The sequence below is a fragment of the Capra hircus genome, chromosome 11, assembly GCF_001704415.2.
Source record: "Capra hircus breed San Clemente chromosome 11, ASM170441v1, whole genome shotgun sequence".
Lineage (NCBI taxonomy): Eukaryota > Metazoa > Chordata > Mammalia > Artiodactyla > Bovidae > Capra > Capra hircus.
In genome coordinates this window covers 103,577,427-103,691,291 of record NC_030818.1, presented here as the reverse complement: position 1 = coordinate 103,691,291, position 113,865 = coordinate 103,577,427, and the positions used below count along the sequence as shown (strand labels likewise).

The window sequence follows — 113,865 nt, the reverse complement described above, 5'->3', positions numbered from 1 at the left end:
TTATCACGTGTTTGACTTTGGTTTTTGTCTCCTCTACCACGAGGTTCACCCCCAAAGCCCCAGGATTCAGCCAGTCCAAAATCTGCCAGCAAGAGAGAAGCTTTCAGGAAAACGTACCCATCTGTGCACTTCCCAAAGTGTGCCCACCTCCAGGGTCTGTTCCAGTCCTCCTAAGTTTCTTCGTGGGCTGGCAAAGAAGGAAATGACCCAGAAGGCTGAGGAGGCCTGCAAAGGCAGAACCTGAGCCCGTCTCTCAGGGGCCGATTCTGGAGCTCCATCCACCACCCCAGGCCCCTTCTCCAATCTGTGGTTAGGACCAGCCAGCCGTCCGAGACCCAGCACCTCCCTGGGGCAGAGGGTTTCTTCACTCGCCGTAGCCCCTTAGGATCCCAGCTTCCAGCGGCCACCTCCAAAATGGGCCGCCAAACAAGAAAGTAACTGGTCCATAATTGGTGCAATCATAAGCCACGGCCCGTGTGAGCCTGGCATGTGCCAAGCGCTTTACAGCCACCCAAACGATTGGCACTGTTGCTTGTCTCCTCATTTACACTGGAGGAAACTGAGACGCCAAGAGCTGGGGCCTCGCCCAAGGGTACAGCACCAGTACCTCAGAGGGCCTGGCCTGGCCTGGGAGTCGGGAGCCTGACTCCAGAGATGGTGCATGGACGCATGAGGCTGGGTGGCACGAGCACATTCGTCAGAGGATGAAGGAAAAGGGGCTGCAGGAGGCAGAGGACTTCGTCCAGGTGGTGGGGCCCTCAGTCTACGGACCCTCAGAGTCCAGAGCAGTTTTAGGGTTCTGTAACCCAGCACCTGCAGCCTGAAGCCTCTCGGGGGTGGCAGGGGCAGAGACCTGAGCAACTCATGCCCCTGTAAGAAGGCTCACACTCAGGCACTCTCAGCAGACAAATGAAACAGTAAAATGCACCGGTGTCTCAGATCAAGTCTTTTTTTCCTCTTAGAAAGTAACTTTGTTTTTAAAATTCTCTGGTCACCCAGAAACTCGTCTGCTTTACCACTGGCTCACTCCCCATCCTAGACCACCCCCACCCCCCACCGCCCCCACCCTAGACCACCCCCCCACCCCCCCAACCCATGTCGCTCCAACACAAAACGGGATTCTCACAAACTGAGCAAAATCTAACTTAACGAATCATTGTCAGATTAATGAATCTTTTTACAAAGACTGACTCTAACATTTAATAAAGTGGACATTTTATGCATTTGGTAAACATTCAAATGCACTCATCTCACATGCTAGTAAAGTAATGCTCAAAATTCTCCAAGCCAGGCTTCAGCAGTATGTGAACCGTGAACTTCCAGATATTCAAGGTGGTTTTGGAAAAGGCAGAGGAACCAGAGATCAAATTACCAACATCCGCTGGATCATGGAAAAAGCAAGAGAGTTCCAGAAAAACATCTACTTCTGCTTTATTGACTATGCCAAAGCCTTTGACTGTGTGGATCACAATAAACTGTGGAAAATTCTGAGAGAGATGGGAATATCAGACCACCTGACCTGCCTCTTGAGAAACCTACATGCAGGTCAGGAAGCAACAGTTAGAACTGGACATGGAACAACAGACTGGTTCCAAATTGGAAAAGGGGTATGTCAAGGCTGTATATTGTCACGCTGCTTATTTAACTTCTATGCAGAGTACATCATGAGAAACGCTGGACTGGAAGAAACACAAGCTGGAATCCAGATTGCCGGGAGAAATATCAATAACCTCAGATATGCAGATGACACCACCCTTATGGCAGAAAGTGAAGAGGAACTAAAAAGCTTCTTGATGAAAATGAAAGAGGAGAGTGAAAAAGTTGGCTTAAAGCTCAACATTCAGAAAACGAAGATCATGGCATCTGGTCCCATCACTTCATGGCAAATAGATGGGGAAACAGTAGAAACAGTGTCAGACTTTATTTTGGGGGGCTCCAAAATCACTGCAGATGGTGACTGCAGCCATGAAATTAAAAGAGGCTTACTTCTTGGAAGGAAAGTTATGACCAGGCTAGATAGCATATTCAAAAGCAGAGACATTGCTTTGCCAACAAAGGTCCGTCTAGTCAAGGCTATGGTTTTTCCAGTGGTCATGTATGGATGTGAGAGTTGGACAGTGAAGAAAGCTGAGCGCCAAAGAATTGATGCTTTTGAACTGTGGTGTTGGAAAAGACTCTTGAGAGTCCCTTGGACTGCAAGGAGATCCAACCAGTCCATTCTAAAGGTGTCCTTGGAAGGAATGATGCTAAAGCTGAAACTCCAGTACTTTGGCCACCTCATGTGAAGAGTTGACTCATTGGAAAAGACTCTGATGCTGGGAGGGATTGGGGGCAGGAGGAGAAGGGGACAACAGAGGATGAGATGGCTGGACGGCATCACTGACTCGATGGACATGAGTTTGAGTGAACTCTGGGAGTTGGTGGTGGACAGGGAGGCCTGGCATGCTGTGATTCATGGGGTCGCAAAGAGTTGGACACAACTGAGCGACTGAACTGAACTGAAACACTCAAATGGCTGTCTGAGGAGGTCTTACAAATAGCTGTGAAAAGAAGAGAAGCAAAGGAGAAAGGAGAAAAGGGAAAGATACAGCCATCAGAATGCAGAGTTCCAAAGACCAGCAAGGAGAGGGAAGAAAACCTTCCCAACTGATAAATGGAAGGAAATAGAGGAAAACAATAGAATGGGAAAGACTGGAGATCTCTTCAAGACAATGAGAGATACCGAGGGAACATTTCATGCAAAGATGGGCTCAATAAAGGACAGAAATGGTATGGACCTAACAGAAGCAGAAGATATTAAGGAGACAAGGATACACAGAAGAAGTACACAAAAAAGACCTTCATGACCCAGATAACCACGATGGTGTGATCACTCACCTAGAGCCAGACATCCTGGAGTGCAGTCAAGTGGGCCTTAGGAAGTATCACTACAAACAAAGTTAGTGGAGGTGATGGAATTCCAGCTGAGCTATTTCAAATCCTAAAAGATGATGCTGTGAAAGTGCTGCACTCAATATGCCAGCAAATTTGGAAACCTCAGCAGTGGCCACAGGACTGGAAAAAAGTCAGTTCTCATTTCAATCCCAAAGAAAGGCAATGCCAAAGAATGTTTAGACTACCACACAATTGCACTTATCTCACATGCTAGCAAAGTGATGCTCAAAATTCTCCAAGCTAGGTTTCAACAGTATGTGAACCAAGAACTTTCAGATGTTCAAGCTGGATGTAGAAAAGGCAGAGGAACCAGAGATCAAATTGCCAGCATTCGTCAGATCATCGAAAAAGCCAGAGAATTCCAGAAAAACATATATTTCTGCTTCATTGACTACGCTAAAGGCTTTAACTGTGTGGATCAAAACAAACTGTGAAAAATTACTCAAGAGATGGGAATACAAGACCACCTGACCCGCCTCCTGAGAAATCTGTGTGCAGGTCAAGAAGCAATGGTTAGAACCGGATTGGAATAATGAACTAGTTCCAAACTGAGAAAGGAGTACATCAAGGCTGTATATTGTCACCCTGGTTATTTAACTTATATGCAGAGTACATCATATGAAATGGTGAGCTGGAAGAAGCACAAGCTGGAATCAAGTTTGCCAGGAGAAGTATCAATAACCTCAGATATGCAGATAACACCACCCTTATGGCAGAAAAAGAAGAGGAACTAAAGAGCCGCTTGATGAAAGTGAAAGAAGAGAGTGAAAAAAACTGGTTTAAAATTCAACATTCAGAAAACTAAGATTATGGCATCCATCCCACCAGTTCATGGCAAACAGATGGGGAAACAATAGAAACAGTGAGATACTTTATTTTGGGGGCTCCAAAATCACTGCAGATGGTGACTGCAGCCATGAAATTAAAAGACACTTGCTCCTTGGAAGAAAAACTATGACAAACCTAGGCAGCATATTAAAAAGCAGTGACATTACTTTGCCAACAAAGGTCCATTTAGTCAAAGTGAAAGTCGCTCAGTCATGTCTGACTCTTTGCGATCCCATGGACTATAGAGTCCATGGAATTCTCCAGGCCAGAACACTGGAGAGGGGGGCCTTTCCCTTCTCCAGGCAATCTTCCCAACCCAGGGATCAAACCCAGATCTCCTGAATTCCAGGTGGATTCTTTACTAGCTGAGCCACCAGGGAAGCCCAAGAATACTGGAGTGGGTAGCCTGTTTCTTCTCCAGCAGATCTTCCTGACCCAGCAATCGAACTGGGGTCTCCTGCCGTTGCAGGCAGATTCTTTACCAACTGAGCTACAGGGAACCCCTCATCTAGTCAAAGCTATGGTTTTGCCAGTAGTCATGTATGGATGTGAGAGTTGGACCATAAAGAAAGCTGAGCACGGAAGAATTGATGCTTTTGAACTGTGGTGCTGGAGAAGACTCTTGAGAGTCCCTTGGATTGCAAGGTGATCCAACCAGTCAATCCTAAAGGAAATCAGTCCCGAATATTTATTGGAAGGACTGATGCTGAAGGTGAAGCTCCTATACTTTGGCCACCTGATGTGAAGAACTGACCTGATGCTGGGAAAGATTGAAGGCAGGAGGAGAAGGGGGCGACAGCGGATGAGTTGGTTGGATGGCATCACCAACTCGATGGACATGAGTCTGAACAAGCTCCGGGAGTTGGTGATGGACAGGGAGGCCTGGAAGGCTGCAGTCCATGGGGTTGCAAAGAGCTGGACACAACTGAGCGACTGAACTGAACTGAAACATTCATTTCTCTTTATTTTCCAACTTTCCTTTTGTTTTGTGAATTTTTTTAGGCCCTAAACATTTTCACAAGCCCTGGAAAAGGCCCAGTTTCCCCCAACTGGGGACTACTGATAGGGTGTCTTAGGAGCCTGAGGGCTGCAGATGTTGAATTCTGAATGTTCTAGGGTTTGCAGGAGCTGAAGCGCGTGGACCTGTGGGGAAAAAAGGATGAGGTGGTTTTCTAGCATCCTATATTCAGACTGGAGAGGCCTTAATTTCATCCGTCATTTTAGAGAGGGGAAAACCCAATGGAGAGGGGCAAAGGACACCCAGGAGGTCACCTATGAGCTAGAGGCAAACACTGGCTCAACATGGGCGCCTTGCCTCCCTGGGGTCAGACGTGGAAGCAGGGCGGCTTTTCAGGTGTGCTGTGCTTAGTTGCTCAGTCCTGTCCAACACTTTGCAGCCCCATGGACTGTAGCCCGCCAGGCTCCTCTGTCCATGGGGTTCTCCAGGCAAGAATACTGGAGTGGGTTGCCCTGCCCTCCTCCAGGGGATCTTCCCCACCCAGGGATCGAGCCCGGGTCCCTCGCACTGCGGGGCGGATTCTTGACCCCTGGGGGCCACAGGGACTGTGACCGTTAAACCGGTAGGAGCTGGGGGTAGTGGCAGCAGGACCGGGTCCTGGGCTCGGCCCTGACCATCGGCCCCTCGTCGTCCCCGCCTACTCGCCAGGGGACCACTCGGCACCTGGTACTTTTCCATAGGGTCTTCAGGGGAAGACTCGGCCTCCCTGTCCCTCTGCGAGGCGCTGGGGTGCACCTCTGGCCCGAGCCGCAGTCCGACCCCGGACTGAGCATGCGCAGTGTGGTCCGCGTCGGGTGTGCGCCCATCCCCCACCCGGGGGACACCCATCAGCCCCCGGGAGCTCGCTTGCCGACCCGGGCTCTCCCTGCCTGAACAGCGCCGGCTGCAGCGTCCTTTCGGCAGGCCGGCCCTCAGGGGCGGGGCCTCGCGCGGGGAGGGCGGGGCCTGAACGCGGCGGGGAGGGCGGGGCCTGGGTGCGGTGGGCCGCGAGCGTCCCCTTTAAGGCGCGGCCGGGGCGGGCCCTGCGGCGCGGCCCCTTTAAGGCTTGGCCTACGTGGCAGCCGCTGGAGCCGCGGACGCGGAGCGAGGCCGGCCGCTGGGTACTTCCTGTGGAGGCCGCAGCGGGCGCTGGCGCCGACGGGCCGAGCGCCGAGGGAGCGAGCGAGCCAGCCAGCCAGCCAGCCGAGCCTCCCGCCGCCGCCATGGGCCAGAACGACCTGATGGGCACGGCCGAGGACTTCGCCGACCAGGTGCGGCCTGCGGGCCCGTCCGCCCGGGGCGCCCCCCCTCCCCGGCCCTCCTGTTGGGCCCCCGGCCTGGTTGCCTCCGGGCCCCGCCCGTGCCCCGCGGAGCCGGCCCCCGGCCCCCGGGCCGCCCCGAGGCCTGGGCCGGGCCCCTCCCGATGCCCCCGCCGGGCTCGCTCCCCCTCCCCCAGCCGGGGCCCTGCCTCCCGGGCTCGCCGCCTGCCCGCGCCGGGGGCACCCCCAAACTCGGCCTCGGGGGCCCAGCCCGCCCTGGCGCCGCCTGCGCGTCGGGGCGCCCTGGGTGTCTTCCCCGGGCCCGGGCTTCGGGCGCCCAGCTCTGTGGGCCTGTCCTCCCTCCCTGATCCGGCCCGGCTGGTCCTAGACGTCCCCCCCGGCCTCCCGAGGCCCCGGGGTGGGATGCGAAATGCTTGGGGAGCGTCCTCGCCCTTCTGCACCTCTGGGTGGTCCCTGCACGGTTGTCCTTCCACTGGGCACTCTTAGGGGGCGGATCCTGAACAGGGGGTTTGGTCAGATTGGAGGCCTGAGGGGGTCCTCCCGGTGGAAAAGGGGGCGCCCTGGTTGGCACCCCCGCTGCAGAAAGCCACGGCACTGTTTCTTTGCTCTGTCCCAGACGTCTTGGGTTCATGGGGTCCCTTTGACCCTTCCCTTCCATCTTCCTTCCCTGTCTGGACTCTGCCCCGCGATGAAATGAATGGGTATCTGTCTGTACATACAGCTAGGGGGAGGGGGACGCCTACCTTCCTGTTCGCGAGTCCAGGAGTGTCCAGGTGGCATTCCTAGCAACAGGGAAGCGAGCCCTTGAAACCAGCCACTGAGTCACTGCTAAAGGTGTTCGGAAACTAGACGAACAGAACCAGGTCCTGCAAAGGGGACAGAGCTCTCCCGAGGTCTCCTTCGACCAAGCGTGGCCCGGAGACCGCGGCGGTGATTCTTGAGCCGTGTGCCTCTTGCTTCTGAAAGTGTCCCGTTATGTCTACAGACCTATAGGAAGAGCTGCAGCTGGCCCAGCCGCCATGCTCTCTTTGGTTTACTTAATGGGTGTGTGGCTTTGTCAGAGTTAAAAGTAGTGAGGTTTAAGTTTCTGTTTTTATGGGGGTGGTTATAATTCATCGTACTCCAAGGCTGGACTCACTGGAAGGTGTATGTGTGTGAGAGAGATTTTTAAACGATAGTTAAGTGAGCTGTTTTCTAATCAGTTATCGGTGAACAAGATTTCCTGTTGCTCCCCTGACGGATGAGACCTCTCTAGCGTGGCCTCCCCGTTGGGTTCTCGGAGCCCCACTTTCTTGCGAGCTGCTTGTGTTATAAAACTGTGGGGCTAAAACGGTCAACTTGAAGAAATGTTTTTCCCTCAGCTCACGATTTTGTGTTTACAACCTAAAAATTGTATCCCTTGCAAAAACAATTTGTATAGAAAGCTCTCAAAAACCAAGCCAGCCGACTTTGTCCGCTTTCATTGACATGATTTTAGTGACCCAGTTTTGTTTCCCCAAGTAGCCGCCACCTAAGAAGACGGCTCAATTCAGCCCTGGTAGCCGTGAGAGCCTCGTACACTCTCTGCAGCCCGGAACAACCCCGGTTTTGCAACTGAATTTCATAACTGAATCTAGATAAAATGTCTCCACTCAAGTTGCTGCCAACTATCAAATGATAAACCCTCCTCTTGCCAAAAAAAAAAAAAAAAAAAATCAGACTCTTTACGTAATCCTTTCTTTTTTTTTCCTCCATGCATTTCGTTTGCATTAAATGAAAGAAGCAGAATCTTGGAACTGGAAAGGCCCTGGAGGGGCACACAGGATCAACCTGTACGGTTTCACTGCTGAGGCGCCTGGGGCCTGGGGCCACAGCCCCGGGCAAAGCCCAGTATCACACGCAACATGCTTCTCAGGCTTGGGGTTTTTCTGCACGAGAGCACGCTGCCTAAGGTCTGGAAAAGCAAGGCCACGTCTGCCGGGCAGGGCAGGCTCCTGCGGTCAGTTTTTGAGGGCCAGAGCCCACCTTGGGGGTGACATCTGCTCGCAGACACCTCCATCCCCTTCCGTGGGAGGGCAAGGCCGGGCCGTGCTGTTACCACCGAAGTTAGGAGCTGCTTCTGCCACCCGGCCTGGTGTGAGCGAGAGGCGTGGATGGGTGATGGGGTGCAGAGCAAAAGCGATGGCTTCCTGTGGACAGACTCCGGCCAGGCTGGGCTGGCACTTTTGTTTTCTGACATTGATTCACATAGTGTTAGAACAGCTGCCAACAGCAAAGGAGCAGAAAGTCCCGGCTCTTAAGATGACAGTGATCTCGCTTGAAGGGATTGGGGAAATGTCGTGAAAGTCACTGATGTGACTAGTAAGTATAAGCACGACATACCTGTCTTTTCTAACCTCATCTTCAGAAAACAGAAGCAAAAATGAAGGGACAGAAAGTCAGCCAGAAGTGAGCAGGGTCTCAGAAGGGCCACGTGTCCCCTGAGAGCTACGACGGTAATCCGGAATCTTCGACGCTCCGGCATGGGGCCCGGTCGTCCGTGTACACTCCTTGTGTTGCCCGAGGGTCCCGGGAGCTCGGGCCACAGTGCTTCCATCTTCAGATGCAGAGCGGGGCGGGGGTGGGGTGGTCTGTGTGGTCTTGAGTGGCACGTGGTGGCCTGCCACATGGAGTCGGCACGCTGCGACCTTCAGGTCTGCAGAGGCACGAGTGTGGGTGAGTGGTCTGGCTCCTTGCGGCCAGCAGGCTCAGCTGCCTCTTTGGCACCAGGCTCCTTGCCCTGGGTGGCAGGGACAGCGTCCTCCTGCTGGAGAAAGTGCTGAGAGAGCTGTCTGCGGAAGCTGGCATTCGGAAGCCATCTGAGCCTGGGTCTGAAGGGGCCAGAGACTAATGAATTCAGCAATCCAAAATGACGCCCGTCCCCTGCAGCTGGGACTCCCAAGCACATTTGCCCCAGTAAATAGGAGTGTTAGCACTTAATGGGCTGCGTCACCAAGGTGACAGATAAGCCGCCTGAGGCCTTGCTTTCCGTGTGGCCTTTGGTATTTCCACCTGTCCCCTGGCAGGACAGAGCCAGTGCTGGGGGCTCGCACCTCCAGGAGCTCCCTTTGGCCTCTGGTCAAGCACTGGGGAGCGGGGGATGGCCCTTGCGGGACACTGAGCCGGGCCTCCATGGCCCCCGGGTCTCAGGGCTGTGCCTTTGCCCCGTGTGGAGCCACCGGGGTGGGTAGGGTTCGGGACAGCGCTGGGTGGCTTCTCTGTGCTCTCCTCCTGTTCCTTTGCCATCCCTCCCCCACAAGGGCTTCCGGCCTTACACCAAAAAGGAGCGGGGAGAGGGCAGAGAGGAGCCGGCTGACTCACCGTCCCCTGCTCCGACCTCAGACAGGAGGTTCTGAGAAGGCACCCTGCCTCCCTGCCTCTTGGGGAGCAGGGTGGAGGCGCAGGCGCGGGGGTGGCGGGGCCTCTCCCGGAAGGCCCCGAGCAGCCTGGCACTGCTCCTTGCTGTGGCGCTGTGTCCCATGTGGGTTTTCGGTGGGGAAGCCGGGCCCTCTCTCTAGGCCAGGGCCGAGCAGCGCCTCTTCTCGGACCTCCAGGTGCTGCGTGGCTTTACAGAGCACTCGGGGAGACTCACTGGGGGTCCGAGGGCCCTGGTGGATGTGCCCCTGTGAGTCACCGGGCTCAGGTACCAGCCCTGACTCAGCCTGCTGGGCCAGAGGTCACTGGCCGCAGGCTCTAATCTTCTGGGGTGTGCAGGCTCGGAGCGGCCCTGGAGAAGGGTAGCCCCAGTTCTCGGTGCACGGAAGCCTGACCTGCCTCTTGCCTCTGCCTGCAAGTTCTCATGAACCAGGAATGGCAGCCTGCTTTCCTCAAGTCCCTTTTGTCCTGAATACTGAGAGAGAGTAGGTTTCCCCGTGTTCTGTGGGAGCTGCGGGTGGCTGTGTGACGTGATGGCCGTGTCCCAGAGCCACGTCCCAGGTTGGATACAACTGCTGCTTGAATCCCTGCTGCTGGGAAACCACAGCCCCTTGTACAGAAACCTTAGCTCTGTAGGTGAGCCCTCAGATGGGGTCCTGCTTAGGATCCATATGCCATGCTTGACCGTGAGCTTCCTGCGAAAGGCCTGCCCCCCAGAGGCTGAGAGACCCGGTCCCTTGTCCTGCAGGCCCTGCCCACTCAGCGTCTCCTTCGGCCTTCCCCTCGTGATCCTCTGTCTGGGCGCAGGGCGTGCACTGCCTGTGACCACTGTGGGTGCATGAGCTGCAGTCAGCCCCTGGCCTCGGGGCCCATGGTGTGTGCAGGAGGCCAGCTTAGCGTGAGCACTGGCCGGGCGGCCTCTGGGTGCCTGCCTTAGGGGCTCCTCTTTCTGCTGCTGTCTGCAGCAGCACCGCGTGGGCCCAGGGGCCAGGTGCTGAGAGCATAGCGTGTGCAGGCGAGGCTCACGTCGGTTCTGCTCCCACGCCGTCCCCCCGCCACCTCCCTCCGTGTTCAGTCCGAGCAGGTGCTCGCTAGAGGGTGGCTGGCCTCAGAGAGGCTCTGGGCCGGCCTGGCTTGTGGATAGCCCCGAGCCAGCCCACCTTGTTGTTTAGCTGCTGAGTCACGCCCAGTCCTTTGTGGCCCCATGGGCTGTAGCCCTCCAGGCTCCTCTGACCATGGGGTTTCCCAGGCAAGGATACTGGGGTGGGTGGGCTGCCTTTCCTCCTCCAGGGGATCTTTCTAGCCCAGGACCCACACCTCCTGCGCTGGCAGGCGGGTTCTTTGTCACGGAGATGTGCTTCGCTCAGAGCACAGACCCCTGAAGCCTTGCGGTGTTTTCAGCTCGAGAGCTGTCTGTCCTGGCATGTCTGCACTCGGAGGAAGGACTGAATTACCCGTCGGAAGAGAACTTCTCTGCCGCTCTCTAATCCCCTTGACCCAGACACTCAAATTAAGAGCGCAGACGTGTCGTGGAGGCTTTAAACACAGCCTCCATCTTGTGGTTTAGGGGCCAGTGGAGGCGAGTTGGCCCCAGCCTGGGGTTCACAGTCCGCACAGCACCCCCCCGGCGGGCTGTGCCAGCCTCATACGGCTTTCCCCAGGTTTCAACACTCTGCTGAGGCCTGTGTTGTCGCCAGGGCTTCTTGGCTGGTGGCTGGGCCTACCGGGCTGGGTGATTACCCCATTGCTGGGCGTTTTGATTCAGGCCCTGAGGCAGAAACGGGAGGGGGTGTGGCCTCTGCTGTTCCCACAGCTCCTGATCTGAAGTGCTTCTTCCCTACGTGGACTCCAGAGTTCATGTAGGTATATTTGGGACCTCTTTTTTTTTTCCCTTTTAAAGACAAGGTCCACTGTCTTCTTTTTTCCTCTTCTCATTAAGGTTGGAAAGAATCTTCACAACTATTAACCCAGTGGTCCTCACTTTGTAAGATAGTAGAGAACCCCTGCCCCCACCAAAGCATCCACTCAGCTTGTCCACAGTGTGCTGGCCGTCAGGGGGTCAGAGCCAGGGTGGGCGCACCAGCCGTCAGCCTCGGCCCCGGGCCCGCCTGCTCGCCTCCCTCTCTCACTGGGACTCTGGCGCAATTCCATGGGCGTCAGGGGCCAAGCAGATGTGTGCAGAAGTGACACCTCGGGGCCTAGGCTCCCCCTCTGTCCTCAGGCCAGGCTGCTGTGGCCCAGAGCCCGGGGGAGGGGAGGCGTCTCTGTGCTGACTAAGCCAGAACTGACAACTAAAGGTTGGTCTAAACAGCTGGCGGCTTGCTAACCATGGTGGACGGCTTTAGCAGCGCCTAGGACGTTCAGTCAGCTTTTCAAAACACCAAAACGGAAGAAACGCTCCCAGGCACACCTTCTATTCCAGCAGCAGGTTACCCAGCCTGAGAGGCTGTGACACTCAGTGTCCCTTCGAGGGGTCAGATTCACGGGTGCCCTTCGGACTCTGGCTGCTGACACACGAGTCACGTGGGCGGGCACCCGATCTTTCTCCCCAGTTCCTGCTGTTACCGTATCACAGGGTGTCTTTCCCTTTGTTCCTCTGCTTTGAGTGCTTGGGAGGAGCAAGTGCGTGCGGTTCACCTGAATGACGTTCGTGCCTCGGTTTCGTGCGTGTTCCTTAGTCAGCCATCGTGAACGGCCTGGCTGGCGCGGGGCAGGAGGCGGCTGTGTCTGCAGGCGTTTCTGTCACCGTGGGGGCGGGGCTGTCCCAGCAGCTCGAGGGTAGTGAGGCCAGGCAGGCTCTCACGGTCTTTGTGGACACCCCGCGACAGACCCTGGGCGCGAGCCGGGGCAGCGGTACTGCGGTGGAGAGACCCGGGCCAGGGTTTCGCCGAGGGCCCGCTGAGTCTGTCGTGGGCCAGTCTGGCTTCCCACGCCCTTGACTGAGGTGGACGTGCTGTCCTGCAGCAGTTCCACGTGTGATGACTGTAGTTGACACGCACACACTGGCTGAAATCACAGAGGAGGAGGTCGGGGGCCGGCCTGAGGTCTCCCTCTCCTCCAGGCAGGGTGCCCGGATCCGCCCCCCCGCCCCCTGGGCAGTGCTGGGAGCGGCTGCCAGGCCTCCCCCCACCCAGTCCCGCGGCCCCTCACCATGGCTTTCCCGGCCCTGCAGTTCCTGCGCGTCACAAAGCAGTACCTGCCGCACGTGGCCCGCCTCTGCCTGATCAGCACGTTCCTGGAGGACGGCATCCGCATGTGGTTCCAGTGGAGTGAGCAGCGCGACTACATCGACAGCACCTGGAGCTGCGGCTACCTGCTGGCCTCCTCCTTTGTCTTCCTCAACCTGCTCGGACAGCTGAGTGAGTGGCACCCGTGCCCCCGTGGGTCTCCTGGGCAGCAGCCTGGGAGCAAGCCCTGCCGGCCCTCGGCTGGCTGCTCTGTCTCTGGTCCTGGCCGCATTTCTTTGCGGTCCTCGGCTCAGTGCCCGGAGCAGGAGGTGCAGGGGGCTAGGGGGCGGCCAGTGAGGAGCCGAGGCACCCCGAACCCAGGGTCTGGAGAGGATGCCAGTGGCAAACGTAGAAGGGCGGGCCTTGGACGCCGGTGCGGCCGCGCGGGCTTTGGGCCCAGCTCCCACCGGCCGTCCCCTGTCCTCCGGGGCCAGGACGGGGCTGCAGCTCCCAGCAGGGCTGCCTGTAACACACGGCGACTCTAGCCAGGAGTCCACTTTCTGGACCAGGGCTGTTGATAGGTAGAGGCCATCCCCCCCAGAGGCTGCTTTTTGCTCGGGCGGGTGGCTGGGCTGCCGTGGCGCCAGCAGCCAGGGGAGGGGCCGCAGCGCTGACCTCGGCCTCCTTGCAGCTGGCTGCATCCTGGTGCTGAGCAGGAACTTCGTGCAGTACGCCTGCTTCGGGCTCTTTGGCATCATCGCACTGCAGGTAAGCGGGTCTCCCTCCTCTCGCCCTGCTTAGAGCTGAGCCCCGGGGACAGAGGCCGTGAGGACTCGGCCCCACTCGCCTTCAGCCCGCTTGGGGCCAAGCTCCGCTTCCACCGTTGGCCGCTTCCCCGAGCTCCTGTGTCAAGGCAGCAGGTCACAGGGCTCTCTACTTCACAGAGGACACGCAGCTACTCGTGAAACGCTTAGCTCACAGTTCATCTGCGTCGGGTCTTGGAGCCGCCATGTCCTCCAGAACTGTCTGGGCCCAGCTCTGAGGAAGCAGGGCCTTGTTGACAGGTCCAGGCCACCACCCACCCCAAGGGACGCTGAGCCTGTTGCTGAGTTTGGGGCTGTTGATGTCCCGAAAGGGTTTTGTCTGTCTTATATTTAGGTTTCTCACGTATGTTGGAAGAATTGCCTGATGCTGTTTATTCTGTAGAAACAGAAATTTGTCTGGAAACACTGAGACTGAAAACGCTCTTTCCTCTTTCCTCAGACGATCGCCTACAGCATTTTATGGGACTTGAAGTTTCTTATGAGGTAGGTATCTTCTGGTTGGTAACTAGTGTATCTCCTCGTGTCTCTAAAGTCAGTAGCTGTTGGTTGAAGTGAGTTTTTCTGGGTCAAAACCATGCTTCTTAGACTCTGTAGTGGACGTTGGTGAGGACTTTTCTTCCCCATCTCCAAACCCCGAAAACACAGGTGAGAACCACCATGTCTCATGAGGGCTCATGGGTCCAGGGGGAGTGCTGGTCAGCAGGAGAGCCTGGCTCGGGCCCCACGGTGGGTGCAGACGCATCTGTGTCTCCGGTCCTGTCCACGGGGGTCAGCGGGGTCCCCTTCCTGCTGGGGCCTCCGACCCAGTCCGCCCGGCACTGGCAGGGCCGGGGGGCCTGAGCGACCGCTTCGGGGGTGTGTCCCGCAGGAACCTGGCCCTGGGAGGAGGCTTGCTGCTGCTGCTGGCTGAGTCCCGATCCGAAGGCAAGAGCATGTTCGCGGGCGTCCCCACCATGCGCGAGAGCTCCCCCAAGCAGTACATGCAGCTCGGAGGCCGAGTCCTGCTGGTCCTGATGTTCATGACGCTGCTCCACTTTGACGCCAGTTTCTTCTCGGTACGTCTCCCCCGGTTGATCCCCAACCTTCTGGAAGGGCGCTGCCCCTCCCCTGTGCGCTGCACACTGCCGAGGGGCCGTCAGAATGGTCCCTGACACTGCTGAGTTCCCGGCGCCAGGAAGCTGCCCTGGCCTCACCGCAGGGCCCCTCCAGCTGGGGGTGCAGGCTCACAGCACGCACACCTGCTTCTCTTTCCTTCAGGCACGCCCGCCTGCAGCGTGTACTGTTTGCACGCCAGGGGTTGGGGCTGCAGAGGCGAAGGCTTCATCCTTGGCCCTAGGAGCTCATAGAGCTGAGGCCCTGGCTGGGCAGGGTCCTCAGGAGGGCTCCTGGCGCTGGGGGCAGGGATCGGTTGGTCCTGAGCAGCTCGGGGGAGTGTGGTCCCAGCTAACAGGGCCCCTAGGGTCAGCCGTGAGCGAGTCCCACTAAGCGAGTCCCACTACTAACCCTGCCTGTGAACCGCAGACCTCTCTCCGTCCGGGCGGCCATCTGCTACCCTCCCCGCAGTAGCGCCTGCTTGTGATGCTGGCTCTCAGCACGCCCCGTTACTCCACCCTGGCGCGGAGCCTACAGGGACGTGGGCAGCTGGAACTGGCCTGTGTATCAAGCAGGACACGTCTCTTCTTCACATTCACTCTCGTTCCATGCCTTTCGACCCGTGCAGATCCTTCAGAACATTGTGGGCACGGCGCTGATGATTTTGGTGGCCGTCGGCTTCAAAACCAAGCTGGCCGCCTTGACTCTTGTCGTCTGGCTGTTTGCCATCAACGTGTACTTCAACGCCTTCTGGACCATTCCTGTCTATAAGCCCATGCACGACTTCCTCAAGTACGACTTCTTCCAGACCATGTCGGTGATCGGAGGCTTGCTCCTGGTGGTGGCCCTGGGCCCAGGGGGTGTGTCCATGGACGAGAAGAAGAAAGAATGGTAACGGAGTCCTCCCTGCCTGGCTGGGACCCACGGCCGTCGAGGACTGGTTCAGGGTGGATTTGAGTAACTGCCAGCATCTCCTGTACCCTCTTCCCTTCCCTCCCCTGGTAAAGGCACAGATGTTTTGAGAACTTTATTTGCAGACACCTGATCATTAATGGCTAAACCTGCTATGGACCCACAGCCTGGCATCTGACTGTGCGGAGCCGGCCGGCCGAGGCCAGCGCCCCCTGCCCCGGGGCAGGGCCGTGGCTTGTTGGAGTGAGGATCTTGCTTGGCTGTGGCCCATCGGCCCAACTTTTTTTCTTTTTTGGGGTGGGGGACCTTGAAGCTGTACTGTGAGCAGATACATTTGTGTATCATTCAAAGCAGTCTCCCTCTTTTTTTTTTTTTTTGAAGTTTACCTTTTTAGCTAAAACTACTCAATGATTCGGGGTGGCCCAGCCCAACATCAACACACTGGTTTAGGCCGGCACCAGTGCCTTCCCCGTGGGCTCCGCCCTGCGCTGTGATCCTGTTATAGGGCCAGTGAGAGCGTTTAGAGAAACCCCAGACCCCAAGAATACGGCAGTATTAGAGCAGGGGCTGAAGCTGCGGTTTACGGCCAGGGCATTCCTCAGAGAAGCAGCCGGGGTCGGTGCAGTTTCCACAGGGTGATGCCTGGGAGTGCGAGGGGCTCATGGCGGGGACAAGGCCCTCAAAGGCCACCCGGAGCCCGCAGGGGCCGGAGCCCAGGCCTGGCAGCACGTGTGGGCCTCATCAGTGCCCAGATGGGGAGCAGCCGCCACTGTGGGCAGGGCTGGGCCGGAGCGGGCGCTCAGACCAGTTACCTCAGGCCGACCTGTCCCAGAGCTGCGGCCGGCGCCCCACTGCCCGGTGCCCCCGGCCCGCTTGCTCCCTGCCCTCACGAGGCCGCTGCTTGCTCAGATTGTCTATTTGCTATGCTGAATGCAGCCCCAGTTACTTTTTACGATTTGTGATGCCTTACCGATTGGATCTTGATCCTGTATTTAAAGTTTTCTAACATTGCCTTATACTGTGTTTCTCTTCTTGGGGGTGGGGCTGTGAGGTCTTCTCACTGTTCTTCGCTCCTCCACCTGGTAGCAGAGGCCACGAGGTGACGGCAGCCCCCGTATCCTCCTGGGGGCCAGGCCTTCCAAGGTCTCACAAGCCTTGCCTTGGAGCGGGCCCCATCTTCTCTGGATTCATCTGCTGGGGGTGCGAGCCTGATCCAAGGGCCTTCCCCGGGGCCAGTCCTGAACCCGGATCCACACGGACCTTTGTGTCGAGCCAGGGTGAGGGGAGCAACCCCCCCACCCCGACCCACTTGAGCCCCTGGCCAGCTTCACAGGACAGGGGGAGGCTGGCTCTTACCCACTAGAGCTGCTAGAACCTTCCCTACAGTCTGGACCCAGCTAACCCAAGGGGAGCCATCGCCACCTTTCCAGCACCACCCGTGTTCCCCCCCCCCCCACCCCGAGCCCCCCACTTCAGAGGCTCCTTATACACCACCCCCAGGAGCCCACTTCCCTACTCCCCGCATATTTATAAGGATGGAGGACTTTCTACTTCCGTCCCTGGGGTGCTCCCACATGAAGGGGGTTCTGACTCTGTCTCAGTCTGGGCAGGGTGCTCTTTCAGCACATGCCCACCCAGTTAACCCAGCCTCCCGGCCCCAGGGACAGCCCGCTTGGCTAGGCCACAGCTGCCTGTGGCATTGTTTCTGGCGGGGTACAGTTTTTAGTTTGCAAAAACTGAGACTGCCTCTATGGTGGTCCCCAGCCCACTTCCCCTGTCCCTGAGTGGGCTAGTGCTCAGGGCAGGGGTGGATGCTTATGTAAGAAGAGGAAAAAGGACCTACTAAGTTGGTTTTAGCAAAAAGAATTTCTGAAACACACTTTTTTTTGCTCTCTGTGGGAAATAGGTATAAATCTCATGCTGTATTTTATATCTTAGTTGTGTTTGAAAACATTTTGATTTTTGGAGACACGTCCAAATAAATAATGGCATTTGTTGTATGCAGTGTGGTCCTCTGGTGTCCTCCAGCCAGGTGGGGCTTGGCCAGGGCCCTCCCTGGGTGCCCCCTCCAGGCGTCGCCGGAGACCGCGTCCAGTCGGAGGTCTTCCTTCGGGGTCCCTGCCGCTCCCTGGGTGTGGGGTCAGACCCCAGCCGTGCAGGCAGCGGCAGCAAACGAGGAGTGCGTGGAGCAGGTCTTGGGAACTGGACCAGTGGGGACCCTGGCGGGCAGCTTCCGAGGACTTTCAGAATTCTCTCAAGATGTGTTTTCCCCAGCGACCTTTCATCAACCTGACTGTTTAAAAGAGCTGAAGCTCTTAGGTTTGCGGTGGTGACTTTTGAACTTCTTTTTCAAGGAGCTGGATCGCTTCTGTGGCACAAACAGAGAATTCCCGTCAGCGGGGGCATTCGGATGTGATACCGGGGTGCTGTGAGCCTGCCTCCCAACCCCAGCTCAAAGGGAGGAAGGGACTTTAGTGGGAACCCCTGGGCAGCTTTCTGCCTGCGGCTTCCGTGGCAACTCGGCCGGGCAGTTAAAAGGCAGCACTCGGACCCCAATCGCAGTCCTGCCCCACCCTCTACCAGCCCAGTGCTACGTCACTGATGGAACTTCTTTCCTGCCCCAGTCTCAGAGGTTCCGGGGGCTCTGATCAAGTCCCCTCCTCGAAGTCCCTGCGCTGCTCTCTGGACGCCCTGCCTTAGACCCAGGGCCCTGAGCCTGCTCCGTGCAGCCCCTTCTGCGCAGACCAGGAAGCAGCCCCACCCCCACTGAGCAGCCCCACCAGCGCCTGTCTTGTATACTGCTGGCTTGAAATTTCAGCTGTGGAAAAAAAAAAAAAGTTTCTGATTTTTTTCTAAAGCTGAAACCCACGGCTATACGAAGCTGCTGCCGCGCTGGCAGCCCGGGGGCCAGCACTACCTTCCTGCGCTTGAGGACACGCTCCTGGCCCGCTCCCAGGGCCCTGCCGTCTTCAGGGCCCGGCTCTTGGGGACATCTTGGCTTCTCGTCCTCGTCCTCGGTCAGAAAGTCGTCAGTGCTGTCCCCAGGCCCAGTCGCTTCCGGGTCCTTCTTGGTGAACAGCTCAGCTGCAAGGGGTAGAGGTTTGGGCTGTCTGAGGTCAAGTGTACCACCTGTGCCGAGGGGTCAGCCAGGCCCGGGACCAGAAGCGGACACACAGCGGGAGGGAGCTGCTTGCTGATGGAATCCGCGGGGGCAGCTGTGATCGAATCCCGAGGCCGGGCTGGGGGGCCGCTCTAGCTTACGCGGGTACAGGTCTGTCATGCTATCATCACTGTCGCTCGGGGCGGCGCCATCATCGCTGGACGGGGGTTCCCAGAAGGCTTCTCTAGGATGTGGCGGCCCATCACCGTCCTGGTCTTCCCTCCTCCTCCTCTTGTGCAGGAGGCAGGCCGGCACGAACTCCACGCCCTGCTCCTGACACTCCTCATCTGCAAGACAGACCGGCTCCCTCGCGTCTCCCCATGGTCCCCCGGCACACAGCTGGGCTCGGCCTGGGCCCTGCCACCCTCCTCCCCAGGGAAACGTCAGGAGAGCCTTCAGCTCGGCTCCTCCTGGGACTGCGGCCAGGTGCGTGGGGGTGCGGGCCAGGGGCAGGACAGTGGAGACCGAACCGGCCTGGAGCACCCATTCCTTCGGCTCCAGCCAGTTTCCAGGAAGCCACGCCAGCCTGCCACCCGGAGACTGAAGTCCCCCTCAAGCACAGCAGCTGGGACCCCTCCCGGGACGGTGAGCTCCATAAAGGCCCGGCTCTAAGCCTCCAGTGCACTCCCATCCAAAGCTGCCAAGACCCTCTGGTCTTGTCCCCACCTGCCTGGTGGCACAGTAGCCGTCCTACAGAACTGCCCCCCTGGCCGAGCTGAGCACTCTCCCCGCAGCCCCTCAAATCCTGTCTGAAGAGAAGCCCTGAGAGAGCCTCCTGCATCAGGCAGGCCCACCTGGCTCAGCGCCATCTTCTTCGGAGCACTTGACCTCGCCTGCGCCACTCTGGGGTCTGCTGCCCACCCTGTGCTGCCCCTACCATCACCCTCTCCTCACCGTGCTGGGACCGGGCCTGGCGCACCCACCAAGGGCCACCAAAGGCTGACCAGGCTGCCGCTTCTGCCTTCTAGGGGTGCTGGTCCTGGGGAGAGCACGCAGGCACCCAGACACCCACGTCCGCCAAGGCTACTCACACTTGCGCAGCGCCCTCTGGTACCGCCGGCCCTGGGTGTGCCTCAGCACGTGCTCCGGGCACTTGTTGATGTGTCTCAGGGTGAGTTTGCAGAACAGCTGGTGCCTAAGGGACAGTTCACAAGCCAGGGTCCAGATCCACAGCTGTGTACCATGGCCACGTCTTAGAATCACCCCTAGAGAGGCTGATGGGGGAGGTCTGCCGTGTGGCTTAGGCATCAGGATTCTTCCAAGCTTCCAAGCAACTGCAGCCTGCCACTCCTCCAGACAGCCTCACTGTCCACCCAGAAAACAGGCCCAGACAGCCTGGCCAGCCTCCCCTGACTGCTGAGCAGGAGAGGCATGTGGACCACTGCTTCACAAAGGGCTGGGCAGCGCGACTGTCTGCCACCCCCTTCATCTTGACTACTACTGTCAACCGTGCCCTCTCGGCTAAATCAAAGCTCTCCTTTAAACTAAAGAAGGAAAATGGCCACCTTCAGAACCTCAGGTCACAAAGCACAAGCGCGCCAACCCTCTACGAAGCACACAGGCCCAGGTGGCAAACCTTGTGTTTACAAAAAGAAAACGAAATATCAACTTCAGATATCCAGATGGTACCACTGTAATGTACTACCATCCAGCAGTCATGTATGAATGTGAGAGCTGGACCATAAAGTAAGCTGAGTGCGGAAGAACGGATGCTTTTGAATTGTGATTCTGGAGAGGACCTTTGAGAGTCCCTGCTACAACAAAATCAAACCAGTCACTTCCAAAGGGAATCAACTCTGAATATTCACTGGAAGGACTGATGCTGAAGCTGAAGCTCCAATACTGTGGCCACCTGATGCGAAGAGCCGACTCAATGGAAAAGACCCTTAAGTTGGAAAAGATTCAGAGCAAGGGGAGAAGGGGATGACAGAGGATGAGATGGTTAGCTAGCATCACCGACTCAATGGACATGAATTTGAGCAAACTCCAGGAGATGGTGAAGGACAGAAAAGCCTGGTGCACTGCAGCCCACGAGTCGCAAAGAGTCGGACACGACTGAGCGACTGAACACGCCCACATACAGACATGAGCAAGACGGGGATCTCACTTGGGGTCCCAGGTGGCTCACAGCTCCAGAACTGCCCCCTGCATCTCAGGTCTCCTATCAAACGGGAGGGTGGGCGCTGCCAAACTGGCCGCATCTCTGAGGAGCGCTCACTCTGCGGAGAGGGGTCGGGGCTCCGGAGTCTACCCAGTTCCGGCCAGACTCAGCACTAGGAACTGTCCCTCCCCCGGCCTGCCCGGCAGTTCCCGGCCGCCCCGCCCCGGCCTGGCCACGTACGGGTTCTTGGTGCTGGGTACGATGTGCGGCTCGAACTCGGTGTAGTCGAAGGCCGGGGAGGCGCGGACCAGCCGCCGGTACTTCTTGCCGCGGGTGTAGACCTGGAGCTCGGGCAGGCGACAAGGCAGCTCGTGCCCAGTCAGAGCGCACCGCACCTGCGGGCGGGAGCGCGGCGCGGTCACGGGGTCCGGGCGCTGGGGGTCTCGGGGCCCGCCGTGGGGTTCCCGCACCCCACCCCCGCCCCGCTCCCACCTTGCAGGCGCCGGGCTCCAGCCGCAGGCTCGGGTGCTCGCGCAGAAAGGCGCGCACGTCTGCCGGCAGCTCGCTCATGGCTCTGCGCGCGGAGCTGGGCGCCGACCTTCGCCGGAACCACGTGGGGCGGGGCGGGGCGGGGCGGGGGCGGGGCCAAGCGACGCCCGGGAAGCACACGCCTCCAGGGCCCGGAAGTGAGCGGGCGGGGCGATGGCGGCGGCGGCGCGGCTCCTAGGGCTCCGCGCGGCGGGGCTGCGGCCGCTGCTGTGCGCGGCGGGTGCGGGGCCGGTGAGCTGGCCGGGGCAGTGCGGCCGGGCGGGGGTGCGGCCGGCCGGGCGCGCCCTCGGAGTGGGCGAGCTCAGGCGGCCCCTCACGTCTCCGCAGGCCCCGGCCAGCGTCGTCTGGAGGAGCGTCCTGGGGATCTCCCCGCGCGCAGGTGAGTTCTCATGCAGGGACGCCCCAGGCGCCCGGGGAAAGCCTTTCAGTCCGTGCGTCCACTTTGCCGGGGGGCGAGGGAGTCGCGATAAGCTCTGAAACTGCCGCCCCAGCCTCGGGAGTCAGGCCCTGGGTGCGCGCGGGCTGTTCTCCGTGCTGCCGCCCTCCCGCCGCACCCAGCCGACAAGTGCAGCCACTGCCCGAGGCCGCCTCTGGCTGAGGCGGGGCCGAACCGAGACCGAAGCTGTCTGGAATCCTAAAAGAAAGCAGGACTTGTCAGTACCGTTTGCATTGTGGTCCCCGAGGTTCAACAAAGGGTGTTTGTGTATAGAGCGCTGTGCACCCTGGAAAGGTGGCTGTAAGTCTTACTCCAGGCCTGCCTTTTTTTAACCATCCCTAACAACTAAGATGTTTTCCATTGATGGAACTCACGCTCTGAGAGCTTAAAGGTACCTCTTGTGTACGTTTTGCCAATTTTAAATTTATAAGCGATTTTTGTTCTGAGAGCTCTGTAAACCACTCTCCTGAAGTGTATGACGTCCTTTCTCTGCAGAGCATGGGCAAGTCCTTGCGTCTAAGTGACAGGATGCGTCTAAGTGACAGGATACATCTCAGCATGTTCTTGCAGGAAAGCCATGAGGTGGTTCCATGAGTTACCCAGGGTCATGGTGGGTGGCAGAGCCAGGCCCTAATCGCTGGATCTCATTCAGTCGGTGACTGTCTGCTGAGCCGGTGTCCTGCGCCGGGCGCTGGGTTAGGAGCTGGGCTGGACGCAGCTGCTGGTTGGCTGCAGCTGCCCATGCTGGCCTGGCCCTCCTCCTGTTCCATGTTCTTTCAGGCAGTCAGGGCAGCTTTGAGGAGCTGGCTGCTCCAGTTCTTCGTTCAAGGGCTTCCGGCCCCATGCCCGTGCTGTGACATCTCCTAGGGTTGGCCTGGAGGCCCCGCAGGTGTGGCAGCTCTTCAGCCGAAGCAACTGCCACAAAAACCGAAGATGAGGGCTTCCTCCGCTGGTTTCTGCTTCTCATTCCTGTGACTGCCTTTGGCCTGGGGACGTGGCAGGTAAAGGCTGACGTGGCTCTCTTGGCCCTGAGCCCTTGACCGTGCTGCCGCTCACTTGGGCTTACGCTCTGTGCCCACAGGTCCAGCGTCGGAAGTGGAAGCTACAGCTGATCGCAGAGCTGGAGTCCAGAGTTATGGCCGAGCCCATCCCACTGCCGGCAGAGTGAGTTTGTGCAGCTGGGCTGGGCTTGCTCAAGGTCAGCAGCGGGGCCTGGCTGCGGCTTGCCTTCCTGACTCATCAGTGGTCCTGCTAGGCTTCTTGCTGACACCCAGCTGCTGCCTGACACACACGTGTAGAAAGAACTCTGGGCTCCACCTGTTTCCAGGCCCGGTGCATTGAGGGCTTCCGCAGTGCTGACGGCCTTCCGTAGCAGGAGTTCTTAGGTGGCGGGAATGCAGACGTCTCTCGCGTCTGGACATGAGTGGTGTTATGAAAATGTACCTAGTGATTCTCCTGCCTTCTTTCCCTCCTTTAAAAGCACTCCCCAAGGACAGCTGTCATCATGACACTTCCCATTTGAGGGAGCATACAGTGGGTCGTATTTGCCTTGCAGATGGTCGCTTTGGCCCGTGTTTTAGAGTTCAGACAGGCGTCCACAGCTTTAAGCTTTTCTTGAAAACGGGGGCCTTTTGGCAGCATAGATCCTCGCTCCCACGTGGCTTCCAAGGACTCAGCCCCACTTAGAGGGCACAGCATGCAGCCCTGCAGCCCCCACGGCGCTTGTGCACCACCTTCTGCACCGGCCACGGCGGGCGTCGTGGCCTGCAGACCCTCAAGTGGGTCTCGGCTCCCCTTCTCCCACCCCATATAGCCCAATGGAACTGAAGAACCTGGAGTACAGGCCCGTGAAGGTCAGGGGGCACTTTGACCACTCCAAGGAGCTGTACATGATGCCACGGACGATGGTGGACCCTGCCCGGGAAGCGCGGGAAGCTGGCCGGCTCTCATCAGCGGCCGAGAGCGGAGCCTACGTGGTCACTCCCTTCTACTGCACTGAGCTGGGGTGAGTGGCATGTCAGGAGAGGGGTGCTGAATGGCCTGGCATAGGTACTGGTTCCCACGTTCCTTCTCAGCCCCCAACCCCGGGAAATCCAAGCTACCCAGACAGCTCAACTCCTTGGAGAGTTTGAAATGTCATCCTGGTTGTCATTAAGACAGCTAATTACTGAACTTCATCTGCGTTGTCAAGCTCCAAAGGGAAAGGAAAATTAAACTGGTCTCTTTGGAGAAAACCGTTTAGTGGCTGACACATTTAGTGATTATGGGGCAATGGGAGGGGCCAGCAGAGGAGCCCCAGCCTCGCATGGAGGGTTTTGGGTCAGGGGAGCCTTCCCAGGAGTGTTTGAGTAGGAAATGGTATGTACTCAGCACCGCTTCACCCCCCACCCCCCGACCAAGATCCAAACCCAGAACATCAGCCTAAGAAGGAAAACCCAGGGCCCCAGCCTTCACCTTCTGGTTTTAGGTGCAGGATGGGCCCCGGTGCTGCAGCTAGGACAGGACAGGGAACTGAAGGCAGGAGTTGAAGGGAGAGGCAGCGGGGAGACGTCCGTCGCTGGCTGTGTGGCAGCAGGCGAAACAGCAGAGGTTGGCGGTGGGGAGGGCGTGACCCCCCCCCCCACCAGCTTGCTCTGCTTCAGTCTTCCCCTGGGGCACCCAGTGACTGCTTGCTAGTCATCACTTGCATTCAGAACCTCTTCCCTGCCTGAAACAGCGTGTTCTTAATACTCTAGAATCACCATTCTGGTAAACAGAGGGTTTGTACCCAGGAGGAAGGTGAATCCGGACACACGGCAAAAAGGCCAGGTGAGGGGGCTAGACTGTCCTCTCTGGGAGGAGCCGTCCTAGCTCTGCAGAGACGGCATCTCTCACCTTCCCTCACAGGTTGAGGGAGAAGTCGATCTGGTGGGGATGGTGAGGCTCACAGAGACCAGGAAGCCTTTTGTCCCCGAGAATAACCCGGAGCGGAACCACTGGCATTACCGGGACCTGGAGGCCATGGCCAGGCTCACAGGCGCAGAGCCCATCTTCATCGATGCGGACTTCAGTATGTCATGACCAGCACACCCCAACACCTCCCTCCTCCCCTCCTGTCCTCCACACCCCAGCGTGTATCAGTGGCGGGAGTGTGCCCACCTTGGCTGAGTGCCCCACAGCCACCGTGAGGACACCTTCCATGTTCCTGCAGAGAGCACAGTCCCTGGAGGGCCCGTCGGAGGGCAGACCAGAGTCACCCTGCGGAACGAGCACCTGCAGTACATCATCACCTGGTGAGCTGGGCCTGGCCTCGCCCACACTCCCCCCTACCCCACCAGCCCCTGGCAGCGTGCCCACCCCCCAGGCCTGACAGCGCGCTCTGCTCTTCAACCCAAGGTACGGACTCTCTGCGGCCACATCGTACCTCTGGTGCAGGAAGTTCGTAAGTCGGACTCCTGGTGTGTGAGGAGGTTAGCAGAAGTCAGCCTGTCCCTGAACAATTGAAGCCACTTAAAGAGATTTGGTTTTATGCTGATCACGTGCCCTTGTATTAATAAATCTCTACACCACACGAAGTGCCATTCTTTCCATCCAAACTCCACTGCGCCACCTAGGACAGCCTTTTGAGAAACTGGAGACGCGCACACACAGGGCTTCCATGTGGCAGCGGTGAGCCCCTGCAACAGCCCACACAGCTGGCGTAGCCCCTGCTCGCCACACACGGAGGGCAAAGAGCCTGCGCAGAAGTAAAAACAAGACCGGACACACAGCTGATGGCGGTGTCGCCACCCCCAAACGCTCACTCCAAAACGCCTGACACCAGCTGGACAAGAATCTTCTTTATTACTTTTATGTACAGAAAACTCAACAGTGCACACTCAGCCCAGCTTGGTGGCCAGCTCTTTGGCCTTCGCCTTTTCCAGCTTGGCGATGCGAGCCACTGACTTCGGCCCCAGGACATTGCCTCCCCAGTGACGACGGATCTGTGGGAGAAGAGGCAGTCAGCCTGCTGTTCATTTCCTGAGGCTTTCAAACCACGCCAGTCATGCAGTTCTATCTCCCTGTTCCCAGCTGACTGGTATATACAACTGCTCAGAGCAAGAGCAGCCAGTCTCTGACTAAAGGCTTCACTCAAAGACAGTATCGGGAATGAACACGCTTCTTACCTCGTCGTATCTGTCATTGTAATTGGTCCTGATGGCCTCCACCAGCTTCGCCAGGGCACTCTTGTCCTCCCTGGCAAAGCAGAGGGAAGTTCAGGTCACTGGCCTGTGAAGTTAGCCCCCTCCCTCAAAGCAGACAGGACGTCAGTTTAGACCCAACACAACCCTCTTGCCTCAGATATAGCATGACCACATGGCTTCTTCAGGTGAAGAAATTCATAACCATCATTGGCAAAGATTCAGAAAATGCTCTTTTTAAAGCCTGGTCTTTAAGGTAAGATCCTGACAAACCGTGGGAACCTGGAGTGGGGCAAGGCGGCCCCCAGTGACGGGAACACCGGCTCTGCTGCACTTACGAGTTGACCTGCGTGAAGGCCACGGCGGTGCACGTCTTCCTGTGGACCAGGCGCCCCAGCCGGGCCTTGCCCTTGATGATGCAGTAGGGGACCCCCATCTTGCGGCACAGGGCGGGCAGGAAGACCACGAGCTGGAAGACAGCGTTAGCACTAGCGTCATCTGAAGCTAAAGCAGTAACATAAAAAGGCTAGCGTGGTGGCAACTGCTCAGGGTTAAAAAGCTCATGTGTTTGCACTTCAGGGTTTAATTCAGTAAGAAATTCACATCATCGCAAAAGCCAGGAACTGCACCCCTTGTCAAGACTTCTTTATATGAAAAGCTGACCATCCGTGTCATTCCACCAGAGCCTGTCAGGCCCAGCATCTAGCTTGGCGCTGTCTTCCTGGTACAGACAAGCACCCACCCATCTAAGCCCAGCAGTTGGCACAAGAGAAGCAGCCACACATACCTCGATGGGATCCACGTCGTGAGCGATCACCACCAGCTGCGCCTTCTTGTTCTCCACCAGGGTGGTGACAGTGTTGACCCCTAGAACACACAGCCAGTTTGCATGAGGGCGGGTGGGGCTGCTGTTCCCAAAAGCAGTTCCACTGCAGCCTGGCTGTGACTCAGGGTTAAAAAGCTCGGATTTTACTCTCCACAGTGATTCCAGGAGAAGAAATTCATGCATCATTGCCAACAGCCTGCCCCACAACTCACCCTCTTCAAGGAGAGGTCCACTCACCTGCTCGGAGGACAGGCGGCCTCTTGGTGGGGACATCACCTTTGCCGGCAGCCTTCTTCTCAGCTCGGGCCAGCAGCCTCTGCTTCTTCTCCTGCTTCGTCTCCGGCCTGTACTTGTGGGCCAGCTTAAGCAGCTGAGTAGCTGACAAAAAAAAGACCACCATTCAAATTTGAAGTTGCAATATTTGTCACTTAACAAATGCTCGATCACCATCCTGAGTACAACCACAGTCCAAACGAAACAAGGAAAACCAGCCTATTAAAAGTACCCACTGCCCCTTCAAAAGCCTGAGTTCTAGCAGGGCCAAAAAAGGGTGTCAACCACGCCCAAGAAAGCCCTTCCCAACAGTGTTTTTAGGCCACAGAACCTCACCTGTCTGTCGGTCCAGGGCCTGGGTGAACTGGTTAATCGCAGGAGGCACTTTCAGCCGCTTATAGAGAATAGCCCTTTGCCGCTGCAGCCGGATGTAGCGGGGCCATTTGACAAAGCGGGTGAGGTCCCTCTTGGGTTGGATGTCCTGTCCTGTGAAGTGAAGAGTAACTAGGTGAGGCTCAAGCTCCTTGTCAAGTGCAGGTACAGAGACACACTCAAGGATGTAGGTGCCTCAGCGATCTTGGTGCTTTAGAATGTCCTCACGTCTTCCAGGGAGCAGACTCCCGCATCACTTGCACACAAGCAGCAGAGAACACAGGGAAGCCTGCAGCGCCACCTCTCGCGCAACAAGCAACCGAGGCGCAGTCTCCTCTGCTCCGGGAACGCCCGTTTCTGGATGGCCAGCACCCGGGCTCCACGGTGACACACGCTCGGGCTTACAGTGAGGCCACCGAAAAACGACCATCACTGTCCCCCACCCCCGGCTCAAAGCGAGAGATTAAGAGCCAAGCACAATTTAGTTAGAAAGTGGCAAAACGTGAGAATTCCAACCCAAGTAAGCCTCGACTCCAACCCCAGTGAAATCTAGAATAAGCCACGACCTTCTGTTCAACTACTGTTTTCCTCTATCGAGGATTAGGTGAAAACACAGCACCTCGCGCTCTTTACTCACCAATGCCAAAATTCTTGGGCCTCTTCTCGAACAGGGGGTTGACCACCTTCTTGGCCTCCTGCTTCTTCACCACGGCCGGGGCCGGGGCCACCTTCTTCCCCTTGGCCTTCTTTCCCTTCGGCTGGGCGAGAAGAAACACCAGCTTTCGCCGCCGCCTCTGCCGGTTTCTCTGCAGAGGGGCGGGTCCCAGGAGCCACAGCCCCCCGAAGACGAGTGCGGACGGCGGGCGACCCCGCCACCCCCGAGGGCAAGCCCGACCCCTCCGTGTGTCGGGCGCCGCGCGGGCCCGGAGGCCCCCCCGGCTCGTACATCAGCGATCTTGGTGGTCAGGAACGTCCTCACCATCACTCAGATAGCAAATATTCTTTCACATCATCTGCACGAGGCCGGCGGGCCCGCGAACCCGCGGCGCCACCCCTTCCCCGCGACGGGGACAGCCTCTTCGGGGACCGGCAGGCTCCAAACAGCAGAGGCGAGCGAAGACACCGCGCGGGCCCAGGTCCCCTGAGCTGGCCCCCAAGAAATGGAGGGGACCCCCACCCCCGGGGCACCGGCGCGCTTCGGCCCCGTCCGTCCCCGAGCCCCGCACTGCGGCGCTGCCCGCCTCGGATCCTCATTCCCCCCTGCCAGGCGAAGTCGGGGAGTCTTATCCAGCCCCTAGGCCGATGAGCGAGGTCCTGCGGGGCGCCCCTCGCTCTGGGCACTGGAGGGACCCCCGCGCAGTCGCGCTCCGAGGAGGATGGCAGCGGATAGAACTCAGACAGCAGAGCCAGCACCACGAGCAGAAACCAAACTCACCATCTTGAAAGGCTGGCGTAGAGAGAAAGGACGGGGTATTGTGGGTAATTTGTAGGCGTCCTCGGAGATCGCGAGAACTGGCGCCGGCGCGGGATTTCGGATTTAAAGAGAAAGAACTCCCTTTTCCCCCTGCTCGGTCGGGGGCGGTGCCTAAAGCAGGAAGAGCCGTGGGAGGCCCGGGGAAGGGCCGCGGAGACTGGCCCGCAGGGGCGCGCGCTTGTGCCCCTACTCCGCCCCCAGCGAGGTACGCCGCGGGCCCTGGCTCTGCGGGCCCGCTGAGGGAGCTGGGGCGTCGTGGCTCGGTCGGCGTCCTTCTGGTGGGGTTTACTCCCCCGCGAATTCGGTCGGGGGCCCTCGCCGGGCGGGAGCGCGCGCAGCCCGGAGGCACCTGGCGCGGGGCGGGAGGGCGGGGGTCCCGGGACGGAGGAGCCCCGACGCCTCGTGGGGCGGCCCTGCAGGGGCCGCGGCGTGGAGACGGGGGCGGCAGAGTCGGGGTAGGACCCGAGCGGCTCCTCGGGCCCGCGCGGGCCGACGGGAACGTGCGTGAGCCTGGCCTCCGAGAGGGCTGCGCCGGCGCCGGCTGGGTAGTTGTCGGGGTCCTGCCGAGGGGGCGCGGACCAGAGGAGAGCCCGTAGCGCGTGTTTGGCGGAAAGGGCACCTCTGGAGAGCCTGCCCGAGGGTCCTACCCAGGCTGGTGCCTGCAGCGAGGAGAGAGGCCGGAGCTGGCCTGCTCACACCCAGACTCGGTTCCAGGTGCCCCCCTCCCCGTCCTACGCAGCCTGAGGCCCCGCCATGGCCCAGCAGAGAGCCCTGCCGCAGAGCAAGGAGACGCTGCTGCAGTCTTACAACAAGCGGCTTAAGGACGACGTCAAGTCCATCATGGACAACTTCACCGAGATCATCAAGACCGCCAAGGTGGGTAGGGGCCGCCGGTCTCCGGCTCCCTTGGAGACCAATACAGTGGTGAGCAGAGCTGAGTCGGGGCGTCCGCTTCCAACCTCCCAGCCGGGTGGTGGCCATAGTGCAGTGAGCCCCTAGGCAGGGCCCTCGTGCCCATGGGGAGAACGTCTGGGAGGGCCTGGGATGGGGGGGCGGTGACCGCAGCAGACAGGGAAGTCGTCCGGCTAATTACCGGCCCTGGGGAGGCATCTGTAGGGGACTGCAGTCAGCGCCAGCACCCAGCATCACTTACTGGCAGCAAGGGGTTGGATGACGTCCTGACTTCTCCGTGCCTCGGTGTCCCCTGCAGCATGGCAGCCTTGTATTGGTGGATGAGTTATCCACTAAAGCGGTCACTGTGGGGACTATCCTGAGTGCATGTGGTCGCAGAGGACAGCTGGGGAGAGCCCCTCATGTGGGCAGAGAGAGGGTCGGCGGCCGGTTCTGGGCAGGCAAGCCCGCTGACTGGAGTGGGCTGGAACTCTGCATGACTGTTCCAGTCCTGGAACTCGTTTGAGCCTTAATAGTGTCGGTTGGGTTCCCTGGTGGCTCAGAGGTTAAAGCGACTGCCTGCATTGTGGGAGACCTGGGTTTGATCCCTGGGTAGGAAGATCCCCTGGAGAAGGAAATGGCAACCCACTCCAGTATTCTTGCCTGGAGAATCCCATGGATGGAGGAGCCTGGTGGGCTACAGTCCCTGGGGTTGCAAAGAGTTGGACATGACTGAGTGACTTAACGTTCACTAACTTTCAGCGTCAGGCTGAGCTGTGAGGGCCCTCTGTGTGCCATCCCGTTTAATCGTCGCAGGAACGCTATAGGGCAGGTCATTGCTCTCCAGTTCCTTTTCAGAGGAGGGAACAGGGACTCAGAAGCTTTAGCATCCTGCCCCAAGTCAGGATATTCTGTGAATATCCAGCAGGGCTGGGATTGGGACCTGGGAAATCTGGGTCCCTACCATTTAGGGTGCCCTGACCCCTGCCCGCATCCTGGCCTGGTGGGTGGGTTGGGACAGTTAATAGCCTGGACCTTGGACAGAACTCCTGTCCTTGGCAGGACTCCTGGCTCCTCCATTGACCGTCTGAGACACGTGGAGTGCACTCAGGTCTGTCCCGGCTTCAGGTTTGCCCACCAGGGAAGATGGTTCAGGCTTCAGTGAGAGTTTCCTAAGACGATGGTCAGGTGCTTAACACAGTCCCTGGCACCCAGAAAGTGCTCAGTAAATGGTCACTTAAAAAAATACATCGTCCTTTTATTCATCCATTCAGCAGGTCACTGACTGCCCAAGCTAAAAAGATGGGGGCAACCCCTCCTTGCACCTGGCACAGCAGCCTTCGTACTTGGGCATCTTGGTCCTGTGAGGGTGCCCGTTACCCCTTAGAATGGGGCAGGGGGTGCTGGTGTACGCAGCCCGAGGTCTGGGGGCGGTGCCTGGTGCAGAGAGAGCGTGGCGAGTGGGGGTGCACTGCCGTCGCCACCGGGCACCTGTGGGCCAGGGCACCTGCCCACGCTGGACTTTCTCGTTTGCCCCGCAGATTGAGGACGAGACGCAGGTGTCAAGGGCCACGCAGGGCGAGCAGGACAACTACGAAATGCACGTGAGAGCCGCCAACATCGTGAGTCGCCAGGTGGAGGGGACAGTCTGGGCTCCAGAAGCCTGTGGTCCCTACTGCGGTTCCCGGGGGGCAGAGGGGCAAACCGCTTCTCAGGAGACTCCCTTCCAGGGGAGGGCTTTCCTCAGCAGCTGAGGGAGGGGCTGGCAGGTAGTGGGTACCATCACGATGTCGAGTGCTGGGCAGGGGTTACAAAGAGGTCAGCCCTTCCTCTCTGAAGGTCCTCTCTAAGTGCAGGCTCTCTATAAACGAAGATTCCTTGTAAGTGAAGGTTCTGGAAATGCAGGAAGCAAGCGGCCAGACGAAACAGGACAGGCGTCTTGATCCCTTTCCATGCCACAGGACAAGCAAAGCCGCCAAGCGTTTCCATGGGTCCACACCCACGTTGGAAATGCATACCACGAGGTCCTAAACGAGTGCCCCCCAACTGGCAGGTATGCTGGTCCTGAGGAAGAATAGGGCAGGTTAAACGGACGGCACTTTTGTCTGGGGTTTGAGGTTTTCAGAAGCAGGATTCATGATTGAATAAAGCGTGCAATTGGCCGTCACACCTGCAGGAGTGGCAGCCAGAGGCCCAACAGCACCTGCCTAGGCAGCAATTCACGTGCCTGCGGTGGCTGCCAGGGACCCCGCTGCCCCCTCCTCGCCTTCTAGTCCCTCACTTCTGACAACGACCCTGTGTGAGTGCCGTGGCCCCACTTCGCAGAGGAGGCCACCGCTGCCATTGCCTACCCAGCGTCAGGCACGGGGAGGCAGGCAGTCCCTCACCACGCCCCCGATCCCCGCGGCCGCAGGTCCGAGCTGGCGAGTCCCTGATGAAGCTGGTGTCTGACCTGAAGCAGTTCCTCATCCTCAACGACTTCCCATCGGTGAACGAGGCCATCGACCAGCGCAACCAGCAGCTGCGAGCCCTGCAAGAGGAGAGTGACCGGAAGCTCATCGCGCTGCGGGACGAGGTCTCCATCGACCTGTACGAGCTGGAGGAGGAGTATTACTCGTCCAGGTACAAATAGGGCTGCACCCCGCGCACGGCGGACCTGCGGACTGGGGCCCAGCCAGCAGGCGTGCCAGGCCCCACCCGGCAGCCTTGTTTCTAAATCGTTCCTGGTCTCGGCAGCAGAACCCTTTGTCTGGGTTTCACAGCAGACGTCAGGGTCAGAGCGTCTGATCAACAGACAACTGATGCTGCCTACTGGGGCCCAGGCATCAGAATGAAAATGAGAACCTCGAAGGTTGGGTGGGCCAGGCCAGCGTTTCTGTCTGGGAGGCCAGCTCTCCGAAATAACTGTCTAATCCAGATCTAAATAGCCCAGCCACATGGGTCAGTGCTCTTGGCTACCCAGCCCCCATCCAGGACCCCAGTGCTTGCCCAGGGTTGTGACTGCCATGGGTGTCACTGAATACCCACTCTGTGTGTGTGTGTCGGGGTGGGGGTTCCTGGGAAGGAGGAGGAGAAAATCCAGAAGGAGCGTGGCCTTGAACGCCAGGCCTGGGCACTTATACCACTGAGTTCTCATTCAGTTCAGCGTCATTCAGACCACAGCCCTCCTGCACGCTGGGCCCATTACAGCAGCGGGCAAGGCCTGTGACACCAGCTCTCGTGGCCCGCTTAGAATCCTGAAACCCAAGGCAGTTTGAGCTGGAGGGGCCCCAGGAAATCAGAATCCAGGTGTAATTTACTCACGGGGAAGCTGAGGCTGGAGAGGCCTCGCACATCCGTCCTTGTTAGCTTGGAAAAATCAAGACTCAGTCCAGCAGACACCAGGTTGGCACTCCCTCGCCCTCACTGGACAAATGTGTCTTCCTGTCATGGATTTTCATTGCCCCTTTCGGTCCGGTGGTGGCCAGGCTGGAGCCACAGATGCCCAGAGCCAGCGTGTCTGTGGTCGGAGGCTGGATTTCTCTGTGTGCGTCCCAGTGCCGCCCCTCAGTCACTCACACCTTTACCTTCGTGGGAAAGGACAAACATCACTGCTTGGTTGGAGTGGTTCAAACTCTTCCAGAGGGTTCTGGGGCCATCTCTCATCTCTGATGTGTACTGGCTCAGCAGACACCTAGCAAATGCTTCCTACATGCCAGCCTTCAGGGAGGGGTCCAGAGTGGTCCCTGGGGGGGTTTCAGACCCTGCTGGGGACGTTGCTCCTTATGTCCTTGTTTGCCCCCGCCCTGGCCCCCATGGGCCAGGGCCATGGACTGAATGTCTGCAGGAGAGCAGCTTAGGCCTGCCTTTTGAGGCTGAGGGCAGTGGGGGCTGCAGGGGAACGCCTGAGAGCCAGGCTCCTCCTGTCCTGGCTCTGGGCCATCAGTGTGGCCTAGAGGGGTTTCTAGTCCAGCCTGGGATCTTCGAGATGCTGAGGCCCTCCGTCTGTAAATGCCTGTGGCGGCCGGGGCTCAGCTGAGTCAGGGCCAGCCGGCTGTGGGCCCCTCCCTGCTCGTCCCCTACACAGGAGGCATGTCCTGCTGCACGCCCCCCCCCCACCAAGCCACCAGCGCTCAGCTCGTTCTCCACGTGCGTCCCCGCTACCCACAAGCTCGCTCCCCCGCTTTCTGCTCACAATTTGCTCTTTCTCTCCCTCTCGCCTTCCACTCCTCGAAACTGCTCTGTGTCCAGGATAGTTCTGAGGCTGGATGCTGGGGGCGGGAGCAAGGGAGGGCGCATGAGGCAGGATTTGGAAGGAAGCCAGTGAGACGTGTGGGGACGGGGCAGGCCCCACTAGCCCCCTCGATGCCCTCCGCGAGCCATGCTCTGTCCACGTGCATCCTTGCTGAGAGGCCAGCCATGTTGTCCCCGTATTAGATGAGAGCTGGTGCTTTCAGTGTGGCGCGGCCGCAGATCGTCCCCGTGTTAGAGACAGGAGCCTGAGTGCAAGGCGCTGGCGTCCTGTTTGAGGTCACAGAGCTGGTGCAGGGCTGCAGGACAGAACGCCAGGGCCTCTGCTCCTAACCGCCACCCCATTCAGGCTGAGTCCCAGACCCAGAGAGGAGACAGCGTCTCTGTCCCCAGGGGCCTTGAGAAGCGCAGGGACTGTGGAGACCACTTCTACATGCTGGTTCCTGCAACTGGAGAATGGAGCGTGTGGTCAGGCTGGCGGCTCCCTGCTAGAGGAAGGCAGCTAGAGCCAGGACAGGAGGGGGTGGCAGGAGGGACACAAATGGGTCAGTAGAAGGGCCCTGCTGAGGTCACACGGCCTGCCAGTGGCTGGTCCCAAATGGGTCCCTGTGGAGCCCCTGGAGGGCCTGGAAGCAGGAGCAGTGCCCATGCCTCCCCCTCAGCCAAGCCTACTTGGTGGAGGGGCCCGCACACGGGGGAGGAGGGGGATGCAGGTCTGCGGTGTGGTCTGTGTTTCCTTAACTGCTTCTATCTTGCTTTCCTTCCCTGGCTTCATCTCTGCCTGCTCCTGTCTCTCCCTGGGTTTCTGGTGGTGGAAAAGCTCAAGTCTATGCGAAGCTAACGATCTGCCTCTGTGCGAAGCTTACTGGAGGCTGGACCAGGACACAGACTCCGCTGACTTCCTCTCAGCCCCTCTGCTCGCGTCCCCAGAGCCCAGTGCTGGCGGCCCCCTGCAGGCTGCAGCCCCCGCCCACTCCCACACTCACACTGGTGGCCCCGGCCCCACGGAGCACACCTGAGCCTCCCAGAGCTCTGCCACCCTCCCCACTCCAGGGCCCCTAGGATCTTGGGAATGAGATCCAGTCCTCACCCCAGCCTCTACTCCCTTCAGCCTGGTTCCTGCTTGGGGAGCCACTGTGGCTTCCTTGGGAAACTTGTCAGCCCAGGGACAGCCCACCTAGGAGTGCTGGGGGGAAGGAGTGCCCCCTACCATTCTAGGGTGGCCCATCCTTCCTATTTGCTACTTTCTGGGCTGGCCAGAAGGGAGTTTCCAGGAGAATTTGTCCCGTTGAGGACCTAGCAGCAGGGCAGCAGGATGCCCAGTACTGGGAAACCTGACCTGTGCATATTGCTTGCCATAGGGGAAGCAGGGAGGTGCTCAGAGTGGACAGTACTAGCCAAGGCCTGGCCTCCATGCACAGCTCTGCCCACTACCTCACCCTGAGGCTCCTCTGCTAGCTGACTGCCCCTGCAGGGCTGTGGGGAAAGGGGGCTGCCCACTCTCACGGAAGTCAGGCAGGGTCCTTCCTAATGATGCTGCTGCATACACTTGGTTATTTTTGTAATAAAAAACTTGAATAAAACCACCTCTGCCCTTTTGCATCGGTTGGTTCCTTTTCTTGCTTTTGGACCACTCGGTCTCCCAGTGGCTGTCGGGAAAGAGCCCTGGGCTCTGCCTAGTCAACCTGGGCTCTCGGGTCAGCTTTCTGGCCCCGGGGAGCTCTATCAGCATGGGGTTCATGGCTGCATTTCCACTGCCTGGAAAGAGCCGGCTAGGACCTACAAGGGCCTTGATGGTAGTACTTCGTGAATGTATGAGAAACTACCGTATCATGTGGCCCGGGCGCCTGAACCTCCGGCTGCCCTCAAGTCGGGGCTGTGGTTACCGGCATCTCAGGGAGGGAGGAGCTCCGTGGTCTCCGAGCTGGGGAGTGCAGTGAGAGGGGCAGGACTCAACCCAGGTGGAACACGAGGCCGCGTGCCCGGAGCCAGGCTCACCTGAGGGGGGCGGGGGCTGTTGCCCCAGAAGAGCCGGGACGTCAACCCTGCGCCCTGTCTCCTTCCCAGAGGGAGGTCAGCGTCCCAGTGTACGGAGGAAATGGCAGCCCGCGACCCGACACCTGCGATACTCGGAGTTTATCACTAGGCACCGAGGAGCCACACACTCGGCAGGGACACCGCCGCATGTTTTTTTCATCTTTTTTTCTTTTCTCGCATCCCCAGGGCTTGGAACCTGCCTGGCGCGCAAGTCCCTTCCGGGCTAACGCGGTCTTGCCAGCTTCCCCTTGGGGGCCGAGCTCCAAACAGGCCTCAATTACTACAGGTCTATTCCAGTCACCCCGTAGGTTACCGGGCGCGCGGGGAGTACGGGGCGCCGCCTCTGCCCCACAATGCTTTGCGTCCCGCCCCACAGTGCTTTGCGTTTCCCTCCCCAAAGGCTTCTTCCGGCGGCATCGAGGCCCGGTTAATCGATCGCCGTGCTCTGGCGGCTCGGCGCTCGGCCAGCCGCGCCTGCGCACGTGGTGATTTCCGGCGAGCGCCGCTGGGCGGGTGAGGGTCTTGTCTTGTGTGAGGGGCCTGTGGGCCCGGCGGCGGCCCGGAACGCTGCAGCCCGGCCCTCCTCGCTCCGAGCAGGACGGCGAGCGAGCCCCGGCCATGACTTCTCTGTTGGCGAAAGACGCTTACCTGCAGGGCCTGGCCAAGAAGATCTGCTCCCAGCCCAGCACCGAACCGCAGAAGCGCAAATCGGGTAAAAGCGCAGCCCGGGGGGCCGGGGCGGAGAGGGCTTCGGAAAGGGTACCCCGTCCACCCCCGCGGCGCTCGCGTCCCCGCTCCGCTGCACCGCCCCTGAGCCGTCTTCAGGCGGAGTAGAGCCGCAGACGCGTGAGGCAGGCCTGCGAAGTTCCAGAGGGAGGTACCGTGAGAGACGCTCAGGGCCGCGCCGCTGCCCTGGCCCGTTGGGGGCCCCCGTCTCGGGGTCCGAGGGGCCTCATCCGTGCGCCCCACCAGGCAGGAAGCTCGGCTGGGGTTTGGAGGGGGTGACTCTGTGGAACAGGCTCGGCCAGCTCTCCACATTGAGTGGAAAGACTGGTGTGAGCGTCGATGAGAAACATGACTTAGTCAGCCCTTTATTGTGGGTAGTGTGGGGAGAAGGGAGGAAGAAGATGGTTCCTGCCAAGGCAGTGTACGAGGCGGGGGTGACAGGCCCCCCTCATAGACGCAAATAGGCGAAGCAGACCAAAACTGCCTTGTGGGGAGCCGGGGCTTGTAAGTCCTGTCCAGCCTTGGAGGAGAGGGAGAGCGGCAGGGCCGGGCGTGGACCTACCAGAGGAGAAACGGACTTTCGTTAGACCCGGAAAACCTGTTCACTCTAGGGGTTAAGGGAATTTGTCATCACTCAGTGAAAAGTTAGATCTTTCTAGTTCCTCTCCTGTGTACTTCTCCCGGAACCAATTGGCTCCCTACTTGGTGCACTCATTTCTCATTTTCCTTTTAAAATGTAAACATTTCCTCCACTTTTTTCTTTTCCACATCACTTATGGGATCTTAGTTCCCCAACACACATTGACCTCAGCCCTTGGCAGTGAGAGTGTGGAGTCCTAACCACTGATTCAGTTCTGTTCAGTCGCTCAGTCGTGTCTGAGTCTTTTCCACCCCCATGGACTGCAGCACCCCAGGCTTCCCTGTCCATCACCATCTCCCAGAGTTTGCTCAAACTCATGTCCATCGAGTCCATGATGCCATCCGGCCATCCTACCATCTGTCAGCCCTCCCACCCCATCCTGACTCCTTCTACTCCTGCCTTCACACTTTCCCAGAATCAGGATCTCCAATGAATATTCGGTGTTGATTTCCTTTAGGATTCACTGGTTTGATCTCCTTGCAGTCCAAGGGACATCAACTCCCAGAGCTTGCTCAAACTTCTATCCACAGAATTGGTGATACCATTCAACCATCTCATCCTCTGTCGTCCCCTTCTCCTGCCTTCAGTCTTTCCCAGCATCAGGGTCTTTTCCAATGAATCAGCTCTTTGCATCAGGTGGCCAAAGTATTGGAGCTTCAGCAAGAGTCCTTCCAATGAATATCCAGGACTGATTTCCTATAGGATTGACTGATTTGACCTCCTTGCAGTCCAAGGGATTCTCAGGAGTCTTCTCCAACACCACAGTTCAAAAGCATCAATTCTTTGGTGCTCAGCTTTCTTTACGGTCCAACTCTCACATCCACACATGACTACTGGAAAAACCATAGCTTTTGCTGTATGGACCTTTGTTGGCAAAGTGATGTCTCTGCCTTTTAATATGCTGTCTGGGTTGGTCATAGCTTTTCTTCCAGGGAGCAAGCGTCTTTTAGTTTCATGGCTGCAGTTGTTTTGGAGCCCAGGAAATAAAGTCTGTCACTGTTTGCACTGTTTCCCCATCTGTTTGCCATGAAGTGATGGGACTGGAGCCATGGTCTTCATTTTTTGAATGTTGAGTTTTAAGCCAGTTTTTTCGCTCTCCTCTTTTACTTTCATCAAGAAGCTCTTTAGCTCCTCTTCACTTTCTGCCATAAGGGTGGTGTCATCTGCGTATCTGAGGTTATTGATATTTCTCCCAGCAATTCCAGCTTGTGCTTCATCCAGTCCAGCATTTTGCATGATGTACCCTGCATATGAGTTAAATAAGCAGAGGGACAATATACAGCTTTTACGTATCCCAATTTTGAACCAGTTCATTTTTCCATGTCTGGTTCTAACTGTTGCTTCTTGACCTGCATACAGATTTCTCAGGAGGCAGGTAAGGTGGTCTGGTATTCCCATCTCTTTAAAAATTTTCCACAGTTTGTTGTGATCCACACAGTCAAAGACTTCAGTGTAGTCAATGAAGCAGATGTGATCCAGTGGATGTTGGCAATTTGATCTCTAGTTCCTCTGCTTTTTCTACATCCAGCTTGAACATCTGAAACTTGTCAGTTTATGTATTATTGAAGCCTGGCTTGGAGAATTTTGAGCATCACTTTGCTAGCCTGTGAGATGAGTGCAATTGTGTGGTAGTTTGAGCATTCTTTGGCATTGCCTTTCTTTGGGATTGGAATGAAAATTGACCTTTTCCAGTCCTGTGGCCACTGCTGAGTTTTCCAAATTTGCTGGCATATTGAGTGCAGCACTTTCACAGCATCATCTTTTAGGATTTGAAGTAGCTCAGCTGGAATTCCATCACCTCCACTAGCTTTGTTTGTAGTGATGCTTCCTAAGGCCCACCTGACTGCACTCCAGGATGCCTGGCTCCAGGTGAGCACACCTTCGTGGTTATCTGGATCATGAAGATCTTTTTTGTACAGTTCTTCTGTATATACTTGCCACCTCTTTTTAATATATTCTGCTTCTGTTAGGTCCTTTATTATGCTCATCTTTGCATGAAATGTTTCCATGGTGTCTCTTAATTTTCTTGAAGAGATCTCTAGTCTTTCCCATTCTATTGTTTTCCTGTATTTCTTTGCATTGATCACTTAGGAAGGCTTTCTTTGCTGTTCTTTGGAACTCTGCGTTCAAGTGGCTATATCTTTCCTTTTCTCCTTTGCCTTTTGCTTCTCTTCTTCTCTCAACTATTTGTAAGGCCTCCTCAGACAGCCATTTTGCCTGGATTGTCAGAGAATTCCCTTTCCACCTGTTAACATGAAAGCGTGTATGCGTGTCTTCAGTCGCTCAGTTGTGTCCCGCTCTTTGCGGACCCCATGTACTAGAGCCTGCCAGGCTCCCCTGTCCATGGGATTTTTCCAGGCAAGAATTCTGGAGCAGGTTGCCATTTCCTCCTCCAGCGCATCTTGCTGACACAAGGATCGAACCCACATCTCTTTAGCAAGTGGATTCTTTACTGCTAGCTCCACCTGGGAAGCCCAAAACGATATACCCCGTTTTGGGCTATATAATTTGTTGTGGGATGTGCCATCATTGTCCCTGTGGATGGATATTTGGATTTTCCTAGTTTTTCACTCAAAAAAGGATGCTATGATGAATATCTTTGAGGCCAGATCTATCTGCACACCGGGAATGAATTTCAAAAGTAGACCGCTGGGTCAGCGTGTTACACTCTTCAGGGATTGATGAGTGTGACCAGTCTGCTTTCCAGGAGGTGTGTGGTTCTGAGCTCACATGAAGGTCCCCACAACTCCCATCTCAACTGGCTTTTGGCATCCTTCTGGAATCAAAACCTTTGTAGGACCTTCTTACCTACTGACTGGGTCACAGGGATTGAAGTGGCAGCCCTTTCTTGTTTCTTGTTTCAGCTGGCAAAACTCAAGTCTCAGATGCTGCTGCACCCCCCAGGAAGAAGAGGAGGAAAGCACAGAAGAAACCCCGGGAGCGGGAGGAGAAGACTGCGAAGCCCAGGGCCCAGGCCTCTGCGAAGTCTGAGGCCAGGAAGCCAGAGGCGGCCGAGGAGGAGGAGGGAGCCGCCAGCTCCACCAGGGCCCCGGCGGGTGAGGGGGCCGGGCAGGCAGGCAGGGCCCCCTGGGATCTGGGATAGGTGTGTACGTGGCCTTCTCCGGTCATAACAGCACGATCAGGTACACTGGGATGGTGTGAGGCTTTGCAGAGGACAGATCGCAGGGTCTCTGGGTGGATGGGAAGCTCAGGAAGGGCACAGACGTCCCAGGTCATATAGTAACCGGGACGGGGAGGGTCATGGCCGTGTCCTCTTTGAGATCCTGAGAGGCCTGGCACGCCGAGCTTCACTGCCCTCAAGTCTCTGAAGTGATATTGTGAGAGCTGCCTCTGGGTGTGGGTGGGTGCCGCAGAAGTTGGAAGAATCCAGAGATGGGTTTGGCCCGTGTTACACAAGCAAGCCCTACCCCGGAGGCCAGTCCAGCTTGAAGAGGTGAAGAGTTCACTAGAACTGCCCTGCAGGTCCACCAGTGGCCACTGGACAGGAGTGGGGGTGGGGGGCGCACACGGAGGCTCAGGCTTTGAATCCGGCACCAGGGGGGGCACAGAAAGGTCGCGAGGGGTTCTCCTTCTGGATTTCTGATCCTTCTTTGCAGGTGGCCTGGCCACAGAGCCTGACTCTTTATTTGCCTTGGATGTTCTGCGGCAGCGCCTGCATGAGAAGATTCAGGAGGCGCGGGGCCAGGTAGGTGTGGGGTGGGGGGCAGGCAGGGGTCTCTGGGAACTGCAGGGCCATCCCCACCCCACCTGGAGGAGGAGACACCCCGGTGCTCTCGGAGGTCGGCTCCCTGCTCTGCCGGCCGTCACAGGCCTGGCAGGAGGGTCTTGGCACCTCTGTTCTGCAGGAGGTCAGGTGCCGTTCGTGTCACCTGGGGGGCAGTGCAGGCTAAGCCCCCATGTCGCGCTGCTGGCTCTTCTCTGCTGCGGCCTTTGAGAGGCTCAGGCTCCTCTCTCAGCAGCACTTCCTGGGCGTTTGTTCTTCTGATTGTCCTGACGGCCCCCGAGGTGAACCGGGGCCTGAGATGAGGTGACCTGCCCGAGGGGACCGCCACAGGACCGACGCTCCGGGATGTGAGCCAGCCTCAGTGCTGAGTGCTGAGTGGGGTCGCCTCCCCTCCTTTCCCTGGGGGCCTCCCCAGGCCTCTGCCGTGGGGGACAGGCCCGAGGGCCCTGCCTTCCTGCGGTGGTCCAGAGCACTCTTGTCTGCCGGGCGGGGCTCAGAGTAGCGCCGGGGTCTGCACAGGCAACACTGCCTTGTCCTGACCGAACCTCCCGATTTGGTGGTGGCGGTGCCCCAGCCCCCTGCCCTTACCCTGTCTGACTGGATGGAGGACGAGGTGCCCCTTGTTGGGTCATTGGATAGACTTAGTGGCCCCTTTTGGGAGGTGCCCTGGCATGTGGTCTCCGCCTGGAATCTGGAAGCTGTGGTTCTCACAGGGTCCCCTCCTCCTTGTCTCGGGCGCACTCTGGGGCCAGGTCATCTCGGGGAGGAACGCCGCACCCCGCCGGCCCTTGTCCTGACCTGACTGCACGTGCTAAGCTGGGGGCCCTGTTATAAGAACCTTATGAGTGAGCGCAGGATCACCCCACAGGGCAGCACCAAAGAGCTGTCCGCCGCTGTTTTGGAGAAAAGACGCCGGAGGAAGCAGGAGCGCGACCGGAAAAAGAGGAAACGGAGGGAGCTGAGAGCAAAGGAGAAGTCAGCCAAGGCACTGGAGGGGGCGGAGGCCACCGAGCCGGACCCGCCGGTGCCCGGGCAGGAGACGCAGGCCCAGCCGGGGCTGCTCTTCAACAAGGTGAGCGCCGTGCCGCTGGGCTGTGCGCGCCCTGTGCTGCCGTCGGGCAGGCGGGAGGGGGCCCTCGGGAGGGGGCGGAGGCCACCGAGCCGGACCCGCAGGTGCCCGGGGAGGAGACGCAGGCCCAGCCGGGGCTGCTCTTCAACACGGTGAGAGCCGTGCAGCCCTGGGGCGGGCGGGGAGCGGCCCTCAGCTCGCGTCGCCCTCTCCCCCGAGGTGGAGGTGACCGAGGAGGAGCCGGCCAGCAAGGCCCAGCGCCGGAAAGAGAAGAGGCAGAAGCTGAAGGGGAACCTGACACCGCTGACGGGCAAGAACTACCGGCAGCTGCTGGAGCGCCTGCAGGCGCGTCAGGCCCGGCTGGAGGAGCTGCGGGACCGGGACGCGGGGCAGGCCCAGGAGCTCGAGGCCAAGATGCGCTGGACCAACCTGCTGTACAAGGCCGAGGGCGTGCGGATCCGTGACGACGAGCGCCGGCTGCAGGAAGCCCTGAAGCGCAAGGAGAAGAGGCGCGCGCAGCGCCAGCGCGCCTGGGAGAAGCGCACGGCGCACGTGGTGGGCAAGATGCAGCAGCGGCAGGACCGGCGGCGGCAGAACCTGCGCAAGAAGAAGGCGGCCAAGGCCGAGCGCCGCCTGGAGAAGGCGCGCAAGAGGGGCCGCATCCTGCCCCAAGACCTGGAGCGCGCCGGCCTGGCCTGAGGCTCCGGCTGCCCGACCCCCGTCCGGAGCGGTGCAGGCTCCGGCGGAAAGTGGACTCTGCCTCGTGCCCCTCACCGGTTTGTCTGAGGCTCAGGCACCGCCGCGCAGAAGAGCCTTCAGATCCGGGGAAGGGGCTGACCCAGGTCCAGCTCCAGCCTCCTCTTACTGACCAGAGGCTCCCTGCAGGTTGTGGGGTAGTGGACCAGGGAGCTGTGAGGAGGGAGCGGGCACCTAGGGAGGGCTTTGCTGGCCGCCTCTTCCTCTCATTGTCACAGCAGCAGGAAGGGAATGGCCTTCGTGACTACGGTGTTAGCCCCAGGCGCGCTTGGGAGGGTGAAACCAGCTCCTGCAGCAGAGCTGGAGTGGAGCTGATGGGCTTGGCGGCGGAGCAGGCAGGGTGTTCTCAGGCACCTGTAATTGAGCTACACCAAGTTGATGTGAAAAGTGGGTGAAGAGTAGAATTTAAGGTGAAGATGGTTATTAAAAATTCTAACTACTAAAAGATAGTGTTATTGGAGTAGGAGGGAAAAGAAAATGGAGCTGGCTGGATGGTATCAGTCTAGGGGGAGGTGGGAGAGAAGGGGTAAAACCTGGAGAACTACGTGGGGTGGATGGAGGGTCCGCAATGACAGGTGAGTGCAAGCCCACAGGCAGGCAGTGAGAGCGGAGATGGATGGTACGGTCTGTGGATTGTATTTCAGGAAGACTGTTTATAAAATTCTTTAGATTAAATTCCAGTTAAGAAACATGGTAACCAAAATGATGTGTTACTAGAATTTAAAAGGTATTGCTAGAGAGAAAAGATGTCACTGAATGATAAAAAGGGTTCAGGTCGCCTGGAAGGTTAAACAGCCTTGCACCAGAAACAGCTGCAGATCTGTCTAACAGAAGCTGGCACACCTGCAAGAAGTCAGTTCACAAACCCAAGTGGGAGACGTTTAACATCCGCTCTAGGGACTGGTGATCAAGTAGACACGTCAGATGGATCCGGAAGATTCGGATGAGAGCATTCATAAGCTTGACCTAATGGACACACACAGACCCATGTATCTGGAAACAGTGTGTCCTAGCATTTCCCTAGTGGTCCAGTGGTTTAGTTCAGTTCAGTCGCTCAGTCACGTCCAACTCTTTGCGACCCCTTGGACTACAGCACACCAGGCTTTCCTGTCCATCACCAACTCCTGGAGCCTGCTCAAACTCACGTCCATCAATTTGGTGATGGACTCTGTTCCAATGCAGGGGTACGGGTTCGAGCCTCGTTCCTGGTTTCTGTTGACCCACTCTGCCCCTGGCAGTTGCTCCCAAATTAATGTCCACACGTTGCAGTCAGGAGAGTGGGGAGAGTAACCCCCTGTGGGAGTCACAGGAGGGTCTCCCGGGGCCTGGTGGGCATGTGTCATCAGGTATCCGCTCCTTCCCCTGAGGCCTGGAAGGCCAGGAAGCATGCCCCTCCGGCCTAGGTGCTGCTGTGGCCTTGGTTTCACGTGGCTGGGGTGCGAAGCGAGCAAACGGTGCGTTTCGGTGGCAGGTGGCACGAAGCAGCCCTGGCCAACAGGAGTCAGGGACAGAAAGGTAAGGACGCAGGGAGCACTCACCTGGCAGAGACCGTCCGCATCCAGGCGTAAACATGAACGCGCTGCGGGCCGCCCGCACTCCTGGCTGACCCGGGCTGGGAGCTAATGGTGCACGGGAGCAAGGATGCGCCGCACTGCGTTCAGGGCAACAGAAGCGTCTCACTCGCAGCAAAGAGAACATTATTGGTGAGTCCAGGGAGCTGGATGCCAACTTCTCATTACTGGTGAGTCTAGGGCGCTGGATGCCAACCTCTTGGGTACCGTGTGCCTCGAGTGCAGAAGGCACTCTCAGCCCTTGTCTTAACCTAAACCTTTAGGACTTTGAGCCCGTCATTGCCTGTTGACTACCAGCACTGTTAAAGGAGACCTCCCCACCCCCAGCCGCCCTGTGAAGTCCTTGAGTTTCTCAAGTATTACTGTTTTTAAGGTGGTGTCAGCTAGTCTCAAAGTCTGGCCTTCAAAAGATATTTGTCTCTGGTGTCCGCATCTCCAGATAAGTGGAGTCTTACTGTTTTTAAGGTGGTGTCAGCTAGTCTCAAAGTCTGGCCTTCAAAAGATATTTGTCTCTGGTGTCCGCATCTCCAGATAAGTGGTTTTGTAGCTGTGTGCCAATATATCCAGGGCCCCCCGCCCCCGCCCTTGATACTGTCTAGATCACTGCCCTCTGCTAAAATCATGGGCTTCCCAGGGGGCACTAGTGGTAAGGAACCCACGTGCCAATGCAGAAGACGCAAGAAACGTGGGCTCAGTCCCTGGGTCAGGAAGGTCCCCTCGAGGAGGGCATGGCAACCCACTCCAGCATTCTTGCCTGGAGACTCCCACAGACAGAGGAGCCTGGCAGGCTACAGCCCGTAGGGTTGCCAAGAGTCAGTACGACAGAAGCGCCTTAGCGTACACAGCCAAAGTCCAGCCAGATACCAAGCCCCAGACTTGCCCTAATTCATTCATGGCAGGTCACGTTATGGTGCATTCACAAAAGTGCTGTTTAGCAAAAGTAGGAGTTTAAAGCCATATGTCTTAGCAACTAGGAATAGAGGGAAGTGCCCTCAACTGGGTAAAAGTTTACCAAAAGTGTAAAAATCCCATCATACTTAATGCCATCATCAGAGTTTTCTTGCTAAGATCAAGAACAAGGCAAGAATGTCCCTTCTTGTGGTGGCTGCGTTTCAGCGTCACACTGGAAGTCCTGGCACAAGCAATAAGACAAGAAAAATGAAACACGCAGACGGGGAAGGAAGGAGTTGAACTGTCTGCAAAGGACGTGATCATCTATATAAACATCCAAAGACAACAGAACCTGAAGCTAATAAGTGATTATGTCAGGGTTGCAGGGTACAAAGTAGACATGTAAAAGTCAGCTGCTTCCCTGTATACCAGTAATGAACAAGTTATCATTTTCACTATGTGAAAATCAATACACGCGTACCTCAGATATATTGCAATTTATTGCAATATCCAGATATTGCATATAGCCAGACCCCCACAACAAAGTGAACATCGCAGTAAAGTCACACCTTTTCCTTTTGTTTCCCAGAGCACATAAAAGTTAGGGTTACACTATATTGTGCTCAGTTATTAAGTGTGCAATAACATTATATCTAAACAAATGCACATACCCATACCTTAATTTTAAAATTATTACCAAAAAATGCTAACCATCATCTGAACATCCAGTGAGTTGTATTAAAATCAAAGGCTACAGATCACTATAACAAATACAATAACAGTGTAAAGTTTGCTTTCAAGATTGTGAGAGTTGCCATGATAGGACACAGAGACATGAAGTAAGAAAATGCTATTGGGAAAATGGTGCGAACAGACTTGCTTGATGCACCAACCTTCAGTTTTTAAAAAAGCAGTATCTTTGACGTTCAGCAAGGCAAAGTGCAGTAAGAGGTGTGCCTATAAAGGGGAATCTCGCTAAAACAGCTGAAAGGACAGAAGCAGAAGCTCTCGTGCACAGGTCACTCAATACAGTGTCCATAGGAGATGGGCCTTGCCTCTCAGGCCGGAAGGACACCACTACTGCCAACAGGAGGGAGAGAGTTTCTCCTTGCCTGGTGATCGCTCAGTGTCAGGCTGTCACAGCTCAGCTAATGAGGACCCACTGTGCGTCACATCCCAGCTTGCTCCAGTGGACGCTTAATTTTTAGTTTCCCTTTCCAGCTTCCCCTTCTGCTCTATAAAACGTTTCCTTGCAGCTTCCATGGTGCCCAGTGGTAAAGAATCTGCCTTGCAGTGCAGCGTATGTGGGTTCAAACGTCGGTCAGGGAACTAAGATCCCATATGCCATAGGGCACCTTAGTCCACAAGGAAGAGCTACTGAGCCCGTGTACCACAGCTGGAGAGTCCATGCACTGCAGGGAAAAGGTCCCATATGGCACAAAGAAGATCCTACATGCTGCAACTAACACCTCACGCAGCCACTAACTTCTTTAAAAAGTCTCCTTTTCTTTACTGGACTTGCGTGCAGTTCACCATAGTTGCAGGTCCTGAACTGCAATTATTTGCTGCTTCTGGACAGGCCTTGTTTTGTTGCTGGTGGTGAACTAACTGGCCGTCTTATTGCTTTAGGTCAGCAATTAGCTTCCCAAAAATGAAGTAATTGGGTATAAGTCTAGCAAGCCGTATACTTGATCTATATACCAAAACTCTGATGAGAGAGACCAAAAGAAGTAAATAAATGGGGAGATATTCTATGTTCATGGACAGGGGGCTCGATATTGTCACGATGTCACTGCTCCCCAACTTGATCTACTTGCATTTTCAGCAAGTTATTCTGGATATTGACAGACTTATTCTAAAGTTTATGTGGAGAGACAAAAGACCCAGAATAGCTGAGTCCATATTAAAGGTTCAGAAGGACACAGGTGGAGGACTGCCACGACCTAACTTTGAGACTGTAATAAAGATACGGTAATCAAGACAGCATGGTGTTGGCCGCAGAGGACCCAGAAATAGACTGACAAACGTAGTCGACTAATCTTTGAAAAGAGAGTAAAAGAAATACAATGGAGCAAAGACAATCTTCTGAACAAATGGTGTAGGAAAAACTGGACATCAACCTGCAAACAAATAACCTAGACCTTACACAAAAATTAACTCAAAATGGATCATAGATCTAACTATAAAATGCAAAACTATAAAACTGAAAGAAAGTAACAGTGGAAAAGCTAAATGACCCTGGGTGTGCTTATGACTTTTTAGAGGCAAAATCAAAGACATGATACATGAAAGAGGTAATTGGTACGAATGACCTCATTAAACACTTGTGCTCTGTGGAGTACAATGCCAAGGGAATAGGGAGAGACTTGATCTTCTAAGTCATAGACGTAAGACATAGACTAGGAGGAAGTATTTGCAAAGGATGCAACTGATAAAGGACCATTATCCAAAATATTCAAAACAAAAAACAAAACCCTCTTTAAACTCAGCAATCACAAAATGAACGTAATTCAAAATGGGCAAAAAACATGAACAGATAACAGGGAAGAGATTCCGACAGCAAATAAGCGCATGAAAAGATGCTCAATATATGTCATTAGAGAAAGGCGAATCAAAGCAACAACTAGGTATCACTAACACACCTGTTAAGGTGAAGTTGCTCAGTCGTGTCTGACCCTTTGTGACCCCATGGACTGTAGCCTATCAGGCTCCTCCGTCCATGGGATTCTCCAGGCAAGAGTCCTGGAGTGGGTTGCCATTTCCTTCTCCAGGGGATCTTCCCGACCCAGGGATCGAACCCGGGTCTCCCGCATTGCAGGCCAGGCAGATGCTTTCCCGTCTGAGCCACGAGGGGAGCCCTAGCACACCTGTTAGAAATGGCGAAAAGGCAGAGCACTGAGCGTGCTGAATTCTGGGGAGGGTACGGAGCAGCACAGAGCGTCAGTCATTGCCAGACACAAAGTGATACAGCTGTGTTAGAGCACACTGGCAGTGTTTCACAAGATGAAACAAGTCCTTATCACGTGACCCAGCAATCATACTCCTTAGTATTCACCCAGATACAGTGAAAATTTATGTCCATACAGAATCCTGCAGAAGGATGTCTATAGCAGCTTTATTTACAGCTGCCGAGACTTAGAAGCAATGAAGAGCAACCTAGATGTCCACTGACAGAAGAGGAAAGATTGTGGTACATACATACAATGGAATATTACTCAACTATAAAAAAGAATGTATTCAACTCAGTCCTAAAGAGGTGGAACCTAGAGCCTATTACGCAGAATGAAGTAGGTCAGAAGTTCCGTTCAGTCGCTCGGTCGGGTCTGACTCTTTGTGACCCCATGGACTGCAGCACACCAGGCTTCCCTGTCCACCACCAACTCCCAGAGCTTACTCAAATTCATGTCCATTGAGTCAGTGATGCCATCCAACCATCTTATCCTCTGTCGGCCCCTTCTCCTCCTGCCTTCAATCTTTCCCAGCATCAGGGTCTTTTCCAGTGAATCAGTTCTTCACATCAGGCGGCCAAAGTATTGTGGCTTTAGCATCAGTCCTTCCAATGATTATTCAGGACTGATTTCCTTCAGGATTGAGTGGTTTGATCTCCTTGCAGTCCAAGGGACTCTCAAGAGTCTTCTCCAACACCACAGTTCAAAAGCATCAATTCTTTGGTGCTCAGCTTTCTTTATAGTCCAACTCTCACATCCATACATGACTACTGGAAAAACCATAGCTTTGAGTAGATGGACCTTTGTTGGCAAAGTAATGTCTCTGCTTTTGAATATGCTGTCTAGGTTGGTCATAGCTTTTCTTCCAAGGAACAATTCTTTTAATTTCATGGCTGCAGTCACCATCTGCAGTGATTTTGGAGCCCCCAAAATAAAGTCTTTCACTGTTGCCCTGTCTATTTGCTGTGAAGTGATGGGACCAGATGCCATGATCTTAGTTTTCTGAATGAGTTTTAAGCCAACTTTTTCACTCTACTCTTTCACTTTCATCAAGAGGCTCTTTAGTTCTTCACTTTCTGCCATAAGGGTGGTGTCATCTGCATATCTGAGGTTATTGATATTTCTCCTGGCAATCTTAATTCCAGCTTGTGCTTCATCCAGCCCAGCATTTCGCATGATGTACTGTGTGAGAGTTAAACAAGTTAAATAAGCAGGGTGACAATATACAGCCTTGACATATTCCTTTCCAGATTTGGACCCAATCTGTTGTTCCATTTCCGGTTCTAACTGTTGCTTCTTGACCTGCATACAGATTTCTCAGGAGGCAGGTAAGGTGGTCTGATATTCCCAACTCTTTAAGAATTTTCCACAGTTTGTTGTGATTCACACAATTATCCACACGCAACTATAAAAAAAGAGTGTATTCAAGTCAGTCCTAATGAGGTGGATGAACGTAGAGCCTATTATAGTGTGAAGTAAGCCAGAAAGATAAAGACAAATACTGTGTATTAACACACGTGTATGGAAGGTGGTATTGATGAACCTATTTGCAGGGCAGCAATGGAGACGCAGATATAGAGAGCGGAGTTGTGGACTCAGTGGGGGAAGGAGAAGGCGGGATGAGCTGAGAGGGTGCGGAAGCATGCACATTGCCACATGGAAGACAGATAGCAAGTGCGAGCTTGCTGTGTGACCCCGGGAGGTCAACCTGGTGCCCTGTGGCAACCCAGAGGGGCGGGGTGGGGTGGGCGATGGGAGGGGCGTCCACAAGGGAGGGGACATATGTATACCTGTGACTGATGCGTGTTGACGTATGGCAGAAACCAACACAATATTGGAAAGCAATTATCCTCAAAAAAAAAAAGAAAAAGATGTCCTTCAGGAGGCCAATGGATAAATAAATGTTGATCCATTCAGACCAACATAAATACATAATACTAAGTGAAAGAACCCAATCTGAAAAGCCGACAAACTGATCGATTCCAGCTATTTATGACAGTCTGGAAAAGGCAAAACTGTGCAGACAGTAGAAAGATCAGTGGTTGCCAGGGATTAAGGGGAGATGGAGGGACGAAAAGGCAGAGCACAGAGGACGTTTAGGGCACTGAAGCGATTCTGTACGACCCTGTGATGGTGGGTGCACGCCATTATACATGTGTCAAAACCCATCGGGTGCACAGGGCTTCCCTGGCGGCTCAGATGGCCAAGAATCCACTTGCAATGTGTGAGGCCAGGGTTCGATCCCTGGATCAGGAAGATCCCCTGGAGATGGGAATGGATACCCCCTCCAGTGTTCTTGGCTGGAGAATGCCATGGGCAGAGGAGCCTGGCAGGCTACAGTCCTTGGGGTCACAAAGAGTCAGGCCCGACTGAGTGACTGATGTTTTCACTTTTCACTTTTGAAGAGTGTACAGCACCAAGAGTGACTCTTAGTGTAAACTGGACCTTGGGTGATGATGATGTGTCCGTGTAGGTCCATGGATCACCATCTGTGGTGCAGGATGCCGGTAGTCGGGGAGGCTGTGTGTGTGGAGACAAGAGGTTTTATGGAAACTGTTTATACTTTCCACTCAATTTTGCTGTGAACCTAAAACTGCTCTTAGGAAATAAATGTAGGGACTTCCCTGGCAGCCCAGTGGTTGAGCCTTCATGCCTCCACTGCAAGGGGCATAGTTTCAGCCCCTGGTCAGTGAGCTGAGATCCCGCATGCTGCTTGCCTTGGCCAAGAGTAGCAATAATGAAGTTTATTGGTTGAAAAACAGAGTGCTCGTTGAGACTGAGCACTTTTCCCTGGGAGTGTGGTGTGTCACTTCTGGTCACACTTCGCTGCCCAAAGCAAGGCACACGGCTACAGTTCTACATGGAAAGAGAGAGAGCAAGGCTGTTCTTCAGAGCCCTCCTGCCTGCTGAGGAAATGCCACCTGCCTCCACTCTTGGCACAAATTTTTATGTCAATCAGGACTCTTAGATGCAATTAATTTAATTGCATTAATTAATTTAAGCAGAAAGAGGATTTAAAAGATATCAGGGCATATCCAACTTGAAGATTCCTCTAGTCTCCTTTCAGAAAATACCACAGAGCAACTCGGAGAGAAAAAAAAAAAAACACCCCCTGGAGGTAACTAAAGATGCATTTAATATCCTGGACCATACAGAAGTGGGCAGGGTGTGGAAGATAGTAGAGAGGCGTCAGGAGAGCCAAATGAAGGGAGGAGGTGTTGTGCTGGGCTCCAGATCTCCGGAAGCAGTGGTGAGGCCCCTTCTCCAAGGTGCAAACACAAAATCCTGCTCTGGCAATGAGGATGGCATGGGCAAGGCAGCAGTCAGAGCCTGTGTGGAGCTCTGCTTGAGCAGCAGAGGGCAGGGCGTTGAGTGGAGACCTGCATGATATGGTTTATTGGCAGGACTGTTGGAGGCTGGGATTAGAGAGACGAAGCCCTGGGAACAACCTTAAAGCTTCCTTTTCTGACTCAGGGATGTAAAGGCTAAAGGAATTTACACATTAAGGAAATCCTTATTGCCCTTAATTATGATCTTTTCCCTCCCACAATGACGCTTCTGCAACTATCTATACCAGGAAATACCTTATTTGTGGGTGAGTTTCAAAATGGGAAACAGCAGACGATCTATGCAAGAAGATTACGGGATTAAAAAGAAGAACAGGAAAGGTGACACTTGTGGAAAATGAAGACGCCATACCAAAAAAAATTTATAAAACAGATGGACTTTTGTCTGATATTTCTCCATGAATTTCCAAAAAATGAAGCAATCTCCTCCTTAAAGGACAAAACAGAAAAACATGAGCTTCTGGAGGAAATATTCAACAGAAGGGTTTAAAAATCTAAGTGAGACAAACACAGAGAGAGAGTGGAAAAAAGAAATCATCCCAGAAATTAAGTAAAATTAGAATTAGCGTATGAAAGGATGACTGGCTGTGTTGTGTCCGTGGCTCAGTTGTGTCCGACTCTCTGTGACCCCAAGGACGTAGCCCACCAGGCTCCTCCGTCCATGGAATTCTCCAGGCAAGAATACTAGAGTGTGTAGCCATTCCCTTCTCCAGAGGATCTTCCTAACCCAGGGATCGAACCCGGGTCTCCCACGTCGCAGGCAGATTCTTTACCATCTGAGCCACCAGGGAAACTCATATGAGAGAATAAACCCTCCTAAAAACACTGTAAGGGACACAGATAAAAAGAGTCATGATTATAGGGGTCCCAGAAGAAGAAGGCAGGAAGAAAGGGGCTGGGAGCATGCTTGAAGACATAATAGCTGAAAATCCCCCTAACCTGGGAATGGAAGCAGACATCCAGTCCAGGAAGCAAAGACAATCTCAACGGGAATCAACCCAAAGAGGGTCACACCAAGACACACACTAATTCAAAGGGCAAAGATTAAAGATAAAGAGGGAATATTATAATCAACAACGGAAAAGTAACATACAAGGTTACTCCCATGAGGCTAACCTTTCAGCAGAAACTCTGTGAGCCGGAAGAGAGTGAGTGGCATGATATACTTAAAGTGATGAAAAGGAAAAACCTGCAACCAAGAGTACTCAGCAAGGCTTTTATTCACATTTCATGGAAAGATCGAAAGTTTTATAGACAAAAGCTAAAAGAGGTCAGCACCATCAAAACAGCTTTACAAGAAGTGTTAAAAGAACTTCTCCAAGTTGAAAAGAGAAGGCCACAGCTAAAGCTCCTTGGTAAAGGCAAACATATGTCAACGATAGTAGGAAGGTTAGAAGACAAAAGTAGTAAAGTCATCTATATCCAAAATAAGGGATATACACACACGCACAAAGATGTCAAAAACTAAATGTCGAGGGTGGTGCAGTAAAAATGAAGGGTCGTTAAAATGCTAGTGAGGTTATATTCAAAATCCTCTGAGCTAGGCTTCTCGGTTTCTGGAACACGGAGAACTTCCAGATGTTCACGCTGGTTTAGAAAAGGCAGGCGAACCAGAGATCAAATTGCCAGCATCTGTTGGATCATAGAGAAAGCAAGGGGATTTCCAGGAAAACACTTCTACTTCATTGACTACACAAAAGCCTTTGACTGTGTGGATCACAACAAACTGTGGAAAATTCTTAAAGAGGTGGGAATACCAGACCACCTTACCTGCCTCCTGAGAAACCTGTATGCAGAACAAGAAGCAACAATTAGAACTGGATATGGAACAACAGACTTGTTCAAAATTGGGAAAGGATTACGTCAAGGCTGTATATTGGAACCCAGCCTGCTTAACTTATATGCAGGGTACATCATGCAAAATGCCGGGCTGGACCACTCACAAGCTGGAATCAACATTGCTGGGAGAAATCAACAACCTCAGAGAGGCAGTTGATACCACTCTAATGGCAAAAAGCAAAGAGGAACTAAACAGCTTCCTGATGAGGGTTAAAGAGGAGAGTGAAAAAGCTGGCTTAAAACTCAACATTCAAAAACCGAAGATCATGGCATCCGGCCCCATCGCTTCCTGGCAAACAGAAGGGGAAAGCATGGGAGCAGTCACAGGCTTTCTTCTCTGGGCTCCAAAGTCTCTGAGACAGTGACTGCAGCCACGAAAGTAAGAGACGCTTGCTCCTTGGAAGGAGAGCTGTGACCAACCTAGACAGTGTATTAAAAAACAGAGACGCCACTTTGCCAACAAGTCTGTATAGACAAAGCTATGGTCTTTCCAGCAGTCTTATACAGATTTGAGAGTTGGGTCACAAAGAAGGCTGAGCACCGAAGAATTGATGCTCTTGAACTGTGGTGTTGGAAAAGACTCTTGAGAGTCCCTTGGACAGCAAGGAGATCAAATCAGTCAATCTTAAAGTAAAGCAACTCTGAATATTCATTGGAAGGACTGATGCTGAAGCTCCAATACTTTGCCCACTTGATGCAAAGAGCTGACTGATTGGAAAAGACCCTGATGCTGAGAAAGATTGAGGGCAGGAGGAGAAGGGGACGACAGAAGATGAGATGGTTGGATGGCATCACCGACTCAATGGGCATGAGTTTGAGCAAACTCTGGGCAATAGTGAAGGACAGGGAAGCCTGGTGTGCTGCAGTCTGTGGGGCACAAAGAACTGGACAGGTCTTAGTCACTGAACAACAGCACCAACAAATGTATATATATATGTATGTGTGTGTGTGTGTATGTATATGGGGGAATGTAGTAAATAACTCTGGAATATCTTTTTATGGTGGCCTGTTGATGGAGCTACAAAATGGTGAAGCAGGACGTGCTCTCATCTTCTCCTGCAAGAACTAAATTACAACTCGCTGATGGCAGGAGAGTGTTGGATCCCACCAGAACAAGATACCCCACATCCAAGGGCAAAGGAGAAGCCCCAGTAAGACAGTAGGAGGGGCGAAATCCCATTTAGAAGCAAACCCCATACCTGCCAGAGACGCTCAGAGGGCTCAGACAAAACTTGTGCATACCAGGACCCCTCAGAGACTGAGCCAGAACTGTGTTTGAGTGTCTCCTGAGGGGGTACAGGCCAGCAGTGGCCTGCTGCAGGGGCAGGGGCTCTGGGTGCCACAGACCTGGGTGTGGCATAAGCCCTCTGGAAGGAGGTCGCCATTAACCCCACCATAGAGCCATGAGAACTTACCCAGGACTGGGAAACGGACTCTGGGAGGGCACAGACAAACCTTGTGCACCAGGACCCAGGAGAAAGGAGCCGGGACCCCACGAGAGACCGACCCAGACTCGCCCGGGAGTGTCCAGGAGTCTCCAGGGAGGTGTGGGTCAGCGGCGGCCTGCTGCAGGGTCGGGGCTCTGAGTGTGGCAGTGCGTGCCCGGGACCTTTGGAAGGAGGTCACCATCATCTTCATTAGCTCCACCATAGTTTGGCCTCAGGTCAACAACAGGAAGGGAACACAGCCCTGCCCATCAACAGAAAACTGGATTAAAGATTTACTGAGCATGGCCCCGCCCATCAGAGCAAGACCCAGTCTCCCCCACAGTCAGTCTCTCCCATCAGGAAGCTTCCGTAAGCCTCTTATCCTTCTCCATCAGAGGACAGACAGACTGAAAACCACAATCACAGAAAACTAACCAATCTGACTGCATGGACCACAGCCTTGACTAACTCAGTGAAACTATGGCCATGCCGTGTAGGCAAGACGGACGGGTCACGGTGGAGAGGTCTGACAGAACATGTCCACTGGAGAAGGGAATGGCAAACCACTCCAGTATTCCTGCCTTGAGAGCCCCATGAAGAGGATGAAAAGGCAAAAAGATAGGACACTGAAAGATAAACTCCCCAGGTCAGTAGGTGCCCAATATGCTACTGGAGATCAGTGGAGAAATAACTCCAGCAAGAGTGAAGAGATGGAGCCAAAGCAAAAACAACACCCAGTTGTGGAGGTGACTGGTGATGGAAATAAACTCCGATGCTGTAAAGTGCAATATTGCATAGGAACCTGGAATGTTAGGTCCATGGATCAAGATAAATTGGAAATGGTCAAACAGGAGATGGTAAGAGTGAATATCGACATTTTAGGCATCAGCAAACTAAAATGGACTGAAATGGGTGAATTTAACTCAAATGATCATTATATATACTACTGTGGGCAAGAATCCCTTAGAAGACATGGTGTAGCCATCATAGTCAACAAGAGTCCAAAATGCAGTACTTGGATGCAATCTCAAAAACGACAGAATGATCTTTGTTTGTTTCCAAGGCAAACCATTCAATATCACAGTAATCCAAGTCTGTGCCCCTTGGAGGAGGCGGACACAGGGGGCCACCTAGCTGATGGTGGGGGGAAGGGGGTCGAGGCCACTGGGCTGGGTGGAGGCTGCGGTGCTGGGGAGAGAGAGGTGCGGGGGTCCTTACCCTCCTTTCTTCACCAGGCCTCCAAACCTGGTACCTCCGACAGCGTCTGCCGTGCAGTCGGCCACAACCCTAGTCACCGAGCATGTGAACCTTTATGCAACATCTTGTTGTGGACACGGTGACAAATGTGTGCCAGCCTGCCCTCAGGGCCCGCGTTCTGCAGGGGACAGGAAGCACTGTTCAGTGGTGTGGGCAGGCCTTCCATGGGGCAGTGCCCGATGCCTGCAGGCCTGGGGAGTCAGGGAGAACCCCGGGGGAGCCGTGCCTAAGGGGGCCCTGGAGACCAGTTGAAGGGGAGGAGTGCTGGGGCAGGTGTGGGGCTGGGGGAGAGATGAAGGATTGCTCGGGGGGCCACAGGGAGTTTGCTCTGGTGGGCTTGCTCTGGTGGGCTTGCTCTGGTGGGCTTCAGGCAGCAGGGGAACCAAGGTGGGTGGGTGGGGCACGAGGGGGGTGCGTTGGATCTGTGGGCCTGTGTTCAAAGCCTTTCCCTCTAAGGTGACCTGGCCACACAGCTGCTGGGTGGCTGAGGGGTGCAGAGAGCAAGGAGCGAATGCTGTTTATTTGGCCGAGAAGGAAATGGTCCTGGGTATCAAGAATCTGGAGATAAGGCACCAGGAGCCCCGGCCGGGGGAGATTGGATTGACCAGACCAGCTCAGGGCAGAGCTGGGGCCAGCCGCGGGGAGCACGGCCACGGAGCCCAGGGGCAGGGCCCGGCAGGCCGGGCACAGAGGCAGAGAAGACCAGCGGGATGCCCCCTTTGGTGAGGCAAGGGCGGAAGAAAGTTTGAGGAAAGAGCCAGAGCTGTAGGGAGGTTGTGGCCTGTCTGGATGGGCTCCTTGGCAGCCGGGCTTGAGCAAGGTCACCTTTATTTTCCCTTAATTTCCACTGAGTCAGGCTCTGCCCCACCTGTGTGCTTAGTATTTGGAACTTCGACCCAGCTTGAGTCACCGCCCCGTGAGCACGCCCCATTCCTCTCTCTCCTGGCCGCGTGCTAACCGCTGCTCCTGCAGCCGCGCGGGCGTCCTCGGCCCTGACCTCAGGCTGGGCCTCCGGGGTCCCACGCTCTGTTCCCCAGGCCTTGATCTCAGTGTCCAGCCCCACGGGTGCTCTTGCACGTGCCCCCAGCAGATGTCTGGCCATGCCAGGCTTGGCGAGCACTGGAGACCCTCCCTCTGCCTCTCCCCACGTCCCCCGCCAGACCCATCAAAGCCCAAACTTCTCCTGGTAAGAAAAACCCAGTCCCAGGAACTGGGAGACGTGGTTTCTGGGAAAGCAAATATCCTTATTTATTCATCACGAGCCTGTGGTAGAAAATACAACACGGTCGATTTTTCAAAAAGTGTGAAGAGGAAGCTCACACACAACATCAGTAATTTTAAAGTGTGCAACTCAGTGGCACCTAGTCGATTCACAATCCTGTGGAGCCATTGTCTGAATTTTGCCCAGAACGTTTTCATCGCACCCTAAAAAGATCCAGGACCCAGCAAACAGTCACTCCCCGTTCCCTCCTAGTCCTCGCCCGCTGACCACCAGTCTGGGTTCATCTCTACAGACTCCCCTCTTCTGAATACTTCTTATAAGTGGAATTATGTGATTGATCTGGGTCTTTGTGTCTCGTTTCTTTAACTGATCACATTGTTTTTTGAGGTCCATCCACGAGGTGGCATGTATCAATACTTCATTCTTTGTTATGGCTGAATAACACTCCGTGGTTAGAGTAGACCACACTGTTTAACCATTCATCTGTTGATGGACACTGGGGTTCTTTCTACCTTTTGGCTACTGTGAACAGTGTTGCTGTGAACGTTTGGGTGCGTGTACTTGTCTTTGTATCTGTTTTCAATTACTTTGGGTCCATACCGAGGAGTGGAATTGCTGGGTCATGGGATAATTCTGCGTTTACGTTTTAGGGGAACTGCCAAACAGTTTACCACGGCGACTGCACCACTTCCCATTCCCATGCAAAGCGTGAGGGTTCCGACCTCTCCACACCCTCACATCACTTGCCAATTTCCCTTCTCATTTGGATTTGGTGTGAAGGGCTGTCTCACTGTGGCTTTGATGTGTGTGAGTGTCGTTGATGGCTGGGGGGCTGAGCATCTCTTCACGTGCTTATTGGCAATGTGTATTTTGAGAATCGTCCATTCTGAAAGTGAGTGCTGTTTGCTGCGTCCTAAAGGTTCCTTATACATTCCGGACACTGGCTACTTATCAGATTTACAGTTTGCAAGTATCCCGCCCTCCGTCCTGCGGTTGCTTTCCCGCTCTCAGGAGTGTTCTTTGCTGCACAAAAGCTTAGACTCCAGATGAAGCCCAGCTCACTGTCTCTCTTTCCTTCTTATGCTTCTGGAGGCACATCTAACAGCCCACCACTGAGTCCAAGTCAAGAGACCTGTTTTCCCCTGAGAGCTTTTATTTATGAGCTCTTACATCTAGGCTCACAAAAATTAACTAAAAAGGGATTTAACTTTCGTGTATATGGTATGAGGTAAAGGTGACCGTTGATTTTCAGTCAACTCTTTTTTAAAAAAAATTTTATTGAAATATAGTTGATTTACAATGTGTAAGAAGAGGTGGCAAGAATACACGGAAGAACTGCACAAAAAAGATCTTCACTACCCAGTTAATCACGATGGTGTGATCACTCACCTAGAGCCAGACATCCTGGAATGTGAAGTCAAGTGGGCCTTGGAAAGCATCGCTATGAATGGAGCTAGTGGAGGTAATGGAATTCCAGTTGAGCTGTTTCAAATCCTGAAAGATGATGCTGTGAAAGTGCTGCACTCAATATGCCAGCAAATTTGGAAAACTCAGCAGTGGCCACTGGAAAAGGTCAGTTTTCATTCCAATCCCAAAGAAAGGCAATGCCAAAGAATGCTCAAACTACCGCACAGTTGCACTCATCTCACATACTAGTAAAGTAATGCTCAAAATTCTCCAAGCCAGGCTTCAGCAATACGTGAACCGTGAACTCCCTGATGTTCAAGCTGGTTTTAGAAAAGGCAGAGGAACCAGAGATCAAATTGCCAACATCCGCTGGATCATGGAAAAAGCAAGAGAGTTCCAGAAAACCATCTATTTCTGCTTTATTGACTATGCCAAAGCCTTTGACTGTGTGGATCACAATAAACTGTGGAAAATTCTGAAAGAGATGGGAATACCAGACCACCTGACCTGCCTCTTGAGAAATCTGTATGCAGGTCAGGAAGCAGCAGTTAGAACTGGACATGGAACAACAGACTGGTTCCAAATAGGAAAAGGAGTATGTCAAGGCTGTATATTGTCACCCTGCTTATTTAACTTCTATGCAGAGTACATCATGAGAAACGCTGGACTGGAAGAAACACAAGCTGGAATCCAGATTGCCGGGAGAAATATCAATAACCTCAGATATGCAGATGACACCACCCTTATGGCAGAAAGTGAAGAGGAACTAGAAAGCCTCTTGATGAAAGTGAAAGAGGAGAGTGAAAAAGTTGGCTTAAATCTCAACATTCAGAAAACGAAGATCATGGCATCCGGTCTCATCACTTCCTGGGAAATAGATGGGGAAACAGTGGAAACAATGTCAGACTTTATTTTTTGGGCTCCAAAATCACTGCAGATGGTGACTGCAGCCATGAAATTAAAAGACGCTTACTCCTTGGAAGAAAAGTTATGACCAACCTAGATAGTATATTCAAAAGCAGAGACATTACTTTGCCGACTAAGGTCCGTCTAGTCAAGACTATGGTTTTTCCTGTAGTCATGTATGGATGTGAGAGCTGGACTATGAAGAAGGCTGAGCACCGAAGAATTGATGCTTTTGAACTGTGGTGTTGGAGAAGACTCTTGAGAGTCCCTTGGACTGCAAGGAGATCCAACCAGTCCATTCTGAAGGAGATCAGCCCTGGGATATCTTTGGAAGGAATGATGCTAAAGCTGAAGCTCCAGTACTTTGGCTGCCTCATGAGAAGAGTTGACTCATTGGAAAAGACTCTGATGCTGGGAGGGATTGGGGGCAGGAGGAGAAGGGGACGACAGAGGATGAGATGGCTGGATGGCATCACCAGCTCAATGGACGTGAGTCTGAGTGAACTCCGGGAGTTGGTGATGGACAGGGAGGCCTGGCGTGCTGCGATTCATGGGGTTGCAAAGAGTCGGACACGACTGAGCGACTGAACTGAACTGAACAATGTGTTAGTTTCAGGTATACAGAAAAGATTCATATATATAATCTTTGTGATTCATATATATATATATATAATACACTGAATCTTTAGAATTCGTATATATATGTTAGATTCTTTTCTATTATAGGTTACTACAAGATATTGAGTCAAGTTCCCTGTGATATACAGTAAGTCCTTGTTGGTTATCTCTTTTATATACAATAGTGTGTATATGTGCTAGTCTCAGACTCCTAATTTATCCCTCTCCCATCCTTTCCTCTTTGGTAACCATGAATTTGTTTTCTATGTCTGTGAGTCTATTTCTGCTTTGTAAAGAAGTTCATCTGTATCGTTTTTTAGATGCCGCATATAAGTGAGATCATGTGATATTTGTCCTTCTGTTGCTTCACTCAGTGTGATCATCTCTGGGTCCATCCATGTTGCTGTAAATGGCATGATTTCAGTCTTTTCCTGTGGCTCTCCCAGCCGGGCTCAGCAAAGGCTAGGACCTTCCCTTGGGATGCTGGTGGAAGGACCCTCTCCTCCTTCCCCGGTGGCCGGCACCCAGGGATGGAAGCTAGAGAGGGGAGAGCATCCAGGTTGTAGGTTGAGCCTGTGAGCCACTGTTCAGGAGGCTGCTCCCCATCCAGCCTGGTTCCCTAGTCCCCCTCCCTCGGCTGGGGGTAGGGTGGGACCGAACACGAAGCGTGAGCTGGGGGAGGGGGCAGAGAGAGGGCTGCCATCTCCTCTGCCCCTCTCTGAGCTGGTGAGCTGGGCCGTGTTGGATTTCTGAATGAGGCCCACTGGCCTGAGGTTCCCGCTCCCCAGATGGACCTCCCCAGAAGACACAGGAGACAACTTCACTGAAGCTCCTCTTTACCGCCGAATGCTGGAATTCTCTGGAAACAGAAGCTTCCTCCAGAGAGGATGATGGGGCCCAGTGAGTGTCCAGGGCCTCCGGGCTGTTCAGCGTCAGGTGGGTGAGGCACCAGGTGTTTGAGAAAAGCAGTCCCCAGGGTGACGGCCAAGGGGGGTGTGGGGGTGAGGCAAGCAGGGGTCTACCACCCACACCCCTCACCGGGCTGAGGGCCAGAGCGCAGGGCAGAGCTTGGCCCTGCGAGCAGGGGGAGCAGCCCAGGGGGCTCCTCTGTAATCTGAGGTGTGGGCAGAACGCTGCCCCCAAGCTGCGAGGGGCAGCCAGCTTTGGGCATCCAGCCAACAAGTCTGGTTTCCATCGTGGGACTGACCTGGCTGGCGGCCCTGGGCAGATCTGGGCAAACAGGTGAGCTGCTGAGGCCCCTCCCACCCCAAACAGGCAAGCAGGATTGGCCCTGGGGAAGGGGCTGGACCTCAGACCTCAGCTCTGGCTCTGAGCCTGAGGTCGGAGCTCCCTTCAGCTTCTGCTGCGCTGACCACAGCCTCCCATCCCCGGCCTCTGTCTACAAGCACCCAGCTCGCAGGTCCTCCCAGGAGCCATGGATCCCAGAGGTGAGTGGGGAGGGCCAAGGGCTCCAGGAACAGGGCTGTGGGCACCTCTCAAGGGATCTGACCATCTGGCCAAGCGTGCCCAGCGGGGTCAGAGCCGGCGGTCCTGAACCGGGAGATGGGTGCGGAGAAGGCTTTGCGTGTGTGGTGGATGGTCGCCGGCAGGAACGGTGATGTCTCCCAGGGAAGTAGGGCTTCTCTGCTGGCTCATGTGGGTAGAGAATCCACCTGCCATGCAGGAGACCGGGGCTCAGTCCCGGGGCAGGAAAGATCCCCTGGAGAAGGGAATGGCTACCCACTCCAGTATTCTTGCCTGGGGAATTCCACAGACAGGGGAGGCTGGACGTGCCCAGGGTGGTGGAGGTGGAGGGCAGACCCTCGAGGGCAGCTGTCCTGATTCGACGGCCAGGTCTCCCCCAGGTAGAAGCACCCCCAACAGCCGCATCTCCGGAGCTCTCTCTCTTTCCTCCACTTGTCTGGGCCCCAGAGGAGGGAGCCGGTGGTCAGTGAAGGACTTCTTCTGCTGCGAACACTGCTCGGTCAAAGCCCCTCCCTGGTCAAAGTCTCTGACAGGGCCAGTGTGGGAAGTTGGAACCCAGGACATCTGGGGAGTGGGGGGTTGGTGGGGGCGGGGTCAGAGCAGGAAGCAGGGAGGGAGCGAGGGAGGGAAGGAGGAGCTGGCCAAGGGGCAAGGAAGCTCTGTAGGCACAGCCTGCGTCCTGGATGGCAGAGCCCAGCCCAGCCCTAACCCCATGCAACAAGCGTCAACCAAGGCCACCTGTGAGGCTGGGGGTTGAGAGGCAGAGGGGAACAGACCAGAGTGGGAGAGGAGGAGGAAGGGGCGCGCGTCGCTAGGGTACTCTGTGCCCCCGGGGTGGGGGGTGGAGGCTCAGCCTGGCCCCCTCCCGCCCCACCCTGTGGCTTCCTGGCAATCATCCTCTCTCTCGTGGGAACCGCCTGCTCTCATCCCCACCCTCCCAAGCCCTGGGTGGGCCAGCCCAGCTCCTGTGACTGCCCATGCAAAACCCAGGCTCTGCGGGCAAGTGGACTGCCAGGCACCTGGACGCCTCAGGAGCCGCACACAGGGCCATTCATGTGCCCCCTACATAGAGCCCAGCTCAGTGAGCACCCGCAGTGCAAGCTCCAGCTGGGGGGGGCTGGGGGAAGGGGGGCACCCTGCAGCCGGCCGGGGGGGGGGGAAGGGGGGCACCCTGCAGCCAGGGGAGGGGGGAGGGGGGCACCCTGCAGCCAGGGGGTGAAGAGGGGCACCCTGCAGCCGGGGGGGAAAGGGAGACACCCTGCAGCCAGGGGCCGCTCCTGGGAGCACCCTGCAGCCGGAGGGGGGAAGGGGGCACCCTGCAGCCGGGGGGTAGGGTAGGGGGGCACCCTGCAGCCAGGGGGGGAAGGGGGCACCCTGTAGCTGGGGGGTGGGTAGGGGGGCACCCTGCAGCCAGGGGCGGGAGGGGGCACCCTGCAGCCAGGGCCGCTCCTGGGGGCGGGCCGGGACACTGGGACCTGACTTGTGTGCGTGTGCCCCGGGCCGGCCCAGGCACTGTTCATTCACCGCATCAGGGGCCTGTTGCACTGAGCCTGCCAGAGCAGTAGCCCGAGGCATGAACTGGAAAACCGGCTCTGTGGGTCCCCTTCTCCTGGGTTCTAACCAGGGCTGCAGTCAAACCCCAGCCCCTGGAGTCTCCCCTTGCTTGACTGGCGGAGAGAGGTAGGGAGGGACCCGGGACTCCCGCCATCCTTCAGGGGATCAGTGGGAGCAGGACCCAGTCCTCTGCCTGCTCACAGGAGCCCCTGGGTGCCTGGGGGGGCACACATCTCTCGGAAGACCGGGCGCGCGGCCACCTCTTTTTTCTGACAGTTGACGCAGAAGTTGTTTTTCACTGATGGAAGGAGGCAGACTGAGTTGGCGCAGGCTGGGTCTCAGGGCAGGGCTCCTGGAGGAAATCCTTTTCCCAGACAGACTGGGTGTTCCCGGCTCAAGTGGTTCAAGTTTGTACTGGTTCCCTTAAGCCATGTGTCCTCAGAGTCTGCTCTTCATGACCAAAGCAGAGAGGCCCCTAGGAGGGTGGTGCGTGGGAGCCGTGGGGACCAGGGCTCTTGGCCTTTCCCAGTCAACAGAAACTGACCAGAGGCCGGACAGTAGAGATTGACCAGAGGCCAGAGAAGTTCAGGCAAGGTTTTACTGGGGGCTCTGCAGCAACAGAGGGCAGTGAGAAGTGACAGATTCCCTTGCTTGCTCGCTTACTGAGGGGGGGTGGGGGTGGGCAAGCTTGTTCCTTCTGTGGGCTGAGGGTACGGGTGTGTCCAGGCGTGGGACTGCAGGGATGGCCTGCCCACCCCTCAGGTGCTGTTGTGAGCAGGGCGCATGCGGGCTACCTGGCTTTTGCTCCCCATCCCCTGTGTTGGTTCCTGACTTTTCCGAGGTGATAACTAAGGGTTGGTTTGGGTTTTTTTTGTATCTTTTGTCCAGAATTTACCCCAGCTGTGCACGCATGAAGTCATTTTCAGTGCCGTAGAGTTTCTCTGTGTCTTGTTGCTAGAGGAGAGGCGTGTCTAGGTGCAAGTATTGCAGAAAAGGGCTCCGGGTCCCAGCCTGTCTCACTTCCCACCCAGAGACTCTACACCCTTATTCGTAAGGGGTAGGGGACCGAAGGTCTCTCCTTCTGAAACTTCTTCCTGCTGGTCTTCCCAGAGACCGTAGGTTTCTCTGGAGGTATAGAAGTCCCTTGCTGACTTTTCCAAGGACCTGCAGGGACCTGAACCGCCCTCCACAGGAATGGGTTGAACTCTTTGAGCCATCATGAGCCTTACTTCAAACTTTGGAGCCCAGTAGACACAAACGTAATCAAAAGGTTAAAGAAACAAGGGCGAGAAAGAAGAAGAACGATAGTCACTGAAGGGCCTGGACAGGGAGGGTCAGGTGAGCTTTGAGAGGCTCCCTTAGCTGTTGACCAGTCAGTGGATGACGCCATCCCTGCCATGAGGTCATTCTGCTTGGGTGTATGTTTCTGTCTATATCAGGATTAAAGTTTAACGTGTTTCTCTACTTTTAGAATGGGAGATCTGGCCCTGTTGGTTCCAGGTGTCCATCTTGGGCCGAAAAGTCACAGGTTTGCGACACTTGGGAAGACAGTGGAGCGCTAGAAGAGATATGGCATGAATCAACGTCGACTGAAAAGAAAAGGGCTGTGAAAGTGAAAACCCCCCGGCAGACAGCTCCTTATGGCTTGTAGGATCCAAGAGAACAGACTAGCATGCCGCTCTCCAGTCTCCCCAGCTGTACTGAGCAACAGGCGTTGGTGACTGAGTGTCTGCTGAGGCCGAGGCTTTCCCAGTGTCGGTTCTAGCTGGCATGGGCCTCGGGGCTGTTTTCTTTGCCTCCCAATCTGCCCTGCTGTTCCCTTGGATAAACTGAGAGTTTTCGCTTTGCTGCCCATGGCTCAGGCCTAAGATAGGCTGTTTTCTATCTGGAGGTAGCTGTCTGCTTCCGGGGTTTATAACATATCTCAGATATTTGACTTGTTGTTTTGAGAGCTGTGCCTTCATTTGGAAGAACTTGTGAACCCAGGTCTCAAGGAAATTAAGGGCTTCGGTGCTCTTCTGATCTGAGGCCTCCGTGGTGGGATTCCATATTAACATGCTGTCTGCATACTGTAGAATAGCCTCTTCTTTGGGGTGTGTTTCCCTCCGTTCTTTCCCTAGGGCCTGGGCAAACAAGTGTGGGCCGCCTTGAAACCCCTGAGGCCGCGCTGCCCAGGCATATTGCTGCACTGGGCCCCACCGGGGGTCAGTTCACTCAAAGGCAAACAGACACTGAGAGGAGGGATGAAATGGGATTCCAAAGAGAGCGCTCTTGAGGGCAAGCGCAGTAAGCTGCTTGGCTTCTCCAGGAATCTGGACCAATAGAAGGGCTGGCCACGCAGGGACTGAGAGGGACCGCCCCCTGTGTACAGTTCTGTGTACAGGTCTTGGACTATTCAATATTCCCCCACTGACTTAGCAACTGGCAGAATTAGGATATTGCATGGGGCTTCCCTGGTGGCTCAGACAGTGAAGAATCTGCCTGCAATGCAGGAGACCCCAGTTCGATCCCTGGGTTGGGAAGATCCACCAGAGAAGAGAGTGGCTACTCACTCCAGCATTCTTGCCTGGAGAATTCCACGGACAGAGGAGCCTGGCGGGCTACCGTCCATGGGGTCGCAGAGTCAGACCCGGCTGAGAGACCAACACTTGCTCACTATGGAGACTGATGGGGTACTAAGAGGCCACGGTTTCAGAATTTATCTGGGAGCTGTCACAAACTTTTTTTGCTCCCAACTTTATGTCTTGTTAGGATAAGCGGCTTCTGGCTTAAGGTTAGTTTTTACAGATTGGATATTTATAGACTTCCCAAGGATTCTTTTGCCCCAAACTTCAGGGAATAGGACCTTGCTCTTGTGAGTGATCTTTCTTATTCAGAGTCAAGAACAGGGGTTGCCTGGGGTCTCCTAATTGTCATATGGCTGAGAGGGAGCCATATTATGGTCTCTCCCCAGTAGTGGGGAGAACTTCCCTGGTGGCTCAGACAGTAAAGTGTCTGCCTACAATGTGGGAGACCCAGGTTCGACCCCTGGGTCGGGAAGATCCTCTGGAAAAGGAAATGGCAACCCACTCCAGTACTCTAGCCTGGAAAATCCTGTGGACGGAGGAGCCTGGTGGGCTACAGTCCATGGGGTCGCAGAGAGTCGGACACGACTGAGCGACTTCACTTTCCAGTAGTGGGGTAGGAAGCTCAAGCGCAGCCGCAGAAGCGTGTGAGAGGCCCAGGGGAGTAACTGCTTCAAGATTTTCCGTCAACAGCTGTTGCTGTGTAGGTTTTAGAGGAAAGAGGTCCAGAGGGAGAAATCAGGACAGGGTAAGTGGCTCCCGTATTGCTTTAAAAAGTCAGTCTTCTTACCTGCCACGTCAAGGACCACCCACGGCTTCTTGATGGAGACAGCTTGTTGAGAGGAGTCACCAGAATCCCCAAGCAGCCTTAGTCGTCCAGCACAGCTGACTCGGGAGTGGGAGCCCCCTTCCCCTTTGGGACTGGGGATAGTCCCACCTCCAATGACCATATACAGACTTGGCACGGACCAGAGGGTTCTTTTTGGCACTTTTGGCCCGGTGGCCAGTTGACTTGTATTTGAAGCACTCAACCCTGCCGGCTTTACCTCCAGGAGGACAGTTAAACTTCCGTGGCCCCTTGGGTTGTCCTGAGGTCGCACGGCTAACAGCATGGCCATCAGTTTAGCCTGGGCCCTGGCCAGCCTGTTTGCACGCCAGGTTCTCTCTTCCTCCTCGGTTTGATCTGGATTAGTAAATAGCCCAGAGGTCTCCTCTAGGGGCTGGGGCATCGGGGTTTGTGGGCCGAATTGTAACTTTTGGAGTTTCTGCCTGCTATCAGGGGCAGGATGGCTGATAAAATGTTGTCCCAGCCGGGACTGCCCTCAGGAATGGATGGATCCAGGTCAGCAGATTTTTTTTGAAAACCACAAGCCGTCCCTGACATAGGGCTGGGTTTTCTTTCCCTTCTTGGGTTGCTCCTTTAGCCTTTTCATAGTTAAATGACTTTTTGATGTACTTTCTCATCCCTTCTAATACCCACGGTAGCAAGTGCTCCCCGGCTTCTGTTCCCTCCTGGGTATTACAGTAGCCTCGGGATTCCCGATTTGAGACTGCGTCTCCACCCATATCAAAACGTTCGGGTTGGTGCCTGGTCAGTGTGCCCCTGGGCTGCCGCCCAGACTCTCTGTTTTTCCTCAAGGGTACAGCAAGTAGATAAGACTGTTTGGACACCCTTCCAAGTTAAAGGCCAGAGTTAGGGCCTGAAACCTTTCAACAAACTTCCTAGGTCTTCAGAAAACTGGCTCAGTCGCTGTTTGCCTTGGGTTAAGTTGGTTAAAGAGAAGGGTACACGTCCTCTGCTTGGACTGTCCTTTTGCCATTTGCCACATTCCTAAGTTAGTTCAGTTCAGTCGCTCAGTTGTGTCCCACTCTTTGCGACCCCATGGAGTGCGGCACGCCAGGCCTCCCTGTCCTTCACCAACTGCCTGAACAGGACATTCCCGACTCTGGCTTATAGGAAGTCCCATTATGAATCACCCCGAGGGACTAGTCTCTCCCTCCTGGGGTAACGGAGAGTATAAAGGAACATAGGTGGAGTGAGGGCTTGGTCAGAGGGATCTGCGGAAGCCGGTGCCTCTGGGGAAGCCGGTGGCTCTGGAGAAGCAGGGGAAAGATTGGGGAGGGTTAGAAGGAGGTCACCTAACGTGTTGGGAGTGCTTTACGACTCCCCCGGCTTTTCGCTACAGGAGACACATCCAGTGGGGTTTTGGTAAAGGACCGTGAAGTCTTGGACATACAGAACCTCAGTTCATCTTCCCATCTTGCAACAGTAAAGATCCAATTCCAAGATAGTATTGTAATTTAGAGACCTATTTTCAGGTCATTTTTCTCCATAGCCCCAGCGTATCTAAATGCCAGGTAATTCCTGTAGACTTCAAGTTTTTTTCCCTTTTCTGCCCATCTATTTTTAAAATGTCCAATTTTTTAAGGATACATTCCAGAGATGTTTCTTCTGTCTTAGAAGAGGATCCTTCCATGTTGATTAACCTGCAACTAAGAACGCTTCTGGCACCCCACTCCAGTACTCTTACCTGGAGAATCCCATGGACGGAGGAGCCTGGTAGGCTGCAGTCCATGGGGTCGCTAAGAGTCGGGCACGACTGAGTGACTTCATTTTCACTTAAGAACGCTTCTAGAAATGAAATCCATCCTGGAGACATTTACCAGAAGGCTATTATCAGAAGAGGGTCAGGGTGTCCTCTGAATTTCCTTCTTACCTAATGAGATTTGGGGCATTGCCCACTCTCCCTTGGATTCCCTGGTGGCTCAGACAGTAGAGTCTGCCCTCAGTGCGGGAGGCCCGGGTTCAATCCCTGGGTCAGGAAGATCCCCTGGAGAAGGAAACGGCAACCCACTCCAGTATTCTTGCCTGGAGAAGCCCAGGGACAGAGGAGCCTGGCGGGCTACAGTCCATGGGGTCCCAAAGGATCGGACACAACAGAGTGACTAACACTTTTACTTTCTTTCCCTCCTTGTTTAGGCATTTAGTCTGAACAGGGACTCCACTGGTCTCCAGCAAGCCAGGCAGGTGGGTACCCTGGCCTGGATCTGAGCCCTGACATTGCCGTGAGTTCTACATGACTTTGGGCAAAGCTATTCCTTCTATGCAAAGTTCCTCCCGGGCTGGAGCTCCTGTAATGAATTCTTGTGGGACAATGACGCCCACACCCTCCTCTGCAAAGCCCTCTATTTCCTCCCCTCCCCTGAGCACTAAGAAAGGAGGAGCTTTGTTTCCAAGGAGGAAGTTCAGGGTGGCCTAGGGGACACCTGAGGCCCTGTGAATTGTCGTTCACTCACCAAGTCATGTCTGACTTTTTGATCCCATGGACGGCAGCCTGCCCGGCCTCCCTGTCCCTCACCACCTGCTGGAGCTTGCTCAAACTTACGTCCGTCGAGTCAGTGATGCCATCCAGCCATGTCATCCCCTGTTGTCCCCTTCTTCTCCTGCCCTCAATCTTGCCTAGCATCAAGGCTTTTTCCCGTGAGTCGGCTCCAAAGTATTGGAAGCATCAGTCCTTCCAATGAATATTCAGGATTGCTTTCCTTTAGGATTGACTGGTTTGATCTTGCTTTGAATATTTGAAATTAAAAATCTCTGGCTTTAAATCACTTCCTTGGTTAGTGGTTGATAAAGTGTTCTCTGTTCATTTCACTTGACCTGTCAGCAGCAGCCCGGGGACACCTTTGGGTGTGGTTTGGTGGTGTCAGGGCACACAGATTTCGAGAACCTGTCAGGGAAGTGCAGCCTTCGAGACCTCTTCCCTACTCCATCCCCACACCCTCTCCCTCCCTGGATGTGCGACTCAGGACAAACACCATGGCGCCTTGCCTGTCATCATGCCCAAGTGCCTTATCCAGTCCAGTCCCGAGGCCTGGCGGCCCAGCTCCCAGTCTCCCTGGATCCTCCAACGCCAGGAGTTTTCCATGGCCTCTGCATCATCCGGTCTCTCCCTCCTCTCTCTGGTCCAGCTCACCTCGCTGCTCCCACCCTTCCGCGGCTCACTTCCCGGTCCTGAGCTGCTGGCCCTACGCCTTTGTGGGAGCACAGGAGAGCTTCTTGCACTTTGCCCCAAAACGGTCTTTTGAGGCTCACCTGTGCAGCCCGCTCTGTTTCAGAGGTGTGTGAGGCGTCGGGGGCTCAGGAAGTCAGCTGGGATGTGCCAGGAACCCAGACCAGCTTCCAGCTCTGAGCCACGGGGCAGCTGGGCTGTACAAGGTGTGGGCTGAGAAGATTCCATCCAGATCTGTGTGCCAAACACCATTGAGAGAAGGGACGAAAAGAGTCAGAACACATGTCCCAGTGCCCCCAGCCATCCTGCTCGGGGCCGGGGAGATGCCAACGTGGGAACCTCGAGGTCGGGATGTGGCTTTGCTGGACAGGACCCACCTTCAGCCCACCCTCCCATCAGCTCACCCGGGCCACTGAGCCCCATCAGCAGCAGGAAATGAGCCTCCAAGCCCACCCCATTTGTCAGCCTACTTTTTTTTTTTTGAAGAATTATTGTGGTAAAATATACATAACAAGAAACTTACCACCTAAACCACATTTAAGTGTACATTCCAGCGACATTAAGTACACTCTGCAGCCATCACCACCATCGTCTCCAGAATGTTTCATCTTCCCAAGTGGAAACTCTGTGCTCCATCCCAGCCTGGCCCCTGACCCCCACCACCTACTTTCTGCCTCTAAGGGTGTGACTCCTCTAGGGACCTCAGAGAAGTGCAGAACTACAGGATTTGCCCTTGGTGACTGGCTTACTCCACTTGGCGTGATGTCCCTGAAGTCCATCCATGTTGTTTCTCATGAAAGGGAAAGTGTTAGTCACTCAGTCATGTCCGACTCTTTGTCATCCCATGGACTGTAGCCCATCAGGCTCCTCTGTCCATGGGATTTTCCAAGCAAGAATACTGGAGTGGGTTGCCATTTCCTTCTCCAGGGCATCTTCCCAACCCAGGGATTGAACCTGGGTCCCCTGCACTGCGGGCAGATTCTTTACCGTCTAAGCCACCAGGGAAGACCCTGTTGCATCTCACGACAAGCCTTTATAAGGCTGGCTCGCGTTCCACAGTATTGATGCCCCACGATTTCTTTATCCATCATCCATCAGTGGATGTTGGGGTGCGTCTTCTTTTCGGCTCTTGTGAATAATTCTGCTGTGAACACCGGTGTCCAAATATCTGTTTGAGTCTCTGCTTTTACCTCTTTGGGGGTATATGCCCCTGAGCAGAATTGCTGGATGGTAAAGAATTATGTTTGATCTTTTGAAGAACTGCCATACCTTTTCCCACATGACCAGGGATACATCTTGAAGTTGGAGCTGACACGGTCGATGGTGAACTGAATTCAGGAAATGAAGTGTTAAAGACGCCTCGGGGTTTTTTGTTTTGTTTTGTTTTGTTTTACGGCCGCCAACCAGGGCTCGTGCTTGGGACCAGCAATGAAAGCCCCGAGTCTTAACCACTGGATTGTTGGGGAATTCCCAGGCTCAGATTTTTTTTTAACGCTTATTTATTTTGGGCTGCGTTGACTCTTCGTTGTGACGCACAGGGTCTTCCTCGTGACATGTGGGACGTTCCGTTGGGGTGCACAGGCTTCTCTCTAGTTGTGCCTCGTGGGTTTAATTGCCCTGTAGCATGTGGGGTCTTGCGCTTCCCTGGGGCTCAGTGGTAAAGAATCTTCCTGCCAATGCAGGAGATGGGGGTCCAGTCCCTCAATCAGGAAGACCCCTTGGAGAAGGAAATGGCAATCCACTCCAGGAGTCTTGCCTGGGAAACCCCATGGACAGAGGAGCCTGGCGGGCTACAGTCCATGCGGTTGCAAAAGAGACAGATACTACTTAGCGACTAAACAGCAGTGATGACCTCTGGGACCTTAGTTCTCCAGCCATGGATTGAACCCCCATCCCCTGCGTTGGAAGGTGGATTCTTAAGCCCTAGACCACCAGGGGAGTCTCAGCCTCAGACCTTTAGGTGCATGGTGATGCCCATTCCTCAGACAGGAAGAGTGCCCCTTGGAGGTGTGCTGATGGGGGCCTGTACCTCCTGTTTGGCCATGAAAAGGTTGATGTGCCCTCAGTGGGGATGGCCATTCCAGTTTCCTGGTCTGCAGGGCCACAGAGCGGTGAAGACTGCAGATGTGACTAGAGGGTCGGCAGCACAGATACGGTATTTAATGCTCTAGCACAGCTAGGAGCCCCTGGGTGGGGAGTGCAGGAGCAGGAGGGAGCTCAGGACCATGCCTGGAGCCTCCAGTTCTCATGCTACATGACGAGGAAGAGCAAAGGGAAAGAGCCCGAGGAGTTCAACTGCAGCTGATGTGTTAACTCAGACAAGGACGAAGACATCGGATTAGGGAGCTGAGACTCTTGGAGGCTTTGCGTAGGGAAGCTTCAGTGAGGCACAGGGTGAAAGGCTGGCTAGTGAGGGTTAAGAAGGTTCTGGAGAAGGATTGGAGGGCTCAGGTATAGAGGACTTTCTCTTCCAAGATTTTCTCTAATGGGATACTCAGATGAAAAGGGAGGGGCGCCAGAGGCAGACAAGTCGGAAGAAGATTGTGAGTGATGTACAGACGTCACATTCTGCCGCACCCCTGCTCTGCTCACGGCCATTGTTGCTGCTCACCTGGTCCTGCACACAGCTTATTACCAGGGCACAGCCAACACGCCATTGCTCACCCGGTGGGTGAGAAAGGGAGTCCCAAACAATCTTTATCTGCCCGCCCTTCCTATCATGAGGCTGAATGCCTTTCAACATGCATTGTCATCTCACACACTTTGCCCTTAAGAAAAATTCAACAATTGCTCATATTTATTAAGTCATAGGAGGTCTGGAAGAAGCACAAGCGGGAATCAAGATTGCCGGGAGAAATATCAATAAGCTCAGATATGCAGATGACGCCACCCTTATGGCAGAAAGTGAAGAGGAGCTAAAAAGCCTCTTGATGAAAGTGAAAGTGGAGAGTGAAAAAGTTGGCTTAAAACTCAACATTCAGAAAATGAAGATCATGGCATCCGGTCCCATCACTCCATGGGAAATAGATGGGGAAACAGTGGAAACAGTGTCAGACTTTATTTTTGAGGGGCTCCAAAATCACTGCAGATGGTGACTGCAGCCATGAAATTAAAAGATGCTTACTCCTTGGAAGGAAAGTTATGACCAACCTAGACAGCATATTCAAAAGCAGAGACATTACTTTGCTGACTAAGGTCCATCTAGTCAAGGCTATGGTTTTTCCTGTGGTCATGTATGGATATGAGAGTTGGACTGTAAAGAAGGCTGAGCACTGAAGAATTGATGCTTTTGAACTGTGGTGTTGGAGAAGACTCTTGAGAGTCCCTTGGACTGCAAGGAGATCCAACCAGTCCATTCTGAAGATCAGCCCTGGGATTTCTTTGGAAGGAATGATGCTAAAGCTGAAGCTCCAATACTTTGGCCACCTCATGCGAAGAGTTGACTCATTGGAAAAGACTCTGATGCTGGTAGGGATTGGGGGCAGGAGGAGAAGGGGACGACGGAGGATAAGATGGCTGGATGGCATCACTGACTCGATGGGCGTGAGTCTGAATGAACTCCGGGAGTTGGTGATGGACAAGGAGGCCTGGGGTGCTGCGATTCATGGGGTCGCAAAGAGTCGGACACGACTGAGTGACTGAACTGAACTGAGGAGGTATTATTAAGGGAGTTAGGGTTTCCTGTGACACGAGCTGTAAACGTTTTTCCCGTTTCGGTTTCTTTTGCCTTTGTTCGTGGCTCTCTCTAACCATGCATAGCGCTTCGTTGGGTCGTATTTATTTGCCTCCATTTAGGGATATTAAGAAAATCTTTTGTCAAACTTAGGCTTTTCTCCTCTCCAGGATTTAAAAAGCGACATGTTATTCTGGTTTATTTACATGTTTATTTGATGTCTTTATTGTACATTTGGAGAAGGAGATGGCAACCCACTCCAGTATTCTTGCCTGGAGAATCTCATGGACAGAGAAGCTTGGCAGGCTGCAGTCCATGGGGTCACAGAGTCAGACACGGCTGAGCAACCAACACATGGTACATTACCCGGTTCAGAAATAAAAATGATTCTTCGGGAGATAAGCTGCATGTCACGTCCGCCTGGTCACCGCCGGGACTGCTCCCCTGATCTGTGTGCACAACTTTCTCACTTACTTCTTGGGCTGCCTTTTCAGTTCAGTCAGTTCAGTTCAGTCGCTTAGTCGTGTCCGACTCTTTGCGACCCCATGAACTGCAGCACGCCAGGCCTCCCTGTCCATGCCCAACTCCCGGAGTTCACCCAAACCCATGTCCATTGAGTCGGTGATGCCATCCAGCCATCTCATCCTCTGTCGTCCCCTTCTCCTCCTGCCCTCAATCTTTCCCAGCATCAGGGTCTTTTCCAGTGAGTCAGCTCTTCCCATCAGGTGGCCAAAGTACTGGAGTTTCAGCTTCAACATCCAATGTTCATCCTTCCAATGAACACCCAGGACTGATCTCCTTTAGGGTGGACTGGTTGGATCTCCTTGCTGCTGCCTTTCAGGTTTTTTAAAGTGTAAATGTAAGTTAATATGATTACACGTCCTTTCCACCCTCTTTTCTTGCACAGTGGGTAGAATATTGTACTCTTCTGTACTTTGCTGGAAGCATGACTTATAAATTCCAACAGCATTTGTGTTTTTTTTTTTTTTTTTAACGGTTATATAGTATGCCTTGTTGGACACACCAAATCCAATTTAATCAGCACGCCCCCAGCCAGCCCCACCACAGAGGAACCCTTGGGTCGCTACCGGCCTTCTGCTCTCACGTACAAAGCCTACCAGTCCCTGTACCCGTATGTGGCTTCCTCTGCCCTGTAGCTGCTCCGAAGTGAATCTGCAAGATCACTTGCCGCATCTGCCTCTGGGTAGATGCTGTCTGATCTTCCTTCGTTTTGAGCTCTACCCTCTTCCACCCTCTACAGCGGTGTTTCTCGCTCACCCTCCACCTCCACACACACAACTGTGGCACTGTAACGGAAAATATTTTAGAAGATCTTATTGAGTCAGGTTAAGCTTTGGAAGGCCACACATCATTGATGTCCAAAGGTTTTTGCACTCCAAGGGTCAGCTTTCACCCTCTTGGGGGTGATACGCCTACTCGCCCTTCTCCCGGCTCCTACCCTGCCTTGAGGCTTTGCGCCACACCAGGCGTGAGCAGGTGCGGTCCAGGCAGTCCGCTCAGTCCCTCCCACAGAGTGTGCTATCATCGCTGGCCTTCTCACCCTCTGATCCACAGAGTGTGCTATCATCGCTGGCCTTCTCACCCTCTGATCCAGAGTGTGCTATCATCGCTGGCCTTCTCACCCTCTGATGGTGAGAAACGGGATCTCGCTGTGGCTTCATTGCTTTTATTTTTAAAACAGCCTCAGGAATAATTGACATATAATTGAGGGTTCAATCCCTGGGTCGGGGAGATCCCCTGGAGAAGGAAATGGCAACCCACTCCAGTTTTCTTGCCTGGAGAATTCTGTGAACAGAAGAGCCTGGCGGGCTACAGTCCATGGGGTCCCAAAGAGTCGGACATGACTTAGCGACTGAAAACCAGCAACAACAAGCTTCACGTACTCACAGTGTGCTGTTGGGAAATGTTAGCATCTGTGAACCTGCATGAAGCTATCACCACAGTTGGGGTAACAAACAAACCTGTCACCGTCAAAGTTTCCTCTTGCTCTTCTGTGACCCGTTCCACCTTCCCCACCCCTGCCACACAAGGCAGAACCCCCTTTCTGTCCCTATAGACTACTGTGCATTTTCCAGAATTTCATATGCAGGCGACTGTGCCGTCATGACTCCTTCTCATCCAGCCTCTCATTATTCTGCAAACCCTCCATGCAAATCTGTGTGTCCAGCTCGTTCTTTCTGCCACAGTGCAGGCGCACGTCAACTTGCGTATCCTTCCATCTGTGGATGGACATTTGAATTCTTCGCTATGACAAATAAAGCTGCTGTACCATTCCTGCGCCAGTCTTTGTGCAGACACGCTTTCATTTCTCCCGAAAAGGCTGGATCATCTGGTAGGAAATGCCGAACTGTTTCAGAGTGGTTGGGTAATACTACAACCCCCCCACACAAGCATATGAGAATTTCTTTAAATTTTTTTTTAATTTATTTATTTTTAATTGAAGGATAATTCCTTCACAATATTGTGTTGGTTTCTGGCACACATCAACATGAGTCAACCACAGCTATACGCTTGTCCCCTCCCGCTTGAGCCTCTCTCGCATCTCCCATCTGTCTAGGTTATCGCAGAGATGGTGGCTTCACATCCTCACTATCATTTGGTATTACTGACCTTTTAAATTCTAATAGATATATAACAGTATATTACTGTGGTGTTATTTTATACTTGAAAATGATTTCTTTTTTATTTTAATTAATTTATTTTTCGGCCTCGCCACATGGTTGGTGGGATCTTAGTTCCCCGATTAGGGATTGAACAAGCACCCTTGCCAGTAAAAGTGCAGGGTCCCAACCACTGGGCCATCAGGAAATTTCTTTTACTGAGATTTTAATGTACATTTCTCTAATGACTAATGATGAACATTTTTCATAAACTTTTTTTTGCCATCTCTATATCTTCTTTAATGAAGCCAAGTTGGTTCAGATCATACATATATGTATTGGGTTGGCCAAAAGTTTTTCTGTAAGATTTTATTGCAAAACCTGAATGAACTTTTTGGCTAACCCTATGAATAGAATTGATGCCTTCAAACTGTGGTGCTGGAGAAGACTCCTGAGAGTCTCTTGGACTGCAAGGAGATCAAAACGGTCAATCTTAAGGGAAATCAACCCTGAATACTAGTTGGAAGGACTGATGCTGAAGTTGAAACTCCAGTGTTTTGGTCATCTGATGTGAAAAGCTGACTCATTGGAAAAGTCCCCGATGCTGGGAAAGATTGAGGGCAGAAAGAAGAGGGCATCAGAGGATGAGATAGCTGGATGGCAACACCGATGCAAAGGGCATGAAGTTGGGCAAACTTCGGGAGATGGTGAGGGACAGGGAGGCCTGGCATGCTTCAGTCCATGGGGTCACAAAGAGCTGGACATGAGTTCAGTTGCTCAGTCGTGTCTGACTCTTTGTGGCCCCATGAATTGCAGCACGCCAGGCCTCCCTGTCCATCACAACAATATAAATAATATGTGTGTGTTTTCATACAATTGGGTTTTCGATGCAGCTCCTTTACCAGATATGTGACTTGGAAATCATTTTTTCCTGGCTGATTTGTTTTTCTATTCTCCTAACTGTGTCGTTGACAGAGCAGAAGTTACCCATTTTGATTAAATCCAATTTATGAATTTCTCTTCTCTGGATATGGCTTTTGGTGTTGTATCTAAGAAATCTTTACCTAATCCAAGGCCATAAAAGTTGTATTTTTTTCCTAAATGTTTTGTGGTTTCAGCTCTCATATCTTTGTCTATGATCCATCGCAGTTAATGTTTGTATGTGGAGCGAAGTTCATTGTTCCTGTGTGCAGACTGCCAATCTGCACACGAGAAATAAGGTCTGTTGCTGCTTCCACTTTTCCCCTCCTATTTGCCATGAGGCGGTGGGACCAGAGGCCAAGATTTCAGTTTTCTGAATGTTGGGTTTCAAGCTGGCTTTCCCCTCTCCTCTATCCGCCTCAAGAGGCTCTTTAGTTTCGCTTTGCTTTCTGCCGTTAGAGGGGTATCGTCTACATATCTGAGGTTGTTGATAATAACAATTGATTTTTGTATATTGACCTTGTATCCTGCCGTTTTGCTAAACTCACCTGCTCACTTGTTAGTTCTGATAGTTCTTTTTAAAAATAGATTCCATTAGATTTTCTACAGAGATGAACATGTAGTATGGGAATACAGACCGATCTGCTTTTTCCAATCTGGACGCATTTCTTTTCTTTTTCTTTTTTTAAAAGCAGCTTTATAGAGGTAAAGTAGGCCTGTAACAAACCACACAAATCTAGAAGTATAGAATTTAATAACTTTGATGTGTACACCTGCAGAACCCATCATGGCGATTATGAAAATTAACATAACTCTCACCCCCAAAGAGTCCTGTGCTCATTTGCAATTCTCTCTGCCGTGCTCTGCCCACCACCATCCCCAGGCAACCACTGTTCTGTTTTCGGGCACTACAGATCAATCTGCATTTCCTAGAATCATATATAAATGGAATCTTCCAGGAAGTACTTGTTTCTATCTGGATTTTCCCACGCAGCATAATTTGTTTTAAACTATGACTGTAAGCTGAATTGATCTAATTCTCTCAGACACAGAAGATGGAACAGAAGGCTCTCAAGTACAACAAAATCTTCCTATCCACTTGAAAATCTTGTCCATCCATTAAATCAAGCCCAAATTGGGCATATCAAGTTCCCTTAAACATTTAAAATATGGGACACATAGAGTTTATACAAAATTATATAGTACAGTTGTTACCCAATTCATTGTAAACTTGTATAAGCTCAAGTTTTTGTTTTGTTTTAATGTTTATTTTTTTATTGAAGTATAGTTGATTTACAATATTGTGCTCATTTCAGGTGTACAGGAAAGTGATTCGGTATTATATATATATTTATATATATATTCTTTTTCAGATTCCTTTTCCTTATAGGTCATTATATAATATTGAGTAAATCTCTCTGTGCTATACAACCAGTCCTTGCTGGTTATCTATTTCATACATGATCGTGTGTATATGTTAATCCCAAACTCCTAATTTATCCCTCTCCCCCTCTTTTCCTTCTGATAACCATCAGCTTGTTTTCTGTCTGCGGATCTATTTCTATTCTTTTGGACCTTTTAAAAGCGATGCCATATGTTTGTCTTTTTCCCTCTGGCTCACTTCACTTGGCATGATAATCTCCAGTCCATGCACGTTGCTGCAAGTGCCGTGATTTCGCTCCTTCCTTATGGTTGAGTGACGTTCCACTGTGTATACTCATACGTACGCACCGCGTCCTCTTTTCCCATCCATCTGTCGACAGTCATTTAGTCGCTTCCGTGTCTTGGCTGTGTATGTGTGAACAGCATTCCCACCTGCACGGCAGGTGCGTCTTCATGCCTAGCCGAGGGAAGCAGAGGTGTCTGTCCTTGACCAGACGCAGCTCTTTGGCCAGTGTTTCTGGGCTGCACTCAATGCACACAGATTTCTTAGTTCAACGCTTGGGAGCCCCTCAGGCCGCTGCAACTTGAGACTTGGGGCTCTGAGACCCGGTGTGGGGGCCGTGGGCGGGGCCTTACTCAGGACGCTGCTGTTCAGTCGCACAGTTGTGTCCGACTCCTCGCAACCCCGTGGAGTGCAGCCCGCCAGCCCGGGGCTTGCTAAACCCGCAGCCTCCAGCCAAGATTTTCTCAGCACATATGACACAACTTCCTTCAAACGCGCACGTTCCCTGGAGTGTGGCATCCCTGCAGGGTCTCCCGGGCCTGCCTGTTTCTGTTGCAGGTAACCCTGGTGTGAGCTCCTGCAGCAATAGGGATCCGGGTATTTAGGAGGCTGGGAATCCCCTTGGCAGGCTGGATTTGCGACCTTTGTCTCTCACAGTCCTGCGTCTCGGCGCCCCCCCTGCTGGTCACTCATGGCCATTGCACCTGCTTCTCTGGAGTGTACTTGTGGCCCTGGCCCCCAGGGGCTTGCCAATGAGCAGGGGCGCCCAGGCAGGTGCCCAGGGGCTGCAGGGCGAGGCTCAGTGGGATTATGGCTCCAGGAGAGGTTACAACCCACCTTTCCTGTGAGCATAAAAGAGGGAGAGGCCGTCCCTGGCCAGTGCCTGATTTTGGCCTCGACAGGGTGACAGGCACCAGGTGACCCAGGCTTCCTCTTCACAGATTTCTGGGGAAAGAGCACCAAGGCCTGGCTGTGTCTGATCCTGCTCTTTGCCGTACTTCTGGGCTTCTACAGGTAAGGAGGATGGGACCAGCCCGGGACCCTGTGGAGGTGGGGACTCATGACCTAAGTGACCGGAGCAGCTGTGAAGGGCGTCGTGATTCCCGTCGTGCCGATCTCGTCGGGGCAAGGCTGAGACGCCAGCGCCCCGCCAGCGTCTTGCTCTGCTCCCAGGCGGTTGACAGCCGTTGCTGTAACTGCAGGTGAGGGGCTCACCTGGGAGGTGGCTGTAAACGTGACTGTGGGTGGGGAGGGCTCCGGAAGGCAGTGTTCGTAGCTTTTTAGAAACACCAGTTACACCAACATACGGGGCTCACAGAGCTTCCCAGGTGGCACTCGTGGTACAGAACCTGCCTCCCAACGCAGGAGACATCAGGGACGCAGTTTCGATCCCCGGGTTAGGAGGATGTCCTGGAGGAGGACACGGCACCCACTCCAGTGTTCTTGCCTGGAGAGTCTCCATGGACAGAGGAGCCTGGCGGGCGACCGTCCACATGTTCACAAAGAGTCGGACACGCCTGAAGTGACTCCGCACACAGGCACGCGTGGGGCTCACGTCGCACTTGACACAGATTTATGGAGACTAGAGGACGGCTTTTCACTGCACTGGAATACGCTATTTTATGTTTTAAGCCTGGCAGCTGTAAAACCGTATTCCCTTCAAAGAAGCTAGTCAATACTTTTTCAGTACTCTGGTTCTTATTCCACAAGAGGGTGAAATTACCCCCAGACTCAGTTGTGCAGTGGGTGCCGAATGTTTATTTACTATCTCAGACTGCAGATTGATAGGTATTTAGTTGTTAGTTGTTAGAGCTATATGCACTTTGTCACTGATGACTTTTGCAAAGAAACATGTTAGAAAGAGCCTCCCTTTATGGGGTGTTCATTCTGTGTGATGCCTTGAGGAGAATGCATGATGGGCGTTCTGGACTCTCCACAGCCTGTAAGGTAACCATGATTGCTGCTGTTTAGTCACTCAGTCGTGTCCATTGCTTTTGTGACCCCGTGGACTGTAGCCCACAAGGTTCCCCAGTCCATGGGCTTTCCCACACAAGAATACTGGAGTGGGTTGCCATTCCCTTCTCCAGGGGATCTTCCTGACCCAGGGATCGAACCCGAGTCTCCTGCCCTGGCAGACGGATTCTTTACCACTGAGCCACCAGGAAAGCCCAAGACAGGCATTACTATTCCCATTTTATACCCCAAGGAGGAGGCTCCAGAGGTTAAGGAATGAGACCAAGGTCATAAGGTAAGAAGTGGCAAGGCCAGGGTGCCAGCCTGTCCACCAGACTCCAAACCCAGGTTGCCAGGTCCCTCAGGGAAGGTGTCCTCTGGGATGAGCATTGAGTCTCAGGGCTGATGGCATAGGGATTGCAGGCTTTGGAAAGTGGAGCATGCGTCCAGTGGGGCAGGCCTGCACGTTCACCTCCGTGAGCATTTACTGAGCGCCTGCTTTGAGCCTGGTGGTTTGGAGGGCACCAGGATGCCAGTGTCCATGGGACGGCTCCCGGTTCTGAAGGATGTCAGGTCTGTTAGGAGTAGACAGGTGCCAGGCAGTTACAGCTGACCGGCTGTCACAGGAGTGGGCATAGGATGTCCTGGCGCTCCTGGGAGGGATGCCACCCCTCCTCGGTCTGCCAGCACTGGACTTACTGGGGCTACCTGGAGCAAGTCTTCTCTGAGCAACAAAGCGAGCTCATCACATACACATCTGGTGCAGGGTCGGGAAGGGTGCGACATTCCTTGCGTGGGGGCTGTTGGCATGCACAGGGCCCCTCCTGAATTGCCGCAGCACTCCCCTGGGCGCCCATCTCCATCTCAGAGCCGCCTGTGCCATGCTGGTCTTGGGGCCATGCTGGTCCCGCAGCGTGACTGGCAGGTGACCAAGCCTCCTCTGATCTTCCCCAGCAGGAGCGCTCAGTTCTCTGCAAGCAGCCTGTCCGCATATTTGATCCTTAGAACAAGTGCTCAGTTCAGCGGCTCAGTTGTGTCCGACTCTCTGCGACTTTATGAACCACAGCACACCAGGCCTCCCTGTCCATCACCAACTCCCGGAGTCCACCCAAACCCATGTCCCTCGAGTCGGTGATGCCATTCAACCATCTCATCCTCTGGCATCCCCTTCTCCTTCTGCCTTCAATATTTCCCAACATCAGGGTCTTTTCACCTGAGTCAGCTCTTCGCATCAGGTGGCCAAAGTATTGGAGTTTCAGCTTCAACATCAGTCCTTCCAATAAACACCCAGGACTGATCTCCTTTAGGAGGGACTGGTTGGATCTCCTTGCAGTCCAAGGGACTCTCAAGAGGCTTCTCCAACACCACAGTTCAAAAGCATCAATTCTTCAGCACTCAGCTTTCTTTATAGTCCAACTCTCACATCCATACATGACTACTGGAAAAACCATAGCTTTGACTAGGCAGATCTTTGTTAACAAAGTAATGTCTCTGTTTTTTAATATGCTGTCTAGGTTGCTCATAACTTCTTCCAAGGAGTAAGCGTCTTTTAATTTCATGGCTGCACTCACCATCTGCAGTGATTTTGGAGCCCCCCAAAATAAAGCCAGTCACTGTTTCCACTGTTTCCCCATCCAGAACACGTGCTGGAATTGCATAAAGATATTCTTCCTGACAACACAAGGACCCCAGGGAGCCCTGAGGGTGTGTGGCACATTCTGGGTCATGCCTTCAGGAGTTTGGAGACACGGTGGCCATGTCTTGCAGCTTCCCGCTGTGACTCAGCTCTGAAACCGCTCATCCCCTCTGGACTCCCCCTATTTCCATACAGTGCCCAGGTCTGGCAGCCTGTTGAGTCTGGGGTCTGACCTCTCTTCTTTGTTGTTGTTTTTGGCCAAACTGCACAGCACACGGGATCTTATTTCCCCAACAAGGGACTGAGCTCAAGCCCTTTAGTGGAAGCTCCGAGTCCTAACCTCTGGAGTGCTCTTCTTTATCTAACGCAGCCTTTTTGGATTCTCCCTCAGGCAGCCTCCTCTTCTATATTATTCCTGTTTCTGTTCAGTCCTGTCTGACTCTTGGTGACCCCATGGACTGTAGCCTGCCCAGCTCCTCTGTCCATGGGATTTCCCAGGCAAGAGTACTGGAGTAGGGTGCCATTTCCTCCTCCAGGGGAGGGGTCAAACCCAAGTCTCCTGGGCCTCCTGCATTGCAAGTGGATTCTTTGTCTGCTGAGTCATCGGAGAAGCTAATCTTGTGTTTAGATTTTATTTCATCTTCTCCCCACACCCTCATTTTTGTCAGGGTTTATCTTGTCCTTTTTTTTATCTTGTCTTTTTTTTTTTTAAAAAAAAGGAAAAACAAACCTGATAAATACTGACATCCAAAAGAGTCATCTTGAGCTGTGACGTTGGAGAAGACTCTTGAGAGTCCCTTGGACTGCAAGGAGATCCAACCAGTCCATCCTAAAATAAATCAGTCCTGAATATTCATTGGAAGGACTGATGCTGAAGCTGAAACTCCAATACTTTGGCCACCTGATGCGAAGAACTAACTCACTAGAAAAGACCCTGATGCTGGGAAAGATTGAAGGCAGGAGGAGAAGGGGATGACAGAGGATGAGATAGTTGGATGGCATCACTGACTCAATGGACATGAGTTTGAGTAAACTCTGGGAGTTGGTGATGGACAGGGAGGCCTGGCGTGCTGCAGTCCATGGGGTCACAAAGGGTCAGACACACCTGAGCGCCTGCACTGATGCTGCCTGGCTGAAGAGCCATCCGGCTTCTGAAATACGTTTTCTTCTAGAGCAAAGTTTTTAAAAGATTGGACTCCGCCTCAGAGATTCCTTTCATAATATTTTATGGCTGTAGAATTTTTACATTTTTTGCTTGCATATAACTTAAAATCCCATCCTGGTTTGAATCTGAACACTTTCCAGCAAGCTTCAAAAGCTCCCAGGGACGCCCCCGGCACTCCAGTGCTGAAGACTCCATACTTCCAGTACAAGGGGCGCAGGTTCAAGCCCTGGTTACGGAACTAAGATCCCCACGTGCTGTGTGGCGCTCTATGGGGCAGGGTTGCTGTAAAACAGAGAGGGGGCTGGCTCTCAGCTTTAGAGTGTACACAGATCACTCAGGGAACCTGTTAAAAATGGAGACTGCTACACATACACGCCCCCTCCACACACACACACCCCTTCTAACCCCCTCCTAACTTGCTCAGGCCTGGATTCAGGAAGTCTGGATTTGCCTCTAAAAACAATTCCCCAGATGATTCTGATGTGGTGTCCCCTAGCCACAGAGAGCAAGGCCATGAGCAAGCTATTACAAGCTAATACTTACAAGCTATTCAGTTCAGTTCAGTCACTCAGTCGTGTCCAACTCTTTGCGACCCCATGGACTGCAGCACTCCAGGCTTCCCTGTCCATCACCAACTCCTGGAGCTTGCTCAAACTCAAGTCTGTCGAGTTGGTGATGCCATCCAACCATCTCATCCTGTCGTCCCCTTCTCCTCCTGCTTTCAATCTTTCCCAGCAACAGGGTCTTTTCCAGTGAGTCAGTTCTTTGCATCAGGTGGCCAAAGTATTGGAGCTTCAGCTTCAGCATCATTCCTTCCTAAGAATATTCAGGACTGATTTCCTTCGGATGGACTGGTTTGGTCTCCTTCCAGTCCAAGGGACTCTCAGAATTCTTCTCCATCACCACAGTTAAAAAGCATCCATTCTTCAGCGCTTAGCTTTCTTTATGGTCCAACTCTCAAATCCATACACGACTACTTGAAAAAACCATAGCTTTGACTAGACGGACCTTTGTTGGCAAAGTACTGTCTCTGCTTTTGAATATGGTGTCTAGGTTTGTCATAGCTTTTCTTCCAGGGAGCAAGGGTCTTTTAATTTCATGGCTGCAGTCACCAACTGCAGTGATTTTGGAGCCCAAGAAAATAAAATCTCTCACTATTTCCATTGTTTCCCCCATCAACTTGCCATGAAGTGATGGGGCCGGATGCTATGATCTTCGTTTCATGAATGTTGAGTTTTAAGCCAGCTTTTTCATTCTCCTCTTTCATCAAGAGGCTCTCTAGTTCTTCTCTTTCTGCCATAAGGGTGGTGTCATCTGCATATCTGAGGTTGTTGATATTTCTCAAGTTATTAGTTGGGGTGATGACATGGGGTTAAAGTAGGGTGGAATGGGGGAAGGGGGGATTAGGGCACCCCCTGGGGGATCTGCCTGTGCACGCCATTCTCCCCTTCCACCCACGTGAGATGTCCCACTGGCTCCACTCGGGCCCCACACCTATTTTCTCAGGAGCCAGAGACCAAATGGTCAGAATGCTGTGTTGAAGTGTCAGCCTCAAAACCATAGCCTGTCCGCTCTCCTCTGTTTTGCTGATGACTCAACTCTACACTCTTTTGTCCCCCCAGCAACGTGTTCAACCTGATCCCCAGAAGACAGACAGAAGAGTCTCAAAGGTAATGGATGGGTCTTTGGAGTCAAGGTGGTTCCTTCTAGAAAGATCTAGAACAGAAATAAAAATAGAATACGCAGTGAATTGAAGGTTCTTATAATGAAAGAGGCACTCAGTTCCCGGCTAATTCCGAGTTCCTCTCCCTACCATGTTTTCTCAAACCTAAAACACTACAAAGACATAATCCTGTTTTCTGGTGGAGAGAACCCCTTCATGGCTGGCAGCAGCTCCAGGCCCAGGTTTGGGGACGAGCAGTGACCAGTGTTCAGTTCAGTCACTCAGTCGTGTCCAACGCTTTGCGACCCCATGAACCGCAGCATGCCAGGCCTCCCTGTCCATCACCAACTGCCAGAATCTACCCAAACCCATGTCCATTGAGTCGGTAATGCCATCCAACCATCTCATCCTCTGTCGTCCCCTTGTCCGCCTGCCCCCAATCCCTCCCAGCATCAGGGTCTTTTCACATCAGGTCGCCAAAGTATTGGAGCTCCAGCTTCAGCATCAGTCCTTCCAATGAACACCCAGGACTGATCTCCTTTAGTATGGACTGGTTGGATCTCCTTGCAGTCTGAGGGACTCTCAAGAGTCTTCTCCAACACCACAGTTCAAAAGCATCAATTCTTCAGCGCTCAGCTTTCTTTATAGTCCAGTGACCAGTGTTGATTCCATGTAAGGCCATCCCCAGGAGCCAGTCTGTGACAGGGCGCCCTCTGACCCCATTAGCACCCAGACGGGAAAAGGCTCATTTTTCCTCCCAGAGCTAATTCTTCTGCGATCGTCAGTCTCTGGCTGACCGACAACAGATAAGCTGAGCACTCCTGACCAGCCTCCTGCAATAGCCCGCAAGGCAGGACCTCCAAGTCAAGTCCAGCCCAGCTCCCTCCTCTGTTCAGGCCTTGGGGCCCAGCAAATCCTTGCTGGGTAGAAGGGTGGATGAATGGTTCGAGCTGACCGGGCTTTTCTGTCTCAGCAGCCTTGAGGCCCACCACCTGCAGGGCCAACGGGAGAGCCTGCCTTTGAGGTAATGACTTTCACCTCTTCCTTTTTATCCACAAAAGCTGGCATTCCTGAGCCTTGGCAGCAGCTGGAGAGACTTTGCTTGGTCTTAGGGACTGGAACAGCCGGGCCCCTCCCCTCCAAGCTTCATCGGTGGGGAGGGGACAAGCCGGGGTGGGGGGGGGGGGAAGGGGCGGGGCTGGTGAGGAGGGCAGGGCTGGTAAGAAGGGGCGGGGCTGGTGAGGGGATAGGCTGATGGGAGGGGCGGGGTTTGTGGGGAGGGCGGGGCTGGCAGGGAGGGGCAGGACTGGTGGGAAGGGACGGGGCTGATAGAGAGGGCGGGGCTGGTGAGGAGGGGCAGAGCTGGTTAGGAGGGACTGGTGTGAGGGGCGGGGCTGATGAGGACGGGGTTGGTGGAAAGGGGCGGGGTTGCTGGAGAGGGACTGGGTTGGTGGAAAGGGGCGGGGCTGGCAGGGAGGGCCGGGCTGTGGGAAGGGGACGTAAGCCTAGCCTTTGCCTGGTTAGCGCCCTCCGCTCTTGAAGGGGCGCTTAGTTATCAAGGCAGTCCTTTTCCCTGAAGTGACTGGGAGCCTGTTCCCTCTGCAGCCAGGGTGAAAATGGCGTGGTTCTGCAGCGGTTGCTGCTGGAGAAGAAGGAGTCCAGGTAGGGCGGCCGCGGGGCTCCCAGGGCTGAGGGGGCCGTCGCCAGAGCTTCCCTTCGGATCGCAGGGCCGACCTGGGGGCCCGTGGCTCCCCACCCACCCCCGGAGCGGGGCTCTCCCCAGGCTGGTTTGTCACCATCTGGCGTGGCATCGCTTCGGGCAGACTCAGGCACCCAGACACCGCCATCGTGTCCGAGGTGTCTTCGCTCTGCTTCCCGCCCCGGTCCCCTCACCTGCCCACACGGCCGAGCTCCGCAGCCATGCGGAGCCCTCCTCAGTAGGGGCTGCGACGTGATGGCCCTCAGGAGCCTGGCCGGGCTGCACAGCAGTGCTTCTCTCAGCGCCATCAGCTCTGAGCGCTCTGCTTTCCTCCCTCAGTGAAGGTGACGGCCACCTGGACACCTGCAGGATACCCGAGGTACCCAGGTACCGTAGACCACGTCTTTGGGCGGTGTCTGGGCAAGTCAACTTGCTGTCTCCCCGCTCCACTGTACCCCTCACATCCCCTTTGAGTCTAATTGTGAGATTTATCAGGAGGGAAGGAGCGAGGGAAGCTGGGAGGAGGCTAACGAGGGGCAGAAGAGAATGGGAGCAGGGGGAGCGGGCGTCAGATGGTGGGGTCACAGATGAGCCCCCCGTGACCTCGGCCTCCTGGCTGTCCCAGCTCAGCGGTCTTACCCAGGGTAGACTAGCTGTAGCTTCTAAGCCCTCAGCTCTGTTGAAAACTGACAGGGTTGCCAGGGAGGGTATGGAGGGTGAAGGAGCCAGCAGGAGAGCGGAGGGGGGCGGTGAGGTGGCTCCAGACGGGATGCAGCCGGTGGACGGGTGGGAGAGGCCACTCCTGAGTAAAGCAGGACACCAAGACCTTCCTTGCAACGAGTTAGACCACAGGAGAGCCTCTAATCTCAGCTGAGCATTAGACGGGAAAGAGCCTCCTAGCCCATTCTCACATTTCCACCCCATCAAGTTTATCTGTCTGTTTATCCCTAGGGAAGCCCCTGACACCCCTTGGCTGGGGGAGGGGTGGGAGGTGGCTGGATGAAGGAAGATGGGAGGATGGAAGGAAGGAAGCCCCTGTGGCTGAGTGCCGCCTCCTGGCAGAGCTGCCCACTGAACCAGGAAAAGGCCCCTGGCAGCTCTGGCGTTGGTGATGTGAGTGTCTGCTCACATGCATGTCTTGTCCGCAGGTTGCTTTACCCCAAGGCTCAGCTGCTCAAGCCCTCGTAAGTAGACGGAGTTTCTGCCGTGGCTGCGACCGGTGGGTTCCCTGCCACCACCTACCTTATGGTTGCCTTTCTCTCACTTCACTCCCTGGTTCCAGTCTTTCTTCTGCCCTTTTCCTTTCCTTTCTGTCTGTGCTATGGGAGGCTGGGCTAATTTTCAGTGGGTTTGGTACACACTGAATGACCGATGGAAGGTGCCTCTAATTTGTGGTCACCAGGAGCTGTGCAGAGGTCCACACCAGGCATGGAATCTTCTCTTGTTTCTTCTTGGGGAAGGAAGTTGGGGTCTGGGTTGGGTTATCCCTGAGGCCTTTCCATGAGCATCAGTGTCTGAGGGCTGATAGTTCCAGCTTGCCTTCACATACAAGTGTCTGTCTCCTAATCCGGGCCTCCTTGCCTGTGCCCACACCTCCTGCTTCCACTGCCCGAGAGAGTGCCAGCAGCCTGTCACCGAGGCACTAGATCCCCGAGCTTCAGGACAGGAAGTCGCCCAGAGACCCGCTTTCATCAGCCCCGTTTTATGGGCAAGGAAACTGAGGCTCAGAGAAGTGAAGGAGGTTGCTTGAGGCCCCTCTGCTGGAGTCCAGCTCCAGCACCCAGGGATTCAACCTGAAGGGGTGAGCGGTTTTGGCGAGAAACTGAGGCAGCCTCTCATTTTTCTTGGACTGCCTGTTTATTTCAAGCTTATGATCCTCTTTTATACTTTCACAAAAGCATTAGGTCAGAGATTTGATATTTTTAGTTCCCATTGACCCAGATTTATTTTTCTCAAAAAATCATTGTTGCCCCTCAAAAGGAGTTCCTTCCTCAGCGATTCTCTTATCTACTTCTTCTCACGTGTCCTTGTGAATACGCTGTAATTCATGCTAATGTCTGGGCTGCATACCACATTCCTCAGTTTAGTTCTTATCTTTCTAAGTCCTGTTTGCCCCTAGTATCCTAGGCTATTTCTTAGAAAGGGCTTCTACCTAATAATATCTCTAAAGTCCCTAATTTCTATAAGCTATAGTAGAATATGCTAACATTATAGCAATCCTTAAATCTTTAGCTTCTATTTTAATTATTCCTAAGCCCTAAATTCAACAAACTCCTTTGCCATAAACTTTTCTCACAAATGGGCTTCAGATAGCAATCCCTCCCACGGCCTCAAGCTGCGGCCTGCGTGCTCACCCTGGAACACTCTTTTGTAAAAGTCCTTGAACAAATGTCAGTGATTAACTTTATGAATTATTCTTTGAGCACAGCTGCAGAAGGCTTTATGCCTTCTCATGCTCCTCTCAAAAACAGTAAGCACCTTAATATTCTCTTCAGTCAACTCAGCCAAGGAAAGGAAAAAACAAATCAGAATCACAAAGCCTAACTCCTTCGTTCCGGGTCCGTGCCTATGGAGCAAAGGGAGGGGGTTTAGGGCCGTGCCTCCGTTTTGTTAGTAACGCCTAACGTGGCTCCCGACACCTGTCGGCTGGAGAGGGACAGGTCAGGATGCAAGCTGAGTGGCCTCTGTCACATCCTGCCACATCCCTGCCAGGGGACCTGGAGGCACTCACTGTCATTTCTGAAACCCACATACACACCTCCTTGAACTTCCAGAGCCGCCAGCCACGTGTGGCCTTGAATGCTTGAGACAGGACTGCTCCAGGATGAGCTGGGCTGTCAGCGTGAGGTGCCCAGTGGGCTCCAAACACTCAGTCCATGAAAAGTGTGCTAGGAGTGGGGATTAACCTAGGCACACCACTGTGTATAAAGCAGGTGAACAGCAGGACCCACTGAATAGCCCAGGGGCTCTACTCAATATCTTGTCATATCCTATATGGGAAAGAACATGAAAAAGAATACACAGGTATAGATGTATACCTGAACCACTTTGCTGTACACTTGAAACTAACGCAGCATTGTCAATTAGCTATACTTCAATCAATACATCAATTACATACTGAAATGATACTATTCTGGATATGTTGGGTTGCACAAAGTCTATCATATGAACAGTCATTTTGCCTGGTTCCTTTTACTTTTCTGTGACTCCCAGACAGTTTTTAGTGGCATACATTTCCGGGGGTCAGCACACATCTGGAGGGGCAGGTTGGCATGAGCTTTTTTGGTGGATCCTGGCAGGGTGACGAACGAGAGAATGAACACTCGTGAAATCAGAGTCAGGGGAAGGTGAAAGGAGTCCTTGCCGGCTGGAGAACGGAGAAGGGGCAGAGACCACAGGACATGAAGAGCCCCTGAGAGGGCAGGGGGCTTGAAACTCAGCTCTGTCTCTGAAAGAAAACCTTGTTCTGTCTACTCACAGCAAGCGTGGGGGTTACTCACCCAGGTGATTCTGACGCTCCCTGCAGTCTGCACAGACGCCACAGGTGGACGGTCAGCCTCGCAGCCTGCCCCCACTCAGACCCTTGTCGCACGTTCCAGATTGTCAGCTGAGCTTTTGACCGACAGGCTATAAATCATTTCTCACCACCCGCTCCTTGGGTTGGATGGTTTGCTGGGATGCTCCCAGAACTCAAGGAGACTTTACTTACTAGATTCTTGCCTTGTAATAAAGCATGCAGCCCAGAGACAGTCGGATGAAGAGGTAAATAGGGCCAGATGGGGAAGGGACGGGCGCCTAAGCCATCCCCGGAGCACCTCCCCTCCAGCCCCTTCCTGCATCCACCAACCTGGAAGCACTCTGAACTCCACAGTTAAGGGCTGTTTATGGAGGCTTCATCTCACTGGCGTGATTGATTGTTAACTTGACCTCCAGCCCCTCTCCCTTCCCAGGAGGAGGGGATTATCAGTTCAGTGCAGTACAGTCGCTCAGTCGTGTCCAGCTCTTTGCGACCCCATGGACTGCAGCACGCCAGGCCTTCCTGTCCACCACTAACTCCCGGAGTTTACTCAAATTCACGTCCATCGAGTTGGTGACGCCATCCAACCATCTCATCCTCTGTCGTCTCCTTCACCTTCCGCCTTCACTCTTTCTCAGCCTCAGGGTCTTTCCCAGTGAGTCAGTTCTTTGCATCAGGTGGCCAAAGTATTGGAGTTTCAGCTTCAACATCAGTCCTTCCAATGAATATTCAGGACTGATTTCCTTTAGGATGGACTAGGTTGATCTCCTTGCAGTCCAAGGGACTCTCAAGAGTCTTCTCCAACACCACAGTTCAAAGGCATCATTTCTTTAGCGCTCAGCTTTCTTTATGGCCCAACTCTCACATCCATACATGACCACTGGAAAAACCATAGCCTTGACTAGACGGACCTCTGTTGGCAAAGTAATGTCTCTACTTTTGAATATGCTGTCCGGATTGGTCATAACATTCCTTCCAAGGAGTAAGCATCTTTTAATTTCATGGCTGCATGGCTGCAGTCATCATCTGCAGTGATTTTGGAGCCCCCAAAATAAAGTCTGCCACTGTTTCCACCATTTCTCCATCTGTTTGCTGTGAAGCGATGGGACCGGACGCCGTGATCTTTGTTTTCTGAATGTTGAGCTTAGGAAGGGATGTGAGGCGCAAGGTTCTAAGTTCCAAGTTTCCAATCCTGGCTTGGTCTTTCTGGTGACCAGCCCCTATCTTGAACTACCCCCAAGCCCACCCAGAGTCATCTCATCAGAACAAAAGATGCTCCTACAATCCAGGACCTCCCAAGAGTCCTAGAAGCCTAGTGCCAGGTAAATGGAGGGCTGTGGCAGAGACCAAATGTCTATTTCTTGTTATGGCAAAGTTCCCACGTGCTGAGAGAGGGCTTAGTGCTTGCCCTCCCTCAAGACTGTGCTCCTCCTGGAAACGGGGCCTCATAAAAGGATGTCTCAGGGGGCCTAGCGCATGACTGGTGCTCAGGAGGTACACTGAGTTAGGGCAGTGAAGGGATGGGAGTGTTGCGTCCTCAGTGCTGAGTATATGCTGCCAAAAGCACTGGGTTGGGAGTCCAGAGTCCTGTCTGCTCCTAGCTCTGCAGCTTTGGACAAATCCTTCTCTGTGGCCCACATCCCTGTGACCTGCTCTCACCCAGGAGAGTGGACGTGCTGGTCATGACCCCCTGGTTTGCTCCCATCATCTGGGACGGGACCTTCGACTCTGCCATCTTGGATGCGCAATTCAGAGACACCACCATTGGGCTGACCGTGTTCGCCATCAAAAAGTAAGTGACGGACGCTCACCCAGGGTGAGCCAGGGAGCTGGCCTGAGCTGCTGGGCAGCACTCCGCTCTGTTTTCCGGGACAGGGTGCTCAGCTCACAGGGTGGGTGAGCGTGCAGAGGCAGCAGTGACTTTGGGTGTAGGTAAGCGTGGGCTGGGTTGTGCAGGGGTCACTGGGAAGTCATATATATGTATATATGTATGTGTGTGCGCCGTGATAGCACGCAGCGACGTGTGTGCGTGTGAGCTAACTCACTTCAGTGGCGTCCAACTGTTCCTGACCCTCTGGACGGTAGCCCCCCAGGCTCCTCTGTCCATGGGATTCTCCAGGCAAGGACACTGGAGTGGGTTGCCATTTCCTCCTCCAGGGGAATCTTCCTGACCCAGGGATCAAGCCCCTGTCCCTGATTTCTCCTGTATCGGCAGGCAGGTTCTTTATGACTAGCGTCATCTGGGAACCCCTGCTCAAAATAGCAGTCCCACAGCTGAGAGGCATCACCCCAGAGGTTACTGTCCACGTTTTAGAGACGGGCAGCTCACTTCACCATCTCCAGTACCAGCCACTGTGCCGGGGGTTAACCGCACCACAGCCCAGACGCTGGTGCTCTGTTACCCCAGTCTGTCACCCTGGGGGGCCAGCTGTTTGCAGCGACCTTCTCCCCGCTTGCAGGTCGCCTTGTCACTCTGTGGGTCGTTTCTCTTGCTGTGCGGAAGCTTTTCAGTTTGATGCAGTGGCGCGCCTTTATTTTCTGTTACTTGTGGTTTAGGTGACATGCCCGCTAAGTCACTGCAAAGATCCACGTGCAAGAGCTCCCCGCTGTTTTCAAATAAGTATCTTATGGTCTCGGTCTTACACGTCAGTCTTCAATCCATTTCAAGTTCATCTTTCTGAGCATGTAAGACGGAGGGCTGTTTTCCTTTTTCTGTGTGCCAATATTCAATTTTCCCACATGCTGCGGCTAAGAGCCAGCATGAGGTGGTGAATATCCTGACTGCTGCCTCTAAGACCTTGAGCGACCATATACATACATATTTTAAAAAAGAAGACTGTGTGAGTGTTAAAAAAATATGTCAGATGGCAATATGAGCTCTAAAAAATAACTAAGTTTGGGCAAGGGGATAGAGAGTAATTTGTTTTCATGTTTATTTGCTCCTTTTTATTTATTTTATTTTTATTTATTTTTTACTTGAAGGATAATTGCTTTACAGAATTTTGTTGTTTTCTTTCAAACCTCAACATGAATTAGCCATAGGAATACATCTCTCCCCTCCCTTTCGAACCTCCCTCCCATCTCCCTCCCATGCCACCCCTCTAGGTTGACACAGAGCCCGTTTGACTTTCCTGAGACATAGAGCAAATTCCCGTTGGCTCTCTAGTTTCCATATGGTAATGTAAGTTTCCATGTTACTCTCTCCGTACATCTCACCCTCTCCCCTTGTCCATAAGTCTATTCCCTGTCTGTTTCTCCACTGCTGTCCTGTAAATAAAGTCTTCAGCACCATTTTTCTAGATTCTGTGTATATGCGTTAGAACACGATATCTATCTTCCTCTTTCTGACTTGCTTCACTCTGTATAATAGACTCTAGGTTCCTCCACCTCATTAGAACTGACTCAGATGTGATCCTCTTTGTGGCTGAGTAATATCCCATCCTTGTCCTTCTTATTGAGCTGTAATTGGCACGTGGTCAGATGGACACGTTCAAGTGCACAGCCTGCCGGGCTTTCACATCTGGTTGCACTGGTGTAAGTGCCAGAAGCTCTGGGGCGTGTCCAGGCTGGGCATGAGTCAGAGGGTGGGACGCCCCTCTAGGGTGAACACCACAGGGGAAGGGTTCCAGGCAGAAGAAGGTGCAGAGGCCTGGGGGAGGATGGATGGCGTGCGTCAGGAACATCAAGGAGCTGGCCTGCCCTGACAGAGGAGAGAGAAGACAAAGGCAGAGCAGATCTCGTAGGGCCTGGTAGACCATTGTAGGATCTTGATTGCCTTTTTTTTTTTTTTTTTTTTAAGACAAGAAGCCATTTATTTTATTTATTTTTTAAAAGCCCAATGGCATTTTTTTGAAAATATCTATTTGTTTGGCTGTGTCAGGTCCGAGTTGTGGCATGCACGCTCCTTGCTTTGGTAGGTGGGCTCCAGAGTGCTCTGGCTGAGTGGCATGTGGAATCTTAGCTCTGCAGGCAGGGATCAAACCCGTGGGCCCTTCACTGGAAGGAGGATTTCTACCCACTGGACCACCAGGGAAGTCCCAGAAGCCACTTATTCTATACCCAGCAGTCGGTAGCTCTTGGCCCCTCAGCCCTGCGTCGCCTCCCCTCCCCAGTCTCCCCACTGGTGAGCACCAGCCTGTTGTGTGTATCTGTGAGTCTGTCTCTTGTCTTAGATTCATTTGTTTGCTTTATTTACATTGAACACCACAGGGAATGTTGCTGTTGTTCGGTTGCTAAGTCTTGCCCGACTCTTTGTGACCCCATGGACTGCAGCACACCAGGCTTCCCTGTCCTTCACTGTCTCCTAGAGCTTGCTCAAACTCACGTCCATCGAGTCAGTGATGCCATCCAACCATCTCATCCTCGGTCGTCCCCTTCTCCTCCTGCCTTCAGCCCCAGCATCAGGGTCTTTTCCAGTGAGTCAGCTCTTCGTATCAGGTGCCCAAAGTATTGGAGCTTCAGCTTCAGTCCTTCCAATGAACATTCAGAGTTGATTTCCTTTAGGATTGATTGGTTTGATCTCCTTGCAGCCCAAGGAGCCCAAAGACTCTCAAGAATCTTCTCCAGCACCACAGTTCAGGAGCATCAGTTCTTCTTCGGTGCTGAGCCTTCTTTATGGTCCAATTTTATAGCCAATATTTTACAATACCTTTAAAAGGAGTATAATCTGTATAAATGTGGAATGACTATTTTGTACTCCTGAAACTAATATAATATTGTAAATCAACTATACTCAATTAAAAAAGAAAAAGACAAGAAGCCATTGGATGGTCCTGAGCTGGGAGACAGCCATCATTTGGATACTATCAATCATTTGAATTTTTGCCAAACTTGTGGATTAATCAAGTATCTTATGGTTGGGAACATTTGCTCAACAGCAAATAATCTGAACCCCTCCTCTCACTAGCCAGTCAGGGGCTGTTACTGTAATGTTTAGCTAGTGGAACGGCAATGGTTTTGTTTCTGATTTTTAATTTTGGTAAAAGGCACGAGTAGGGCTTTCCCGGAGATGCAGTGGCAGGGAATCCGCTTATCAATGCAGGAGCCTCGAGGGACTCGAGTTCGATCCCTGCATTGGGAAGGTCCCTTGGAGGAGGAAATGGCAACCCACTCCGGTATTCTCACCCGGAAAATTCCATGGACAGAGAAGCCTGGTGGGCTACAGTCCATGGGGTCGAAAAGAGTCACGGCACCACTGAACACACACAACTCACAAAATGCACATAATATGAGATTTACCGGCTTAACTATTTTTAAGTGTACATGTTGTGCCCAGAGTCCGAGTCCCCAGAGCTGAGAGAATAAGACGTCCACAGCAATGCAAAAGCATGAAGGGGTTTATTGCTAGCTGGGGCTCAAGTCTCATCGAGCGCAGTGGAGTCTCCAGAGAGCCCTGAGCTCTGAATCACATCTACTTTTATACAGACAGTTCTTTGTTCCTGTAACAGCATAGCTGATTGGTTAAACCGTATGCACGCGGGACTTTTAACCTCGCATCCCTATCCGATTGGCTCAGGTCTGGCCCAGTCGGGGGACTAAGAGGATTTTTTCTGATTGGTTGAGCCACACTGCCTGCAGGAGTGCCTCAGCTTTCCTAGAGACTAAGCCTCAGGCCTAGCCTGCCCCTTAGAGCCTGTCCTGGCTTCAGTTTGGTCCTAACATACACTTCAGCACACATTTCAGTGTACACACTGAAGATGTGGTACCGCCGCCAGAACGGTTCTCATCTTGCAAAACTAAAATTTCTGTGCCGATGAAACACTCGCTGCTGGTTCCCCACTCCCTCAGTCTCTGGCAACCACCCTTCTATTTCTGTGTCTAAGGCACCTCATCCAGGTGGAATCATTACAGTACTTGACTTTTTGTGGTTGGCTTATTTCACTTCGCATAAGGTCCTCAAAGTATGGCTAAGGTTTCACAAACTGTTTTTGCCCAAGGCGATTCTTCTGCTGGCTGTTTGATTCTAACACCCACCCTCTCCTTCCTGTTGGATTTAGATACGTGGTCTTCCTGCGGCTCTTCCTGGAGACGGCGGAGAAGTACTTCATGGTGGGACACAAGGTCACCTACTACGTCTTCACCGACCGGCCGGCGGATGTGCCCCAGATCGCCCTCCGGGCCGGGAGGCAGGTGGTGGTCCTCCACGTCGGGAGCTACAGACGCTGGCAGGACATCTCCATGCATCGGATGGAGATGATCAGTAACTTCTCGCGGCAGCGCTTCCTCCACGAGGTGGACTACCTGGTGTGCCTGGACGTGGACATGAAGTTCAGCGACCACGTGGGCGTGGAGATCCTGGCGCCGCTCTTCGGGACCCTGCACCCCGGGTTCTACGCCGCCGACCGCCAGTCCTTCACCTATGAGCGCCGGCCCCTGTCTCGAGCCTACATCCCGAGAGACGAGGGTGACTTCTACTACGCGGGAGGCTTTTTTGGGGGGTCGGTCCCCGAGGTTTACCGGCTCACCACGGCCTGTCACCAGGCCATGACGGCCGACCAGGCCCAGGGCATCGAGGCCGTCTGGCACGACGAGAGCCACCTGAACCGGTACCTGCTGTCGCACAAGCCCAGCAAGGTGCTGTCCCCCGAGTACCTGTGGGACGAGCGGATGCTGCAGAGGCCGCCCTTACTCCGGAAGCTGCGCTACGTGGCCGTGCCCAAGAACCACGGAGAGATTCGGAACCGATGAGAACGTACTTGCCAAGAAAGTCCGTGGGTATCAGACCGCAGCGCATGTCAGTGGGTCTCCCCTCTTGATGAGGGATTGGCCAAAGGCTCGATGACGCGGGTGAAGCCGTCGGCTTGCTTCGTCTTCTGGAGGGAACTCCACTGGGCAGACAAAGCCGGCCCCGCAGTCTTCATTCCCTCCCCATCCCGCCTTCTCTTTCGATGTGACTCATCCTCCAAGGGCTTGACAAGGTCACCTTCCTGGGACGCTTTCTTTGGTTCTCTCGTCTTCCAGTCGTTGAAGGGAATTTCTCCTTCCTCTGACAAAACAACAGCAGAAAGAACTGTGTTTTCATGAAGCGCTAAGGATATACCTTTGGCCCTGTCTGCCTTTCTGCCTACCTTACCCATTGGTCTTGCCCATTGTAATGTGAGATCCTGAGGGTGGAGACCAAGATGTCTTCATCTTTTTATCCATCAGCACATACCTCAGTGCCTGATGCCCAGGGACTTTCAAAAGTGTTTGCATTTAAATTTCAGGAAGGGACTTCCCTGGGACCCATCCAGTGGTTAAGAGGCTGCCTACCAATGCTGTGGACACAAGCTGGATCCCTGATCCCGAAGCTGAGATCCCACATGCTGTGGGGCCACGGCTACTGACCTGGCGTGCTACAGCCAACAAGAGAGGCTACCTAAAGGAGTAGCCCCTATTTTCTGCAACTAGAGAAAGACCCAGAGATCACGCGCAGCCAGGAAGAGGCTGTGTGCCACAACGGAGACCCAGTGCAGTCAAAAATAGATCAATGAATTAAAAAAATAAAGTAAATTAATTTAAAAATCAAATTAAAAGTAAATGCATAAATTTAAGGAACTCTTTGTTTTGCAGTTTCTTTTTTTTCCCCCCAAACTTTATTTAAATTTTTATTTTGTCCTGGGGAATAGCAGATTAACAATGTTGTAGTTTCAGGTGAAAAGGAAGGGACTCGGGGGTACAGACACGTGTATCCGTTCTCCCCCAGACCCTCCTCCCATCCAGGCTGCCACACAACACCGAGCAGGGCAACGCTTTTTTTTCTTAACTAATTTTTTGGGGGAGGACAGTGCTGTACTTTGCTGCTTGCAAGATCTTGGCTCCGCATCAGGGCTTGAATCCAATTCCTCGGCAGTGAAAGTTTGGAGTCCTAACTTCTGGGCCACCAGGGAATTCCCTACCCGTCAGGGACTCCGGAAAGCCTACTTTACCATGTGTGACGGGGGGAGGCCCAGCCTGGAAACACCTCCGACTCCGGTTTGCTTGTGTTGGTAGCTTGTTGCTTTGGGTTGTCTGTCTTTTTCTTATTGATCTGCAGGTGTCTGTTAGTATTTTGGATGTTAGCACTTCTAGTAGACACATGTTAAAAATAGCTTCTTCCAGTTTTTAGGTTGCCATTTCAACTCTTTCAATGTAGGTAAATTTTAGAAATCATCCCCTGCTTTGAAATCACCCAAATAGCCTTCTGGTTATTCTCTGAAAGCTTTTATGTTCTCGCCTCATACTTAGGTCTTTGAAAGTGAAAGTCACTCAGTCCTGTCTGACTCTTTGCAACCCCATGATGGAATTCTTCAGGCCAGAATACTGGAGTGGGTAGCCTTTCCCTTCTCCAGGAGATCTTCCCAACCCAAGGATCAACCCAGGTCTCCCGCATTGCAGGCAAACCCTTTACCAGCTGAGCCACCAGGGAGGACCTAAGATTAAAGACTTAGGGCCTAATCTCCTGGAATTGCCTTGTGTGTGATCTTAATGTAAGGGCCCATTTTAACTTTTCTTCCTCTGGGTAATCATTATCTGAACACCACTTATTGAAAACTTATTGAAAAGCTCTCTTCCCTACTGACTTGCAGTGTCATTGGTCACAGGACATCGAGCGTCCGTATGTGTGTTTTGGGGGCTCTTAGTCTGCGTGCCACTGGTCTGTCTGTCCTTATCATCTTGGTCACTCTAGGTTTATATGTAGATGTTGGGCTTTGACCGGGCAAGTCTTCCCACCTGGTTTCTCAAGAATGTCTTGACTGCTCCTGGCCTGTTGCATTTCCATCTAAATTTTAAACTCTTTTGTCAAATTGTACAAAGGAGCCTTCTGGGCTTTTTGAAAAATCAGAATTATGTTGACGATATCTGGCATCTTTTCAATAATTGGGATATCCCAAAGTAAGAACAAATCTCTCCATTTATTTAGGTCTTCCTTAATATCTTTCAATCATTTCATAGGTTTCCCCATAAAGGTCTTCCAAATCTTTTTTTAAAGATTTAAAAATCTTTAAAGACTTCAAGGTTTTTAAAATCTGTTTTTCTCAACATTTTATTTTGAGAAATTTTAAGCATACAAAAAATGTAAGAAATTATACAGTGAATATTCACATCAGTTCAGTTCAGTTCAGTCACTCAGTCGTGTCCGACTCTTTGCGACCCCATGAATCGCAGCACGCCAGGCCTCCTTGTCTGCCACCAACTCCCGGAGTTCACTCAAACTCATGTCCATCGAGTTGGTGATGCCATCCAGCCATCTCATCCTCGGTCGCCCCCTTCTCCTCCTGCCCCCAATCCCTCCCAGCATCAGAGTCTTTTCCAGTGAGTCAGCTCTTCACATGAGGTGGCCAAAGTACTGGAGTTTCAGCTTTAGCATCATTCCTTCCAAAGAACACCCAGGACTGATCTCCTTTAGAATGGACTGGTTGGATCTCCTTGCAGTCCCAGTGACTCTCAAGAGTCTTCTCCAACACCACAGTTCAAACGCATCAACATTCACATACCTATCGCCTAAATGCTACCATTAACGTTTTGCTGTGTACTGTGATTATACCACTCATATATGTCATGTTCATGCCTTCATCCACCTGTCCGCCCGTCCGCCGTCCGCCCGTCCGCCGTCCGCCCGTCCACTCAGGAAGATGCATTTCCTGTTTCTTCATGTGTCTGCTCATTCTTCATTGTCTCCTAGACATCGTGATCATTTATTGTGGAGTGAGTTTCTTTTAGAGTCTTTAGGGAAAGGTTAACTCTTTTGTTGGAGGAGGTAGGAACTCGGGTGGCTCCAAATCTCAGGCTCTCTCTCCTCTGTGGTGGGTGGGCCACAGCTCGATTCTTCGATTCCTCTTCTAGAGTCAGCTCGGTGGCTCGACGTCTACCCTACACGCGACTAGTCCACACATCAGCCAAGGACTTGGCTGAGGTCACACGCAGGATTCAGGGCTCCTTCTCTCTGTCCCTCTCATTTCTGGTATGTTCCCTTGTAGTTTCCAGCTGCTGTGGCCACCCCAGACTTGTCTCCTTGTTCCTCAAACAAGTAAGATGTGAATGTTTTTCTTTGTTGAGTTTTGGTTGCACGTTGCTGATGGGCTTGTGGCTTTGGACTCACAGCTGTAAGTAAAGGAATCGCTCCGATGTTCTCTCTTTTTCCCAGTGAAGATTTTCCTTCCAAATCTTCACTTTTCACCACTTTCTAAAGGCTTCAGGTAGCTTTGTAAAGAAATGTATATTTTGGCTAAAGTTTACAGTTATCATGTCCAAGAAGGCGAGTCATCTATGAACTACTCATCCACCGCTGAAAGCGGAACTCCCCAATTTTCTTTTATATACACTGCCCACGGTTAGTAAGTTTCATTTCTAGGCATTTAATGGTTTTTATGGCTATGATGAGTGGTGTTATTCCTATCACCAGGGTCAGCAAGCTTTTTCTGTGAAGGGTCAAATAGTGAATGTTTTAGGGCTTATGGGTCATTCAGCCCCTGTCGTAACTAATTTAACTCTGCACTTGGTGCAAAAGCAACCATAAGTACATAAACAAATGAGTGGTTTTATTTCTAAAGACAGGCGGTGGGATAGATTTAGTCCACGCGCCATAATTTGCTGGTCCCTGCTATTACATTTGTCAATTAGTTATTACTGGTGTGCAGTGCATGAGAAAGCTACTCATGATTATACAGTGTCTATATCACGCATCTATATTAGAATATTTTACAAGTCTTAGCAGGCTTTCTTCTGATTGATTCTCTTGAATTTTCTAGGCAGATCATCGCATCAGTGGTTAATAATAATAAAAATAATAATGCTTTTATTTATTTCTTCTAGTAGCCCTGTTGACTTTCTCTTTTCATTCCCTTCTGATACCTGGCCAGCTCTCAGGGTCATGATGAACAGGAAGACCCATCTGGATCTCGGTGCTCCGAGACCAGCTCATTTAGGGCACGTGGCCACTGAGCTGCTTCTCGCTCCCTGTTCTTGGTTTCCTCCGTTTGGCAACAAGTTGGTAGAAATGTGTCCTCAGGTCAGCTGTTCCCCAGGTGTCCTCCGACAGCAATGCTGGGCTTTGTGCAGCCCCCAAACCACTCTTCCTTGGATTCCACACACATCTCTGCACAGGACATCCTCCCAGGTCGTCTGTACCATCTCTGGGTGGTGTGGGCTCCACCAGGAGCTCCTTGGGCAGCAGCCCCTCCTGTGGGGTGACTACGTCATGGCCTCACGGGACAGGGCTTGGTGTCCTGGGCCACCTCCCAAAGCTCTTGTGCCTGGTGTTCACACCTCTGGCCAGGCTGGTTTTATTTCCTCCTTTGACCCAAAGGTCCTCAGAAGAGCAATTTCCCCCCATTTTGGGGGCGTGGTTTGGTTTCCCTGTGGTGCAGCCTTCACTTGTCACGTCTGGGTTCGCTGTGTTTCAGTCTGAGCGCTTGTTCAGCACCGTGAGTCTTCCTGCTGGTTGGTTTCCTTCCAGGTGTGTACACAGAACAGTGTGTCCCTGAAATCAGAATCATGGTGTGTCCCTGAAATCAGAATCATGTAAGGAGCTATGTGTTTACTTTGGTGATATCCCCTGCCAGCCAGTTGGTAATAAACAGATTTTACTATTTATTCATTGTCCCTGACCTGCTGATTCTGGTGTGTGTGTGTGTGTGTGTGTGTGTGTGTGTGTAAGCCTAAGTTTACTCACACTCAGTCTGCTTACCTCTAAGTCACCATTGTACTTGCTGTTATTCTTTATTTTACTCCCCGCGAGTCTTTATTTTTCTTTTGCTCCTCTTTCCTTTTCCTAGTTCTTGCAGGACGTCCAGAGCAACACCGAACAGTGGCTGTTAGAAGAAATACTCTCCAGGGCTTCCCTGGTGGCTCAGTGGTAAAGAACCTGCCTGACAATGCGGGAGACTCGGGTTCGATCCCAGATCCGGGCAGATCCCACGCGCAGCAGAGCAACTAAGCCGTGTGCCACAGCTGCTGAGCCTGGGCTCTCGAGCCCGGAAACTGCAGCTCCTGAGCCCACGTGCCTCAGCCGTGAAGCCTGCACGCATAGAGCCTGCGCACACGGCAAGAGAGGGCACAGCAATGAGAGGTCCCCACGCCGCAACCAGAGAGTAAGCCCCAGACACAAATAAAGAAAAGCCGCGCGACAACAGAGACCTAGCATAGCCGTGAATAGATAGATAGATAAATGCACTGTAAAAAAGAAGACTCCCTGTCCCTTCAAGTGTCCCTCTCTGCTTTGCTGTTGCTTAAACAACAGTGAGACTGTTTCATCATCTCGGGAAGGTAGACGTCTGAGACCGAGGTGTTGGTTGGTTGGGTTGGTTCCCTCTGAGGCCATCAAGCAAGTGCTGCTCCATTTCTCTCCCTGCCTTCTAGTGATTTGCTGCTGATCTTTGGGGTTCCTTGGATTGCAGATGTTGAACCGCCGCCCACCTCTGCCTTCATCCTCGAGTGGTATCCTCACTGTGTGCATGCCCAGCCCTTCTCAAGCAGAAAAGAATTCATGGACTAGAGCACAGCAAAGTCTTTCATCAAAAATAGCTCAATGGGGACTTCCCTGGTGGTCCAGTGGCTAAGACTCCATGAGCCCAATGTGGGGGTCCTGGGTTCGATCCCTGGCCAGGAACTAGATCCTGCATGCTGCGATGAAGATCAGAGACCCTTTGCGCCACTGCTACAACCTAGGACAGCCAAATAAATTAACTAATTTAAAAAAGCTTGATGAAGAAATCATCTCTCGAGATTAAAAAAGAAAACAAATCTGAGCTTCACCATCCCTTCGTTTTTAGCATGGTTTCCTTCTCCCTCTTTCTTTCCATCATTCTGGTACCTTGAACTGGGCTTCTTAGGTGGCACAAGGGTAAAGAATCCACCTGCCAGTGTAGGAGACTCGTGTTTGATCTCCAGGAAAAAGAAGTGGCAACCCACTCTTGTATTCTTGCCTGGTAAACCCCATGGTCAGAGGAGCCTGGCAGGCTACAGTCGACGGGGTCACAAACAAGTCAGACACAGCTTAGCAACTGAACAACACATCTCAAAGGACGTTGTCCCGAGGGCCTGTCACACTCTTGTGTGCAAAGTGCACACTCCCTTGGTCTTAAATAAAACTGCGATTCAAAACAACCTCCTCAGACTGCTTGCAACCAAACCGTCAGCCCCAAGACTTTGCCGTGGGGAAATTCTGGGACTTCCCTGCTGGGGTGCAGGTGGGGGGGCATGCATCCTTCTCATATTTCTTACTGTAACTGGGGTGTTAGTGGTGATTCATTGTAGGAACCAGAGTTCGTTGTTATTTCAAGATAACTTCTCTTTATTAAATTTAGAATTCCTTAACTGTAAGTTCCCCTGCCCAACTCAGTGGATTTTGAGTTTTGTCAACTTGTGTTGTGATCTACTGTGATACATAATTTCTCTCTCTCTCATACCATTAATATAAGTGAATTCCAAAGATTATTTCTGAATTTAATTATCCTCACAAACCTGAAGTAAATTGTACTTGGCCATGGTATATTATTTCAGCATAATGATTTATTATTTATATCATATTCACCAGTAAGATTGATTTGTGGTTCCCTTTTGGAATCTTCCCAGTAAAATTGTTATTGTGATCTATGTAGTCTGAAAGTGAAAGTGTTAGTTGCTCAGTCATGTCCGACTCTGTGACCCCATGGACTGTAGCCCGCCAGGCTCCACTGTCCATGGAATTCTCCAGGCAAGAATACTGAAGTGGGTTGCCATTCCCTTCTCCAGGGGATATTACTGAGCCAGGAATCAAAGCCAGGTGTCCGGCACTGCAGGCGGGTTCCTTACTGCCTGAGCCACTAGGGACACCCTCAGATGGTCTAGTAGGCTGAACTGAGAACTTCCTTATCTTTTAGGCTCCGAGATATTTGAATAATCTTGGACTTTGGATTTGCTTCTATGATGTATGGCGGTAAATATTTGATGAGCTTTTCTATTTTCTCCTAGGTTACAATGCCTTCTGTTGTAATTTATTCAAGTTTTCCACCTCAAGTCAATTTTGATCATTTATATTTTCATGTGGTTTTGATTTTATGCTTATTTTTTCCTTTAACTTTACTCTTTTTTTTTATTTTCAGCACCCTTCTTGAGTAGGGTGCTTGGTTACCAGGGTCATTTATTTTGAATGATACTTGTTTCTAAGAAAAGCATATGGTTTCAACTTTCCACTTGAGGAGAGCATAAGTTCTGTCTCTGGGACCTTTACAGCCAGGGTCTCCATTGTCACTCATTTCGAAAGAGAACATTTCATGCAAACATGAGCACTATAAAGGACAGACACGGCCAGGACCTAACAGAAGAAGAGTAAGAAGGGGTGGCAAGAACACACAAAACTATAAAAAAATAGGTCTTAGTGACCGGGAGAGCCATAATGGTGCGGTCACTCACGTAGAGCCAGACATCCTGGAGGGTGAAGTCACATGGGCCTTAGGAAGCATTGCTGCAAACAAAGATAGATGAGGTGATGGAATTCCAGCTGACCTATTTAAACTCCTAAAAGGTGATGCTGTTAAAGTGCTGCACTCAATATGCCAACAAATTTGGAAAACTCAGCAGTGGCCACATGCCTCGAAAATGTCAGTTTTCATTCCAACCCCAAAGAAGGGCAATGCCAAAGAATGCTCAAAACACCATACACTTTGAAATAGTCTGATTTTTCTCCTTTGTAGTTTAAAGTTATTTGAAGACTCACTAACGCTTTGTGAGTTGAAGCAGTGAGTCTTGCTTCTTGTCATTATGCCTTAGGTCTTTGTCTGTAGATATACTGTTGTTGTTCACTCCTGTCCAACTCTTTGTGACCCGTGGACTGTAGCCCCCAGGCTCCTCTGTCCATGGGATTCTCCAGGCAAGAGTACTGGAGCGGGTTGCCATTTCCTTCTCCAGGGGATCTTTCTGACCCAGGGATCGAATCCACGTCTCCTGCTTGGCAGGTGATTCTTTATCACTGAGGCAGTTGGGAATCCCTTCCAGATGCATAGTTTTACAGAAAGAATGAAATGAGCAGCACAGTGCTAACTTTGCTGTGCTGACGTGACATTCACTTTTTGTGGGTAATGCAACCCAGAGCGGTTTCCCCTGCCCTAGGACATGGCACGCCACACTGGTGACTGACATGAGACAGTGGCTGCCACGGAGAGAGGTGGCAGTGATTGCCTGGAAAATGGGCTGGAGAGAGATATGGGGGAGTGATGGAAATATTCTCATCCTGTTACAAGTGATTAAAGGGTACATTGCAATTGCCAAACATATTTGGTGTGTTTAGTGTACGTAAATTGTATTGCAATTAAAATACCGGAACAATCCCCGCTTGTCAGTTACAGCATCCCACATATTTGGATTCCATTCGTTTCCCTGGACTTCATAACAAAGTGCTACCAATTGGGTGCCTTAAAACAATGGAGAAGGAAATGGCAACCCACTCTGGTATTCTTGCCTGGGAAGTTCCATGGACAGAGGAGCCTGGTGAGCTAAAGTCCATGGGATCACAAGAGATCCACCACCAGAACAACAGAAATTTGTCCTCACAGTTCTGAAGGATAAAGTCTGGAGTCATGGAGTCAGCAGGACTGCGAAATATAGACACTCACAGTCACTTACGCAGCGTGTGAGCCAGGACCGGTGATCCCTGATCGCATCGTGTGTTCCCCACATTGTCCAGCACCGTTAGGAGCCGCTGGCCAACCTTATTATGCTTGTTAGTTTGACAGGAATGTCCCAGAGGATCAAATGCATGATCATCCAGAGCTTGCCTCTTACACAGACATGACTGGGGCCCCGGTGGGCTGTTTTGTGCATCCTGCTTGCCCATCACTGTGTCAGAGCTTCTTCCCTATTGGAAATGGAACCATCAGAGCATTTCCACTGAATCAGATTCGGGAACCTTACCTGAAATCCCAGAGCCAATCCGTAAACTCGCCCTTAACATTCTCTTCCTCCAGAGTCATCCAAGCACAGTGTGTATTAACCTGGGTTCTCTAGACAAACAGATCCAGTAAGATATGCATATTTATGGACAGAGATTCATTCTTAGGAATCGGGTGATGTGATTTTGAGGCTGGCAAGTCCCAAATCTGCAGATGGGCCAGCGGGCTAGAGGCCGAGAAGAGCTGGTGCTGCAGCTTGAGTCTGAAGGCATTCTGGGGGCACAGCTCCTGCCTCTTAGGGGGCCCTCTGTCTGCTTCCTCAACGGCCTTCAACCAACCGGGTGCGGCCCACCCCCATTCTGGAGGGTGGTCTTCACTGATGAAGCCTGGAACATGGCAGGGACGAGGTAACATGTGCTCAGTGAAGGAAAGAGAGAATGAAACCACAGAGGCAGGAGTCTACTCTAGATGAGCCTTATTGGGGGTGAGGACCGACACCGGCCCTGGATGGTGGCATGGAGGCCTTCCAGCTGTCCTTCCAGCACTGAGCCTCCTTCACCTGCGCTGTGCTGACCTCCTGGACCTTCTTCATATGATGCTGCCTATTCTTGGGGGCAGGGCTGCAGGAGAGGCCCCTGAGGAGGGACGTCCTGGACCCTGGACCCTGCGGGACCGTGAGCTCATGCCTGACTCTGCGACCCCGTGGACTGTAGCCTGCCAGGCTTCTCCGCCCATGAGATTCTCCAAGCAAGAATACTGGAGTGGGTTGCCATTTCCTCCTCCAGGGCGTCTTCCCCACCCATGGACGGAGCCCGCCTCTCTTAAAGTCACCTGCGTTGGCAGGCGGTTCTTGATCACTAGCGCCCCCTGCAGGTGGCTCGTACATTCCAGGCACCCAGCAAGAGGCCCAACAGGTATTTCTCGGGTGAGTCTCCCAACAACCCATCAGGCTGGCCCAGTGATTTCCCTATTTCACAGACAGGGCAACTGAGGCTTAGAGCCTTTCCTGAGGCACCAGCTACAAAGAGGCTGAGCTGGAGTTAGGAGCCCCTGTCCCCAACTTGGATCACTCCTGACTGCTGTCCCACACTGGGGGCCTCCTGGCGCTCAGGGGTCCTGGCTTCCCTGCGGGCCACACCCTCCTGGCCTTGAGCTTCCTGTGAAATCGGGGGTCAGAGCCACGCCTCTGTCAGGGGCTGGCAGTGACGGCTGAGGAATGGCCACCAGCCCTGGGCACTGTGGGCTCTCCCAGTACCCAGACCAGCCTATCCCCACCAGAGGACAAGGTTCCTCTCTGGGCACCGGGACTAACGACTCGGAACGTCAGAGCCCAGAGGTCCCTCCTGTAGCATCTGGATGCAGCTTCAATGTCAGGTGGGCCCCGAGGGGTCTGACAGGCACTGGGTTCAAATCCTGCCTCGGTCATTCTGTAGGGCGCAGAGGGGGCAAGTCTCTCTCTAAGCCTCAGTTTCCTCATCAGTGAAATGGGGGCAGTAATCCCTCCTGGGCCGGGGCCTGTCCTGCCTCTCGCGCCCCCAGTGACCCACAGGCCCATGAAGTCCTGGGTATGAGAATGCGTGAGTCCAGCCCAGCCTGGTCGCGGTCCCGGGTCTCCACCCTGGGTGACTGAGGCAGGACCCACTCTGAGGCGCGCGCCGCCGGCCTGCGGGGCTGCCGGGCCTCGTGTCCACGGCCGGGCGCACACCGGCCCGAGGGCAGCGTGTGCGCGTGACGCCGCCCCGCCGCGCCCGTGCAACGCCGACGGCTCTCCGCGCAGTTGGTCCAGCCAACGGCTCTGCGACCCCCGCGTCTCCCGGGCCCTGGGATCACCCCGGCCCACCGAGCTGGCCGCAGGGTGCTGGCGCGGTAGGTTGCCATCGCTGGGAGAGGAAAGTCGCCGAGCAACCACCCCCACCCCTCTGTCCTGGCAGCCAGACGCCATCCCGGGGCCCAGCTCAGCGCGTGGCCGCAGCGGACGTCTACTCCGGAGAGGAAGGACAGGCCGCCCCACCCCTCCTCGTCTACGCCCTGTCCTGGCCCCCCGTCTTCTGGAAGGACCCATGGAGGGGGTGCCCACTGCTCTAATGGGTGAGGGTTGAGAGGCAGTTCCTGCTATGAGGGAGCCTTCTGGGTGCTCAGTGATTTCACCCCACCTTGTAGATGAAGAGCGGCCCCATCAGTCAAGGTCACTCAGCTCTAAGTGACCAAGGCCGGCTGTGATGGGGGGACTCGGAACCATTGCTCTTCACCTCCACCGAGCCCACGCTGACCATCGCAGGCCTTGTCCTGCGCTGGACTCCCCCAGCCAGGCCACCTCCTGAGACCGAGCACTTTGGGTGCCTTCATCTCCCAACCTTTATCCCCTCAAAGCCTTCCAAGGTCAGAGTCGCTGACTCCATCTTCAGCAGAGGAAACAGGCTCTGAGAGTCGCTGCAGGAGCTGGCCTGTCACAGGGCTGGGACGTGGCCTTGCTATAGGTTTGAGCCCAGGTCGTTCTGACCCCAAATCAGTTCCAGCACAGGAGCCTTGGAGATAGCTCTGAACCAGGTTGGTGGGGGAGTCTGTCATTTGGGGGGCAGTGGGGAGGGGGCGCTGCAGGCAGGGGGCTCTGAGGGGAAGGGCTTGGAGGGGTCCCAGGGGGAGGTAGGCGGTAGGGAGGCTGGGATGGGGGCAAGGGGTGCTCACGGGGGAGGGAGGGTGGACCAGACCGCACAGGGCTCTGAGTGTGGGGCCGGGGGTCGGAGGTCACCGCAGGTTGTGTGTGGGGACAGGACATGAGGGGCTGTCCTATCAGATCCGCAGCATCCTAGATTCGGAGGGAGCAAGGAGGGCACCCATGCATGCTGCCCCGCCCCCAAGCATGGGTCTCCAATGACCTACCAGGAGGAGGAGGCCGCCTCAGTTTCCCCCTGCGCACAGTGGGGGCTGTGGTGGTCGTCTGCCCCGTCTCAGGGTGGGGCCCGCTGCCCGGAGGGTCCACAGGTGGCCTCTTGTCAAGGCGGCCATTCAGCAGAGGTCTGTACCCAGGGCCGTGTGAGTGAGGGGACCGAGGCGTCGCCCTCCCGGTCAGCATGAAGCTCTTGTCCATGTTGGGTTCTCATGTCCAGGCTGACATGGATGAGGCAGCGTCGTCCACCTGCCGGATGGAGAGTGACAGCGAGGGGCTGGGCTGCGGTCCCCGAGACCCAGCGTTCGTGTGCCTGGGGCTCCACGACGTGCGGGCAGCTGAAGGCCAGGTGCGGCTGGAGGCCCCGCGGGGGCCCGAGGTCCCGGAGAACGAAGACGGTGTCGACTCCCAGAGCCCACGGATGGCAAGAGCAGCGGAGGCCCTGGACTCTGCGGGCGCCCCATGCCAGCGTCCTGCACGGGCGCCTCTCGGCCACTTCTGTGGTGTGGAGGGGGCGACCGGTCACCGGAAGGAAGAGCTGGGAACTGTTCGGGGAGGGGGGTGGCGTAATCGCCTTGTTTTCCTGGACATCAGGGGCCTCGGGGTCACAGCCCACGTTGTCGTGACACACTGCAGAGTGGGGGAGCTGGGCACGTGCTCACGCAGTGCAGGGCAGCGTCCCCACGGCTGAGGTCGGCGCCCGCCTGAGCTGCTCACGGCCGCAGGGTGGGAGCTGGCCCTGGCCCTGGAGTCTGTGGGGGGACCTGGTGACTGATGGAGGGGCCAGCTCTGCAGGGGTCACACCCGCTGGGTGAGTGGTGCTCTGGGGTGTCTATGGGCACACCCAGGGACCGTGTGACCTGTACCCGGGAAGGTGCAGGGGAGGTGCACAGCGGGCAGGGCCTGGGTGGTGGACAGAGCACCGTGCTGGTGGGCAGCGCTCCTCGGAAAGTCAGCTGGAGCTAGCTTGGTGGACGGGCTCCAGGGCTGGGCCGGCTCTGCCTCTGGCAGCTGTGCCCAAAGTGCTGCCCGAGCCAGTGGAGATGGGCGTGGCTTAGCTCTGGAGGGGAAGCCAGAGCGCGCTCTGACCCTGGAGCTGGTCCACAGGTGGGAAGGCGCTTGCGGCTGTGAGTGGGCCAGGTCAGGTCAGCCTGTCGAGCAGCAAGTGTCATCTTGGCAGCAGAAGTTCAAGGCGAAGTGCGCTCGGGTGGTCTGGACTGTCTTTTTGGGAACAAGGTGCCCAGCTGGTCTTGGTCTCCAGTCTGTAAGTGCTTGGCTTCCCAGCTGGGTGTAGACCCGGCAGGGCACCCTGTGACTGGCCAGTGCAGGGGCAACGAGAAGGTGCTGTTGGCAACCTTGAGCCCCTTCGGCTTCATGTCGGGGAGGGTTGAGCTGGCTCCATGCCTGACCTCACCCCTCTGGTGACGGTGAGCATCTCCAGGACAAAGTCATGGTGGGCGGTGGAGCCAGTGGCACTGAGCACATGGTGTTGTCAGAGGTCTTCACCTCTGGTGGGGGGGGCACAGGAGGGTCAGCTGAGCTCTGGAGGGGGCCGCAGGCCTGGGTGAGGGGCCTGCTCGGAGACCACAGGCAGGTTCATGGTCGTCGGGCGGGGATTGAGCCGTAACTGCCCGGTGGGCTCGGGGCTCCTGTTGTCATGATGAAGATGCTCTTGACCTGGGGAACGGCGATGTTACGCAGTCCAGAGGCCGTAGTTAACAAAGCGCCCCACTTAAAACTGACGAAAGATGACATTATATTGAATCTAACATTTAGCATATTAAATACAAAAAAATCTGTACCATGTAACAGAAATAAGGTATTGCCCTCACAGGCGAGCTTCCCTTTTGGCTCAGCTGGTAAAGAATCCCCCTGCAATGCAGGAGATCTGGGTTCAATTCCTGGGGTTGGGAAGATACCCTGGAGAAGGGAAAGGCTACCCACTCCAGTTTTCTGGCCTGGAGAATTCCATGGACTGTGTCGTCCGTGGGGTCGCAAAGAGTCAGACACGACTGAGTGACTTTCAGAGGGGAGGTGGAGGTTTCCGGGGTTGTAGCCGGGAGTGGCCAGAGCTTAATGACGGGCGCTGAGGGTGGAGCTGTGGATGAGGCCGGACAGATGGCGGGCTCCGCCTGTGGAACAGGCCTGGGAGCTGGTGCCTCCTGTGAGGCTGGAACATGGCTGTATTAGGCAACCGTGCTGGAGCTGGTTGTGGAACTCTAGTTCTGAGATTGATTCCAGTTCTGGCGCTGATGCCAGATTCAGTGCAAGAACTAGCGACTGAAATGGCTTTAGCTCTGGAGCCGGGGGCTTTGAGCTGGAGCTAGCTCTGGTCTGGAGCTGGGGCCCGAGCGGGCACTCGTCCACGGGTGGGGCACGTTCTCGCGCTTCAGGGGGCTCCAGCCCTGGAGCTGACTCCAGAGCTGGTCTAGCTCCACAGCTGGTGGCGTATGTGCTGGAGAGGCCCTGGCTCTGCCCCCTCCCCGCCGCTGCAGCCATGGCTGAGATGCTGCCCCCCTCCATGGGTGGGCTCTCTGAGGGCAGGGCCAGGGTGGGCTCACCACAGTGACCCAGGGGCCTGCACACAGCAGGGACCACTCACAGCGCACAAGGCCCGAGTGAACAACCCCGGAATCTCTCCGCTTCCTCATCTGTAACATAGCACCTACCTCTTAGGCCTGTTGGGAGGATCGCACTGGTTCAATAGAATTTACTTGCTTACCTCGTACCAGGCAGTGTTCTAGAGGCCTGGAAACATTGAGCTGAACAGGCCTGGAGCCGACTGGGGCCGGGTCAGATGAGTTCGGGGCCTGGGCAGGCGTCCCAGCTCAGGTGGGCGCCGCAGGTCCCGCAGGCAACCCTGTCCAGCCGCTCAGGACCTAGCGGGCGGGGGCTGTGGTGCAGGGGATGTGAGGCCCTTGGTCTGAGTGCCCATGCTGCCCATCACCCCCGCATACCTGCTCCCTCCACTGTCCTCAGCCTTGCCCTCCATAAAATGGGCCTGTGAGGATGTCTGTTCCTAGGTTCCGTCACGAAGGTGGCCTTGATCTTTTCAGACAGAAGGTAACTAGCCATTCTCTGTCCTCCCAGCAGTAACTCAGAGGGCTGAGCTCGAGTCCACCAGGAGAACCAGACGGTGCTCCCAGGGCGTTAGCTAGAGTCCCCCTCCCACTCAGTGGCTGAGCTGGGCCAGAAGTCCTGGGCTCACAGACAAAGCTGCGCCCCAAGGTGCTTGGAAAAGGCAGCCCGAAGTCCGGGGGCCTGTCCAGTGAGCCTCAGCCCTGCCAGCGGTCAGCACCAGGGGTGATCTTTCCAGGTCAGTGCTCAGAGGTCTTCCTCCCTTCCCCCTCCCTCCTTATTTTCTACCCCAATAACACCTTGTTTCCTTGTGTGGACGGTCATCACGTATCCTCTCCCCTAGTAGAGGGAGCTGGGGTGTTTCCAGTCTTCGCTCTGATGAAGGTGCAGGAAATAAAACATACCCGTGGCAAGTGTAGAGGCGTTTCTGGGGGATGGACCCCTGACCTGGGACTGCTGAGTCAGAGGGTAAATGCATCTGTAATTTTGACAGACATGACCGAACTGTCTCCATCGGAAAGAAATGTGTTCCCATCAATGATGACTAAAAGTTCCTATTTCTACACAGCCCCGGAGCATATTTCCAAACTCTGGGGGTTTTGGAGTCATAAGACCGAACTGTTATCTGTGTGTGTGATATGTCTGATAATGACCTTTGTGTTCCTTTATCTGCACGGCTGCTTTTCTTCGTTTCTAGGGACGCCTTTTTTTTTTTTTTTCTTTTTTGGCTGTGCCTCTTGCAGGGTCTTAGTTCCCTGACAGGGGATTGAACCCGGGCCCGTGGCAGTGAAAGCCTGAGTCCTAACCCCTGGACCACCGGGGAGGGCCCTCGGGACTGTTTACATAAGAGGACGGGAGCCGCTTTGATGTGTGGTGACAATGATTAGTTCCAGCTGATTGTTTCCTCTTTTCAAATTTATGTGCTTTGCCTCATGTATTAAGATGTTTCTTCTCCCCTGATTTAACACAGACTCTATAAAATACCGTAGCACATATCTCATTGTGGAAAGTGGGTCTTTTCATTCTTCGCTCCCATCTCTGCCCCGGTGACCTTCTGAATTGCTGCCACAGAGGACGTTGTCGTGGTCCCTGTGTGCACAGCAGTGTTTTTGTACGGTTGTGGGGTTCTCTCTGCCTCATTCCCCTGCATGCTGCCCTTCTGGCCTGGGGGCTGAAGCCTGAGGCATTCTCCATGGCATGGCTTTTTGGAGCAGCTGGGTTTGTTCAGCGGGACCCCAGCCCTTCTCGGCCCCCAGGGCTCATGAAGCAGTGGTGAGCACTCCTGCTGGTCCATGCTGGAGTGGGAGTTCTGTGGGAATAATGGGATCATGATGGAATAACATTTGCCGGTCCCAAGTAAGTGAGACAGACAGCAGACAGATGCCTCCAGAGCCAGGAACACGGGAGCGTCCGAGTGTGTGAGCAGACCCTGGGACCAGAGGGGCAGCCTGGGGGCAGAGACAAAGGTCTTCACTGTCGTTTTGTTGTTCACTTAGTTTATATATGTTATATATTTTATTTTTATTTTACTTTTTGGCCTCACCATGCCGCTTGTGGGACTTGGTTCCTTGACCGGGGATCAAACCCATGCCCCCTACAGTGAAAATATGAGTCCTAAGCACTGGCCTGCCATGGAATTCC

At 53.7% G+C, this 113,865-nt stretch overlaps 7 protein-coding genes and 1 long non-coding RNA gene across 17 annotated transcripts; 5 read left to right on the top strand and 3 right to left on the bottom strand.

Annotated features, from left to right (window-relative positions):
• SURF4 (surfeit 4) lies at positions 5,826–17,427 on the top strand. The gene is made up of 6 exons (XM_018056145.1): positions 5,826–6,030; positions 12,605–12,791; positions 13,291–13,367; positions 13,863–13,906; positions 14,292–14,478; positions 15,144–17,427. The coding sequence occupies exons 1-6, from the start codon at positions 5,983–5,985 to the stop codon at positions 15,408–15,410; spliced, it is 810 nt and encodes a 269-aa protein (XP_017911634.1). The 5' UTR covers positions 5,826–5,982; the 3' UTR covers positions 15,411–17,427.
• Positions 15,790–21,302, bottom strand: SURF2 (surfeit 2). Its single transcript, XM_018056147.1, has 6 exons — positions 21,181–21,302; positions 20,929–21,083; positions 19,619–19,722; positions 18,689–18,874; positions 18,345–18,511; positions 15,790–17,795 (listed from the first exon to the last, which is right to left on the bottom strand). The coding sequence occupies exons 1-6, from the start codon at positions 21,256–21,258 to the stop codon at positions 17,712–17,714; spliced, it is 774 nt and encodes a 257-aa protein (XP_017911636.1). The 5' UTR covers positions 21,259–21,302; the 3' UTR covers positions 15,790–17,711.
• LOC102169972 (surfeit locus protein 1) lies at positions 21,527–25,223 on the top strand. 3 transcript variants are annotated; one of them, XM_018056143.1, is made up of 8 exons: positions 21,527–21,616; positions 22,454–22,674; positions 22,755–22,837; positions 23,487–23,678; positions 24,409–24,481; positions 24,560–24,722; positions 24,864–24,945; positions 25,049–25,223. In XM_018056143.1, exons 3-8 carry the CDS (start codon positions 22,809–22,811, stop codon positions 25,116–25,118), a joined length of 609 nt encoding a protein of 202 aa, XP_017911632.1. In that variant the 5' UTR covers positions 21,527–21,616; positions 22,454–22,674; positions 22,755–22,808; the 3' UTR covers positions 25,119–25,223. The 3 variants fall into 3 exon arrangements, with proteins under 3 accessions (XP_017911632.1, XP_017911633.1, XP_005687390.3); XM_018056144.1 differs by having other exon boundaries at positions 21,584–21,616; positions 22,541–22,837; positions 25,049–25,187; XM_005687333.3 differs by lacking the exon at positions 21,527–21,616 and having other exon boundaries at positions 21,632–22,674; positions 25,049–25,187.
• On the bottom strand, positions 25,472–28,820 carry RPL7A (ribosomal protein L7a). Its single transcript, XM_018056140.1, has 8 exons — positions 28,740–28,820; positions 27,942–28,062; positions 27,269–27,418; positions 26,897–27,037; positions 26,621–26,700; positions 26,172–26,302; positions 25,819–25,888; positions 25,472–25,635 (listed from the first exon to the last, which is right to left on the bottom strand). Exons 1-8 carry the CDS (start codon positions 28,740–28,742, stop codon positions 25,531–25,533), a joined length of 801 nt encoding a protein of 266 aa, XP_017911629.1. The 5' UTR covers positions 28,743–28,820; the 3' UTR covers positions 25,472–25,530.
• Positions 28,869–35,501, top strand: MED22 (mediator complex subunit 22). Of its 3 annotated transcripts, none has more exons than XM_018056141.1 (5): positions 28,869–28,983; positions 29,493–29,654; positions 31,211–31,291; positions 32,083–32,291; positions 34,720–35,501. In XM_018056141.1, exons 2-5 carry the CDS (start codon positions 29,532–29,534, stop codon positions 34,916–34,918), a joined length of 612 nt encoding a protein of 203 aa, XP_017911630.1. In that variant the 5' UTR covers positions 28,869–28,983; positions 29,493–29,531; the 3' UTR covers positions 34,919–35,501. The 3 variants fall into 3 exon arrangements, with proteins under 3 accessions (XP_017911630.1, XP_017911631.1, XP_013823513.2); XM_018056142.1 differs by having other exon boundaries at positions 28,973–29,056; XM_013968059.2 differs by lacking the exons at positions 28,869–28,983; positions 29,493–29,654 and having other exon boundaries at positions 31,041–31,291.
• LOC102169190 lies at positions 30,904–34,821 on the bottom strand. 2 transcript variants are annotated; one of them, XR_001918890.1, is made up of 3 exons: positions 32,973–34,821; positions 32,021–32,199; positions 30,904–31,733 (listed from the first exon to the last, which is right to left on the bottom strand). It is a non-coding gene; the product is annotated as an uncharacterized LOC102169190 (long non-coding RNA). The 2 variants fall into 2 exon arrangements; XR_001296317.2 differs by having other exon boundaries at positions 32,122–32,199.
• Positions 36,380–43,561, top strand: SURF6 (surfeit 6). The gene is made up of 5 exons (XM_018056139.1): positions 36,380–36,648; positions 40,167–40,358; positions 40,920–41,008; positions 41,916–42,119; positions 42,336–43,561. Exons 1-5 carry the CDS (start codon positions 36,555–36,557, stop codon positions 42,813–42,815), a joined length of 1,059 nt encoding a protein of 352 aa, XP_017911628.1. The 5' UTR covers positions 36,380–36,554; the 3' UTR covers positions 42,816–43,561.
• ABO (ABO blood group (transferase A, alpha 1-3-N-acetylgalactosaminyltransferase; transferase B, alpha 1-3-galactosyltransferase)) lies at positions 61,435–97,964 on the top strand. 5 transcript variants are annotated; one of them, XM_018056135.1, is made up of 9 exons: positions 61,435–61,753; positions 79,741–80,001; positions 85,176–85,223; positions 86,193–86,240; positions 86,822–86,878; positions 87,255–87,302; positions 88,064–88,099; positions 92,096–92,224; positions 96,429–97,964. In XM_018056135.1, exons 2-9 carry the CDS (start codon positions 79,823–79,825, stop codon positions 97,117–97,119), a joined length of 1,236 nt encoding a protein of 411 aa, XP_017911624.1. In that variant the 5' UTR covers positions 61,435–61,753; positions 79,741–79,822; the 3' UTR covers positions 97,120–97,964. The 5 variants fall into 5 exon arrangements, with proteins under 5 accessions (XP_017911624.1, XP_017911623.1, XP_017911627.1 ...); XM_018056134.1 differs by having other exon boundaries at positions 86,190–86,240; XM_018056137.1 differs by having other exon boundaries at positions 61,438–61,753; positions 79,741–79,813.

Coding starts and splice junctions, on each gene's coding strand:
- SURF4 (XM_018056145.1), top strand. CDS start 5,983: ATGGGCCAGAACGACCTGATGGGCACGGCCGAGGACTTCGCCGACCAG. Junction 6,031..12,604: donor CCGAGGACTTCGCCGACCAG/GTGCGGCCTGCG, acceptor CCGGCCCTGCAG/TTCCTGCGCGTCACAAAGCA. Junction 13,907..14,291: donor GACTTGAAGTTTCTTATGAG/GTAGGTATCTTC, acceptor TGTGTCCCGCAG/GAACCTGGCCCTGGGAGGAG.
- SURF2 (XM_018056147.1), bottom strand. CDS start 21,258: ATGAGCGAGCTGCCGGCAGACGTGCGCGCCTTTCTGCGCGAGCACCCG. Junction 18,875..19,618: donor CCAGAGGGCGCTGCGCAAGT/GTGAGTAGCCTT, acceptor TCTGTCTTGCAG/ATGAGGAGTGTCAGGAGCAG. Junction 17,796..18,344: donor GTGTCCTCAAGCGCAGGAAG/GTAGTGCTGGCC, acceptor TTTGTGCCACAG/AAGCGATCCAGCTCCTTGAA.
- MED22 (XM_013968059.2), top strand. CDS start 31,058: ATGGGGCAGGGGGTGCTGGTGTACGCAGCCCGAGGTCTGGGGGCGGTG. Junction 31,292..32,082: donor ACGTGAGAGCCGCCAACATC/GTGAGTCGCCAG, acceptor CCGCGGCCGCAG/GTCCGAGCTGGCGAGTCCCT. Junction 32,292..34,719: donor GAGGAGTATTACTCGTCCAG/GTACAAATAGGG, acceptor GTGGTGGAAAAG/CTCAAGTCTATGCGAAGCTA.
- ABO (XM_018056134.1), top strand. CDS start 79,823: ATGGGACCAGCCCGGGACCCTGTGGAGGTGGGGACTCATGACCTAAGT. Junction 87,303..88,063: donor AGGATACCCGAGGTACCCAG/GTACCGTAGACC, acceptor TCTTGTCCGCAG/GTTGCTTTACCCCAAGGCTC. Junction 92,225..96,428: donor ACCGTGTTCGCCATCAAAAA/GTAAGTGACGGA, acceptor TGTTGGATTTAG/ATACGTGGTCTTCCTGCGGC.
- RPL7A (XM_018056140.1), bottom strand. Junction 26,701..26,896: donor GCCGCCTGTCCTCCGAGCAG/GTGAGTGGACCT, acceptor TGTGTGTTCTAG/GGGTCAACACTGTCACCACC. Junction 25,636..25,818: donor ACAATGACAGATACGACGAG/GTAAGAAGCGTG, acceptor CTTCTCCCACAG/ATCCGTCGTCACTGGGGAGG.
- SURF6 (XM_018056139.1), top strand. CDS start 36,555: ATGACTTCTCTGTTGGCGAAAGACGCTTACCTGCAGGGCCTGGCCAAG. Junction 40,359..40,919: donor CTCCACCAGGGCCCCGGCGG/GTGAGGGGGCCG, acceptor CCTTCTTTGCAG/GTGGCCTGGCCACAGAGCCT. Junction 42,120..42,335: donor CGGGGCTGCTCTTCAACAAG/GTGAGCGCCGTG, acceptor CTCTCCCCCGAG/GTGGAGGTGACCGAGGAGGA.
- LOC102169972 (XM_018056143.1), top strand. CDS start 22,809: ATGGCCGAGCCCATCCCACTGCCGGCAGA. Junction 22,838..23,486: donor CCCATCCCACTGCCGGCAGA/GTGAGTTTGTGC, acceptor CACCCCATATAG/CCCAATGGAACTGAAGAACC. Junction 23,679..24,408: donor TTCTACTGCACTGAGCTGGG/GTGAGTGGCATG, acceptor TTAATACTCTAG/AATCACCATTCTGGTAAACA.